Source organism: Quercus lobata, chromosome 1 (genome assembly GCF_001633185.2).
Source record: "Quercus lobata isolate SW786 chromosome 1, ValleyOak3.0 Primary Assembly, whole genome shotgun sequence".
NCBI classification, from domain to species: Eukaryota; Viridiplantae; Streptophyta; class Magnoliopsida; order Fagales; family Fagaceae; genus Quercus; species Quercus lobata.
The window spans coordinates 15,454,892-15,599,070 of NC_044904.1; the positions used below are offsets into that span (position 1 = coordinate 15,454,892).

The 144,179-nt window shown below is 36.0% G+C and overlaps 7 protein-coding genes and 1 pseudogene across 9 annotated transcripts; 5 read left to right on the forward strand and 3 right to left on the reverse strand.

The window, feature by feature from the left end:
* The first annotated feature begins 9,513 nt into the window (after window positions 1–9,513).
* On the forward strand, window positions 9,514–15,847 carry LOC115980693 (annotated as a pseudogene).
* An 18,542-nt stretch (window positions 15,848–34,389) lies between these two features.
* LOC115980701 (serine carboxypeptidase-like) lies at window positions 34,390–38,071 on the forward strand. Of its 2 annotated transcripts, none has more exons than XM_031102927.1 (9): window positions 34,390–34,840; window positions 34,969–35,137; window positions 36,165–36,284; window positions 36,406–36,549; window positions 36,625–36,775; window positions 36,941–37,044; window positions 37,159–37,441; window positions 37,525–37,658; window positions 37,746–38,071. In XM_031102927.1, exons 1-9 carry the CDS (start codon window positions 34,530–34,532, stop codon window positions 37,863–37,865), a joined length of 1,536 nt encoding a protein of 511 aa, XP_030958787.1. In that variant the 5' UTR covers window positions 34,390–34,529; the 3' UTR covers window positions 37,866–38,071. The 2 variants fall into 2 exon arrangements, with proteins under 2 accessions (XP_030958787.1, XP_030958793.1); XM_031102933.1 differs by having other exon boundaries at window positions 37,159–37,417.
* Window positions 38,072–53,638: 15,567 nt separating this feature from the next.
* On the forward strand, window positions 53,639–59,358 carry LOC115980715 (serine carboxypeptidase-like). Its single transcript, XM_031102938.1, has 9 exons — window positions 53,639–53,934; window positions 54,066–54,234; window positions 56,293–56,415; window positions 56,559–56,702; window positions 57,947–58,100; window positions 58,282–58,370; window positions 58,486–58,750; window positions 58,858–58,991; window positions 59,087–59,358. The coding sequence occupies exons 1-9, from the start codon at window positions 53,639–53,641 to the stop codon at window positions 59,207–59,209; spliced, it is 1,497 nt and encodes a 498-aa protein (XP_030958798.1). The 3' UTR covers window positions 59,210–59,358.
* A 757-nt stretch (window positions 59,359–60,115) lies between these two features.
* Window positions 60,116–61,283, reverse strand: LOC115980734. The gene is made up of 2 exons (XM_031102956.1): window positions 61,163–61,283; window positions 60,116–60,369 (listed from the first exon to the last, which is right to left on the reverse strand). Exons 1-2 carry the CDS (start codon window positions 61,281–61,283, stop codon window positions 60,197–60,199), a joined length of 294 nt encoding a protein of 97 aa, XP_030958816.1. The 3' UTR covers window positions 60,116–60,196.
* Window positions 61,284–65,616: 4,333 nt separating this feature from the next.
* LOC115980724 (serine carboxypeptidase-like) lies at window positions 65,617–69,958 on the forward strand. The gene is made up of 9 exons (XM_031102949.1): window positions 65,617–65,912; window positions 66,048–66,216; window positions 67,642–67,764; window positions 67,911–68,054; window positions 68,482–68,635; window positions 68,803–68,891; window positions 69,057–69,321; window positions 69,429–69,562; window positions 69,652–69,958. The coding sequence occupies exons 1-9, from the start codon at window positions 65,617–65,619 to the stop codon at window positions 69,772–69,774; spliced, it is 1,497 nt and encodes a 498-aa protein (XP_030958809.1). The 3' UTR covers window positions 69,775–69,958.
* A 384-nt stretch (window positions 69,959–70,342) lies between these two features.
* On the reverse strand, window positions 70,343–72,415 carry LOC115981504. The gene is made up of 3 exons (XM_031103736.1): window positions 72,081–72,415; window positions 71,724–71,844; window positions 70,343–70,933 (listed from the first exon to the last, which is right to left on the reverse strand). Exons 1-3 carry the CDS (start codon window positions 72,270–72,272, stop codon window positions 70,761–70,763), a joined length of 486 nt encoding a protein of 161 aa, XP_030959596.1. The 5' UTR covers window positions 72,273–72,415; the 3' UTR covers window positions 70,343–70,760.
* An 11,335-nt stretch (window positions 72,416–83,750) lies between these two features.
* On the reverse strand, window positions 83,751–84,795 carry LOC115949705 (uncharacterized protein K02A2.6-like). The gene is made up of 2 exons (XM_031066995.1): window positions 84,723–84,795; window positions 83,751–84,163 (listed from the first exon to the last, which is right to left on the reverse strand). Exons 1-2 carry the CDS (start codon window positions 84,793–84,795, stop codon window positions 83,751–83,753), a joined length of 486 nt encoding a protein of 161 aa, XP_030922855.1.
* Window positions 84,796–89,974: 5,179 nt separating this feature from the next.
* Window positions 89,975–98,099, forward strand: LOC115980742 (protein N-lysine methyltransferase METTL21A). Of its 2 annotated transcripts, XM_031102971.1 has the most exons (12): window positions 89,975–90,077; window positions 91,666–91,778; window positions 93,161–93,227; window positions 93,813–93,878; window positions 93,991–94,066; window positions 94,929–95,022; window positions 95,162–95,278; window positions 95,573–95,673; window positions 96,853–96,927; window positions 97,015–97,107; window positions 97,282–97,620; window positions 97,722–98,099. In XM_031102971.1, the coding sequence occupies exons 5-11, from the start codon at window positions 94,043–94,045 to the stop codon at window positions 97,582–97,584; spliced, it is 807 nt and encodes a 268-aa protein (XP_030958831.1). In that variant the 5' UTR covers window positions 89,975–90,077; window positions 91,666–91,778; window positions 93,161–93,227; window positions 93,813–93,878; window positions 93,991–94,042; the 3' UTR covers window positions 97,585–97,620; window positions 97,722–98,099. The 2 variants fall into 2 exon arrangements, with proteins under 2 accessions (XP_030958831.1, XP_030958827.1); XM_031102967.1 differs by lacking the exon at window positions 93,991–94,066.
* The last annotated feature ends 46,080 nt before the right edge of the window (window positions 98,100–144,179 follow it).

Genomic DNA, 144,179 nt, shown 5'->3' on the forward strand with positions numbered 1-144,179 from the left:
ACTAACATTCCAGATTAATATTTCGAGTACACTGGAAAGAGAGGTCCTTACAAAAAATGGAAAAACAGGACGGCTCTCATAAAAAAAAAAAGAGTACAAAAAAAAAACGAAAGCCTAAAAGACTAAGCCTCAACAGGGGGATCTTCCTTCTGCTCGGGCTGAGGAGGAGGAGCCTCAACGACTGAGTCTACGGTGGGACTCTTCGTTATCTCAGGCACAAGGGCGGTATCAGGCGCCGCCAAATCCTGCTCTGAAGTCACTTGGGCACCATCAGGATTCGCTCGGATCTCCTGAGGGTAGAAGATGTTCTCGGGCAGTCTTAGTGCCGAATCCGCAGGAACTCCTGCAGCATCGAGAGCATGAGCCCAGGAGATATTGCAGTAATCCCTGCACACCTCGGGGACCTCCTCTGATAGCCTGGCCTCCGTCTCCTCAGCCCCAAGCTGGCGAGCAGCATTCTTCTCAGCCTCTATAGCCTTTCGGATCAACTGAGCCTCCTCTTTGACCCTTCTCAGTTCATCCTCGACCTTTTGCAAGGCAGTTTTGAGATCCTGCACTGCCTGCTTCTCGGTGACAAGGTTGAGCTGCGTCGAGTATAGCTCCTTGCGCTGGTCCTCCGCCTGAGTCTCGGCGCTCTTCAGACCAGATTCTGCACTCTTGCGCCGGTGCTCCGACTCCTTGAACTCGTTCGTGAGTATAAGGTGATCGTGCCTAAGGGACCCCAAGGTCTTCTCCACCTCTGTCCGAGCCTGGATCTCGGCCTCAGTCCGATTACGTTCACTTCGGCAGAATTCCTCAGCCACAAATACCTGCTGAGTAATCTGCAGACAAAACCGAAATGCTTTAAAAATATCTAACGAGGTCAAAAGAGTTAATGAAACAGTAGAAGGATCACTTACCATTGCGAGATCCCTTTTAAGGGATAGGAAGATCTCGGACTGAGAGAAACGCCTGTAAGCCTCCATGTCCCGAGGAAGGAGCAGGGGCTGCTCTAAGGCCTCAGCCACGTACCCAGCTCGGCCGCGGTTGTACTCTCTAATCGAGGCATTGTAAGGGATTGCGACCCCCTCCAACTCCAATTTGGGGCTCCATACACGCGGAGTAACCCGTACATCCGCAAGGCTCTCCTCGTCCCTACTCTCCGAGGAATTGCCCCTTCTGCTCCTTGGAGCCCGAGCAGTCTTCTGCTGCTTGGTGGGCTGAGCAGCCACCTCACCCTCCTCCGGGGTGTCAACCGGTCTCTTCTTCTTCAGGTCCGGATTGACCTTGAGACCAGTTTCCAAAGTTCCTTGAGGGACCACGGGAGGAAGGGCCTTAGCTTGTGGTGGAGGTGGCCCCTTCGATGATTGGCCTTTCCCTCTGGAACCCAACAGCTCCTTCAGAGATTTTCCCTTTCCTGCCATGGGCTCCGTTTCTTCGTCCGAAGTATCGTCCGAGCAGATAACAAGGGAAGGAGCGCCAACTGCCGAATGTCGATCCCGCTCTCCTTCGGGATCGGAAAATTCCGCTAAGGGGGATTGCTGGACTTCCTCCTCAAAATGGAACTCGTCTATCTCTTCCTCAAGAGAAAGACGAGACGACTCAGCTTCTTCTTCAACTTGAACGACAACGCCAGGCTCGTCTGGCGGAGGTAACTGCTCTGCCAAGTAGGGATTTCTAACACCGGGCAACACAACTGGCGGTAAATCGTGGTCGGCTAGGAACCCGTCCTTGGACACGTCAATCCTGGCCAGCCTCGGACTGCCAGCCCTTATAGCGTGACCGATCGCCTGGAAAGAGCTGCTTAAAGGTTGATAGCCCAAAACTAGATGAGCCGCACGCAATTGTCCGTCCTCGGAAACGTAAATCTCCGACCTAAGAAGGTAGTTCAACGCTGGCACGTTCACAAGGCTAAGCCGAGGAGCTACGTGAGATTTATCTGCAAACAACCAAGAAGAGTGGGGTTAGTTCAAGAAATCTACCAGTTATAAGGAAAGCAGTAAAAATAAACCCTCAACACTAATTCCTCTCCTAACAAGGACCGATCCCAAAGGACGCCGCACCTGGGTTTCCTGCCCGAGTTGGACAATGAATACCGTCGAACCACTCCCCAGAAGCAATGAGGAAGTCATTCTTCACGGTCTTATTGGATACCGGGAGACAAGAGATCAACCTAACGTCCTCGTTCCGGGATTTAAGATAATACCCCTCATCCCCGAGGCGGTGACACTCGTACAGATAGGCCACATCGTGCCAAGTAAGGCCTAGGTTCATCCGCTCATCTAGGACATCTACACAGCCTAATATCTTGAACATATTTGGGGCACACTGTTGCGGCGCCAACCTATGGTTGAACAAGTATTCCCTGGTAATCCTACGCATGGGAAGTGTCATCCCTCCCTCTATGAAAGCAATCATGGGGATGACAACTTCTCCCAGACGTTTATCTGTCACTATTCCTTCAAGAGGACAGTACCGCAGCCCAACCCCCGGGGGGATGCGGTATTTAGCCCTAAAGACCTCCATAGCGGCCGGAGTATTTACTAGTTTCTCGAACCTACCCATCTGAACTGGACTGGGAAACGAAAGTAAAGATTGAGCAGAAAAGAAGGGTCCGAGGAGAGAATTGAAACGACGAGATGAGCGAAATGTACTGGTACCTTCACAAAACGCTTGATGGGATGCCTGGAAATCACTCGTAAACGAGACGTTTCGCAGAAAATGGTCACGGCGGCGTAAAGGGCGCAAGTGCTTGTATGTCTCTGGGTTTCGCTGTAGATCTCTGGAGTCCTTTGAGGTTTATGAAAAGCAGATAAAAGAAGGAACTGAACCCCCCCCCTGACACCTTATATAGTCAGGAGGAGAGAGAGGAAATCACTCCTGCCTAAAAATACGCGAATGAACGATGGTCGTTCGATCCGCGCCGCACCGTTGGATGAAGGGAACATAACGCCTCCAGAAATTAATGGCCACGCCTCGAAAATTGTGGCACGTCAAAGGTCACGATCTGCACACGCGCCCCAGGTCCTCCTTATCCCTATCCACTCATTAACATCAAAACCCCGCTTTTCTCCTCGGAAGGAGATAAAAACCGGAGTTTTGAGGGGCTATTGTGGGGCCCGGCCCAAAAATAATGGGCCACTCCAAATCCAGGCCCCTCCGAGGAGCTTCCTTTCCGAGGAGAGGCCACACATGAAGCGTTAATCCCAGCAACGCCCAAGAAGCCTATCCGAGGAGAAACTCCTCCTCGGATACCACGAAGCCCAGACCAAGAGCCATCCCCAACCAACTCAGTTCACCCTCCAGACATATAAAATGAATAAAATCCAAAATATCCCTCGAAAAGCTACCACCACATTAATTGCGCCCCAACCAACCTCTTGGCCGCATTAATGAGGAAAAGACCCCTGAACAGTATTGGCCTCTGCAACTCACAAAGGGAGTGGTGAGGGCGGCTGATGGGACAGGCGCTCAAGTGGGTGCTTAGATGATCAACAGGTGTAAGGTTTAGATGAAAGAAGGAGAGCTATATAATGTAATACAGTCCCCCAAAGAAGGGGACGGAAAAACTGGATGAAGACCCAAAGATAAAAGGAATATAAGGAGACTTGAGAAATCTTCCCCGTGTCTTTTATCTTCTGCATCCACCTTATCCATGCATGCGACCGTACAGGCTCACTGAAGCCAAGTTCTTTCACCCATTCTCTACGAACATTCATTGTGGGTTGCGTCTTGGGTCAAAGCCTGATCATTAGGATTTGGGCCAAGAAAATCGTGCAACCACAATAATAATAATAATAATAATAATAATAATAATAATAATAATAACTAATAGCCGAAACATTTGACTTTTTGTTAATCATTTTTTATTGCACCATATGGCTACATAGATTAATGCCACGTGTACATTTAAAAAAACCTGAATAGTTGTGTCTTTTCGTTTGATGGAAGTTTTAGTGATATTTTTACTTTTTAGAACCATTATATTCGGTCATCTATAGTAAATTAGAGACACAATGTTCTGCCTCTTTGGACAGTAGTTACAAAATATTTTGACTCTTTCTTGCCTTATATACACGCCCCTTAAAAACCCAACTGCCTATACTAAACTATAGACACAACGTTTGATAGTAGTTAAACATCACTTCTTTCTTTTATCTTTATCTTTGTACGCTCTTCTTTCCCTCTCCCTCCCTCTCTCCGAAATTTATTTCCTGTGGACAACTTTGAAACAAATTTCTCCATGAAATTTTTCTCCTATTAGCAAGGACTTCTCTTTTCAGTAACATCGGACAGTGAAGTGTCAAAGCAAATTTAAAGGTCAGATACCTTTTCTGAAATGTATGGTAAAGAAAAATTGGGTATTAAATACAAATGAAGTATTAGGGTGACAATAGGATATATCAAGTAACATGTTACAATATTTGTAATAGAAACCCAAACAATTGAAATGCCCCTTAAATGCTCACTATGTTAAAACTTAGATCATTGCAAAAAAGGACAGTACTATACTATAAGGATGACAAAAGATCTGATGTTGAGAAAATAAAACGTGAAAAAAAAGGAAGATTTTTGTTATTTTTTTTTAAGTTGTATTTACAAGCTCACAACACCTAGCCTTATCACTATTGTTGAAGCCTCAACCACCATGAGATCTGTCAAAACATTGAGATGAATGCATTTGCAAAATCTTTTAAGAGAGAGAGAGAGAGAGAGAGAGAGAGAGAGAGAGAGAGAGAGGAGCATGATGACGACGCGATTTGTAAAAAAAATCATGCATTTTTTTGTTTCTGTTACTGAAACAAATTTGTGAGAAAGAGAATGAAGAGATTGGGACAGAGGGAGAGGAAGAGATTTTGAGGATGAGAATGAAGAATAGAACATCTAAACGTGTAGCTATTGGGAAAGAAAAGTCAAGGTATCGGGAAAGTAAAAATAATTTAAATGTGTGGATGAGAACAATTCAAGATAAGAGTAAAAAAGCCTCGAGAGGGGTGGCCTGGTGGTTGGGATCTATGAATCAGATTTGTGGTTCCTAGTTCGAGCCCAGGCGAGTACCTAGGGAGGAATTTGTGTATCCCTGCTGAGGAGCCCCTGATTACCAGCTCTCTCGAGGTGCTAGGGTGAGGTTTGTGGTCATCCCAGACCACAATAGCTATGGCTCAATCTAGTATTCCCTAGCGGGGGGTGCCCCTATAATCATGCCCAGGAGGGTAAGTCATGATGGTAACCCCTGCCCTCCCTTTTCTCTCATCAAAAAAGATAATAGTAAAAAAAATAACAAAGAAATAAAGATGAGAGAATTTTAAAAACGGTGGAGCAAGAAAAAAAAAAAAGAAAGGAAAATAGGATTGGACTTATGCAATTTAGGAATTTAGGGTATGTTTGGATACCACTTATTTACCGAAAACTGAATACTTATTGCTGAAAACACTGTAGCAAAATAATTTTTAAAGATGTAAATAGTACTATGGGACACATAAATGTATGGGCATGCGCGTTTTTTGTGTTTTTGGCTGGGTCGTGAATAGTGCCGTGGGACCCAACCAAAAACAAAAACTCAAACACAACGCTGAATCATTTGCACGCAAACGCACACTAAGTGTGAGTTTGGATAGTGTGTTTTGCGCATTTCTCAATGCGGCTGCGTTTTTTAGTGGGTCCATGACCACTATTCATGGGATCTGCAAGTACGGAAAAATACAAATTTAACTTTAAAATTAGGTCCCATGGCACTATTCACACTTTTAAAATTTATTTTGCTATAATGTTTTTAGTTTTCAGCAACAAGTAGTATCCAAAAAGACCCTAAAACTTCTTTTTACCCAAGTAATTTCCCACCCTCATCCTCATGTCACTTTTTCCCTTCTGCGGTACTCATTGATTGATTGATTGATTTTTTTTTTTTTAATTTTTAAATTTTTTTTTATGGGCTCATTGATTGATTTTTTAAAATTATAAAATAGGTTGAGTGATATTAGATTATTTACGTTATTCCCTTTACATTTTAATAACTTATAATATTGCTACTCCAGGTTTGTTAAAAATTTCTTTAATCTTTTTATATTAGATTATTTACATTATTCCCTTTACATTTTAATAACTTATAATACTTCTACTCTAGGTTTGTTAACATTTTTTTTAATCTTTTTTTAAAAAAATTGTTCCCATTGAGTATGATTTCTGGGTATTGGGAATAATTATATATTAATGTCATCTTTAGCATAAATTTTAGGTATAACAAATTATTACTGATAGCAAAGAAATACCAAATTATTATTGGTGTTGGACTTATCATTGATATTAGAATTTTTTTTCCCCATCTCAATTGTAACTTTTATTTTCAAGTGATCATAACTTTAAGCAAAAGTGAAAATTTAAAATTTTTGCTCAACTCTTCCATGCATCGCACGGGTTAGCGAATAGTATATATATATATATATATTACCAAAGTCTTTGACTTTTTGTTGACATTTCCAGAGCTTGCCACTTCATTATTATTATCTATATATAATATAAAACTGAAGTCTTTAACTTTTTGAGAGACCTACATTAGAATTAGGATTAAAAACATAATTTTAATTTTTTTTAATTAGACCTCACGTTAGAATTAAAAAAAAAAAAAAAAAGACTCACTTTAGGTTTCAAAAGAAAAAAGAAAAGAAAGACTCACGTAAAAAAAATAAAACTTTAGGATTAAGAGAGAGAGAGAGAGAAGAGAGAGAGAGAAGAGAGAGAGAGAGAGAGAGAGAGAGACTCCTGTTAGGACTCTCTCTTCCCTCCTCAAAACACTAGCAATTACCACCTCAAAACCCTATCACTTTAGAATTCAAAAAAAAAAAAAAAAAAAAAAAAAAAAAAAGAAAAAAAAAAAGAAAAGAAGAAGAGGAGAGACTCAAGTGAAAAAAAAAAAAAAAAAAAGTTAGTATTGAGAAAAAAAGAGTGAGACTCTTGTTAGGACTCTCTTCCCTCCTCAAAACCTAGCAATTACCACCTTGAAACCCTAAACTTGGCAAGACAACATTCTTTCTTTTTTATTTGCTTTCATATGTGCTTGAGATTTTCTTTCTATCTTATTCTTTTGTTATGTTTAGAATTGATTTTCTTTTGAGTATTTGGGTTAATATCCATATTATATTGACATTGTTTTTGTGGGTTTGGTTTTAGGGTTGAAATTTCTAATAATTATTTTATATTGTATATGGCAAATGAAGCATCTCTACTTTTTGGAGAAAAATCAAAGGTGCAATCTATATTTTCCAGCCCAGGGAATGGTAAATTTTTATTTGGTATATTATATATAAATTTTTTGAATTTGAAGGGTTTTGTTTGATTTTGAAGTTGAATTTGGGGATTCTATAAAATTTGGAAGTTTTAAGTCTTGGGGTTTTTGGTATTTGCATCTCAGTAGGTTGATCTTAATTCTTCACCTTATATACTTTTGCTTTATTGAGAATTTTTATTTGGGTCCATGTGATTTTTTGTTTTCTTAATTAAAGCTATAATTTTCGGTTGATTAATTATTTGTTTGTATTAATTTCAACTAATTATTTGTTTGGATTTAACATAAAAGATAATGGAATTAGATGTTATAATTTTGATATCATTCCATGTTTTGAATTGTCTATATTGTTATTACTACGACTAAGTAAGATTGAGAAAGTCATATTGCTCGAATTTGTAGCGTGATGTTTCTTCCTTATATCATGGTCTTTGTTTAATTATATTTTTTTAGTTTATATTAGTTTTAAGTGTGCGTATATATATAACTTTTGGGAGTTTTGTTTTATTAATTTAAGAATTGTAAATTACTTTGTAGGTTTCGGTAATTAGTATTAGACATTTATTATGATTTTTATTTTTATTTTTTTTTTTTGTTGAGAAAGTTATTATGATTTTCTTAACATGGATTATACACATTTCCCACTCCACCTTTCTTTCGGCTAGATAAAATAAAATCTGCTCCCTCCAAAAAATTCTGGTCCCTCAAAAAAAATGTAATTTCAGGCAGTCATAGTTATTAATTATTAAATATATGACTGCAAAATAAGATGAGATATAACTCAAGTAGTCACACAGCTATGTAAGATAAGATTATGCATCATTGACTGCAAAATTGGGTCAAGTTTGTGTGAAAATTTACATGACAATTTTAGATAAATATTGTACACCTGCTACATGGAGAGTTTTGAGAGCAACCCTCTTAGAGGAGGTGGTGTGTATAGATGCTTTTTAGTGGGTGTGTAAGGTCTAATGCAATGTTGTAATATTCAATGTAAATTAGCAAAAGTCCACGACCATGAACCATGCTGCTACTAATATGTCGTTTTTTGGTCAAGCAATCAAACCATCAGAATAGCAATTTCATACCAAATTCAATCTAGAGCATTCAGCCCCTATCCTGGAAGTTGATGTCATGCAGCAACATATGTAATAAAAGTAGACTTCAAAGTTAACTGCAAATACAGATATATAAGATACTATAATTCAGCCCCTATATTCTCTCAATGATCTATCAAACATAATGGGATCCCAATACGTAGAAAAAACAACCTTTAATTAACAACTATCACATTAAACACCCCAACAAATTACACAGTAAAAACCTCAAAAAAATTGTCAAAGAGAAGAGTGAAAGAAATTACATTCCTGCAACAATGATATGGCCGAGCAAATCCATCAATATAAAACAAAACTCACAAAGTCAGAAATTACAAATCCACAAATCCATCAATAAAAAAAATATATACATTCCAGAAATTACGAATCCATCCATAAAAAAAAAACCCCAACAAGTCCAAATCCAGCAACATAAATCCTAAGAAAAAGCGAAAGAGTGAGAGAAAGAGAGCTGGAAAGAAGAGAAAAAGAATTCACCGCCGCTTGGAGCCCTTTGACGATGGAACTGAGGAACTGGAAGAGGACCGTTGGTTTTGGGTTTTTATTTTTGAGTTTGGCTAAAGTTGTTGTATAAAATCGATTTTTTTTTTGGGCGAAATGGTGCCATTTTGCATTTGTCAGGTCTGCACTTCATTTTCATTGAAACTGTGTCATTTTGGAGCTTATTTGGCACCAAAAAAAAAAAAAAAAAAAACGTCAGCAATATTACATAGCAATTAACAACAGAAATTAACCGGGGGGTGATTTGCTAACGAAACCAAACGTTGGGGTGTAAAATCCAATCACCCCTAAATGTTAGGGGTGTACTTTGCAATTTACCCTAGTTATTAATATAAATTTATTATTATTAAGTTTGTATATAGAACCTTTTTTTTTTTTTTGGAGAGTTTCAACTAGTATAAATTTATTATCTTTGCCCTTAGGGAAAAGACACTCCATGAGGTTCTAACTATATAAGATACATCTGTTGCTGGTTGTACACTACGTATAGTATTAGACATTTATTATGATTTTCTTAACATGGATTATACACATTTCCCACTCCATCATTCTTTCGGCCTTATCCGTCCAGTTTGTTCATATCAAACACTATAAATCCCCACCTTTCTTTCTTTTGATACATTACAAAATACAATGGCATCAACTTTCATTCAAATCTCTCTCTCTTTTCTCTTGCTTCTTCTCACTTCACCATTCTCATGTGCAACATATGCAAACAACCACCTTCACTTCTCCCAAAAACAGCAAGCAGAAAAGCTCATAAAAAGCCTCAACTTATTCCCTAAAGACTCCATTAACATTGCCACCCATGACCCTTCATTTGTTGCCCCAAAGATGGTAGAGAAATCATTTAGTTTTCCTTCTCTGAATTATTCTGGCCTTTCAGTTGAAGATCTTGGTCACCATGCTGGTTACTGTAGTCTTCCACATTCCAAAGTAGCAAGGTAGGCCTTAAAATGTTGACCATATAAATCAATTCCTTGGCTTTTAATTGGTTTGATTGTTATTATACTGCGATTTGTATTTTTTTCAATGATTTCGTAGGGTTATTTACGTGTTTAATATATGTAGGTTGTTTTATTTGTTCTTCGAATCAAGGAACAACAAGAAAGACCCTGTTGTCATATGGTTAACTGGAGGGCCAGGGTGTGGCAGTGAACTGGCACTGTTCTATGAAAATGGTCCTTTCCACATTGCAAGCAACTTGTCTCTAGTGTGGAATGACTATGGCTGGGACATGGTATACATTGACCATATAATTCATTAAGCTAGAAAATCAGCTAGTATTTTCTATTGCAGCGTAAAATAGTATCTGCATTTTGCGTAATCTCCTTACAAGTTACAAGAATCTCTTAGATTCATACCCTGAAATGTTCCTTGATAGATTTTCGAAGTAAACAACAATATTATTGAAATGTTTTTTAAGAATTCAGGCCATAGTGGGAGGAAAAAAAAGAAAGAAATGATCTCTAACTCTAAAGTATTAAGTACCTAACACTATTATTTTAGTTAAAACAAATTCCAAGCAACAAAAGGATAGAAAAAAAGTTTACCTCCAAACAAATTAGGGGAAAGCATGATAATTGATAAAATCATACATGTATACTCTTTGTTACATGACTTAATTAATGAGTCATATGACTTATTTAAATAATATACGTGATTAGCTTTATGAGTCAACATGTACTATGATGAAGAAAAACTGCCCCAAAAGGATTATTCTAAAAAAAAAACATTGAATCATTCCTCTTTTAAAAAAGAAATTATAGGCCAATTATGTGTGTGTGTGTGTGTGTGTGTGTGTGTTGGGGGGGGGGGGGGGGAGAGAGAGGTATCCGAAGACCCATGTTGATGCTGGGTTTATATCTAAAACAATTAATTTTAAAGAGATGGGTTTATAGAACCAACAGTTGGGTCTAAGTTAGTATTTCCCAACAGAGAATTAAAGATATAGTACCATAGAACCAATAGTTAAGTCTAAGTCAATATTTCCCCAAAGAGAATTGAAGATATAGAGGTTGTTTGATACATAATTTTAAACACATGGTTTTAGTTTTTAAATAACATTATACACATTTTCACACACACACATATTTCCAAAAAAATTGAAAACATGTGTTTAAAACACACATACCAAACGGGCCCATAGTACCATAAGTAAAATTTGTAAAATATGTTAAGACTTGGATCTTATTTCTTCTTCCTCAGAATTACCCCAAGGAATGTTTACACTTAGATGAAAATATAGGATTAGGATATTCTCATTCTCAATACTAAAAGTGTTCTCTTTTTTTTTCCCCATCTCTCTCTATCTTTCTGTTCTTGACAGGGTCGACTGAATGGTGGAGCAAGAGATGCGGTTGCCTAAGGCCCCAAGTAAAAAAAAAAGGCCCCCAAATTTTAACCAACAGGGTTATTTATAATCAATAAATAAAATAATATTTTTTTTACCATATGAAAAACAAATAAAAAATAGAGAAAAATGTAACGTCCACAATATTTTTCACAACACTTTTACAACTAATGCTAAGTAACAGGTTGTTACAACCTATTATTGATGGGAAAAAAATAATTATAGTGATATTTTCAAATAGAAAACAAAAAGCAACTTAAAACCTAGGATTTGTTGTAAAAAATATTGTGAATATTGCACTTCTAAAAAAAAAAAAAATAATAATAAGAGTTTAGTTAGCAAACTTTTACTAGTTTTCATCTAAGTCTACCATTAACATCACTATTTTACTTACTACTATCAATCTGCCACACCAACAAATATGAAAAATTTTGTCAAATTTTTTCTGTCTATAATTTTTTTTTTTTTTTTAAATTCTACGTAGTTCATGTTAATTAGTAGTAATTTTGTATCTAAAACAAGATAATCAATTTTTGCCTTAGGCCCCCAAATGCATCAAGCCGCCCTTGGTTCTCGATCCCTGTACATGGAAGATCTCTTCCTATTGATAGTTGTAATGAGTCGATCATGGCCGTCCACCTAGGGGTGGACGCATTCTTCATGTAAGATACTTGTCTCATCCTTCTCCTCCCCTTCTTTTGAGGTTGTGATGAGCAAGTAATAAGCTGTTATGACACTTGAACCATTAATGTAGTATGCTTAGTTGTTGCAAAGCATTTAATATGGAGGGGATGGTCGCTTTATCAGGAAGCTTCCTCTGATTCTTATTCAGGCTAGTTACTATTACCTTTCTTGGACCAACATGATGACTTGGTACAACTGCTCTTCAACCTCGTTGGTCTATTCTTCCCTCGATTGCCTCCTCAAACCAACTGCGTCTTCAGATGATCTTTTCCCTCTATCTATCTCAGACCACATAACCCATTTGAACATCTGGTTGGACCCTTTTAGATTCCGACCTAGGCCCAACTTGCTCTAAATCTCCTTGGCCCTGACAAGAAAAAATAATATATATATATATATATATATATGAGATGGGTTCAAGTTACACCTGGTGTAACTCTTGTAAAATTACACATTTTTTACACCGTAGATTTCTAAAAGATCTAACGGTTAAAAAAGACACCATTAAATGCTATTACTTTCCACCTTATTATCTAATTAATATTAGCATTCTCTCTCTCCTTATTTATTGTTTTCCACTAAATTATATTTTCTTCAACAAAATCTAACAAATATATATATATGCTTTCCACCAAATAATATATGTAGCAATATATGCTACGTTAAAAATTTTTTTACTCTCTCTTTCAAATCTCTTGAAATGTATTTAAAATTGTTCGAAATGGCAAAGCACAAACAAAACTCAGCCAAGTTTCCTTGCATGACTTGGCTAGCTTAAATAATAAATATAGTGAAAATGGGAAACCAATTTTCTTTTTCTTTTTTCCCCCAAACCCCACTACGAAGAAAGATAATCATTTCTTAAGATATTCATATCCACTACGAATAATAAATAAATAAATAAATAAATATATATATATATATATATTATATGCTTTCCACCAAATAATATATATATGTTACGTTAAACATTTTCAAACTTCCAAAGTTCCAACCTGTTTCAAGTAAATAAATTTCATTAAACTTTTCAATAAAATTAGGCTAGAAATTTCGGGTAATTATTATTATTTTTTTCCTCTCTCTTTCGAATCTCCTGAAATGTATTTAAAATTGTTCCAAATGGCAAAGCACAAATTGGAACTTTCCATAAAACTCAATCACTTGAAACAAATTGGAACCTGGAAGTTTCAAATATTTAACATAGCATATGTATTTTGTTCCGAGTTGCATATGGATATGATATCTTAAGAAATGATTATCTTTCTTCGTAGTGGGGTTTGGGGGAAAAAAGAAAAGAAAATTGGTTTCCCATTTTCACTATATTTATTATTTAAGCTAGCCAAGTCGTGCAAGGAAACTTGGCTGAGTTTTGTTTGTGCTTTGCCATTTGGAACAATTTTAAATACATTTCAAGAGATTTGGAAGAGAGAGTAAAAAAAGTTTTAACGTAGCATATATTGCTACATATATTATTTGGTGGAAAGCATATATATATATATATATATATATATATATTTGTTAGATTGTGTTGAAGAAAATATAATTTAGTGGAAAACAATAAATAAGGAGAGAGAGAATGCTAGTATTAATTAGATAATAAGGTGGAAGGTAATAGCATTTAATGGTGTCTTTTTTAACCGTTAGATCTTTTAGAAATTTACGGTGTAAAAAAGGTGTAACTTGAACCCATCTATATATATATATATATATATATATATAAAGGAGAGAGGATCACATGCGAATTAGCCTAGGTAGAGGCCATTAGCAATTGCTAGTTGATATCAGAACTATGATAAAAATAATGAATATGCTGAAAAAAATTTGTCCTTTTATTCAACAGAGTTTTTTTTTTTTTGAGAAAGAAGACTACTATCTTATTGAAAACAGATCAGCCAGGATCAGCTTTTATTCAACAGAGTTGATTGTGAAGCTTCTTAATGATCTTTTATTTGGGCAGACAATAAAATCAATTACTTCATAGCATATTAAAACATTAAATTTCAATTGTTTGGTAGTTTCCATCAGAGACACTTAGAGTTCAAATCCTCTCTCCCCTATTGTAACTATCAAAATATCGAGGAGGAAAAAAAAAAAAACCCTTAAAATTTCATGGTAGTAACATCTATACAGTCAACTTTGTACATGGCAGAACGTTGTGTTAAACCTTTCATGATTTACAAACTTTTCAAGCTACACGATATCCTTTTACCACCTACTAATCAATAAAACTTTTACTGTGTTTTGTCAGGAATCAAACATTTTGTACGTGGACCAACCTGTTGGAACGGGATTCAGTTACGCTACTGATGAGAGTGATATCTGCCATGATGAAGAAGATGTTAGCAATGACTTGTATGACTTTTTGCAGGTATGTTTTCTTTCCCATGTGTATTTGTGTGTTTCCATGAACAAAGAAATAGGAATCATGCATTCTTGCTTGGTTACATGTGATTGGAATTTGTCAGGATAGGATTCTGAGGTTAAGATTCACAAACTTTTCTTAATTATTTCAGGCATTTTTCAAGGAGCATCCTCAATTTGCTATAAATGACTTCTACATAACTGGAGAATCATATGCTGGGCACTACATTCCAGCATTTGCTACTCGGATTCACCAAGGAAACAAAGCAAAGGAAGCAATTCATATAAAGTTGAAGGTAGCTCTCAGATTTAACCAGTGTTAGTTGCTATAGTCCCACTTTATCAGATATTTAATTAACTTATATGCTACAACAGGGATTTGCTATTGGAAATGGGCTAACCAATCCTGAAATCCAGTACAAAGCATACACTGACTATGCACTGGAAATGAATTTAATTAATTATACTGATTACAAAAGTATTAACTTGAACATTCCACAATGTGAAAAGGAAGCAAAAAAGTGTGGTAATTTTTCTAATTCTTAATTTCAAATTACTTCTCATTCTTATTAATTGCCTTATCAATATAACATCATATGACTCTCAAAGATTATTGATTTCTGTAACTTTCAAGACCTAAGAGCAGATTGAATTAGTTCAACTGTCCATTGATCAATCATATGGAAATGTATTGTCAGGCACTGATGGTGGAAATGCTTGCAATACTTCATATTACACTTGCAATGCAATATTCGATCAGATTGTAACACTGAACCCTGGTATAAATGTAAGAAATTAAAACAACTTTTGTAGTTACGAAAGCATTACATTGTGAAGAAAAAAGGCATTTTCAACTTTGATGAAAAACTTGTTATAAATTTGATTTGTAGTACTATGACATTAGAAAGAAATGCAATGGAGACCTGTGTTATGATTTATCGAACATTGAGACATTCCTGAACAAGGAGTCAGTTAGGGATGCGCTAGGTGTTGGGGACAGAATTCGTTTCATGTAGTAGTGATGTATATGATGCCATGCAGACTGACTGGATGAGGAATCTTGAAGTAGGTATTCCTGCTCTTCTAGAGGATGGAATCAAGGTGCTTGTGTATGCTGGGGAGTATGACCTCATATGCAATTGGCTGGGTAAGCCTATTTGGCTCAACAGAAGTTGGAACTTGAAATAAACACCTCAAAGAATGTAGAGTTTGTTTTTCTTAGTATATCTTATTGATTTCTTTCTCTCTCGGCAGGGAATTCAAGGTGGGTTGAAGCCATGGAATGGTCAGGACAGAGACAGTATGGGGCATCCCCAACTGTTCCATTTGTAGTTGATGATGCAGTAGCAGGATTGCTAAAGAGCCATGGGCCTCTCAATTTCCTCAAGGTCTCTCTCTCTCTCTCTCTCTCTCTCTCTCTCCCTCTCTGTGAGACTGTGTCCTGATTTGCCAAACTTGGTTCCATGTCACAACACATAGGTCCATGATGCTGGTCATTTGGTTCCAGCGGATCAGCCTAACGTTTCACTACAGATGCTGAGAAGGTGGATGAAAGGGAAATTGACCTAGTCTGAGGCAAAAGATAGGGATTCTCCCTAGTAATGTGAGAAAAGACGGGAAAAAATAAAGTTTTAAAAAGTTATAAATAAAAGCTAAAAGCTTATGCCAAACTCATCCTAAGTCTTTCTTTTTTGGTTCTCTCCTTGATTAGAGTCTAGTTACGCCCTCTTGTTCTTGTTTATCTCTACCCAATCTTATTGATCATTGTAATTTGGATTCTTGATTTATGCTGCTGTAACACGTTTCCAATGTACTTGGTTGGCTTTTTTCTTAAAAAATATTCTTACACTGCATATAAAATTTATAAATTAAAATAAAATAAAAAATGAACCTAGCATTCTCTTTCTGAGCATGTACCTATATTTATGGATTTCAGGAATGGTGTCTGGGTAGGACTAGTTATGATATGTTTGTCCTCCCGTGACTTCAAGGTTTTTGTTTTCAACTCCTCAAAATATTTTATTGCTAGAATGGAGCATAAAGATTATTTTACACATATGAATGTTCAGTGAATACACATTTACCATCATATGCTATAAATAATACATTAATTTGTGCTATAGATACTGTCATATTCATAGTTATGAGTTATGATATAATGGGCGCAGTTTGCACAACATTGATAACGATTGTTTGATTTGTGAGATCATTACGAGGCTATAAAATAAGAGCTTGGAAATTCTTGTGTTATTGGAAGACACAGAGAGTCTGTAACATTATAGCTGAAGTTCAGTCACAATTGATCAAAATTATAAGAAAAATAATAGATAATGCAAAGAGAAAGCCCTTGATTGCAGATCGGTATTTTGAACAAAAAACGTTGCAACCGAAACAACAAGCACCCAAAATTTTCAAAACCCAAAGAATACAAAACCAGAAATTTAACGCAATTAAAACAAACCCAGAAAATTAACACAAAACATTGGTCACAATAACAAGATTGGTGGAACAAAAACCACCACTCCCAATACATCAAAACCCACATCACCAAACCACACTTCTTCAATCACCAAACCCACTTTGAAACCCAAAATCCAACCACCATATTTCTTAAATCACTCCCCATTTGGGTTTCGAATTTTCAATGACTGGAGACTTCGAAGTTCTAAAGATGAAAATACCCGGTCTTCTGAAATTGAGGACAACGTTTTGCAACGGCCAAAAAACCTAGAAAGTCCTTGATATTCATGAATTTCTCAACTACAAACATATGCTGCTGAGCTGTGAGCATAAACTGCTGAATTGGGTGCAACCTCGTTAACAGTGAGACCTTTGCCTTGCGTGATTTATACCCGAACATAGCAAAGTAATCATTGGAAGAAAGATCCTAAATATTCCAAATAATCAAATGACATTATATTTGGAGCCTCGATCTCGGCCTTCACAAGTGTGTCACAATCAAGTAACTGAAAGCTCTCAAGCTCTTAGTTTTGAATTTTTTGGGTTTGTGTACTTGTCTAATCCTTTTCAAAGATAATGCTAGATCTCAATTTATAAGATTTTTAGTTTTTATTTCTGTTTTTTGATTTTTCCCTTTTTTATTTAGTTAATTTTTTATATTTAAAGGATGACGTGATAAACAGTGCACTTTTTTTGCCACGTAAACTATATATTTCCGCCAGTGAGATGACAATAATGACCAAAACGAGATCGCTTTTAGATTTTAGGAACTGAATGCGATAAAATTAAAAAGTAAGGACCAAAATGGAAATAGGGTCAAAACTTAGTTGAATATGAAGTATGGTCTTTGATTTTAATTTGTACAAAGACTAGATTTCATTAGGGGGGAGAAAATTGTAGTTTTATCGTGTATGTTTGTATCTCATCATGATTTACATCCCAAAGATGAGGCTCATACATTAGAAACAAATTTGATCACAAACTCATCAACAATCCCAGTCTAGATTCCTGTGAGAAACAGTTATTGGGTAAATCTTGCTTGAACAAAGTTTCTCTCCAAACTAATCGGAGAGAAACTCTTCAAACTTTTCATATATCTTTATATTGAGTGTAAATTTTGAAAATCTTACCATTAAATTATATGTTTTTATTATATCATTCATGTTCGCAAAATTTCAAGAAGATCAAAAATCAATTGCTAATCAAACAAATGTTAAAATTTTAAATTTTTGTGATCTAAAATTATATATAAAAATAAGTTTATTAATCGAATAGTAAATAACATCCAATTTGAGCGAAATTTGATATACATGTTAAGCATATAAGAAACGTGAAATTCAACAATTGGAATTTCAAATTTCATACTTAAAAATGAGATATATGAAAAGTTTAAAGAGATTCTCTCCAAAAAAGTTTGGAGAGAAACTTTGTTCATCTTGGTTCTTCTTCTTCTTTTTTTTGGCTTTTGTTTCTCTTAATTCCCTCTAACACTGAGACAATGTATCTAAATTAGTACTCCCAAGCATAAGAAGAAAGAGAGGTGCTATGTTTACAACATTTTTACAATATTTTCACAACAAATTATAGGTGGTTAATTGTTATTGATTCAAATTTCAACCTAACATTAAGATTACATTTTTGCCCCAATAATAACAACCAGTAACAACCTGCCACTTAGGATTTATTGTAAAAATGTTGTGAAAATGTTATGGACATATCATTTCTCGAGAAGAAATGACAGAATCCTTCAACCTTAGATAACATAGAAGTCCTAGTGAGAGGGAAAACATTTCTCTTCATACTAGTTTAATTTGGAGAGAAACCCTTCAAGCTCTTCTCATATCATTTTATTGGGTATAAATTTTGAAAATCAAACAATTGCATTTTTTACTATATCTTTCATGCTTGCAAAATTTCAAGAAAATCAAAGATTAATAGCTATGTCATTAATCAAATGTTTAAATTTAAAGTTTTTATAGTATTAAATTATTATGCATAAAATAAAAATTTATTGATTGTATAGTAAATAACATCCTATTCAAACAATATTTAATTGTGTGTTAAGAATATAAAGAACATGTAATCCAACAGTTAAATTTTTAAAATTCACATTTAATATAATGATATAGGAAAAGTTTGAATGACATCCGATTTAAACGATATTTGATTGCATGTTTAGAACATAAAGAATATTCAATCCAACAGTTAAATTTTTATAATTCACATCTAATATGAAGATATAGGAAAAGTTTGAAGGATTCTCTCCAAACTAGTTTAGAGAGAAACCTTATCGCAATGATAGATATAATAAAGAACATGCAATGCAACGGCTAAATTTTTAAAATTCATATCTAATATAAAGATATAGGAAAATTTTGAAGGATTTCTCTTCAAACTAGTTTAGAGAGAAACTTTATCCAAGTGATAGGTATAATAAGCGAAAACAATTAATTAATAACCAACTCATTTTCCATATAATTCTCTTAATGTCTCAATTGCAGGCTAAAAACCTGTTTTTAATGGAATATTGGAAACAACTCGCAGATGTTGTGCATTAACATTCTTTGGTTTGGACAGTGTCATTTTAAACATCTCTCCCTTAAGAATTCTACTCGCAGATACAGATGCATAAAACATTCAATAAAAATGAGGACATTGGTCATGTTTGGAGTCCCAACTACCAAAAATATTTTCCAAGATGGGTAGGCATATGCGAAGGAGGTTAAATCTGATGGAGACTTTCATGGAAGAGTAAACTTCTAAGGTGCACAATGCATTCCAGGTGATGATCACAGATCAATTTTTTTTTTTAATAGAACAATAGCATCTTAGTCCCCAACTTTTGGGGATGACTATAGATCCTTAATATACCAATTGGGTTCAACCACATGTATTTTTCTTTGCCACTCTACCCTATCCATAATCAAACTCTTTATCACAATTTCGCTTGAATATGATGATTGAATATGTTCCATAAGAAAACTAAAAACCAGTTGTCCATGTCACCTCAGCTAAGTAAAATTTTATTGCTAGAATGGAGTTTTCTGAGGAACAGTTCATAATGATTATTTTAGACATATGAATGTTCAGTGAATATAGGTTTACCATCATATGCCATACAGTAATTTGGCCTATAGATACTGTCATATATTATTATTCTGTTATGACATATGCACAGTTGGCACAAAAGTGATCATGATTCTTTGATTTGTGAGATCATGGACTGGCTATTAACTAAGAGCTTGGAAATTCTGGCATCATGGGAAGATGCACAAAATCTGTAAAATCAACTTAGAGCAGGACCTATTATAGAAACAACCTATAGCAGATGTTCAACTCCAATTTATCTAAAATTATAAGAAAAATAATATATGATGCCAAGAGAAAGCCATTGATTGAAAGGCACCATTAAAAATTTGTATGCCTTAAAATATTCAAGTTCCCAACTTCCACGAATCAGGAAGAGGGGGTTGTGGTTATTGTCATTGATTCACTCTGGCATGCATATACAATAACTAAAACTCAGTTAAATATGAAATATGGTTTGTAATTGTTATTAAATGATTGGAAGTTGTACAAAGACTGTATTTCTTCAGAGGGGCTAAAACTGAAGCTTGTTAGGTTCTAAGACTTTAGGAATTAATGTATTAGAACTTCAATTTTTATATGTTGACAAACCATGATCAAAGCGTTTAGTCTAGATTTAGGCTGCTCAAAGTGTATGTATGTGTAAAGTTGGAATCGAGTAATTACAGGAAATTACTATTCAATTTCTGCAAGGCTCGATCGATTGAAAATTAGACTCAATGGATCGAAGCTCATGTAGATTGTTTTTCTGCAGAATTTCCAACTCAGCCCAAGCCCATATGACGTGTAGGGTTTTATGTTTTGCTTCAAGTATAAAAGGAAAAACCCTAGCCACGTTTTAAAGGTTGTTGATATGCTGTGTGTGTGAATCTCTTGTGAGATTTAAAGGTGTTTATCTTCATACATACTTAGAGTTATCAAGATCAAGATTGATGTTAAGAACTTGGTGATTTCTTCGGTTGCTATTTCAAGAGCTTAAAGAAAACACAAGTGGGAGTACTTGTGGTTGCTGTGGATCAAGAAAAGAAGTAGTCTGTGGACTCAGAGCTGTCACGTGGTCGTGGTAGTAAGTTTTCTACTCAAGGTAGCGATAGGATGTTAGTGGTCTATGTCGCTATTGTAAAACTTCAATTTTTTCATAGTGGATCTATTTTAACTTGAGGATAGTTAGGTTAAATCCTCCCTAGGTTTTTTACCGATTTGGTTTTCCTGGGTTATCATATTGTGTGTTCTTTAAATTTCCGCATTACTTACATGATATGATTTGATTGTGTTAACCTAGATCTGAATAATTTATCTAAGTAATCACTTGGCCAAATAACTAGGTTAAACAACTTGTGTTTTAAGGGGTCTAAAAATGTACAAAGCTTATCATATATGTTTGTATCTCATCATAATTTACATCCCAAAGATGAATTCTCATACATTAGAAACAAAATTGGTACTCACTAAACTCATCAACAATCTCAGTCTAGATACCTGTGAAATCAATCTGCTGAGTAAAGCTTGCTTTTCTTTTTCTTAAATCCCTCTAACACTTAGACAACGCAATCAAAACCAGACCTCCCAACTATAGGAAGAAATGACAGAAGCCTTCTACCTTAGATTAGTACATATAGAAGTCCAAGTGATAGGTGATAGCACAATATGTGAAAACAATTAAAAACCAACTCGTTTTCCATATAATTCTCTTAGTGTCTCAATTGCTGGTTGAAAACCTGTTCTCAAAGAAACAATGGAAACAACTTGTAGATGTTGTGCATTACCATTCTTTGGTTTGAATAGAGTCAATTTAAACATCTCTTCCTTAAGAATTCTACTAGCAGATATAGCAGCATAAAACATTCAAAAAAATCAGGAAATTGGTCATGTTTGGTGTCCCAACTACCAAAAAGTTTTTCCAAGATGGGCAGGCATACACAAAAGAGGTTAAATCTCATGGAGACTTTCATGGAAGACTAAAGTTCTAAAGTGCACAAGGCATTCCAGGTGATGATCATAGCTCAATTTGCTTGAATACAACCATAGCACCTTAGTCCCTAATTTTTGGGGATGACTATAGATCCTCAATAGACTAATTGGGTTTGAACACGTGTATTTTTCTTTGCCACTCTACACTATCCATAATCAAACTCTTTATCACCAATTTACTTAAACATGACAATTAAACATGATCCATGAGAAAAAGAAAAAACAGTTGTCCAATGCACCTCAACTAAATAAAATAGTTATACATCTAAGCGCGCACTAAGCTTGCATCTCCTCACAAGTCAAAGGGAACGTTAAACCTACCATTAGATTGCCATAGAAAAACTAGGAGAAGTAATTGGAATATGAACACCTTAAAAAAGACAAGGCTTTGTGGCAGCTTTAGGATCCCAACTTCCCTTTTTTTTTTGGTAAACTGGAATTGAATAAAATGAACTACACAGCAAAGAAAAGGGCAGGACAGAGCCTGTTTACATGCAACCCGTTGGCATCATCCTCCAAAATACTAAGTAAGTCCACAGGCAGACTATGAAAAACAATAAAATCACCCTCAATAGAGGTACCTACTTTAGTGAAGAAATCTGCACATCTATTAGCCTCTCTGTAAATATGTCTACAACGTGTTTGGGGAATTCGACTAATCATGTATTTGCAACCCTCCATAATAGAAGAGACAATAGTGTTTGAGTAGTCTTGTGAATTCAAAGCATCCACAATGGTTTTTGAATCCAGCTCAATAAGCACAGCTTGGGCTTGGGTTTGTAAGCAAAGCTAAAGCCCATCATGAAGAGCCCATAGTTCTACCAGGAAGCTAGAAGTTTTCCCTATCCTTCTTGCAAAGCCCGTGACCCACTCACCATTGGTATCTCTAATCAAACATCCTCCTCCAGCTACCCCAATATTTCCTACAACCGAGCCATCTGTGTTCAAAGTTAACCAGCCATACCTTGGTTTTTCCCATTTGACACTCTTCAGAACCAGTCTTTTTTCTAAAGAGATGTTTGCACAGAAATGGTACTCTGAAGCACGGTCAATAATTTCTTTTGCCAAATTTGGATTCTGGTTCTTGTTGTTAAGAAGGAGCTGATTCCTACCTTTCCAAAGTAGCCAAATTCCAAAGAGAAAGACAAGGTTCCAAGGAATCTAACCTGTTGTATATCGTTGACCCGAGGTAGCATTGGTATTCAACCAGTCATGCAGATTCTGGGTAAAGAAAATGGGATCTGATGTCCGCCTCCCTAGCTGATCCCAAACACTCTTACTCAAAGGATAGTCACACAAAGCATGTAAAATAGACTCCACTTCACTGTGACAACGGGAACAGTTAGGCTCAATTTGCATTCCTCTAGCCAAAAGGCATTGATTGACCCCTATGCTGCGATGCATACACTTCCACACAAAAGCTTGAATTCTTGGCAAGATTTTCAACTTCCAAATCCAGCACCCTTTGAAAGGGATAACCCTCATGGGCTTAGTGGCTAACCCGTAAGCGCTTTTAAGATCAAAGACACCTTTGGGAGAACACTTCCAGACCAATCTATCTTCCAACCTACTAGAAAGGGGGATGGGAGTGGCTTTAAGCTCACTAATGACCTCCTTCGAGAGTTCCATTTGAAGTATAGACCAATTCCAGCTACCTATGTAATCCGCCACATCCTTGATTTTCAGCTTGGTTGATTCCAGAGTCAAAGAACCATGAATGATGTTTCTCAAAGGACCAAGATTAGACCAATTATCATACCAAAAATCCATCTTGCTTTCGAAATCCGGCAGCCATTTGGTCCCTTTCCTAAAGGTTTCCTCCCCTTTCAACAACCCTTTCCATGTTCTTGAGCTAGGAAGCTTATCCACATTTCTCGAATTTAGCCTCTGGTGATTGTAGTATTTCAGCCTTTAACACCTTCGCCCAAGGAGCCTTGTCCTTCATATGGAATCTCCAATTTAGCTTGGCAAGGAGTGTTGTATTCCTACCTTTAGCTGTTTGCAACCCCAAACCCACTTCTTCTTTGGGTCTAGTTATCTTATTCTAGCCCACCCAATGCATTTTCCTCTTGTTTTCAACTGAACCCCACAAGAAATTCCTGTTCACCCTGTCAATACCATCCAAAACCTTGTAAGGCAGCAAGTTACTTTGCATGACATATGCCGGAATAACTGATGAAGAAGCTTGAATCAACACTTTCCTCCCTACCATGGATAAAAGACTAGCTTTCCAACTTGCAAGCTTGTTCTTCACTCTATCCAACATAAACCCAAAATCCTGATTGTTGCCTCCACGATGCTTAATGGGAAAACCTAAGTACTTCCCCAAGCACTCCATCTGATGGAAACCAATAATGTCACTAAAAGCTTCCTTATCATCTTGGTCTACATTCGGGGAGAAATAGACCCTAGATTTAGCTTCACTTACTGTTTGCCTAGAGAGATTGCAAAATGTATCAAGAACCTCCCTTACAGCAACACAATTCTCTGTGTTGGCTTTAGCAAAGAGAACTAAATCATTGGCGAAGAAAAGGCGGGAGAAAGTTGGGCCACTCCTCGAGGCTTTAACCGGACACCAAATTTTAGCCTCACATTTTTCTTGGATGAGTTGACCCAATAAGTCTATACATAAGATAAAAATGTACGGGGATAGAGGATCTCCTTGCCTTATGCCTCTCGAAGGCCGTAAAGATTCAAGACTCCCCCCATTAAACAATAGAAAAGTCGACACTGATGATATGCAGCTCATAATGAGCTCAGAGAGATTTTCAGGAAAATTATACCTACTTAACATACCCTTAATGAAGCTCCATTCTAGTTTGTCGTACGCCTTCTCTAAATCGATCTTTAGGGCCATATAACCACAATTACCCCTAGCTTTCCCCATGGTGTGAATTATCTCCTGAACAATGATCGCATTATCCACCCCCCTTTGCCCTGGAACAAAGGCTGCCTGACAAGGAGAGATGAGCTGGTCTAAAAAAGGTCTAATTTTGCCAACTATGATCTTGGAAACTATCTTGTACACAGCATTACAAAGACTTATGGGCCGGTAGTTACCAATAGTCTCTGGCCCCTGAATTTTTGGAATGAGAACAATGCTGGTTTTGTTAAGATAGTCTGGAATTTTTTTTTCCCTGAAAACCGAAAATACCTCTTCTCTAACCGATCCCCCCACAGTGAACCAAAACCTCTGGAAGAAACCAGCATGAAGACCATCAGGCCCAGGAGCTTTAAAAGCTTTTAGAGACCAGAGGGCATTACTAATTTCCTCATTTGATACCATATGACTTATGCTATCCCTCTCTTCATTAGATAGCTTGGTTTGCCAGTGTTGGTTGTGGTTTATTTCCCAGGTTGCTGCCTCCTAGGAAGTAGTATAAAGCTTCAAAAACCCTTCTCTGATATGGCTGGCCACTTCCCTTTCCTCAGTCAGCCATTCCCCCATCTCATTCTTAATTCCAGTAATATTGTTTCTTTTCCTATGAGTAAGTGTTGAAACATGATAAAAGGAAGTGTTTCTATCCCCTAAAATCATCTAGTTAATTCTGGATTTAAGGGCCCACAGATCCCTTTCTTGCTCTAGGACAACCTCGAACTCCTTCAAAAGTTGATTTTCCAGCAAAACTAATGAGGATGATGGCTGATTGGCCATAGCCCTTTGCACCCCATTTAGACGAGCCATGATTCTCTTCTTTCTACGAAAGATATTGCCAGAGTGATTCTTGTTCCACATGTTGGCTTGAGTTGCAAAAATATCAATAGCTTCCCTAAGGTTTCTTGGTTGTCTCCATGCCTGATTTACAACAGATGGAAAGGAGGGGTCGGACAGCCAAAAGGATTGGAATTTGAAAGGACTATTCATCTACATAGGCCTATAGGGATTGGTTTCCATCAACACGGGGCAATGATTCGAGTGGCACCTTGTTAAATGAGACACTTTTGCATCCGGATACAGTAGACACCAATTGGGATTCATGAAGAACCTATCTATCCTTTCTTGAATAAGGCTGTTAATCTCCCTTCTATTAGTCCATGTGAACTTTGGACCATTAAAACCCATATCCACCATGTTACAATTGTCCAGGCATTCCTTGAAAAGCAAAGATCTGTTGATACTCACCGATCTACCCCTAAACTTATCCTCATCAGCAAGAGGTTCATTAAAATCTCCAGCTATAATCCAGGGTTTATTATGAAGGTCAGCAGTTTTAGACAAATTTTCCCACAAAACCTGTCTTTCAGTATATCTAGAACTAGCATAAACAGCATTAAATATCCAAGACAAGTTAGAAGGGAGTACCTTCACTTCGACGTGAATCTCCTGCTCCATGGTAGTGAGCTGAATCACCTCCACCCTATCTAAATTCCACAGAAGCCAAATGCCCCCAAAAAAACCAATCGTCTCCGTGTGAATAGCACCATCAAAAGGAAGTCGATCAATAATCTCCCTGGCTCTAACTCCCCCAATACGGGTTTCCAAGACCACCAAAATATCAGGATTATGGTTCCTAGCTAACTCCCTGACATGACTCTGAAAATTGGGCTTCAGAGCACCCCTACAGTTCCAAACTACAATATTCATAATTGGATGATAAAAGGGGGAAAAAAACACTTAACATGAATGACCAGAAGCTCTACTACCTTCCTCAAGCTCCATCCCATCATCACCAGTGTTACCAGCAATTGCCTAATCTTCCCCTTCCCTCAAGACTGAACCAGTGTGAGCTCCAACACTCTCAAACTCAGCTCCTTCACTGTGGCCTTGGTGCTGGTTTCTAGAGGTGCTTTGGACATAATTAAATCCTTGGTGATGTGCCAAATCCCCCTTAATTTTAGCGCCCTTTGCTCCTTAGGCAGAAGAAGCAAAATCTTCCAAGCCCATCGTACTTCCACCTCTGTAACCACGTCGCTGATTAGTGCCATCCACAGTGGGTTCATCCTCTTTGTGTTGGCTGCCGGCAGCGAGGACCTCACTTTGCTCAACACGCCAGTCTGCTTCGAGATCACCATAACCTGAGCGTCGAGGATGATGGTATAAGTCAGCTTGATCATCAGCCTTAAACTGGAAGAGATCATGGTCCCTTTCGCCCTTTTTGCTCCGAGAGAGGAAAGAGTTATCAGTGTTGTGCAATTGCTTCCCAGCTAAGTCAGACTTAGTCAATAACTTTACAGCCTTCTTCCTTGCAATATCCTTTTTTCCCTTGACTGATGGGCTGGATGTCTTTCCTGGACATTCGTCAACTCCTCCTTTAGCAAATTTTGTCTCTAGGCCGACCCTCACAAGCCCACTTCCCTTAACACTCCTATTAGTTCTCATAAGCCCATTTGCCTCCACGCTAGACTTTGTTCCAGCCCATCCCATAAATCCCTTGAAGGAACCCAGCCCATGTCCTAGCGAAGATTGGCGCATTCCAGAGTTTGATGACTCCCCAGTAACGGCATTTTTTGTCCTATTATGCCCAGGCTTCCTACATGATACTAGCATCCAAGGCCCGTATCTGTCGTCTTCCGCACTTGGCTCCCTGACATTTGTCGTGCCACTACCTGAGGATGTACTGGACAAATCATACACCCCACGCGGATTGATACTCTGATCTAAAGCAGTATCCACCCCTCCTTTCACCGGACTTCCTCCCGCTAGCATCTCTGGACGTTTAATGGTGTATTGGCATGTTTCAGCCTTGTGCCCTATTCTTCCACATGAAAAACACAACTTATGGAGACCTTCGTATGACACAGGTTGTTCGAACCTCCCTATAAGTATGGTATCAATTAACGGCTTGTTTAAATCCACTTGAATACAGAGTCTCGCATACCTCCCTCTGGCCTCCATGGCTGTGTGGTTGCCAATTCTGAGCACTTTGCCAATGGATTCTCCTATCTATTTTAAAACTTCAGGCTCATACAACTGCAACAGTAGCGCATGAAACCGAACCCAGGCTGCTATGGACGAAACACTTGCACAATCCGGTTTGAAAAACGGCTCCCATGGTCGAATGGATAGAAAATGTCCTCCAATAAACCACGGGCCATTTTTAAGGACTGTATTCATGTCTTCCTTCGCCGAGAATTTAACTGAATAGAAATCTTTTCCAAGTTCTACAAAATCAATCCTTCCAGACGGCTTCCAGAGAAGGTTTAGCTTGCTTTGAAGAAAGTTAAAACCAATTGCTCTGCCATGCAACTTGATGATCAAAGCATTTGCCCAAGGCTTCCTAATCCGGAGTTTTGTTTCCCTGGTTAGCTTCACCGCTGCTAGTCCCTCGCGGAGTTCTTCTACCTCATCATCTGACTCTGCCTCCATGTCCATAAGGTCCGAAAAATCAAAAGCTTCGGCATAGGCTCCTGGAATCTCCCCCACCAGCTTCTCTTTGAACGTTCTCTTAGAAGCCCCCCATGTATTTTGATAGTCATGAGATTGTCCACTTTCACTTGAGCCATCATTGAAACCAGCGTGATGGATGTCCTTGACCTTTTTTGTGCTTCTAGATAGCTCGGCCTCCTCTTCCCAACTTCCCTTCCGTTTCAACAAGCTATCTGCTGACACACAAGGCACTTACGGCAAAAAAGACCAAAATAGAGAAATTGAAAAATATATAATATGAACGACTTACATGTTTCACCATGATTTCTTAACCATGTATCAGACAAAACTATTCACGCGGCTAGTTGCTAGAAGACATTGTTTCACCTTAAAAATACTTCCTAACTCATAAATAAATCACAGTTTGAATTGAAATGAATATTAAGATTAATGATCAAAGTTTTAGTGAGGAAAGGAGGTTACCTGTAAAAAGATGAAGCTTGGCAAAGTTAAAGAAATCATCAGCAGAGCACCCAAAGAGAACTCTAACCACCCTATCAAAGCATATCACCGTGAGTACCTTTGTATCTGATGCTATTGACATCTACCAAACCAACCAATCAAAACCCAACATTTTGTTATTCCAAAAAAAAAAAAAACGCGCACACACGCACAGAATAGAAGCCTAATGCTGACCCCCCCCCCCACAACAAAAAAAAAAAAAGGAAATTCTTGAAATCCCATTTCAAAATTTTGAAATTTTTTCAAAAAAAGCAATACATCGAGATATTTTATTCTCTGAAAACAAATATAATTCTCTTGAAACCACATTTCCAAAAAAAGGGGGAATTTTTCCAGGAAAGCATTATATTGATAAGGTATATTCTACCGAAACAGAAAAAACAGGAATTGGTTTGTGGGGTGGAGGTGACTTACAAGGACTCGGAAGAGGCGTTTGAAAGCAGAGGAGACGGAGATGAAGGCATTTAAGTTGCAGAATTTGCAGAGAAAAGTGGGATCGTTGTCAGGGAGAGTCCTCTCACAAACAGAGCAGATCCTGTAGCATAAGTTGGTGTGGTTTATGGCCAACACTGTTCACACTACCGTTATTGGTTTCTCACCTTCCACTGCTTCTTTTTGAATCGTCCCCTCAACTCTTGAATGTTTGTTAAAACTTGAAATTCTCACTTCTCAGCGTGCAGTCCATCTCGATTTAATCAAAATGTGGCATGGAGACATAAGAAAAAAAAGGTCAGATATGGAGTTAAGATCTGGACTGGTACTAGGATTGAGCCTCTTGTCTTGGCCATAAAAGTGACTCATTTCCCAGCCTTCATGCCAAACAAACCATAATTTGAATTTTTTTTTGGTGAGAAATAGACAGCTGTAATATTATTAAACAAGAGGTGCCAAATCAGCAACAATTACAGCATTAAGGTGTGAAGGAACACCCTCCATCCACACCTGAAAATCACTAGCATGTCTAGCAAGTTTATGAGCAACAAAATTTCCTTGTCTCTTAACATGAGAAACAGTAAAATTAACAAAGGATTCTGTTAAAACCTTAGCATCCTCAATCAAATGACCAAAAGAAGCAAAAGAAGGTTTTTGATTTTCCTCTTACCAAGTTTTATTTTATTTTCAAATTGGTGTTTGATAAATGTGGTATTGCAAAGTGTTTGGGTGGAAAAAGTATTTTGTATCAAATGATATCACGTCATCCGTATCAAAATCCAATAAATGAGAGACATATATGTAAAAATAACTATCTACTAACACATGTCTTTCATTTGTTAGTTAGCTACTTATTTTTTGTTGACATGTCTCACATTTATTGAATTTTGATACCACTGACATGATATCATTTGATACCAGATACCTTCTTCTTGTTTAGGTGACTATAACTTTGAGCCAAAATAAATGTGGACTCCACATGTCTTTTGTGATGGTTTGAAACAAGTCATTAAGGACACATGAGGCTCCAATTAGTTTCATTTAGAGGGTCGTTCTTACAAAAATTCGGTAGAACCTATTTTTTAGCAACTACAATATATTTTTGAACATTTTTTAGGGGCCATAATAAAACATAGCTCTCTCTCTCTCTCTCTCTCTCCAAATTAGAGAAAAGTGAGGATTGCATTTAAAATCTCTCTAAAAAAAGGGTTATTAATCACTATTTCATTACATTTTTAACACAAAAATAATTACATTATATTTAATGGGCAATTATCACATGGTGGAATCATCACTCATGAGAATTTGAAGTGGATATCATGTGCATATTTTGGATTTGGATTTCCCTATAAGTTTGAAGTAAAAAATGTTACCCTTTATCAATTGGAACTTTCTTTAATGAGTAATTTATTATATTTGCTCATTTATTTTCTTAAGTGAAATAGTAAGTAACTTTAATCAAACAAGTTAAATTTACTTTCTTTCTTTTTTTAAATAGCTTACTTGATTAAAGTAACTTATTATCTCACATTTTAAGTTTAATCATTAACTTCAACAAGAATCTTTTAATATGATAATGATGGTAGTTATAAATATATTTTTCTCTATATGAAATTTAATATGATTATTTTTAATAGGAAATTATGGTAGTTATTAATGGTTTTTTTAATTTTAATTTTTAAGAAACAAATCATATAGAGAGTTTAAACATAGAATATAATTTGAATTTGGCCATTAAATCATATATGAATTCAAATCTAGAGGATCTGAATCTTTTGGTAACTGTTTTTAGGCAAAAATTAAAAATTATTTTCAATTTTCAAAATGTGAAGGAAACTGACAGGTCTTGGGCTGTTTTTATTTTTCAGTTTTCCCTCACCTTAGAAAACACGCTAAAACACAGCCAATTAATGAACCAGCACATTGGTTTGACCCACAAGACTAACAAAGTTTTTCCCGCGCTTTTTTTTTTTTTTTTTTTTTTTTTTTTTTTTTTTTTTTTTTTTCACTCAATATTTTAGCGCCTAGTATCTGATAACTCTTTATATCTTCCTCTGCGCCTCCACTGCATCCATCTTGCTCATAGAGAAAACCTTGATTGAGAGAACCACTTGTAAGGTAAGTGAATGGTCTTCACCGGATTGTCCTTCATGACTGCATCTTGTTTTTCATCAGATTCTACTATTCCTTTTCTATTCATTATCTCACTCTCCTTTTCTTTTTTTCTTTTTTTCTTTTTTTCTTTTTTTTTGGTGTGTGCCTTGATGTAGCAGGTCTGTGCGATCTCAGATTTGGGAAGCATTTCATAATTTTAGGGACCCAATCACTCAAAGGTGCGGGACTTTTCCTTTTTTCTTTGTTCATGGATTATTACGAAATTGCTTGAAGTTTGCTATGTATTTTACGTAATGCAATTTGTGTATGTGCGTTGAATCTGGGTATGTGCGTTTAATCTGGGTTTATTCAGAATGGGTATTTTCTGTGTGTGTTTGATTTAGGATTTTGGGGTTTTGGGTTTGCTTTGCCCGTGTTGATATGCTTGTGGGCTCTATGGTGTTGGGTTTGTGTGTGTCTTGCATTCCTGTTTTTACCCCTGTTTGAGTGTTACATCCCCTGTTTCTTGAACATGTTTTCACTTTGTTTCTTTAGCTATCGAATATGCTCTGTTTAATAAAAAACTTTCCAATATATATATGTATAAATTCCAAATTGAAGGCTTGAGAAAGTCCTTGATCCCATGGAGTTTATTCAAGTGCGAGGTAAACAATGAGAAATAGTCCACGATGATATAATCTAATATTAATTCAAATATAGAATCTTGTCTGCAATGCCATATTCAAATTGAAATTAGTAATCAATGCTTGAACATGTTTTCACATTCACAGCTGAAAAATTAAATAAAAAAAATAGAGCAATGGAGAGAAGAGAGAAAGGAAGAAAGTCTAATAACATTTTAATTTCAAAGGAAACTTCCAAATGGCCAACTCTTGGTTGTACACAATATATGGTCAATTAAATGCATTTATGTATAGTGGTCATGCTTTAATTAATGAAATTTGGTTGATATTTGCACATGAAGCTAGCTGCAACAAACCTCGGCTTGACTGGACTGTGTTATTGTTTATTAATGAATGGTAGTCTATCCCCCTGTTCTGGTAGTGGCAGGACAGGGTATACCCTTATACGGTGTAAATGGTTTTTTGGATTAAATTTCAATAAAGTTCTATCTTTTATCTCAAAAAAAAAAAAAAACTATATGAATATGTATATATAATGTGTATCATAAACTTCAAAATTTTGTAATCAGCAACATAATATAAGAATAATTTGTGATATCTAATCATTCAAATTAGTTGTGCATATTAAAAATGCTCTTATAGTTTAGGACATATATGGCAAATACTCTCATTGTTTCTTGGTCATTGTTTCTGTGCTCTGTTGATAGTTGAAAAGGAACAAACTTTTGGGTTCTGTTTCCGGAGTTTTGGAGAAAGAAAAATAAAAGGATCTTGCATTGTTGGACTTTAGATTGTTAGAGATGTAATTTGTAAGCAAAAATATAATAACTTGCAAGTCAAATAGTCTGAGGCGGTTACTTAGTTGTAAGGAGATGCAAGTTTAATAAAGTTGTCATTCAACAAGAATTCTAGCACTCAATTTGTATTTCTAATCATTTGAAGATTATGAGCTAAATAGCTGTATCATTGCAGCAATGCCAAAGACCTTCTAAGTAAATGGCAGAGGTTGTCTTAAGTAACACATATGATTGACAGTCTAAGGCAAGCTAGTATATTGTATCTCAAGTGCATTAGAAATTCATAAAAGCATAGAATTGTGGTAGTTTATCATCTTAGAATTTTTCCATCTTGCACCCGACATAGTTCTTGTCAATTTTTGCTTCTTCAAAAGTACTGTGCAAATTATGTTCAAGTATTATAATTATGAGAACCGTGTGAAACCAAGCTGAAAAAGAAATGAATCAGTACAAAGCTGTAATATCCATAGGAGTATTGCTTAGCATTGTTGAAATTGATTCCCATTGGTATTGATGCCATGAAGTAAACTTTTTAGTTATTGATTATCTTTTATAACACTTGATAATTGTTATAGTTTCAATCTTACTTATATGATTAAAGTTTTAGGCTTGAATGTTATATACAAAACAATTGATTTATAATTTCAATAGGTGTAAGGATTTTAAATACTTTGGAGCAAACATGTTTTTGAATTAGAATAAATATAGTTTAAAAAAAAAATTAACCAAAGAATACAAAATTCAACTTTTTCAAAAACAACTACCAAACAAATTTCATGAATTTTGTTTTTGAAAAATGTGTTTTTCAAAACAACCAACAAAATGTGTTTTTCATTTTGAAAACAAAAAAAAAATTGTTTTTTTCTTTTTCCCTTGAAAACAAGAAAACAAAAACAGTTACAAAACATGCCCTAAATTTTCCTTATACATCATCTTTTACAAGCTTTCCATATGTACCAACCAAAGTTATGGATAGTAAAAATTATTATTCCTAATGTAATTTTCATTCAGTATACCAAATATGTCCTTAGAGGCCGTTTGGATTCAGTGTTTTCCGCTGAATCCAAGCTGCGTTTTGCCCTTTTTCTTTTTTTTTTTTTTTCTTTTTTTCTTTTTTCCTCACTTCACGTGTTCAGGGACAATAAGCACTGTAGTGCACTGTAGCGGTACTGTAGTGCACTGTAGCAACACTGTTTGTTACTGTTTACGTACTAAAAAATATTAAAAATAGGTCCCACGGTACTTTTTACACATTTAAAAATTATTTTGCTACAGTGTTTTCAGTTTTCAGTTTCAGCAACAATAAGCTCAATCCAAACGGACCCTTAATATAATATGATTTTTATTCCTTTTTTATTTTTATTTTTTGTTTAAATATGATATTTTATAATTATGATTGTTATTAATAGAAATCTATTATTATTAAGTTTGTATGTAAAAGTTAAGGACTTTGTAGTTAAATTGACACATTCTCATGCACAAAGTGTTTGAAGGTTTAGAAAGGAAGGAATTCAAGTTACGAAGTTAGTAACATATTGTAACCACCTCAAAAAAGAAAAAAATTGTATGTATATTCTAGCATACATTTATTATCTTTGCCCTTGGGGCAATGACACACTCCATGAGGTTCGATGTATTTGTTGCTGGTTGGAAATTATATACAAAATTAGACATCCATGAGGTTCAATGTATCTATTGCTATACAAAATTAGACATCCATGAGGTTCAATGTATCTATTGCTGGTTGGAAACTATATACAGAATTAGACATTTATTATTATTATTATTTGAGTGTGGACGAGTCGACGAGTTTGATCGACCTGGATTGCGAGGGTAAAAAAGGTAACAAATTTTCAGTTAAAAAAAAAATTCTTATAGTTTATTTAGAGAGTCATTGGCCCATTGTAGACTCAACTTTTGATACATTGCAAATTACAATGGCATCAACTTTCATTCAACTCTCTCTCTCTTTTCTCTTGCTTCTTCTCACTTCACCATTCTTATGTGCAACATATGCAAACAACCACCTTCAGTTCTCCCCAAAACAGCAAGCAGAAAAGTTCATAAGAAGCCTCAACTTGTTCCCTAAAGACTCCATTAACATTGCCACCCATGACCCTTCATTTGTTGCCCCAAAGATTGTAGAGAAATCGTTTAGTTTAACTTCTCTGAATCATTCTGTCACTTCAGTTGAAGATCTTGGCCACCATGCTGGTTACTATAGTCTTCCACATTCCAAAGCAGCAAGGTAGGCCTTAAAATGTTGAAGATGTAAAAAAGTTCATTGGCTTTTAATTGGTTTGATTGTTATTATATTGGGAATATACATAGTTCTAGTACTTTTTTTTAATGATTGGGGTTATTTAATATATGCAGGTTGTTTTATTTGTTCTTCGAATCGCGGAACAACAGGAACGATCCTGTGGTCATGTGGTTGACTGGAGGGCCAGGTTGTGGCAGTGAACTGGCTTTATTCTATGAAAATGGTCCTTTCCACATTGCAAACAACTTGTCTCTAGTGTGGAATGACTATGGCTGGGACATGGTATATATTGAATATAGAATTCGTTAAGCTAGAAAATCGGCTAGTATTTTCTATTATTGCAGCGTAAATAGTATCTGCATTTTGCATATATCCTTAAGTTACAAAAATCTCTTAGACTCATACCATGAAATGTTCCTTGATGTATTTCCGGAAGTAAACTACAATATTATTTAAATGTTCTTTAAGCGTTCAGGCATAGTGCAAGGAAAAAAAGAAAGAAAGAGAGAAATGGTCTCTATAAGGTATATATGATCGGTTGTAATGAAAATAGAGAGAAAACGGGTAATTGTCATTCTGCCCCCACTCTTTCCCCCAATATTTAACGTTAACTCTCTTTCTTTTTATTTTTTTTTTTTTTTTTTTTTTTTTTTTTTTTTTTTCCAATTGATGTTAAAGTTTGGTACGATTTTTTATAACCAACTCCTGCTTTTTTTTCTTTTTTTTTAATAAAATATTCATATAAAAAATTATTTAATAAAGGCATGAAAGTAAATTTCTATAAACAATATTTTCTATCATAACATATATATATATATATATATATAGATATATAAATAAAGGAGAGACGACATGCCAATTAGCCTATCTAGAGGCCATTTCCAATTGCTAGTGTAGGTTGATAGATGAACTTTGATAAAAAATTATGAATATGCTGAAAATTTTGTCCTTTTATTCAACAAAGCTGATTGACAAGCTTCCTATGATATTTTATTTGGGCAGACAATAACATCAATTGCTTCATAGCATATTGAAACATTAAATTTCAACTGTTTGGCACATTTTCATGTTTCCAAAAAAAACACTCAAGATTTAAATCCTCCCTCTCCTTGTTATTTTTGAAATATACATAAAAAAAAATTAAAATAAAATAAAAACTTTATATTTCATGTTAGTATAACATCAATACAGTCAGCATTGTGCATGACAGGACGTTGTATTAAACCTTTCCTAATGTACATACTTTTTAAGCTACTCGATAACTTTTTACCACCTACTAATCAATACAACTTTTATTGTCTTTTGTCAGGCATCAAACCTTCTTTATGTGGACCAGCCTGTCGGAACTGGATTCAGTTATAGTACTGATGAGAGTGATTTTCGCCATGATGAAGGCGGTGTTAGCAATGACTTGTATGACTTTTTGCAGGTCTGTTTGCTCTCTCATGTGTTTGAAAAAAGAAACAAGAATCATGCATTTATGCTTGGTTACATGTGATTGGAATTTGTCAGGAAGCTCAAGATTCACAAACTTTTCCACATTGTTTCAGGCATTTTTCAAGAAGCATCCTCAATTTGCTAAAAATGACTTCTACATAACTGGAGAATCATATGCTGGGCACTACATTCCAGCATTTGCTACTCGGGTTCACCAAGGAAACAAAGCAAAAGAAGGAATTCATATAAACCTGAAGGTAGCTCACAGATTTATCCAGAGTTAGTTGCTTTAGTCCCACTTTATCAGATACTTAACTCATATGCTTCAACAGGGATTTGCTATTGGAAATGGGCTAACCAATCCTGAAATCCAGTACAAAGCATACACTGACTATGCACTGGAAATGAAGTTAATTGATAGTTCTGATTACAATCGTATTAACTTGGATATTCCACAATGTGAACAGGCAGCAAAAAAGTGTGGTAATTTTTCTAATTCTTAATTTCAAATTACTTCTCATTCTTATTGCCTTATAGATACAACATTATATTACTCTCAAAGATTACTGATTTCTGTAACTTTTGAGACCTAGAAGCAGATTTAATTAGTTTGCAACTACTCTATCATTGATCAATCATATGGAACAGCATTGTCAGGCACTGGTGGCGAAAATGATTGTGTGACAGCATCAGCATATGACATTTGCAGTGACATATTCAATCAGATCTTAAGCATAGCTGGTGGTATAAATGTAAGAATGCGTAAAACAACTATTATTCTGTAGTTGTTGCGAAAGCATTACATTGTGAAGAAAAATATGTATTTCCAACTTTGATGAAAAACTTGTTATAAATTTGATCTGCAGTACTATGATATTAGAAAGGAATGCACCGGAGAGCTATGTTATGATTTCTCAAACATTGAGACATTCCTGAACAAGAAGTCAGTTAGGGATGGCCTAGGGGTTGGGGACAGAAAATTCATTTCATGCAGTAGTGATGTATATAATGCCATGCAGAATGACTGGATGAGGAATCTTGAAGTAGGTATTCCTGCTCTTCTGGGGGATGGAATCAAGGTGCTTGTGTATGCTGGGGAGTATGACCTCATATGCAATTGGCTGGGTAAGCCTCTTTGGCTCAACAGAAGTAGGAACTTGAAATAAACACCTCAAAGAATGTATAGTTTGTTTTTCTTAGTATATTTTATTGATTCCTTTCTCTCTCGGCAGGGAATTCAAGATGGGTTCAAGCAATGGAATGGTCAGGACAGAAACAGTATGGGGCAGCCCCAACTGTTCCATTTGTAGTTGACGGTGCAGAAGCAGGATTGCTAAAGAGCCATGGGCCTCTCACTTTCCTCAAGGTCTCTCTCTCTCTCTCTCCCTCTCTCTCTCTCTCTCAAACTTTGTATCCTGATTTGACAAACTTGGTTCCATGTTACAACACATAGGTCCATGATGCTGGTCACATGGTTCCAATGGATCAGCCTAAAGCTTCTCTACAGATGCTGGGGAGCTGGATGCAAGGGAAACTAACCAAGTCTGAGGCAGAAGATAGGGTTTCCCCCTAGTGATGGCCTCAATGAACCAGGCATACTCTTACTAAGCATGTGCCTATATTATGGATTTCAGGAATGGTGTCTGGGTAGGACTAGTTGTGATATGTTTGTCCATCAGTGACCGCAAGGTTCTTGTTTTCAACTACTCCTTCAAATATTTTATTGCTAGAATGAAGCTTCCTGAAGAATGGTGAATAAAGATTATTTCATACATATGAATGTTCAGTGAATACACATTAACCATCACATGCTATACATTAATTTGGGCTATAGATACAGTCATATTTATTATCATAGTTATGACATAATAGGCACAGTAAAAAAATCTTTGTGGCATCTACAATAACTCAGGTTGCGTTTGGTATTGGCCTAAAAAAAATTTTTTTTTTTTTACTATTTAGCTTATTTTTGCTACTATTCATAGGTCCTATTGCATTTTTTGGTATTATTCATGAGTTTCACTGTATTATTTCAGCTATTTTTTAGCTTTATTTACAGTATTTTCAGCAAAAAGTTTTCAGTTTCAGCTAAATAAGTTATTCCCAAACAGACTCTAAAACTTAGTTGAACATGAAATATTGTCAGTGATTGTTATTCATTGATTTTAATTTGTACAAAGATTGGATTTCATTAGAGGGGAAAAACTTGTAGTTTTATCATATATGTTTGTATCTTGTCATGATTTTCATCCCAAAGATGAGTTCTCATACATTAGAAACAAATTTGATTAAAAAAAAAAAAACTCATTAACAATCCCAGTCTACATGCCTTTGAGAAACAGCCACTAAGTAAAGCTTGGTTCTTTGTTTATTTATTTATTGCCTTTTGTTTTTCTTAAATCCTTCTAACACTGAGACAAGGCATCTAAACCAGTCCTCCCAAGTAATAAGAAGAAACGATAGAAGTCTTCCACCTTAAATAATACATAGAAGTTCCAGTGATAGATACAATAAACGAAAACAGTTAACAACCAACTCATTTTCCATAAAATTCTCATGTCTCAATTGCCGGCTGAAAACCTGTTCTCAATGGACCAACTCGCAGAGGTTGTGCATTACCATTCTTTGGTTTGGACAGTGTCATTTTAACAATCTCTCCCTAAGAATTCTACAAGCTGATACAGCTGCGTAAAAAATTCAGAAGAAAAAAAAAAAAAAAAAAAGAAAGGAAGATCAGGACATGGTCATGTTTGGTGCACCCCAAATATCAAATAATTCTTCCAAGATGGGGCATATGCTAAGGAGGTTAAATCTCATGGAGATTTTATGGAAGACTTCTGAAGTGCACAAATGAATTCCAGGTGATGATCACAGTCTGCATCTCCTCACCTAAACTATTCATTGAAGCACTAAGCCTGCATCTCCTCACCGGTCAAAAGGGAAGGTAAAAGCTTCCATTAGATTACCTAGAAAAACAGGGAGAGTAATTGGAATATGAAAAGCTTAAACAAGACATGGTACTCACAAAACTCATCAACAATCTCATTCTAGATAACTGTGAAAAAAATCTGCTGAGTAAAGCTTGCTTTTCTTTTTCTTCACCTTCTTTTTCTTTTATCTTTCTTTTTTTGGCTTTTATTCAATTAAGGCTTTCCATTTATATGTTTTGTTTAATTTTTCAATTTTATAAATTTTTCTTCAAATTTTTTAAATTAAAAATATTCAATTAATGATTAAAAAATATTTTCCAGAATTTTTTTTTTCAAAATTTTTTAACAAAAGTTAACGGAAAAGCCTTAATTGAATAAATCTAAAACTTAAAGGACTGAAATGAACAAAAGCAACGTTAGAGTACTTAAATAAAATCTGAAGAAAATTAGAGGGTCAGTTTTGTATTTTAGCCACAAAAAAAAAAAAAAAATGATCCATCAATTAGAAAAATAAGCAATGTGTGCTTTCAAAAATAAAAGCAAACCTCTTTTGCAATAAAGGTGGAGTTTGGATAGCGTTTTTGAGCTTGCGTTGCATGTTTGTGTTGTTTTTCTATTGGTCCTATGCACTGTTCATGACACCCGCAAGTACTTTTTTTAGCAAAAACAACTTTAAAACTAGGTCCCACGGCACTATCACACATTTAAAAATTATTTTGCTACAGTATTTTCAGTTTTCAACAATAAGCGGTATTCAAACAAACCCAAAAAGTGGAGGAAAAAGGCAAGGACTCCATCAAACTCGGGCCAACAGTTGATAGTGGGAGAAATTAACCATCATAGCCATCACTAGTGAACAACACCTTACCAAGGCAACGATGAATTTGAGACAGATCTTCATAGCCATTGCCTTGCTTTTCTATAGATCACCTCTCTCTATTCTCTACACCACATTTCCCATCAATGATCAACATCGAAGGAATGATGGCCAGTGGCAATCCAAGGTAGGACCAAAAGCATTGGTCTTTGGTTGAACAATTGATTTTCATGTCTAGGTATGGGTTGCAGACTTGGCGGAATCATGGGTCACAATGGTGGATTTGTGATTTTGGTAACTGTGATTTGTGTTGTATGGTGGCTTTTTGGTCGGTGGTGGTAGGGTGGTTTTAGGTGAAGTTGCAGATCAGTTTGGCTCAAGAGATGGTGAAGGGGAGAGGCAAGATAGATGAGAAATTGTTGGCTTTTTCTAACTATTGGATCACTTTTTTTCTACACTTCAATCGTCTATTTAAAAATGGAAGGAAACATGAGATTTCTATACCGGAGGTGAGACGACCCCTTTAAAGAAAACATGATGTGTCAAGATTCTAATTGAGATTTTAAATATATAGAATTATTTTGATAAATATGATAAAATTTTAACTTATGACATCCACTCTATAATGGTTGCTCTTTATCACTAGGTCAAAACACCAATCGATATTTGGTGTAGGCGGGTTCGAACTCCAAATCTCTTATTTAACGACAAGAGATTTACTAGTTTAACTAAGTAAAACCTACATATAGAATAGAGTTTAAACTCAATAAAAAAAAAATACTTATTAGTATATTAATGTGTAAAATTCTGAGACTTCAAAAACTTATGTGACAAAATATCATTACGTCAATCAAAAGTAATTTAATATAATATAATTTTTATCCCTCTTTTATTTATATTTTCTTTTGTTTAAATATGAAAATTTATAATTGTGATGGTTATTAATAGAAATTTATTATTAATAAGTGTGTATATAGAACTATATAATTTAGCGTACATAGATAATCTTTGCTCATGGGGCAATGACACACTCCATGAGGTTCTAACTAAGATGCATCTGCCAAAGGCCTTGTAGCTGAATTGGCATCTCCTCATGCACAAAGTGCTTGGGGGTCTAGGAGGGAAATGGCTCGAACTGCGGGGTTAGCAGCATATTGTAATTATTTCTCAAAAAAAAAAAAAAAAACTAAGATGCATCTATTGCTTACTGTAAACTATATATAGTATATATTAGACATTTATTATGATTTTTTTTAACATGGAATTATATACGTTTCCCACTCCGAGTAATTCTACCGTACCCCCTCAAAAAAGGGGGGTACGGTACCCACTAGTAGGTAACCCGTTATACCAGGTTATCTTTTTCTCACATTTGATGGTTCTATCCTCACATTGTGCAGTTCCAACATTACATATGATAGTTTTTTTGTCACATTCGGTAGTTCCTTTATTTTTTTCTCACATTTGGTGGTTTTATCCTCACATTGTGCAGTTCCAACATCACATATGATAGTTCTTTTATCACATTGTGCAGTTCCAACATCACAGATGATAGTTTTTTTGTCACATTCGGTGGTTCCCTTACTTTTTTCTCACATTTGGCGGTTTCATCCTCACATTGTGTAATTCCAACATCACATGTGACAATTCTTTTGTCACGTTCGATGGCTCCCTTACTTTTTTTTCTCACATTTGACAATTCCATCCTTACATTGTGCAATTCCAACATTACATGTGACAGTGCTTTTGACACATTTGGTGGTTCTTTATTTTATTTCTATGAGAGACCGCGCCCCCGGCCCGTTTTTACAGGATGTTGGGCCAAACCCACGTGAATGGGTGGAGTCGTGTTATTGCCTCTCAAAATGGAGGTTCGACTAGTTATATTTTTCCCTTTAGATTAAGGGTTTTACAATGGAGTCGCCACTTATTTAATTATTGGAAAAATAAGAAAACCATGAATGAAAAATTCCTCATTTTATTAATTTGAAATTGAATTTACATTGATCATAGGAAAATTACATGGCTTTGGTCCTAGATACAATCTAAGATAAAGTACATGGCTTTATTTCCTAGTTACAATCTAAAAATCAAAAATTACATGGATAAGTATTTGATCTACTAACCCTTGATCTAAGCTCGGAAGCTATGTTACAAGATGGGAAGGTGTTAGGCACCCACCTTGCCCGGTGAAACCGGTCTTCTAGACTATGGTGGCCAACATTCATATCACATCATCCAATATGTCAATCAATTTGTATGTTGAATTTAATGTGTGTGCTTGTGATAAACCCTAATTCAATTTATTAAGCATGACGTTTGGATTAAAAAATGAACTCTAGTGAATGTGTGTGGATAGTGATAAACTCATTTCAGACTTAATTGGCTCTAAATTTACACTAATTAAAAGATAATTGCACAAATTACTCATTGAATAATTAATGTTTAACTATCTAGTTAATTAGATGTATGCAACTCTACCATAAAATGTAGTCCTAACCAATCAAATTATGACACATCATCGATCTCAAATTGATTATATTTATAACCAATTGAAATCAATTGTTCATAATCACATATAGTCAGACTCAATTTGTAATAGTGCATCTCAGCCATTAAAACTTGATTTGATGATAACTTTCAATCTAATGGTCCGATTAGGGCTCATGACCAGTCGATTTGATCGTTACAACATCAAGATCATTTTGGTGAAATGAGATTAAGGATCTAATGACCAGAATCAAGATGCATATTTACAATGTGAAATTACCCTTTTACCCTTCATGTGAGGTAAAATACGGGTTGCAAAATAGGGTGTCAACAGAATGCCCCTCATTGGAAGAGCTTGAAAAGCGAATGCCAATGTATGAAAGAGACACCTAAGTTTGCAATCAGTATTTAACCGTGGTGAATGTATGATGCATGTAAATAAAAATGTAGACGGTTATGTTCTGGATCAAAATGTGGACCGAATCTCGAGGGAGATTGCCTACGTACCTCTTAGTGGGAGGATCAAGTCTAAACGTAGTTCATGCATGCAGATTTTTTTTTTTTTTTTTTTTTTTTTTTTTTTTTGTGTATGAGTACAAGATATGCTTACCTGGAGGACGACGGATTTGGGCTTTGGCTCATGCTTTCAGAGGACCAAAGGTTCTGGATCCTGGCTCATGTTTTCAGAGGCCTAGGATTTTTGGATCTTGGCTCATGTTTTCAGAGGACCAAGGGTTTTTTGGGCTTTGGCTCATGTTTTCAGAGGACCAAAGGTTTTGGATCCTGGTTCATGTTTTCAAAGACCTAGGATTTTTGGATCTTGGCTCATGTTTTCAGAGGACCAAGGGTTTTTGGGCTTTGGCTCATGTTTTCAGAGGACCAAAGGTTCCAGATCCTGGTTCATGTTTTCAGAGACCTAGGATTTTTGGATCTTGGCTCATGTTTTCAGAGGACCAAGGGTTTTTGGGCTTTGGCTCATGTTTTCAGAGGACCAAAGGTTCTGGATCTTGGCTCATGTTTTCAGAGGCCTAGGATTTTTGGATCTTGGCTCATGTTTTTCAGAGGACCAAGGGTTTTTTTGGGCTTTGGCTTCATGCTTTCAGAGGACCAAAGGTTTCCGGATCCTGGCTCATGTTTTTCAGAGGCCTAGGATTTTTTTGGATGCTGGCTCATGTTTTCAGAGGACCAAGGGTTTTTTTGGCTCATGTTTTCAGAGGACCAAAGGTTCCGGATCCTGGCTCATGTTTTCAGAGGCCTAGGATTTTTGGATCTTGGCTCATGTTTTTAGAGGACCAAGGGTTTTTTGGGCTTTGACTCATGTTTTCAGAGGACCAAAGGTTCTGGATCTCGGCTCATGTTTTCAGAGGCCTAGGAATTTTGGATCTTGGCTCATGTTTTCAGAGGACCAAGGGTTTTTTTTTTTTTTTTTTTTTGGGCTTGTTGGCTCATGTTTCAGGGACCAAAGTTTTCGGAATCCTGGCTCATGTTATTTCAGAGGCACTAGGATTTTTGATCTTGGCTCATGTTTTCAGAGGACCAAAGGGTTTTTTTTTTTTTTTTTTTTTTGGCTCATGTTTTCAGAGGACCAAAGGTTGGATCCTGGCTCATGTTTTCAGAACCTAGGATTTTTTGAAAAACCTATCCTTTGAATGAGAACAACTTTGGTTGGGAGTTGATGCAGATTGCTGGATAAGTCCTTGCTTAATTTCTGCAAAAAGATAATTTCAATTAGCAATGGATTTATTCATTGAAATGAATTGGAAGTATTTACCCAATGCCCCTAGTTTGAGGCATATTCCATGCTTGAATTGAAGTTGAGTTCATTTGATGTTGCGACAATTGGGGAACATGAAAGAAGATCACGGTCCGTCATCATTGGTTCCTGCAAAAAGGCTTTCTTTCTCTAACTTGTTAGAAACCAATTATCATGAAAACTTGCATACAATATAAATAGGCCAATGCTCTAAGTTTAAACATGCTTAATGCAAACAAATGGGCTTAACCTAACATGCACCCAAACAATTTTGTCACATTATTTTGACTTTGTTCTCCAAGGTTGTTTGGGTGAATGGGACCGGGCCTCTGCAAGGCTGCCTACGTACCTCTGTCATAGAGGATCAGGTCAAGACGTAGTTCAAGAGAACCGGATTTTGAAAAAGAATGATTTTTTTTTTTTTTGAAATGAGATTTCTCTTTCTTTCTTCTTCTTCTTCTCCTTTTTTTTTTTTTTTTTTTTTTTTTTTTTTTTTTTAAATTATGAACAAGAGGTGATTCTTTGAACAACCATTTTGGCAAATCAAAGTGTTTAAGAGTCAAACAAATCTCTTTGATTAGGAAGGATCAGGATCATTAAACTCATGTAATCAAATTTGCCTCTTCCTTTTGAACATCATCAGATTAAGTCTCCAAAGGCAATCAAGAAATGAAATGTGATAATATTTATGAATCACATTATTGGGTGCAAACAAGGAGAGTGCTCCAGGTTTGGAAGTTCTTTTGAGTTATTTTGAGGATTTGAGAATTTGAGAAAATTTGTCCTTGGACATATCATCTTGTGGGATTTGACAATTTTAAGCATTTTTCCTTTTTAATTCAAGAGAAAAATATTATTAGAGTTTAAGATGCACCTACAACTAGCAAGACTTCAAGGAGGTCTTTACTCATGGGTTGTAATGTAGGCTGGGTTTGGCTTATGAAATGAAAGATATAAAAGACTCAAAATTCCCTATGATGTTTCCCCCAAGTATGCATTACTCAAAAATCAAGTATTAGAGGAGTTGTCCCATTTCTTCTTTGTTATCTTCTCACTAGTCTTCATTGGTCACTTGTATCAACATTTGTTTTTATGCTCATTCATCTTGAATCATACCTCTAGACTTTCATCTTGTAAAATTTTTCTTTTTAGGTTATATCTTCAAGTTTCCAATTTGCTAGGATTTTTCCTTTTTTTTTTTTCTTTCTTTTCTTTGGCCCTAACTTTTGCCTAGGCCGCCCTTTTGGGTTTTCAGCCTAGCGGGCTTTCTTTTTTTGCCCTAACTTTTGCCTAGACCGCCCTTTTGGGTTTTCAGCCTAGCGGGCTTCTTTTTTTTTTTTTTTTTTTTTTTTTTTTTTTTTTTTTTTTTTTTGGGTCTTTCATCTCTGGATTGAATGAACTTTTGGGGGACCTTTTGCCCTCCTTGTATTTCTCAGCTTAATGATTTTTGGTCATTTTGATGCACTCTCTAGACTTCTTTCTTGCCTCAATGGCCTTGCACCTTTCTGTGCATGATGAATCTTTTCCTTTTTGATGAACTTTCTTTTGGATAAACCTTCTACTCTTCTTGGCATGATGAATTTTAGGTTCTTCAAACTTGATGCACATTTTGTTTTCTCTCACATTGATGGAATTTCATTTCTCTTTCCTTGATTGAGTGAAAACTCCTTTTACTTTGATGATCTCTTATAGCTTAATGAATTCTCTACTTGTCTTTCATGTCTTCTAGGAGAGTTTCATCAATTAGCTTCAAAACTACAAGGTCAACTCCTCCTCAACATGAGATTTAAGCATGCATACTTTGAACTTTCCCACCCTAGGTTTAGATTTTAGTGGGTTTATGCAAAAAAAGGCTAAATGTTTGAAGGTTCAAATGGGCTAGCAATGGATGATGAACATTCTAGGTCATAGGAAATAATTTGGTTTAACCAAAGATGGCCTCCTATCCCTAGTAATGCTTGCTTGTAGGCACAGTGATTCAAGCTCTTTTAATAAATTCATCTTAAAAGAAAAAGTATGAATGCTCTAATGATGTGAAACAAAAGACTTTTGAAAATTGGATCAAGTGCATGGATTCTTGAGATTTTTCGATGGATGGATTTTTTTGATTGCCTTTTAAGACCATTTCTTCTTATATTCTAAGTCAAGTAGCAAAAGTCTTTACATGGATCAAATGAAATTAATCATTCCTTGGTACAATTTGATTGCTCAAGCTTTTAAACATCAAGATTCTAAAAATGTTTTGTCCAAGGGATCCTCATGTACCATTTTGAAAAGGAGACTTCTTTTTTTTTCTTTTTTTTCTTTTTTCTTTTTTTAATCTTGAAAGAAAGAAAAAAAATTGGGTCTTTTTTTAAAAGGTCACTAGGAAGTTCAATGCCCCTAGTTCAAGGAATTTTTTTTTTTAAATGACTTAAGGGTTCAATGCCCCTTGTCCAAAGGCTTTTTTCATTTGAAAATTTTTCTCTTTTTTTTGGGAAATTTGGAAATCTTGAATTGTTTTTTTTTTTTTTATTATATATATACACAAACAAAGCTCATTAAATTCTACATGAAGAATTTGAATTCAAAGAAACATAGAAACATGGAATAAACAATCAAACTTTAAGCTTAACCATGATGTTGCAAACCAAATGTAGAGTGAGGCAAAGTTGGGCCACTTGCTTCCTCTTGGTCCATTTAGGATGCTTGAGGCTTGGTGTGCTTGAACCTTGATTATGATGAAATGGCTTGGGCTTTCACTTGGAACGCTTGAACATTGATTATGATCTCTTGGTATCTGCTTGAAATGGCTTGGGCTTACACTTGGAAGGCATGCATCTTGTGAGCTTTTGGCCTTTGATGTTGATCATGAGTATATACCTTTGATGGGCTCAAGTGTTGGGCTTAGACTCATTCAAGAAACAAATTAGGCTTCAATTTCAAGTAGAGTTCAATCTTAGGCTTTTGGGTTTGAGTTCATTCACAACATGCAATGTTCAAACAATCATGATGGGCTCAAGCGTTGGACTTGAGTCATCATGGTTCAAACAACGGCCAAACAAATGCGTAATGAAATGCAATTTACATGGACTGACCTAAAGGTAGGTTCTATGGGTCATTACAACATGGGTAGAAGGTAGGTTAAAAGTCCCCACAAGCTAGGATGTCGTACCTCCCAACTTGTGACGCTAGGAGCGCCGCGTTGGTCCGAACGGTACAGTTTTTCCCTATGAACCACCATGGCATAACCATGATGATCCTTGTTGCGGTGGGTGGTAGGTTCACCGCTGGGTATGTGAGTCTCAGGAAGACCACAATCCACGGCTAATACTACCGGGCTTCCGGGCTTGCACACAAATAAAATAAATTTCATTCAAGCAAATGATGCATGACATGCAAAATAATGACATATTAGACATATTATATACAAAAAGCAATAAACAAATAATGACATGGTTGGCCACCATAACCTAATTGAAGCTTAGCCCTCAATATCCCCAGTGGAGTCGCCACTGTGAGAGACCGTGCCCTCGGCCCGTTTTTATAAGATGTTTTGGGCCAAAGCCACGTGAATGGGTGGAGTCGTGTTATTGTCTCTCAAAATGGAGATTCGACTAGTTATATTTTTCCTTTTAGATTAAGGGTTTTACAATGGAGTCGCCACTTATTTAATTATTGGAAAAATAAGAAAACCATGAATGAAAAATTCCTCATTTTATTAATTTGAAATTGAATTTACATTGATCATAGGAAAATTACATGACTTTGGTCCTAGATACAATCTAAGATAAAGTACATGGCTTTATTTCCTAGTTACAATCTAAAAATAAAAAATTACATGGATAAGTATTTGATCTACTAACCCTTGATCTAAGCTCGGAGGCTATGTTACAAGATTGGAAGGTGTTAGGCACCCACCTTGCTCGGTGAAACCGGTCTTCTAGACTATGGTGGCCAACATTCATATCACATCATCCAATATGTCAATCAATTTACATGTTGAATTTAAAGTGTGTGCATGTGATAGACCCTAATTCAATTTATTAAGCATGACATTTGGATTGAAAAATAAACTCTAGTGAATGTGTATGGATAGTGATAACCTAGATTCAAGGATTTGAAAGAATTACTAAACAAACATGTTTTTCATATTTTTGATGTGGATTTAAGATTAAATCTAGTGATATGCATGAACATGGGATGAACAACTAAGAACATGTGAAGAACACATAAGAACATTCAAACATATTCAAGGGAATTATCATGCTTTAATCTTAAATTCTCATCATGGCAATATAAGCAAACAGTTAGGGAAGGAGATTATACCTTCATGCAAGATCCATGTAATGGAGGAGGAGATTCTTGATGGAGGTCCTAAGGGTGGAGGAAAAGAAGAACTAGGAGAGGGAGAGTGAGTCTCACTCAATACCTTAAGTCTCAGGAAGACCAAGATATGACAAGACTACTCAACTTCACTGAACTCAAGAGAAGAGAAGAGAGGGGGATTTTTTGTGTCCTTTGGAATGAAGGAGAGAGGGGTTTATATAGTAGTAGTGGAGAAAATATGAATGGAAAGCCATTTAATGAGAGTTGACAAGGGATCATGAACCTAGACCTCATTTTAGCCTTTGGGAAAATCTGGTGCATTAAATGGAAAGATTGGTGGGAGTGAGGAGCAAGCCAAAATTCGGTTTTCCCGTAGCTGCTGTCATAGCCTATAGAGTCAACTTTGAAAAATCATATCTGCCTCAATTCTGATCGGAATTGTCTCATTCTTGTGCTCAAATTGAAGCCCCGGATGTCTAGTTTCTGGGAAAAATAACCTCATTCATAGATTCAAAATATTATGAGAGATATCAATGAAATGGTAAGCAGAGGTCATTTGTTAGAAAATAGTTTCAGCACAATTAACATTAATAGGTCCCCAAATTAGCTCCCAATTAACATTAAATGGCTTCAATCACTCCCATTTCAGACTTAATTGGCTCTAAATTTACTCTAATTAAAAGATAATTGCACAAATTACTCATTGAATAATTAATGTTTAACTATCTAGTTAATTAGATGTATGCAACTCTACCATAAAATGTAGTCCTAACCAATCAAATTATGACACATCATCGATCTCAAATTGATTATATTTATAACCAATTGAAATCAATTGTTCATAATCACATATAGTCAGACTCAATTTGTAATAGTGCATCTCAGCCATTAAAACTTGATTTAATGATAACTTTCAATCTAATGGTCCGATTAGGGCTCATGACCAGTTGATTTGATCGTTACAACATCAAGATCATTTTGGTGAAATGAGATTAAGGATCTAATGACCAGAATCAAGATGCATATTTCCAATGTGAAATTACCCTTTTACCCTTCATGTGAGGTAAAATACGGATTGCAAAATAAGGTGTCAACAATTTCTTACATTTGATGGTTTCATTCTCATATTCTGTAGTTCCAATATCATATGTGACAGTTCTTCTTTTACATTCAGTGGTTCCTTTATTTTTTTCTCACATTTGACGGTTCCATCCTCACATTGTGCAGTTCTAACATCACATATAACTGTACTTTTGTCACATTTAACGCTTCTTTTATTTTTTTCTCACATTTGACGGTTTCATCCTCACATTGTTCAGTTCTAACATCACATGTGACAGTTCTTTTGTTACATTCGGTAGTTTTCTTACTTTTTTTTTCTCACATTTGACAGTTTCATTATCACATCGTGTAATTCCAACATCACATATAATAGTTCTTTTGTCACATTTGGTGGTTCTCTTATTTTATTTCTCACATTTGACAGTTTCATCCTCACATTCTGCAATTCCAACATCAGATGTGACAGTTCTTTTTTCACATTCGGTGGTTCCCTTTTTTTTTTTTTCCTCACATTTGATGGTTTCATCCTCACATTGTGCAGCTCCAGTATTACATGTGACTATACTTTTGTCACATTTGGTAGTTCTTTTATTTTTTTTTCTCATATTTGACGGTTTCATCCTCATATTGTGTACTTCCAACATCACATGTGATTGTTCTTTTGTCACATTTGGTGATTCCTTTTTTCTTTTTCTTTTTTCTTTTTTTTTTCACATTTGATAGTTCCATTGTCACATTAGGCGGTACCAACATCACATTTGTCTGTATCTTTTTCCACATTTAGTGGTACCCTATTTTTTCTCACATTTGACAATTCCATTATCACACAGTGCAATATCAACATCACTTATGACTGTACTTTTGCCACATTTATATTTGACAGTTCTATCGTCACATTGGGCAGTACCAACATCATATATGACTGTACTTTTATCACATTCAATGGTTCTTTTTTTTTTTTTTACTCACATTTGATAATTCCATCGTTACATTAAGTTGTACCAACATTACATATGGGTGTAACCAACCAACCCAAACCCACCAAATTACCTAATAATCGACGAATATATATAGCAAAAATACTCCTAAATCTCTAAAATTCTAAAATACCATTAAATATACTAAAATTACCAAAATGCATTCTAACAATTAAAAATTACCAAAATAACCTCGAAACTCTAAAAAATTATTAGGATGTCCTTAAAACCTAGAAAATGATTGAAATGACCCTAAAATCTAAAAAATGACTAAAATACCCTCTAAACCTAAAAAAATAATCGAAATACCCTTAGCTACTAAAAAATAAGACCTAAATGACCATGAAACCTAAAAAATGACTAAAATAACCTTGCAACTTAAAAAGTGACAATAATGCCCTTGAATCTAAAAAACGACCGTAATGCACCTTAAACCTAAAAAATTACCGAAATACCCATAGAACCTTAAAAATTACTGAAATTATCCTAAAACCTTAAAAAATTTTGAAATACCCTTGAAATCTTAAAATGACCAAAATACCCCCAAAACCCTCAACAATTATCGAAATACCCTTAGAACCTAAAAAATGATCAAAATACCTTTAGAACCTAAAAAATGACCAAATGACCCTAAAACCTAAAAAAATGTCTGAAATTACCCTAAAACATAAAAAAAAGAATTATTGAAATAACCAAAAAACCTAAAACAATGACCAAAAATACCCCATAACACTTGAAAATGGCCAAAATACTTTCAAAACCCTTTAAAATAACTTAATGACACTGAAACCTAAAAAATGACCGAAAATGAACTCGTAACCTAAAAAATTACTTAAATACACTTAAAACCTAAAAAAATTACCGTACTTTTGTCACATTTGGTAGTACTCTAATTTTTTTCTCATATTTGACAGTTTCATCATCACATTGAGTAGTACCAACATCACATCTGATTGTACTTCTGTCACATTTGGTGATACCATTATTCTTTTCTCACATTTGATAGTTCTAATGTCACATTGGGCAGCATCAAATCACTTATAATCATACTTTTGTTATATTCAATAGTTCTATTATTTTCTTCTCCAAAAAAAAAAAAAAAATAGTTCTATTATTTTTAGTTACATTAGGCAGTACCAACATCACATAATACTGTACTTTTGTCGATTCAAAATAATCTTGGTAATAATTAAGATGTTAACAATGAATCTTCCCAAAATAGTTATAAACTTGAAAATTAACAAAAATACCTGGAAATTAAGGACTTCAAAAAATAGTCCTAAAAATATATAAAATTACTAAAATACTCCAATGCTTCAAATATTACCAAAATTCCTTCATTAACCTATAAATTATGCATTCTCCAGATTTCGGCCACATTGTTCTCTATCTCTCTTTCTCTTTCCCTTTTGTTCGAAATCTCCACCATTTCTCATCTCTAAATCTCTGTACGTCTCATCCTTATTCTTTTATTTTTCCATCTGGGTTTTAACTATTGTCATTTGGCTTTTGTATTGTTGAGGGAGACTTGGACGTTGGGGGGCAATGGCCCCCCAATTATTTTTTTTATAAATATATTATCATATACATAGGTACGAATTTTGGAGATTTACTTATTTATATATTCTCTGATTCTCAATGTATACAGTTTATATTCAGCCTCCTCCAACACAAATTCCATGCAAATAAAGCACCACAACAAAGCTTGCACATCCAAAAATTCTCATATAATAATTTTTTCAGCTGTTTTTTTTTGGCTCACAGCTTGGATATCCAAAGCTTCTCATATAATAATTTGTCAAATACTAATTTTATTTTTGACGAATAGAAAATCAGTCTCCCTTTAAAAAAAAAAAATACAATTCTTTTAATGCTAAAGATAAACATTCAATCTCTCATTCATTAAAAATAAAAAACAATTCACTAAATCATAAACAATATCTCAGTCATCAATTTATACAAATCACTGTCATTTGAGTGACCGAACATAATCTTGTAGTGGAATATTTCTAGCATTTTCTATTATTTTGGAACATTGTTCATCTTCCTTTGAAAGCACTAGATTTGATGCCAACTTGTATTGAAAATGTTCCGACTAGTTCTCCTACAAAAAGTAGACACTATTGATGAAGAAGTAGCTTAATCAAATTATGCGAAACTATTAATCCCACCTCAAAGAGGTTCCAAAGAACTTATCAAAAAAAAAAAAATAGAGGTTCCAAATAACTTACATACATAAAAACAACTTAAATATAAAATCCCTAAGAAGGTGCATTCACTAACACAACATAAATTGTAGGATTCACAAAAATCAAATTATTATTGAAACAAGGCCAACAAGGCTTATGTCCGTGTTGCCTTCGAGCTGTCTGGTTCACAAACGTGAGACAGAGCTGGAAAAGGATGAGACAGAGTAGGAAGAAGATGAGACAGAGCTAGAGAAAAGCGTTGATGAATGTTGATTCGTTATTTTCTCTTTTGTTTTATTTTTGTTTTTTTTTGTTTTTTTTTTTTGGCTTATATACATAACCTATTTAACCAGTAACCAGTATAAAATGACCCTTCCCACTCCACCTTTCTTTCAGCCTTATTTACCTTTGACCATATCAAACTATATATATATATATATATATATATATAAATAGCATTAGACATTTTTTATTATAATTTTTTTTTAAACATGGAATTATATACATTTCCCACTCCACCTTTCTTTTAGCTTTATTTTGCCAAGTTTGTTCATGGGTTGTACAAGCTGTTGCAAAACAGTATTTCTAGTTTAAAACGAGTGTTTATAAATAAAAAAAAACTTACGAGGAGTTGTTGCAAAACGGAATTTTTGGTTCAAAATGAGTGTCCATAAAAAAAAAAAAAATTACGAGAAGTTACTGTTATGAAACAAAATTTTGAGTTTTGAAAACGCGCTTTTATGTTACCAAAATGCCTAACCAAAACACTATAAATCCCCGCTATTCCATACCCTAAACTTTTGATACGTTACAAATTACAATGGCATCAACTTTCATTCAACTCTTTCTCTCTTTTCTCTTACTTCTTCTCACTTCACCATTCTCATGTGCAAAACATGCAAACAACCACCATCACTTAGCAGAAAAGCTCATAAGAAGCCTCAACTTGTTCCCTACGGACTCCATTAACGTTGCATCCCCTGACCCTTCATTTGTTGCCCCAAAGATTGTAGAGAAATCGTTTTGTTTTCCTTCTCTGAATAATTCTGGCGTTTCAGTTGAAGAACTTGGTCACCATGCTGGTTACTATAGTCTTCCACATTCCAAAGCAGCAAGGTGGGCCTTACAATGTTGTCCATATAAATTCCTTGACTTTTACTTGGTTTGATTGTTACTATATTGGGAATATACATAGTTCCAATATTTTTTTTTAATAATGATTTCGAGGGGTTATTTAATATATGCAGGATGTTTTATTTGTTCTTTGAATCACGGAACAAGAAGAAAGACCCTGTTGTCATATGGTTGACTGGAGGCCCAGGGTGTGGCAGTGAAATGGCTTTGTTCTTTGAAAATGGTCCTTTCCACATTACAAACAACTTGTCTCTAGAGTGGAATAACTATGGCTGGGACATGGTATGTACTGAATATATAATTCAATAAGCTAGAAAATCAGCTAGTATTTTCTATTGCAGCATAATTTGTATCTGCATTTTGCATAATTTCCTTACAAGTTACAAGAATCTCTTAGACTCATACCATGAAATGTTCCTGTATAGATTTCTGGAAATAAAATATTATTGAAATGTTCTTTAAGCTTTCTGGCAATAGTGAGGAAAAAAGAAAGAAAGAGAGAAATGGTCTTTATAAGGGTCTAATTGATTGGAGTGAAAATAGGAAGGATAGAAAAAGGAGAGTTAAAATAGGAAAGAAAATGGGGGTCTGATGGTAATTTCCATTCTGCCCCCACTCCTTCCCCCAATGTTTAACACTAACTCTCTTTCTTTCTATATTTTTGTTTCACTTGAGTTAACGTTTGGGATGATTATTTATACCCAACTCAAGTTCATTTTTTCCTAATAAAATATTTATATAAAAAATTATTTAATAAGGAAATGAGAATAAATTTCTACAAACAATATTTTCTATCATAACAAAAGAGTTTTTCATTTTTGCACTTTCCACCTTGGTCCAAACCGAACCCCATGAAAGAAAACTAAAATCTCGTCTAACCCTCCACTATTTTTTTCCTCTCCCTGATTTTCTATCTTCTTACTCTTCTAACTCTAAAGTCATAAGTATGTTACATTATTATTTTGGTTAAAACAAACCCCAAGCAACAAAGGATAGAAAAAGTAGGAGGAAAGCATGACAATTGATAAAACCATACATGTGTACATTTTGTTACATGACTTATTTAATGAGTTATGTGATTTTTTTAAATAATATACATAAATAGTTTTATGAGACAATGCGTAATGTATTGAAGAAAAATTTTTTACCAAAAGGATTATTCTAAAATAAAAAACAAATAAAAAACATTGAATCATCCATCTTTTAAAAGAGAAATTATAGACCAATTGCGCACGCATGTATATATATATATATATATATACATATTGCAATTGTTAGTTGCTACTATATTTTGATGGCAAAACTTTGATAAAATTTAAGAATATAGTGAAAATTTATAGTCCTTTCATTCAACAGAGTTGATTCAGAGGCTTTCTTAATGATATTTTATTTGGGCAAACGAGAACATCAATTGCTTCATAGCATATTAAAACATTAAATTTTAACTAATTAACACTTTTTAATATTTCCAATAAAAATACTCAAGATTCAAATTCCTCCAACATGCTGTTAACTTGAAACTAAAAAAAACTTTAAATTTCATGGTAGTTGTACGAGCACCAGGGCTCCAGGCCCATTGGGCCTAGGGACTTGACCTGGCAGCCTAGCCCACCTCCCATCCCCACTTTGAACCTTTAGCCCCAACCCGGACACCTCAGGACCCAATTTGGGCCCAAGAGTTGAAATAAGACCACGCTAGCTTGAATACCTCAAGCAAACCCCCCGATCACTTCTGACCTGGTCAGGAGAGTTATTGCTCAGAGATGCCTTGCACTTGGCTACCCGGTAGTGCCTTTGAGAACATCGCTTCCGAGCAGGTTTCTGAATGTGGGAATCAATTCCAATGCCACTTCCACCTTCTCGACAAAGCGTCCACTTTAAGATGATAGAATTGGACCCCTATTCGCACTAGTAAGAGGGAGTAATCATAGCTCCTCCACTTATCCTAGCCTATAAATAGGAGAAGAGAATGAGAAAAAGGAGGTTGGCAATTCTTGAGAGAACAGAGAGGGGGAAGAGAACAATTATTCTAAGGAAGAAAGGGAGTGATACTCTGAGGTAAAGAGAAGAGTTTGAGGAAACAGGAGTGTATTCAAGTTGCCGAGCATAGGGCCACCCATAATAGGAAACCCAAAGCCCACAATACAAATAGATTGTAAGCCCAGGTAGAGGTTGAGCCCAACAGCCATATTTTGGGTACCCACAGTAGTATAACACCTATAGATTATATACAGTCAACTTTGTACAAAGTGGGCTTAACATTATGTCAAAACCTTTCCTGATGTACATACTTTTCAAGCTCCTCAATAAAATAATAAAATTTTCCTTGTCTTTTCTCAGGCATCAAACATTATGTTTGTGGACCAGCCTATAGGAACTGGATTCAGTTACACTGCTAATAACACAAGTGATATTCGCATCGATGAAGTCGGAATTAGCAATGACTTGTATGACTTTTTACAGGTCTGTTTTCTTTCCCATGTGTATGTGTGTTTCCATGAAAAAAGAAACATGAATCATGCATTCATGCTTGATTACATGTGACTGGAATTTATTAGGATAGGTTTCTGAGCTTAAGATTCACAAACTTTTCTGCATTGTTTCAGGCATTTTTCAAGGAGCATCCTCAATTTGCTAAAAATAAATTCTACATAACAGGAGAATCATATGCTGGGCACTTCATTCCGGCATTGGCTGCTCGGATTCACCAAGGAAACAAAGCAAAGGAAGGAATTCATATAAAGTTGAAGGTAGCTCTCAGATTTAACCAGAGTTACTTGCTTTAGTCCCACTTTATCAGATATTTAACTCAGGGACGAACCCAGGAAGGGGCCAAAGGGGGCCCGGGCCCCCCCTGGGTCCAAAAAAAAAAAAAATTAGTAGGTAAAATTTTCAAAAAAAAGGCTTGGGCCCCTTGGTTTTTAGCTTGGGCCCCCCTTGGTTTTTAGCTCAGGCCCCCCCAGTCGGCCAGCCCGGCCAAAGGGGGCCCGGGCCCCCCCTGGGTCCAAAAAAAAAAAAAATTAGTAGGTAAAATTTTCAAAATAAAGGCTTGGGCCCTTGGTTTTTAGCTTGGGCCCCCCTTGGTTTTTAGCCCAGGCCCCCCCAGTCGGCCAGCCCAGTAGTTTTCAAAAGCCATGAAAACCTTAAAAAAATAAAATGTAAAAAAGAAAAGAAAAGAAAACCCAGCACAGCAAGACTCCAAAACCGTTGAAGCAGTTCACTTTGACCGACTAGAAAGCTTCTAGACTGAGTAATGAAGTGCTGTACAGCTGTACAGCATTTCACATATAATACTTTTGTCTTTCTTTATTTTTTTATTTATAATAAGGTATATTATTTTTGTTTCGGTGATTTAATGTTCTTTACACAGTACACTACAATTAATAATAATAATAATAATATAATATATAATAATGTGGTTTATATTAGAATATTAGATTATCTATTTATATATGATAATAGTAGGACAAATAATTGTTTAATTGTTTGATTTGATCTAATTGCACTTAAATAGTAATTTGCACTTCATTGTTCACACTTTTTTTTAACAAAAATTATTGTATAAATCTTCAAAATTTCATACCTATTAATCAATTTTTTATCCTAAATGCTGAAACATTAGATGTAACTCCTTAGAAAAGCTCTAAAATGTAAAAAGGTAAGTTCAAACCTATTAACCTAAGTACAAAAAATTTAGTACAGTGAAAAAAATGTAGGCACAAGTTTACTTAAAGTTAGTTTATGAAATAAAGTAATTTAATTTTGGCCACAATTTGGGCCAAATTAACTTGAGTGTTTTGCATTTTGAGCCAACATAGGCTTAACCTATTAACATAATGTAGGCATAACTAACTTGCTCCTCCTAAGAAAATTTTTTGGCTCCGCCAATGACTATATGGATGTGTATTTGAATTTTTTTTTTTTTCGTTTATCTCCGGCCCCCCCAACTTGAAATCCTGGGTTCGTCCCTGATTTAACTCATATGCTTCAACAGGGATTTGCTATTGGTAATGGGCTAACCAATCCTGAAATCCAGTACCGATCATACACTGACTATGCACTGGAAATGAAGTTACTTAATAATGATGATTACAATTGGGTTAACAAGATGAAATTGCCACAATGTGAACAGGCAGTAAAAGAGTGTGGTAATTTTTCTAATTCTTAATTTCTAATTACTTTCCATTCTTATTTTCATGTAGATACAACATCATATGACTCTCAAAGATTATTAATTTCTGTAGCTTTTATGACCTAAAAGCAGATTTAATTAATTTGCAACTACTCTATCATTGTCCATTGATCAATCATATGGAACTGCATTGTCAGGCACTTATGGCGGAAAAGCTTGTAATACTTCATATTACACTTGCACAGAATTATTCGGTCAGATTTTAAGAATCAACGCTGGTATAAATGTAAGAAGGAAAAAAACAACTATCATTTTGTAGTTGTTACGAAATCATTACATTGTGAAAAGAAAGTATGCATTTTCAACTTTGATGAAAAACTTGTTATATCTTTGATCTGCAGCCCTATGACATTAGAAAGAAATGCATGACAACCGACGGCGATTGTTATGATTTCTCGACCATGGTGAAATTCCTGAACAAGGAGTTAGTTAGGAATGCTCTAGGGGTTGGGAACATAACATTCGTTTCATGCAGTGGTCCAGTATATGAAGCCATGAGAACTGACTGGGCGAAGAATCTTGCAGTAGGTATTCCTGCTCTTCTGGAGGATGGAATCAAAGTGTTTGTGTATGCTGGGGAGTATGACTTCATGTGCAATTGGCTGGGTAAGCCTCTTTGGCTCAACAGAAGTAGGAACTTGAAATAAACACCTCAAGGAATGTAGTGCTTGTTTTTCTTAGTATATCTTATTGATTCCTTTCTCTCTCAACAGGGAATTCACGGTGGGTTCAAGCCCTTGAATGGTCAGGACAGAAACAGTATGAGGCATCCCCAACTGTTCCATTTGTAGTTGATGGTGCAGAAGCAGGATTGCTCAAGAGCCATGGGCCTCTCACTTTCCTCAAGGTCTCTCTCTCTCTCTCTCTCTCTCTCTCTCTCTCTCTCTCTCTCTCTCTCTGTGTCCTAATTTGCCAAACTTTGTTCCATGTCGCAACACATAGGTCCATGATGCTGGTCATTTTGTTCCAATGGATCAGCCCAATGTATCACTACAAATGCTGAGGAGGTGGATGAAAGGGAAATTAACCAAGTCTAAGGCAAAACATAGGGGTTCTCCCAAGTGATGGCCTCAATGAACCCGGCATACTCTTTCTGAGGTTGTGCCTATATTTATGGGTTTCAGGAATGGTGTCTGGGTAGGACTAGTTGTGATATGTTTGTCCTCCAGTGACCACAAGGTTGTTATTTTCAACAACTCCTTAAAATACTTTATTGCTAGAATGGAACATAAAGATTCTTTTACACATATGAATGTTCAGTGAATACACATTTACCATCATATGCTATATATTAATTTGGGCTATAAATACTGTGATATTCCTAATGGGCATAGTTTGCACAAAATGATAACGATTGCTTGATTTGTGAGATCATTACGTGGCTATAAAATAAGAGCTTGGAAATTCTGGTGTTATTGGAAGACACACAGAGTCTGTAACATCAACTTATAGCAGGACCCGTTATAAACAACCTATAGGAGAATTTCAGTTACAATTGATCAAAATTATAAGAAAAATAATAGATGATGCCAAGAGAAAGCCCTTGATTCCATAAGGCACAATTATGAATTTGTAGGCATTTAAAAAATGCAAGTTCTCAACTTCAACAAATCGGGAAGAAGACACCATGGTTCTAGTCATTGATTTACTCTGGCATCTACATTAACTAAAACTCAGTTGAACATGAAATATGGTATTTGATTGTAATTTGTACAAGGACTGGATCTCATTAAGAGGGGAGAAAATTGTAGTTTTATCATATATGTTTGTATCTCATCATGATTTGCATCCCAAAGATGAGGTCTCATACATTAGAAACTAATTTGATCACAAAGTCATCAACAATCCCAGTCTAAATACCTGTGAGAAACAGCCACTGAGTAAATCTTGCCTCTTTTTTTTGTTTGGGCTTTTGTTTTTTCTTAAATCCCTCTAACACTGAGACAAGGCATCTAAACCAGCTCTCCCAAGTATAAGACGAAATGACAAGAGTCCTTCAACCTTAGATAAGTACATAGAAGTCCCAGTGATAGATACAATAAGCGAAAACAGTTAACAACCAACTCGTTTTCCATATAATTTTCTTAATGTCTCAATTGCTGGCTGAAAACCTGTTCTCAATGGAACAATGGAAACAACTCGCAGATGTTGTGCATTACCATTCTTTGGTTTGGACAGTATCATTTTAAACATCTCTCCCTCAAGAATTCTACTAGCAGATACAGCTGCCTAAAACATTCAAAAAAAAAATTCTGGACATGGTCATGTTTGGTGCACCCCAACTATCAAATAATTCTACCAAGATGGGGCATATGCTAAGGAGGTTAAGGGCCCGTTTGGTACATGTGTTTAAATAACAGTTTTTAGCTTTTTTGGAAATACGTGTGGGTGAAAAAGTCTATAAAATATTTGTAATGTTATTTAAAAATTGAAAACATGTATTTAAACTTACATATCAAACGGAGCCTAAATCTCATGGAGACTTTTATGGAAGACTAAACTACTAAAGTGCACAAATGAATTCCAGGTGATGATCGCAGAGCAACTTGCTTGAATATGACAGCAAAATATGATCCATGAGAAAACTAAAAACCAATTGTCCAAGACACCGCAACTAAGTAAAATACTGATTCTTTGAAACACTAAGCCTGCATCTCCTCACCAGTCGAAAGGGAAGGTAAAAACTTCCATTAAGATTACCTAGAAAAACTTGCAGAAGTAATTGGAATATGAAAAGCTTAAACAAGACTAGGCTTTTGTGGCTATATTAGGAACCCAATTTACCTTCGATTTCAACAAGCTATCTACCAAAACACAAGGCACTTACCGCAAAAAGACCAAAATAGAAAAAAGAAAAATATACAAAATAAAGGCATTATATGTTTCACCATGATTTCATAAACATGTACCAGATAAAACTATTCATGCGGCTACTTGCTAGTTGCTAAAATAGTGAAGACATTATTTTATCTTAAAATTGCTTTGATGATGAAAATTTCAGTGACGAAATGAGGTTACCAGCAAAAGGATGAAGCTTGGCAAAGTCAAAGAACTCATCAGCAGAGCACCCAAAAATAACTTTAGCCATTCTGTCAAAGCATATCACCGTGAACACATTTGTATCTGATGCTATTGACATCTACCAAACCAATCCAATAAAACCCAACATTTTGTTATTAAAAAAAGGAAATTCTTGAAACCCCATTTCCAAAAACTGAAAAATTTTCCAATAAAGCATTAAATCGATATGTTTTATTCTGTAGAAACAAACGCAATTTAAAGAAGGGAGTGGCTCACATCCAGTTTAGAAATCTCATTTTTCCTCCTATTTTTAAATAAAGGGTTTGACTTACCTCTAGTATTTTTTTTAATTGGAAGTTTCATTTTCTTTTAAATACACAATGACAAATGATAGTGAGTTTTAATCTCTACCTTTTATTTAGTTAGTGGATGATGTAACAGTTTCTCATATATATATATATATATATATATAGATTATAAAACTTAAGTATTTGACTATTTGTTGACTTTTTTTGAAGCTCCCACAATTTTTCACACCACAACTATTTTCTTTTTCTTTTTATTTTACATTTTATTTTAAAAAGCTACTTTCACGCACCTCTCTCATCCGCTTCTTTGAAACCCTAAAACACCAACCACTCTCGCACAACCTCTTTCATCCACTTCTCTCAAACTCAAAGAGAACACACAAAGGCTGAAACTAAGCACGGAATATGCTATTCAAAATCATATTTTGTCTGGCAGATTTACCAATTTTGTCACTGTCTCTCTGTAATTCTCTCTCTCTAATGATTTTGCTGGTGTAACGTTTGAAGAATGAATTTAAAATTGGTATCTTTTGTTTCTCTATTTTTTATTGAATTACTTAATTGGTGACTAAACAACAATAAATATTCACCTATTTGGTGGCTAAGCAACAAAGAATGATCATATCATGTGACCTAGAATTGTCAAATCTCCTTTGATTCATTTCATTATTGTTGGACAATTTTTGAATCTGCATAGGATCTAATGGATTCTGAAACTATTGGGGGCAATTTGAGAGGTAATTTTTGGTTTTTTTTTTTAATTATTTCAATCTTTTGTTAAATTTGATTGCAATAGTAAGTTTATAATTTAATCTCCATTATGAGTTCAAATTTAATTTTTCCAATACCTGTTTAAGAGTTATCGTCAATGAAAGTGTCAAAGTTTATAATTTTAGTACAAATTTTGTAGTTTGTTATTGTGATTTTCATGTTTAGTTTTTGTGGAAGTATAATAATGATGATTGTGAAAGGCTTATTTCATTTATTATTTTAATTTATTAAAACAAAAGGAGATTCCAGTTAAAAAAATATTGGAGGTAAGCCAAACCCTTAAATAAATTAGTGACATGTGAAAAAAAAAAGGTAAAATGCAAGACTGACCTTCTAAGTTTCTTCAGATTTTATTTCAGTCCTCTAACTTTTCTTTTGTTTATTTTAATCCTCTAACTTTCAATTTTATTCAATTAAGGCTTTCCATCAAGTTTTGTTATATGTTGTGGTTAATTTTTCAATTTTATAAATTTTTCTTCAAATTTTTTAAATTAAAAATATTCAATTAATGATTGAAAAATATTTTCCATATTTTAAAAAAAAATAAAATTTAACAAAAGTTAACGGAAAGCCTTAATTGAATAAATATGAAACTTAAAGGACTGAAATGAACAAAAGCAAAGTTAGAGTACTAAAATGAAATTTGAAGAAAGTTCGAGAGTCAGTTTTGCATTTTAACCACACAAAAAAAAAAAAAAAAAAAATGATCCATCAATTAGAAAAATAAGCAACGTGTGGTTTCAAAAATAAAAGAAAACCTCTTTTGCAATAAAGGTGGAGTTTGGATAGCGTTTTTGAGCTTGCGTTGCACATTTGCGTTGTTTTTCTGTGAGTCCCGTGCACTGTTCACGGGACCCGCAAGTACTTTTTTCAGCAAAAATAACTTTAAAACTGGGTCCCACTGCACTATTCAGATATTTAAAAATTATTTTGCTACAGTGTTTTCAATTTTCAGTTTTCAGCAATAAGCGGTATTCAAACAGACCCAAAAAGTGGAGGAAAAAGGCAAGGACTCCATCAGACTTGGGCCAATAGTTGACAATGGGAGAAAATTAACCATCGTAGCCATCACTAGGGAACAACACCTTAACAAGGCAACGATGAATTTGAGACAGATCTTCATAACCATTGCCTTGCTCTTCTATAGATCACCTCTCTCTATTCTTTACACCACATTTCCCATCAATGATCAACATCGAAGGAACGATGGCCAGTGGCAATCCAAGGTAGGACCAAAAGCATTGGTCTTTTGTTGAACAACTGATTTTCATGTCTAAGTATGGGTTGCAGACTTGGCGGAATCATGGGTCACCATGGTGGATTTGTGATGCGGGTAACCATGATTTGTGTTGTATGGTGGATTTTTGGTCGGTGGTGGTAGGGTGGTTTTAGGTGAAGTTGCAGATCAGTTTGGCTCAAGAGATGAGAAATTGTTGGCTTTTTCTAACTGTTGGATCACTTTTTTTCCACACTTCAATTATCTATTTAAAAATGGAAGGAAACTTGAGATTTCTAAACCGGAGGTGAGACAACCCCTTTAAAGAAAACATGATGTGTCAAGATTCTAATTGAGATTTTAAATATATAGAATTATTTTGATAAATATGATAAAATTTCAACTTATGACATTCACTCTATAATAGTTGCTCTTTATCACTAGGCCAAAACACCAATCAATATTTGGTGTAGGCAGGGTTCGAACTCCAAATCTCTTATTTAAGGACAAGAGATTTACTAGTTGAACTAAGTGAAACCTACATATAGAATAGAGTTTAAACTGAATATATATATATATATATATATATACACTTATTAGTATATTAACATGTAAAATTCTGAGACTTCAAAAACTTATGTGACAAAATATCATTACGTCAATCAAAAGTAATTTAATATAATATAATTTTTATCCCTCTTTTATTTATATTTTTTTGGTTTAAATATGAAAATTATAATTATGATGGTTATTAATATAAATTTATTATTAATAAGTGTTGTAGGGATAAAGGCTCAGAATAATATGTTGGGTCTTGGACTTTTGTCCGAGGACGCTGAATGGTCCGAGGAGAGGCAAATAGTTATCAGGGGTTCTCAGTTAAAGTCTCATAAGTGAAGAACGAATGGAAGATGGTCCGAGGAGGAACTCCTCCTCGAATATGATGAATGTAGCTCAAGTATGTATTCCAGCAATTAAGGTAACCCTCCAAAAAGCTCCAGTGATAGGAATGTGTCTCATAAACATGCGAGAAGGAAGGAAACTCAAAAATATCTAAATGAAAGCTACTACCAGCGCATTAAATGCACTACAGTTACTTTTCTGGCCGCATTTATGTAGAGAGGGCCTCTGAACAATGCTGCCTTAGTGAACGCAACTCACAGAAAACCAAAGAGAGTGTCTGATGGGACAGGTAATCAAGTAAGGGCTCAGATGATCAACAAATGTAGGATCAAGATGGCTCAAAGAGGGCTATATAATGTGAGAGACCCCCCATAAGGAAGAGGGGGGGGGGGGAAAGGAGAGAAAAACACCATCAAAAACTGGGGAACAGACCTGTAACAAAGTTTTAAGAGCAAATATTTAAGAATCAGTGTCCTTGGACCAATCCGAGAACGTAGTTCCTTAATAAACTTTTGTTATCTTTCTCCCTTTGCCATCAAAATCTATTTTTCTGTTATCTGATTCACTAAAGCCTAGTTTTCCAACCCATTCTCTACAAATTTATGGTTTTGGGCTTTTTTGGGCTTAAGTCCATATACTTGTTGGGCTAAAAGTCTAAACCAGGTCCTTACAAGTGTGTATATAGAATTATATATTTTAGCGTACATAGATAATCTTTGCTCATGGGGCAATAACACACTCCATGAGGTTCCAACTAAGATGCATCTATTGCTTGCTGTAAACTATATATAGTATATATTAGACATTTATTATGATTTTTTTAACATGGAATTATATACATTTCCCACTCCACCTTTCTTTCAGCCTTATTTACCTTCGACCATATCAAACTATATATATAGCATTAGACATTTTTTATTATAATTTTTTTTTAACATGGAATTATATACATTTCCCACTCCACCTTTCTTTCAGCTTTATTTGCCAAGTTTGTTCATGGGTTGTACAAGCTGTTGCAAAACGGTATTTCTAGTTTAAAACAAGTGTTTATAAAAAAACTTATGAGGAGTTGTTGCAAAACAGAATTTTTGGTTTAAAATGAGTGTGCGTAAAAAAAAATTACGAGAAGTTACTGTTGTGAAACAAAATTTTAAGTTTTGAAAACGCGCTTTTATGTTACCAAAATGCCTAACCAAAACACTATAAATCCCCACTATTCCATACTCTAAACTTTTGATACGTTACGAATTACAATGGCATCAACTTTCATTGAACTCTCTCTCTCTTTTCTCTTACTTCTTCTCACTTCACCATTCTCATGTGCAAAACATGCAAACAACCACCATCGCTTAGCAGAAAAGCTCATAAGAAGCCTCAACTTGTTCCCTACGGACTCCATTAACATTGCATCCCCTGACCCTTCATTTGTTGCCCCAAAGATTGTAGAGAAATCGTTTTGTTTTCCTTCTCTGAATAATTCTGGCGTTTCAGTTGAAGATCTTGGTCACCATGCTGGTTATTATAGTCTTCCACATTCCAAAGCAGCAAGGTGGGCCTTACAATGTTGTTCATATAAATTAGTTCCTTGACTTTTACTTGGTTTGATTGTTGTTATATTGGGAATATACATAGTTCCAATATTTTTTTTTAATAATGATTTCGAGGGGTTATTTAATATATGCAGGATGTTTTATTTGTTCTTCGAATCACGGAACAAGAAGAAAGACCCTGTTGTCATATGGTTGACTGGAGGGCCAGGGTGTGGCAGTGAAATGGCTCTGTTCTTTGAAAATGGTCCTTTCCACATTACAAACAACTTGTCTCTAGAGTGGAATAACTATGGCTGGGACATGGTATGTACTGAATATATAATTCAATAAGCTAGAAAATCAGCTAGTATTTTCTATTGCAGCATAATTTGTATCTGCATTTTGCATAATTTCCTTACAAGTTATACAAAAATCTCTTAGACTCATACCATGAAATGTTCCTGGATAGATTTCTGGAAATAAAATATTATTGAAATGTTCTTTAAGCTTTCAGGCAATAGTGAGGAAAAAAGAAAGAAAGAGAGAAATGGTATTTATAAGGGTCTAATTGATTGGAGTGAAAATAGAAAGGATAGAAAAAGGAGAGTTAAAATAGGAAAGAAAATGGGGTCTGATGGTAATTTCCATTCTGCCCCCACTCCTTCCCCCAATGTTTAACATTAGCCCCTAACTCTCTCTCCTTCTATATTTCTATATTTTTGTTTCACTTGAGTTAACGTTTGGTATGATTTTTTATACCCAACTCTAAGTGTTTTTTCCTAATAAAATATTTATATAAAAAATTATTTAATAAGGAAATGAGAATAAATTTCTACCAACAATATTTTCTATCATAACAAAAGAGTTTTTCATTCTTGCACTTTCCACCTTGGTCCAAACCAAACCCCATGAAAGAAAACTAAAATCTCTTCTAACTCCCCTATTTTTTTCCTCTCCCTCATTTTCTATCATTTTACTTTTCTAACTCTAAAGTCATAAGTATGTTACATTATTATTTTAGTTAAAACAAATCCCAAGCAACAAAGGATAGAAAAAGTTGGAGGAAAGCATGACAACTGATAAAACCATACATGTGTACATTTTGTTACATGACTTATTTAATGAGTTATATGACTTGTTTAAAAAATATACATAAATAGTTTTATGAGACAATGTATAATGTATTGAAGAAAAACTTTTTCCCAAAAGGATGTTTCTAAAAAAAATAAATAAATAAATAAATAAAACTGAATCTTCCATCTTTTAAAAGAGAAATTATAAAAATCACCCAAAAAAAAAGAGAAATTATAGGCCAATTGAACGCGCGCGCATGTATATATATTGCAATTGTTAGTTGCTACTATATGTTAATAGCAAAACTTTGATAAAATTTAAGAATATACTGAAAATTTATAATCCTTTTATTCAACAAAGTTGATTCAGAGGCTTTCTTTATGATATTTTATTTGGACAAACGAGAACATCAATTGCTTCGTAGTATATTAAAACTTTAAATTTTAATTGATTGGTACATTTTAGTGTTTCCAATAAAAATATTCAAGGTTCAAATTCCTCCATGTTGTTAACCTGTAACTAAAAAAACTTTAAATTTCATGCTAGTATAACACTTATAGATTCCATACAGTCAGCTTTTTACAAAGCGGGCTCAACATTGTCAAAACCTTTCCTGATGTACATACTTTTCAAGCTACTCAATAAAATAATAAAAATTTTATTCTCTTTTCTCAGGTATCAAACATTATGTTTGTGGACCAGCCTACAGGAACCGGCTTCAGTTACACTGCTAATAATACGAGTGATATTCGCAGTGATGAAGTCGGAATTAGCAATGACTTGTATGACTTTTTGCAGGTCTGTTTTCTTTCCCATGTGTATTTGTGTTTCCATGAAAAAAGAAACATGAATATTCATGCATTCATGCTTGATTACATGTGACTGGAATTTGTCAGGACAGGTTTCTGAGCTAAAGATTCGCAAACTTTTCTACATTGTTTCAGGCATTTTTCAAGGAGCATCCTCAATTTGCTAAAAATAAATTCTACATAACAGGAGAATCATATGCTGGGCACCTCATTCCAGCATTAGCTACTCGGATTCACCAAGGAAACAAAGCAAAGGAAGGAAATCATTTAAAGTTGAAGGTAGCTCTTAGATTTAATCAGAGTTTCTTCTTCTTCTTTTTCTTTTTTCTTTTTTTTTTCTTTTTTTTTTAATTATTATGAATGGAAGAAGGAGAGGCGGGGGCAACCATTATGACTCACCCCCCCTTAGCGTGACCATAGGGGCACCCCCTTCCTCCGCTAGGGAATGTTAGATTGAGTCATAATTACTGTGATTCAGGGTGACCATAGACCTCACCCTAGCACCACGAGAGAACTAGCAGCCAGAGGCTAGCTGCAAGAGGATTCCCACATTCCTCCCCAAGTACCTGCTCGGGCTCGAACTAGGGACCTCATAGCAGCAATCACACACCCAAACCACCAAGCCACCCCTCTCGGTGGTAGATTTAACCAGAGTTACTTGCTTTAGTCCCACTTTATCAGATATTTAACTCATATGCTCCAACAGGGATTTGCTATTGGTAATGGGCTAACCAATCCAGAAATCCAGTACAAATCATACACTGACTATGCACTGGAAATGAAGTTACTTAATAATGATGATTACAATTGGGTTAACAAGATGAAATTGCCACAATGTGAACAGGCGGTAAAAGAGTGTGGTAATTTTTCTAATTACTTCCCATTCTTATTTTCATGTAGGTACAACATCATATGACTTTCAAAGATTACTGATTTCTGTAACTTTTATGACCTACAAGCAGATTTAATAAATTTGCATCTACTCTATCATTATCCATTGATCAATCATATGGAACTGCATTGTCAGGCACTTATGGCGGAAAAGCTTGTAATACTTCATTCGACACTTGCGCAGAATTATTGGATCAGATTTTAAGAATCAACGCTGGTATAAATGTAAGAAGACAAAACAACTATCATTTTGTAGTTGTTACGAAATCATTACATTGAGATAAAAAATGCTTTTCAACTTTTCAACTTTGTAGTTGTTACGAAATCATTACATTGTGATAAAATGCTTTTCAACTTTGATCAAAAACTTGTTATATCTTTGATCTGCAGTCCTATGATATTAGAAAGAAATGCATCGCAACCTATGACAATTGTTATGATTTCTCGACCATGGTGAAATTCCTGAACAAGGAGTTAGTTAGGAATGCTCTAGGGGTTGGGAACATAACATTCGTTTCATGCAGTGGTCCAGTATATGAAGCCATGAGAACTGACTGGGCAAAGAATCTTGCAGTAGGTATTCCTGCTCTTCTGGAGGATGGAATCAAGGTGCTTGTGTATGCTGGGGAGTATGACCTCATGTGCAATTGGCTGGGTAAGCCTCTTTGGATCAACAGAAGTAGGAACTTGAAATAAACACCTTAAGGAATGTAGTGCTTGTTTTTCTTAGTATATCTAATTGATTCCTTTCTCTCTCAACAGGGAATTCACGGTGGGTTCAAGCCCTTGAATGGTCAGGACAGAAACAGTATGAGGCATCCCCAACTGTTCCATTTGTAGTTGATGGTGCAGAAGCAGGATTGCTCAAGAGCCATGGGCCTCTCACTTTCCTCAAGGTCTCTCTCTCTCTCTCTCTCTCCTTCTCTCTCTCTCTCTCTCTCTCTGTCCTAATTTGCCAAACTTTGTTCCATGTCGCAACACATAGGTCTGTGATGCTGGTCATTTGGTTCCAATGGATCAGCCCAATGTATCACTACAAATGCTGAGGAGGTGGATGAAAGGGAAATTAACGAAGTCTAAGGCAAAACATAGGGGTTCTCCCAAGTGATGGCCTCAATGAACCCGGCATAATCTTTCTTAGCTTGTGCCTATATTTATGGGTTTCAGGAATGGTGTCTGGGTAGGACTAGTTGTGACATGTTTGTCCTCCAGTGACCACAAGGTTGTTATTTTCAACAACTCCTTAAAATATTTTATTGCTAGAATGGAACATAAAGATTCTTTTACACATATGAATGTTCAGTGAATACTCACGTTTACCATCATATGCTATATATTAATTTGGGCTATAAATACTGTCATATTCATAATGGGCATAGTTTGCACAAAATGATAACGATTGCTTGATTTATGAGATCATTACGTGTGTATAAAATAAGAGCTTGGAAATTCTGGTGTTATTGGAAGACACACAGTCTGTAACATCAACTTATAGCAGGACCTGCTATAAACAACCTATAGCAGAATTTCAGTTACAATTGATCAAAATTATAAGAAAATAATTGATGATGCCAAGAGAAAGCCCTTGATTCCATATGGCACAATTATGAATTTGTAAGCATTTAAAAAATGCAAGTTCTCAACTTCAACAAATCGAGAAGAAGACGCCATGGTTCTAGTCATTGATTTACTCTGGCATCTACATTAACTAAAACTCAGTTGAACATGATATATGGTCTTTGATTATAATTTGTACAAAGACTGGATCTCATTAAGAGGGGAGAAAATTGTAGTTTTATCATATATGCTTGTATCTCGTCATGATTTGCAACCCAAATATGAGGTCTCATACATTAGAAACTAATTTGATCACAAAATCATCAACAATCCCAGTCTAAATACCTGTGAGAAACAGCCACTGAGTAAATCTTGCTTCTTCTTTTTTGATTTTGGCTTTTGTTTTTCTTAAATCCCTCTAACACTGAGACAAGGCATCTAAACCAGCCCTCCCAAGTATAAGACGAAATGACAGAGTCCTTCAACCTTAGATAAGTACATAGAAGTCCCAGTGATAGATACAATAAGCGAAAACAGTTAACAACCAACTCGTTTTCCATATAATTTTCTTAATGTCTCAATTGCTGGCTGAAAACCTGTTCTCAATGGAACAATGGAAACAACTCGCAGATGTTGTGCATTACCATTCTTTGGTTTGGACAGTGTCATTTTAAACATCTCTCCCTCAAGAATTCTACTAGCAGATACAGCTGCATAAAAAATTCAAAAAAAAAATCTGGACATGGTCATGTTTGGTGCACCTCAACTATCAAATAATTCTACCAAGATGGGGCATATGCTAAGGAGGTTAAGGGCTCGTTTGGTACATGTGTTTAAATAACAGTTTTTAATTTTTTTGGAAATACGTGTAGGTGAAAAAGTGTGTGCAAATATGTGTAATATTGTTTAAAAATTAAAAACATGTATTTAAACTTACATATCAAACGGAGCCTAAATCTCATGGAGACTTTTATGGAAGACTAAACTACTAAAGTGCAAAAATGAATTCCAGGTGATGATCGCAGAGCAACTTGCTTGAATATGACAGCAAAATATGATCCATGGGAAAACTAAAAACCAATTGTCCAAGACACCGCAACTAAGTAAAATACTGATTCTTTGAAACACTAAGATTGCATCTCCTCACCAGTCGAAAGGGAAGGTAAAAACTTCCATTAAGATTACCTAGAAAAACTTGCAGAAGTAATTGGAATAAAGAAAAGCTTAAACAAGACTAGGCTTTTGTGGCTATATTAGGAACCCAATTTACCCTCGATTTCAACAAGCTATCTACCAAAACACAAGGCACTTACCGCAAAAAGACCAAAATAGAAAAAAGAAAAATATACAAAATAAAGGCATTATATGTTTCACCATGATTTCATAAACATGTACCAGATAAAACTATTCATGCGGCTACTTGCTAGTTGCTAAAATAGTGAAGACATTATTTTATCTTAAAAATTAATGATGAAAATTTCAGTGAGGAAATGAGGTTACCAGCAAAAGGATGAAGCTTGGCAAAGTCAAAGAACTCATCAGCAGAGCACCCAAAAATAACTTTAGCCATTCTGTCAAAGCATATCACCGTGAACACCTTTGTATCTGATGCTATTGACATCTACCAAACCAATCCAATAAAACCCAACATTTTGTTATTAAAAAAAGGAAATTCTTGAAACCCCATATTTCCAAAAATTGAAATTTTTTCCAAGAAAGCATAAAATCGATATGTTTTATTCTGTTGAAACAAACACAATTCTCTTGGAACCCCATTTCCACAAAATAGAAACTAATTTTCTGGAGAAAGTAATTTCAATGGAAACAGAGAGGAAATTGGTTTGGGAAGTGACTTACAAGGACACGGAAGAGGCGTTTGGAAGCAGGGGAGACGGAGTTGAAGGCATTGAAGTTGCAGAATTTGCAGAGAGAAGTGGGATCGTTGTCAGGGCGAGTCCTCTCACAGACAGCGCAGACCCTGTAGCATAAGTTGGTGTGGTTTATGGCTAACACTGTGCACACTAGCGTTGTTGGTTTCTCACCTTCCATTGCTTCTTTTTTTGGATGGGTTTCTACCTCTCAGACTCAAAAGGGTTTGTTGAAACTTGAAACTTGAACTCTCTATGGAAAACGAACAAGGAAATTTGGACTGGTACTAGGTTTGGGCTTCTTGTCTTTGCCATTATAAGTAACCCATTTATTTTTCCCCGCCTCTATTATGCGAAACATACACCACTAGTAAATTGTTCATTTTTGGTGCTTTAAAAGTTCTGAAAATTTTTTCATTTTAGGTTATCAACAAAAGTTTGATTTTTTTTTTTTTTTTTCCTTCTCAAAAAAAAAGTTTGATTTTTTTTTTCCTTCTCAAAATAAAAAGTTTGATTTTATTTTTAAATTGGTCCTTCTATCCGTCTATGCAATTGATCTAATCGTTAAGTGCCAATAAAACGGCATTACTTTTCTTTTTTAACTGTTCTGTTAGCCATGGTCATGGACATAAACATAATTACAATTTAAAAAACATAATCAAACTCGGTGGACCAAAATAAAAAATCTAAACTTAAAAGATCAAAATCAAAACAATCATAAACTTTAGGGATCAAATGTTTAATTTAGTTTGCTTTGATTAGGGGTGTGCATGGGTTGGGTTGGGTCGGGTTGATGGGATTTTTTGACCCAACCCACCGTGGTGGGTCCAAAAAAATTCAACCCAACCCAACCCATCACATAAGTCCAACCCAACCCACATGGATCGGGTTGGGTCGGGTTGAACCCATGGGTTTGACAAATTTTTATTATTTTTATTGTTAAATTGAGTAAAAAAAATATTAATATTAATATATTAAAAAAATTTAAAGATTAGTATCAATGTAACTCCATAAAGGCTCAACACTAATGACTAAACAATAATAGTAATTTATTAGGATTTGTGTAAACTAATTGGCTTTTATATAGGATAGGAAGAATTGGTTATTTAAAAAAATTTATTAATTATATAATATATTTTTTATATATATTAAATTAGTATTAGTAGGAGGAATTGAGAAAATGTTGCTCTACAGCTGGTTTTTTTTTTTAAATTATTAAATATATAATATATATTTAAATATATATATAAGTGCCCTACAATTGATTTTTCTTTTAAAAATTTATTAAATATAAAATATATTTTAAATATATATTAAATATGGTGGGTCGGGTTGGGTTTGGTGGGTTTGTAATTTTATGACCCAAACCCAACCCGATCCGCTATAAATTTTTTTTTTTATAACCTAACCCAACCCACCAAACCTAAAAAACCGATCCAACCCGGTGGGTCGGGTTGGGTTGGGTCGGGTTTGGCGGGTCGGTGGGTTTTCTGCACACCCCTAGCTTTGATGGTAATAAACAAGGAGATTAAAGTTTTTTTTTTTTTTTTTTTTTTAACTCTTTGTTTGATGATACTCAACTTGTGATTTACACAATAGAACAATTATATAATAGAAGAAGGGTAAGATTTAAATACATTATTTAGGTGTAATTCCTTAGATTCTCTTTTTAAAATTTAGCCATATGACTATACTTAATTAAAAGTACACTTCCATCATATGAAAAAATAAAAACCACATAGCTGATTTTTTTTTTTTTTTTTTTTTTTATTGAGGCTGAATTTTAATAACAGAACCTAAGGAACACTACCTAAATATTGTATTTAAATTTTGGCCATTGAAGAAATATATATTGTTAATGAAGTTACATTTAGACCTCTTACACACAGCTTACTGATAGTATTATCAAATTCACAATCAATTATTCAAGTAGTTAATTAACTGTTTTCATGCATGATATGGACAAACGATAAATCGGAATCAAACCACAACTCATGTGTCTAAACACGATGAATTGTTTATAAAGTAAAAATCTAAATAAGAAAAACACTTTAAGGCCACGCTCAATTGGCCAAATCCACTTAAAAGATAAGTGTGATACAATACAAATTACAAAACCTCTTGTATAGGTAATACACTTGTATCTAAGCTCCCTGATCATGCTACAACAAGGCTACACGAGCCGGTTCTCTTCAAAGCAATCTAATGACATAGGTCTATCGCTAACTGCAAAGCCAATCTCTTTGCTTCTTGAAGGTTTGTAATTGCCTCTATTGTTTCTAGCAATAATCTAATACACAATTATGGCATGTTTGGAAGTTTAAAAAAGGGGGGGCAATAGAGTAGAGGGAGGGAGAGTAATTCAATTCCCTTGTTTGGAAGTTTTTTAAGGAATGAGAGAGAGGAGTTTGGAGGGGTTTCAACCACCTCTAACCCCTCATTTTTAATTCCCCCAAATTGAAGAGATTCGGAGGAAGAGTAGAGTAAATAAATTATTAACTAGATAAATTTCTCAATTTACCCTTTCTAAATTAATAATAGGCCAATGTTGCAAGTCCATTTTCAAATAAGGGTAAATTTGTCTATTTTAATCATTTTCTCTCCTCTCCATCCTAATTTTAAAACATCCAAACAAGGGGAAGGGCTACTTACTCCCTTCCCCTTTACAAATTATAAAAACATTCAAATAAGGTGGAGGGGAACCATTCCCCTCTACTCTCCTCCTCACTACTCTCCTCCCCTCTACTCTCCTCTACTTTCCTCCTTCTCTAAACTTCCAAACAGGCTATTAATGACCAAGGTGTTTTGATGGAATCTCCTCTCAAGAGCAAATCAATTTGGAAAGGGTTAAGGTAAGCAAGTTATGTAGGTTTTCTCTCAATGGAAATAGATAGTCTTAGCCTCCATAATGATTTTAGGGTTTTGATTTTGTTCATGTAAGTGTCACAATTGAGGCTTGATTGGCTATAAATTAATTGTGAAAACGATAGAAATAGACTTTCCTTAACATACTTGCCCAACCGAGTTACATTAGAAACTTTATGTGTACTTAGTTTTTGGCATCTATCAAACTCTCTTGATAGCTTGCTCGACAAGGCAAACTCACTCAATTGAAATTCATTTTTTTAAGCAATTTGGATAGCTTTTATCTGAACATTATCCTTAATAACACTGTACAATTAGAATTGAAATTGAAATTGAAATATTATTACAATGACATTATTCAATTACAACTAAAAATTTTTATACGAAATTTAGCCTAACACTAAATATCCTAATAGTCATGATCTAGTTAGCTAAACTAAATTTTGATTTCTAATCCAAAAAATTGGCCTAGCTTGTAACTAGCCAAAACAATTGCTAGTTAGAGCATCTCTAGCAGCCTCTTCAAATTTTTATATTGTTTGGAGAGTGAACAGTTCATTTTACCTTTGCCTACTTACTTTTTCAAATACACTTTCCAACAAACTCTCTATCCTTTTCTCTATCTCATTTAAATATTATTTCTTCATTCATTCTTTATTCTTTTTTTATCATCATTTATTCTTCCTATAGTCATTCCTAACAATTATATTTTTCAATAAAAAATGTTATATTCACAATATTTTTCGTAATACTTTCACAAGAATCACATCAAAATCTTATGTGGAAAATTGTTACTAGTTCTAATTTGAACCCATCATTGAAATTATTTTTTTACTCACCAATATTAGTTAATAACATTCCATTACTTAAAATTTATTGTGAAAATATTATGGTAACATTTCTTAATTGCAATTTCTTTCTTTTTTTATTTTATTTTTCCAAACTTAATTACATCCATACGTTTCTTTTTTTTTTTCTCTTGGTTTGTTCTCCACCACACACCTATCCCACTCCCATCTTTATCTACCCTTCTTTTCCTTTATCTAGTTCATTCCGGATCTCACTTTCACTTTCTTCAGCTCTCTCATTCTTTGTCTAGCTCTCTCTTTTTTTTTACTTTTTCTATTTCTACTTGATTCTAGAACACTCTCTACAGTGATAAGAAACAGAGAAATTAAGAACAAATGATTGCTTGCTCCATCGTTGATCGAAGGACAAAGGCAAGCGTTGTCTCATTTTTGCTCCACCGTGGGTCAGATGGCTTCTATATATCTCTTTTTCTTTTCTTTTTTTGCTTTTATTGTTATGATTTGATTGATTTTAAGATTATGTTTTTGGGTTTGTATTTTGATTATGCTTGAGTTTATAGATGTTTAAGAGAAATGATTGTAGTGTTTGTAGCCGTTGTGAATGTTTGATTGAGACTGAGTTTAGAGATGTTTGAGAGAAAAGATCAGGAATAGTTCTGTTGTTACCGTTGTGATTATTGAGTGAAAATTAAATATTTTAATCGGTTGTGATTATTGAGACTGAATTAATTCTTTTGCGCATGAACAGGTCTCTCTATTTTTTTTTTTTTTTTTTTTTTTTTTCTGATTTCATTTGGTTTATGAGAAAATTTATTTTCATGTTTGGATTGTATTTTGCGTTTTGTAGTCGTTGAGATAAAGAAGAGAGAAAGAGAGTGAGGAAGAAAGAGAAAGGGAGGAAAGAGAAAAAAGTAATTTTTTATTCAACCGGGTAATATTTTAAGGGAGGATATTGTTTAGAGGAGCTACAGTAGCTCTCCAAGCCTGGATAGCTACTATAGCAAATCTATAAAAAAAATTTGGAGATGGAGAGACTGTTGGAGGGGTTTTTTTGTGTGAACAGTGACTTTTTTGGAGAAAAAATAGAGATAGAGTGACTGTTGGAGATGCTCTTACATCGACAAAGGTGACTCTAACTACCATATAGCTTACCAAAATGAGTTTTTTTTTTTTTTTTTTTCCCTCTCATAATTGTTGTTTAATCTTTAATCCAACAATTTTTTTTTTTTTTTTGGGGGGAGTGGGGTTTGCATTTTGCACTTTGTCTCAACGTCTTTCTCTCTTGCTAGAGCAACATAGACATGGCAAAATGGGTGGGTCGGGTTAGGTTTAGGTTGGGTCAAACGGGTTGCGGGTCATAAATGGGTCATTTTAAGCAAGTTAAAAAGGGGTTCAGGTCAATCGGGTTGCGGGTCGGGTGGGTTTGTAGGTTGGGTCGGGTTAACCCATATTTTTCACTTGATTTTTAAAAATAAATAAATAAAGAAAACATGTATTTACCATTTAGAAAGTCATGCAACAAATTACTTGATGTAAAATGCATTACTTTGAATTCACCACTTATATCAATAATGAACTTAGTTAAACTTATTAATACTTATTCAATAATTTTAAAATTATACAAATCCTAACATTGTTATTTAAAACAAAATAACACAAAGATAAGTAAAACAAATATACAAGTTTTATTTCTACATAATATCATTATCCTAAAATATAAAACAAAATTACAAAAAACTTATTGGATAACTCATTCGACAAAGAATAAAAACATATAAGAAATTTATAATCTTGAAAATTAATTTTATAATCTATTATCAATTGTGGTTGGCATTCTATTTCAATTTGAGATATACATTAAAGTTTCATTATTTACTTATTTATATATGGTCTCTTTTATGAATATCATATTATTGTTCAGCTAGACACATTCTAGAAAATATAGTTTTAAAAAATGGTTTGGGTTCGAGTTGGGTCGCGGGTCAGGTCAAATTGACCTGCAAAAAACACAGGTCGGGTCACGGGTCAACCCGTTTTTGCTTCGGGTCCAAAAAATGGGGTTCGGGTCAAATTTTTTTGGGTTGGGTCAGGTCAGGTCAAACAATTCTAACCCTTTTTGCCATGTCTAGAGCAACACAATGATCAATGGATTGTTGTCATTATTGAGTGGCTGAGATTAGGCGTGGGGTGGTCGATTTGGTTGTTTAGTGACCAACTTTAATTGCTTGGCCATTGAGTGGTTGAGCTAAGCTGTGAGGTGACTAATCTTAGAGTTATAAATGAACAAAATTCTTTATAATTAGCTTGGGCTCGATGTGGGGAAACAATTGTTTTTATTCATTTATTTAGTAAAAGGGCTAAATTCAAATATAAGAACGTGTTCGTAATCAATCTCATGAGCATAAGGCTTGAATTGAAAATCTAAAATATTATATGTAAGGACCAAATTTACAGTCCAAGCCTAAGATGTATGGGATCTTGACCTAATAAGTCCAGTACAATAAATTTGTAGAGAGTGGGTCAAAGAACTAAGCCCTAGTGAGTTAGACAATGGTTAGTACTGAATTAAATGATGATCAAAACAAATAAAAGACTTTGATACCAATAGACTTTCAATCCGAGGAGGTCACCTTGTATAAATTGATCACAACTGGAGATAAAGACAATTTAGATTGCTACAATGTTCTCTCTCTATTTTTCCGATCATTTTATCATGGAGGATCTCTCACATTATATAGCTCCCTTAGGGTCACCTTTATCCTACACTTGTTAATTATCTGAGCCCTTACTTGAGTACCTGTTCCATTAGACACCCTTTTTAGCTTTCTATGAGTTGTGATAACTAAGGCAGCACTGTTCAGAGGTTTTGCTCCACATAAATGTGGACAGAAAAGTAGCTATAGTGAATTTAATGCAGTGGTAGCAACTTTTCCTTAGATATTTTTGGGTTTCCTTTTTTCTCGTATGTTCATGAGGCATGTCCTTATCATTGGAGTTTTCTGAAAGGTCATTCTAATTGCTGTGGAATAGATACTTGAGCTGCATTCATCATATCCAAGGAGGAGTTCCTTCTCGGATCACATTCCATTCGTTCCTTACTTATGAGACTTTAAATTGAAACCCCTAATAATTATTTGTTCCTCCTTGGACCTTTCAATGTTCTCGAACAAAGCCCAAGGCCCAATATATGATCTTGGACCCTTATCCCTACAATAGTCCCTCAAAATTCTGGTTTTCCCTCTCATCCGAGGAGAAAAAGTGGGGTTTTGATTTTTAAGAGATAAGACCAACTGATTCCTTGATTCACACATGTGAGAGTGCGGTTTTACGTGCCTCATAATTGCTACTAATGCTTCGTAGCCCACGATGCGTCATTAATTACTTCAAGCGGCGTTTTGTTTCCTACATCCAATGGTGAGGCGTCAATCCAACAACTGACATTTTTTCCTAGAATTTTGAGCGGGAGTATTCCCACTCATTTTCTCCCTCTATATAAAGCCTTGAGGGAACTCATTTTCTTCTTTACTTCACAAATCTTCAAGTGTTCCAGAGAATCCCAGTGCTCCAGCCTACATAATTGCTACTAATGCTTCGTAGCCCACGAGGCATCATTAATTACTTCAAGCGGCATTTTGTTTCCTGCATCCAATGGTGAGGCATCAATCCAACAACTGACATTTTTCCCTAGAATTTTGAGCGGGAGTATTCCCACTAATTTTCTCCCTCTATATAAAGGCTTGAGGGAACTCATTTTCTTCTTTACTTCACAAATCTTCAAGTGTTCCAGAGAATCCCAGTGCTCCAACCCACAAAATACTCTAAGTTCCTAAGACTCTATAACTCTGTTCTTAAGAAATTTTTCGAAAGATCATTTCTAAAGGATCAAGATTAATACACTTACTTTCGTAAGTTTCTGTCTCTTTAAATTCTTCTTCTCCTCCTCGGCCAACCCCTCGGCCTTCTTTCTCTTCAAAAAATTTCTTTCGCATCTTCTTAGTTTGTTCATATGGGTAAATTTAAACATCTAGTTGACTCTCCGGTTGGCATGGTTTAGGGCCAAATATCACATCCCACAGGGAGTAGCCCTGTCATATTGTGCCCCAAACCAAATTCATACCAATAGAGAGGTGAATGAAGTCGTCTTTCCTATGATCGCTTTCATAAAGGGAGGAATGATGCTTCCCATAAGTAGGATATCCAGGGACTACTTGATTAACCACAGACTGACCCCCCATTAGTGCGCCCCTAACTTATTTAGGGTCTTGGGCTACGTAGACGCTCTCAACAAGCAAATGTGCTTAAGGCTCACGTGGCATGATGTGGTTCACATATACGAGTGCCACAAGCTCGCCAGTGCGAGAAACTATCTCAAGTCCCGGTTCGAGGTCGTCAGGCTGATATCTTGTTTCCCCAAATCTAATAAGGGCATGAAGGATGACTACCTGATTGTCTCCGGGGAGTGGAACGACGGTTTTCATTGCCCAACTCGGGCGGGAGAGCTAGGTGGGGTACTTCTAGAATTAGTCCCTTTAGCAGGGGATTTTAGCACTCTTAATTTTTTAGCAAAATTTTTCTTCTTCTCTCTTTTTTTTTTACACCCTGCCTTAACATTTCGTCTTCTCGGATAATAGTCTCAATTGATCTAACTGTAATCTCCTTCTCAGATACTTTTGCAGATAAAAACCACGTCGCCCCGAGACTAAGTTTTGTCAACGTACCAGGTCTCAACAAGTTGTTGAGGTCTAAAGTATTTATAAGCGAAGACAGACAATTAAGAGCTGCTCATTTGATTTTAGATTATGAGCCTTTGTCTTGTCAATTCCAGGACACGAGGCAGGCGATAAGGTCCGGTGACTCTAGGCTGAACCGCATAGACATATCCAAGCCAGGATTTTTGGCTCAGAGAGATCTCCCACCCATTGAATTGCCTATTCAACGCATTCCTCCTCAAGTAGCTGCTTTGAGAAAGGAGTCAACCTCTTTTCGTCATACCCTTGATGTTGAGATCGATCAATTCCGCTTCGAGGAGGCAAAAGGAGCACCAAAAAGGTTTATGGAGATCTCAGATTTTGAACACGAGTCCGACAGATTCTCTACAGCTCATCCTCCGAAGCTAATTGTCGCTTTGGTCGACATTAGCTCAGAAGTCGAAGAAGAAGGAATGGATTTGAAGCCAAGGTCCAACTTAAAAGGGTTTCTGGCAAACAGGAACAAAGGGTCCACATCAAAGGAAGGTCCCAAGACCCAAGTTCCTCCTAGTCTTCCTCTTCCTCCTCCTCTTCCACCTACAGACTTCGGACTGAAGGTCATTTCGAACTTCAGGAAGAAAAGGGCGGTTGAAGATCTAGAGGAAGGCAAGGTGGCGCCTCAAAAGGGGGCCAAGCAACAAAAGAAGGCCAAGGATCCCAAGGACAAAAGGGCCAAATCAATGGAGAACCGGGATGAAGTTGAAGTATGTCGAGGGCAGTGCTCTTGGGTCCCTCGGCTAGAGGTGGAAGGTGCTCCCATTCCTTAGGATGCCACGATCTGGGAATCCCAAAGGGGGTTTGCCACCGTCCTCGCCGAGGCCCTAGAGTAGCCTCTACTTCTCCCCCAGGATATGGAGGGCCTTAGGCGTACTAGACAACTTGGCCTCTTCATGTCATTAAAGAAGGATCTTGCCATGATAAGTCAGTCAATTCTCTTCTGAGTTTAACGCCAGAATTCTTACTTAGTCATATGCATATATTTGATCACTCTGCAATTGTCATGCAGCTTACTCAGCAGGTTTACGTGGCCAAAGAGTGGGTCAGGAACGCTCGCGATGAAGTCAAAGCTGAGGCCCACTCCCACTTTGAAGTTGAAAAGGCCCTTGGGGCCCTTAACGAAGAACATGCCCAATTGTCCGAGAAATTGAAGGAGGCGGACAAGGCTTGCCTAAGCACCGAGGCGGGTCTAAAAACCACGGAGAGGCAAATGGAGGATCAGCCCCAGAAATTGCATATAATTGAGATAAACCTGGCCACCGAAAAGCAAAACGTTTTGGATCTTAAGACGGAGCTACAAAAAGCCAAGGATGCTGCTCGGGTGGCCAGGGAAGCTGCTGAGGCCGCGGTGGCCACATCCTATGAATGTGGGGTGCTAGACATGGAGACCCGCCTGGCAGAAGAGGTGGATGTAGTGTGCAGGGACTACTGCACCGAGTCTTGGGGAGTAACAATGAACCGGGCAGGAGTCCTTGCAGACTCCGAGCTAAAGAGGGCCGAGAGGATCTTTTTCCCAGAGGATATTCGAGAAATTCCGGGTATGATTCCTCCTTCCGAGTAACTCCCACCACCCAAGCTCCCCATCCCGATGCTGAAATTTCTAAAGGGGTTGGAGTGGGTGAGGAGGCTCAGCCTCCGATGAAGGCCAACCCCTTCGAGGATGCCCTTACAATCAAGGATGTGGTCTTCCAGGCCAAGGATGCAGAGGCTAAGTCTAAAGCTGGTGATGTCCACTCTGAGGCTGCTAATCCTAAGAAGGACCCTCCTCAAGCCAAGGCCTAGGATCCAAGATACAGGATTTTCTTTCTTTCTTTTTTTAATGGCATTGTGCCCTTTGACAATGTATTCCCTCTTTGTTTAATGAATTTTTTTTTTTCTTTTTATCTCTCGTACCTTTACTTTTATGTGCTTCGAAGCTTATGACTATCATAAATAGTATCGAACTGTTGCTATGCTAACTTTAATAAAAACTGGAAACAATTGTGTATCAATAACAAAGAGATTTACCCTATGCTTGCATTGTGAAATGACTCAACACTTGTATAAATAATCAAGGTCCTTAACTTACTCAAAGCTATCAATCTGAGGAGTTGTGCATAATCCTGGATCTGTTTTGACACTTAGTGAGGGACAAACAAGTACCCCAGTGTTAACATTTAGCAATATATCATCAAGTATTGATTTCCCTTAAGTATGTGGTCTGAGGGGTCAGATATTGAATGTTAATTTCACCCAAGTATGCAGCCTGAGAGACCTAACATAACTTAGGATCTGTTTAACACTTATAAAAATGTCATTGAGTGTTAATTTCACCTAAATATGTGGTTCGAGAGACCTAACATAATTTAGGATTTGTTTAACACTTATAAAGATGCAATTGAATGTTAACTTCACCTAAGTATGTGGTCCGAGAGATCTAACATAATTTAGGATTTGTTTAACACTTATAAAGATGCTATTGAGTGTTAATTTCACCTAAGTATGTGGTTCGAGAGACCTAACATAATTTAGGATTTGTTTAACACTTATAAAGATATCATTGAGTGTTAATTTCACCAAAGCATCTGGTCCGAGGACTCAGACATGACTAAGGTTCTGTTCAAACGCTCAGATAGATGTCATAGTGTGTTAATTTCCCCAAAGTATCTGGTCCGAGGACTTGGGCATGATTAAGGTTCTGTTTAAACACTTATAAAAGAATGAATAAAGAAAAGTATAATGCCTTCATACAACAAATGAACATATTAACAAAGGAAACTTTCATTAATAATAATACATTTTCAGGTTGTTTACATTCCAAGAGCGCGGTATTACATGCTCATCTAAGTCTTTTAGAAAATATACTCATATACCAGCCTCCAAGGTGATGCGATATGGTTCTTCCCAATTGTGCCCTAACTTTCCCCACGTTGGGTTCTTCGCAGTACCCAGAACTTTTCTCAATACCAAGTCACTAGGCACTAATGGCCTCAGCTTTACCTTGGCATCATAACCTTGCTTGAGCTTGTGTTGGTAGTATGCCAATTAAACCATCGCACTTTCTCTTCTTTCTCTAATAAAATCTAAGTTCTTTTCTAGTAACTCATTGTTACTACTTGGATTAAATGAGCTGGTCTTTAGCGTTGGGAAGCCAGTTTCTAAAGGAATAATGGCCTTGGCCCCATAAGTCATTGAAAAGGGAGTCTCCCCCGTTGACCTACGAGGTGTGGTTCGATACGTCCACAGGACATGTGGCAACTCTTACACCCATTTTTCCTTCGCATCATCCAACTTCTTCTTGAGTCCATTCACTATGACCTTGTTAACAGCCTTGACTTGTCCATTCCCTTGAGGATAAATTGGTGTAGAATATTTGTTTGTAATTCCCAAATCACAGCAGTATCTTCTGAAAAATTTTCTATCAAATTGAAGGCCATTGTCCGAGATGAGGATGCGAGGGATCCTAAACCGAGTAACAATGTTTTTCCAGGAAAATTTCTTAGCGTCCAAGTCTCTGATATTCGCCAAGGGCTCAGCTTCAACCCATTTAGTAAAGTAGTCCATGCCGACCAGCAAATACCTCTTGTTCCCTGCGGCCTTGGGGAATGGACCAATGATATCTAAGCCCCATTGAGCAAAGGGCCAAGGGCTGGATAGGGGGTTAAGGATTCCTCCTAGTTGATGTATATTTGGCGCAAATCTTTAGCATTGATCCCATTTCCTCACATATACTTGCGTTTCTTTCTGCATATTCGGCCACCAATAGCCTTGAGTGATGGCTCTGTGAGATAAAGATCTGCCTCCTGTATGGCTTCCACAAATCTCTTCATGTAATTCCTCAAGAAGTAACCTCAGGGTGAATGTAGAGTAGATACGGCCCAAAAAAAGAGTGCTTGTATAGTTTTTGGTCCTTAGATAACTAGAAACGAGGCGTCTTTCTCCGTATTTTGTCAGCTTCTGTTTCATTCTCTAGCAAGATGTCCTCTTTCAGAAATAGTACTATAGTATCCATCCAACTAGGCCCTACTTTGATTTGGTGAACATGAACCACCCTTCTCTTTAACTCTGTAGGTTTGCACAAGTTTTCTATAAGGATAACCTGAGACAAGCTTTACGCCAAGGAGGTTGCAAGCGTGGTTAGGGAATCGGCATGTGTGTTTTCACTTGTGGGGACGTGCAATAGGCTGAAGGATTCAAATTCTGATTGCAAATGCCTAACTTGACTTAAATAACCTTGCATCCTCTCATCTTTTGCTTCTAGTTTACCCTTCACCTGGCCGACAACTAGTCTTGAGTCTGAGAACATTTTTACTGACTTTCCTCCTATTATTTGAACCATGGACATTCACTTCAGCAAAGCTTCATATTCAGCCTCATTATTTGTGGTTGAAAAGCCTAATCTTAATGATTTCTCAATGGTGAGCTTCTCAGGTGAGATCGGAACTAGCCCTACTCCAGAACCCCTTTAATTTGCCGCACTATCAATGTCTACCTTCCAGAATAAAGGTTCTTGTAGGGAGATTGCGCCAACTGATTTTTCATCCATGTGCTATGCTTTTGTTACTTCTTTTAGTAAAGGTTTAGCGAACTCGGCCACCAGGTTCGCGAGGACCTGGCCCTTGACAAAGGTACGAGGCATGTATTTGATATCTCAAGCTTCTAGGACCGTGCCCCATTTAGCAATCCTCCCCGTGTAATCAACACTTTGAAGTATAGTTCTAAGTGGAAGCTAAGTCAGGATGACAACTGTAGGTGCTTGAAAGTAATGGGGGAGCTTTCGTGTGCCATGCACCACCGCCAAGATGGCCTTCTCCAGTGGTAAATAACGAACTTCAGCCTCATGCAGTGATTTGCTCACATAATAAACTGGTCGTTGTACGCCACTATCAACTCGTATCAACACCAAACTTACGGCATGGAAGGCCACAACGATATAAGTAAACAAGACCTCGTCTACCTGAGGACTCGACATAATAGATGGCCGAGATAGATATTCTTTAAGTTGCTGAAAGGCCAAAGCACACTCCTCGTTCCACTTGAATCCCTTCCATTTATTCATCAATAGGAAGAAGGGTCTACATCTGTCTGTTGACCGAGAGATAAACCAGTTCAAAACAGCAGTCATTTCGGTTAGCTTTTGAACTTCTTTAGGATTCCGAGGTGGTTATAGACTATTTATTGCCTTAATCTAATCAGGATTGACCTCGATTCCCTGATGAGTCACCATATAGCCCAGAAACTTGCCTAATCCCACACCAAAAGAGCACTTGGAAGCATTAAGGCGTAGCTTGTGCTTCCTTAGAATTTCAAAAATGTTTCCGAGATCTCTCACATGCTCAGGCACCACCTTACTCTTCACCACCATGTCATTTATATAGACCTCAATATTCTTGCCCAATTGGGATTCAAACATTTTAGTCATCATTCTTTGATAGGTGGATCCCGCATTTTTCAAGCCAAAGGGCATCACCTTGTAATGGTAATTTCCAGTGGGAGTGACAAAAACTGTCTTCTCTTGATCGTCTAGCTAGTGGTATTTGATAATATCCTTGAAATACATATAAAAAGCTAATCCGAGGATGGCCTACAGTCGCATCTACTAGTTGGTTTATTCGAGGCATAGGGAAGGAATCTTTTGGGTAAGCCTTGTTTAAATCCGTGAAATCCACACACTCGTCATTTCCCATTATTTTTCTTCACTACCACAATATTGACCTGCCAGTCAGGGTGGAAAACTTCCTTGATAACCCCTTCTTGCTTAAGCTTTGTCACCTCATCTTTGATAGCATCAGAATGATCTTTGGATGAGCGCCGAGGAGGTTGTTTTTTAGGGATAACAGATGGATTGACATTCAAATAATGGCAGATGAAGTTTGGGTCCACCCCCGGAGCTTCATAGGCACTCCACGCAAACACATCATCATTTTTTCTAAGGAACTCAATTAGCTCTTCCCTCTCTTGGGGAGGTAGTTGGAAGCTAACCTGAAAGAACTTCTCTGGATCATCACTAACAATAACCTTTTCTAGATCTTCGCACTTTGCTTCCTCAGTTGATCCATTATCGGGCAATACCGGAGTTTTTGATTGCTATAAGACCCTTTCATCAGAAGCCGAGGGCTCAGCTTTGGGCCAATGTAAGATGGTAGCCACCATGCATTACCTAGCCATGGACTGATTCCCTATAATCCCTTTAACCTGGCCCTCAAACAGATATTTCACCTTCTGGTGTAAGGTAGAAGAGACGGCTCCTAAGACATGAAGCCAAGGTCTAGCCACAATAATTGTGTAGGGTGAGTAAGCGTCCACCACAATGAAATTCATGTCCACCACAATGAAATCCACTTCCACCACGTCCGAACCGGTCTGTATGGGCAGTCTAATCTGACCTCTTGGAGTAACAGTCTTCCCCCCGAAACTTACTAGAGGGGAATTGTACGCTGTTAGGTCCTTAGGTTTCAAATTCAGTCCCTTGTATAGGTCGGGGTACATTATCTCGACAGCACTGCCCTGATCTACCAACACTCTCTTCACATCATATCCCCTTATCCTGAGTGTGACTACTAGAGTATCATTATGGGGTTGGATGGTTTTGATCTTATCTTCGTCCAAGAAGCCCAGAACCTGTGGGGCTTCTTTCTTGGCTCTTTTTGGCTCCAAATTGTTGTCCTCGATAGATAGCCGAGCCACAGACATCACTCTGGAGGAATGAGAACTGGTCCTACCAAGAGCAGCAAAGATGACATTAATCGTTCCCAGAGGAGGTCTTGAAGAAGCATCCCTCCGGGGATCCAAACTTGTCTACTCCGCTTGGCCACTAGAATGGTGCAGCAGATGCTTCAACTTCCTTTCTCGGACCAACTGGTCCAGATGGTCCCATAAATTCCTGCAGTCCTCTGTAGTGTGCCCCTGGTCTTGATGGTATTGGCAATAAAGGCTCTAGTTGTGCCTCGTGGGGTTTCCAGCCATCTTGTTCTGTCATTTGAAGAATGACTCGTTTTTAATCTTTTCCAAAACCTAATGCACCGGTTCTTAGAATACTGCATTAATTGCCTAGGTGTTGGCAGACCCTGACTATCCAGCGAAATCTCTCCGAGGTCGGTTATTATTAAATCGATCCGACCTAAAATCCCTTCTCTCTTGGGGGATAACCTTTACTTTACCTTTTCCTTACTGTTGGTTTTCCTCCACCCTCTTGTATTTATCAATCTGGTCCATGAGTTGGATCACACTAGTAACAGGTTTGCCAACTAGAGACTTCCTTAAATCGTGCTCGGCCAAGAGGCCGACCTTAAAAATGCTGATGGCCACGTCATCAAAGTCATCATCTATCTCATTATATATCTCCTAGTATCTGTTCGAGTACGTTTTCAAGGTCTTCCCTTCTCGCATGGACAAGGACAGTAGCGAATCCAAGGGCTGAGGTACCCTACTACACGTGATAAAACGAGAGTTAAAGGCCTGGGTGAGTTCCTTAAAGGAGTCTATGGAATTGGCTCTCAGACCGTTGAACCATCTCATCACCACAGGTCCCAAACTGAAGGGAAATACTTTGCATATCAAAGCCTTGTCCTTAGAGTGGATAGCTATCCTCTGGTTGAACTGGCTCACATGTTCTACAGGGTCCGTTCGACCATTGTAAATGGTGAACGTGGGCTGATGGAACCGCCGAGAAAGTTTTGCCCTTTCTATCTTGCGCATGAAAGGTGATTTGGAGATTTGATTCAACGCTTTGCTCATAGTGTTGTTTCCCAAGCCTTTACGAGGCGAGCTCTTGTATTTTTGCCTGTGGTGGTGCTCTTCATCATAGGAGAAAGACTTGCTTGGTGGAGTTCTTGACCTTTGCCTATAACTAGCATCCTCTTCATCATTAGAGAAAACGTCAGAACTGGAAAGGGTTTGTTTCCGTTGTGCATGGCGCAACTTCTTCGTTAAATCGTCAACCCGAGAGACATGACTCCCAACCCGAGAGTGACTTTTACTAGCATGCGTGGTGTGTGCGCTACCTTCTCGATCTCGCTTGTGTTCAAGATTAAGGAAATCATCCTGTCGCCTAAAACCCATGGATTCTTCTCAATGAGGACCTGATCCTACCATATTTAGACGTCATACTCACTTTCACACCAGTTCTTCCCATAGATGACGACGCTAATTGTAAGGACCAGATTTACGGTCCAAGCCTAAGATGTATGAGATCTTGGCCCAATAAGCCCAGTACAATAAATTTGTAGAGAGTGGGTCAAAGAACTAAACCCTAGTGAGTTGAACAATGGCTAGTACTGAATTAAATGATGGTAAAAAAAAAAAAAAAAAAGGTTTTGATACCAATAGACTTTCAGTTTGAGGAGTTCTCCTTGTATAAATTGATCACAACTGGAGATAAAAACAATTTAGATTGCTACAATGTTCTCTTTCTATTTTTCCGATCCTTTTCTCATGGAGGATCTCTCACATTATATAGCACCCTTAGGATCACCTTGATCCTACACTTATTGATCCTCTAAGCCCTTACTTGAGTACTTGTCCCATCAGACACCCTCTTTGGCTTTCTGTGAATTGTGATAGCCAAGACAGTACTGTTCAGAGGTCTTTTTCACATATATGCGGTTAGAAAAGTAGTTGCAATACATTTAATGCGGTGGTAGCAGTTTTTCCTTAGATATTTTTGAATTTCCTTCCTTCTCGTATGTTCATGAGGCATGTTCCTATCATTGAAGTTTTCTGGAAGGTCATTCTAATTGTTGGAAAAGATATTTGAGCTGCATTCATCGTATCCAAGGAGGAACATTGTTGGAAAAGATATTTGAGCTGCATTCATCGTATCCGAGGAGGAGTTCCTCCTCGGATCATCTTCCATTCGTTCCTTACTTATGAGACTTTAAATTGAAACCCCTAATAACTATTTGTTTCTCCTCAGATCTTTCAATGTCCTCGGACAAAGCTCAAGACCCAATATATGATCTTGGACCCTTATCCCTACATTATATGTTTATATGTATAAAAATGTACTCTTATAGATTTAATTTGGATTGCATAAATTTGTAAATAAGATATTAGATTAATATTCTTATGTTATTGATAATACAAAAAATGCATTTTGAAGTAAAAATTATATAATTTTTTAAAATACAAGTTTGGTGAATCTGACTTTAATAAGTTTATAAATAAATGAAAATCACTCTATCTTTTTAACATTAATAATATAATTTTGATTATTAATTTAGTTTTAATTATATGTAAGAATAAATTAATTTAATAGCTCATAAACCAGCCTGAGCTTATTTGGGGGGAGAAAACTAACAAATATATCCGTTAAATATAATATATATATATATATATTTATATATATATATAGACACACACATAAAAAAAATAGAGGGAATGTGGTGGGTGTGAAAAATAGGCTTGTTAAAAAAAATTAATTAAAATGAAAAATAGGCAATTTAAAAAAAGTATTTTAATTAAACTTTACCTAAAATTTTAAAGAGACCCATTTTTCATTTTACAATTTATTGATTTACGCACCCGTTCCTGCTCTGTGAGAAGGTGACAAGCACAATATCCCACCGAGTTTATTCAGACCCATTTCAGGTTAGCTCTTAAGCTATTCGTTGTTCATTTTTCTTTCTATACTTTAATCTTCTTCTTCTTCTTCTTTTCGTTTCATTACTTCTTTTCGTTTCATTACTTCTTTTTGTTAAATGGGTAAAGATTAATTCTTTTTCTTGTTAATTTCGTTTTCTAAGTCGATTTGATTTGTGGATTTTTTTTTTTTTTTTTTTTTTTTTTGGGAGTGTAGGTGTGTTTGAAATTTTACTATTGATGTGTATGCACTTTTTGACTTGGGGTTGGATCAATGAATAAAATTGCAGTATATTCTTTGATCTTTGTAATTTGGATTTTGGTGTGCACTTTTTATTTTTCTAACTGATTGACGAATGCAAGCTTTACTTTTTATCTGAATATTAAATATTCTTAGATGTTTCTTACGTGCTATGGTTTGAATGTAACACAGTACAGACAAGAATGATGCTTATTGTCGGTGTGGGGATTAAGGTTTAAGGATTAATTATTTAATTAAAAATAAATAAAAACTAGAAGTAGCAATAATATGCTATGAGTAAAGATAATTGTAAGCAGCAATAGGATTTTTTCTTGAAGGGAAAAGTAGAGGCACTGTGTGAGTTTAAAATAATAATAAAAAACCCATTAATGATGAAAATTGATGGGTCCAGTTGTGTCAATTTTTTTTGACAATTCAATAGTAACAATGATGAGGAGGAGGGATTCAGACCCCGGTTCTTCTTATAAATGAGAGTAGGCAATGCCACTGAGATACAAGGCCCTTACTCAGTTGATTTAATCTTTAGAATTAGCTATAGGGTGAATGAGGTGTTATGCAAGTAAAATACAACTTTGCAGTGGAGTAAGGTACCTTCTTTTATTATGCTTCAACAATTGAGTAGAATATGTTCTATGCCAATCTACTTTAGCTACTTTGTGCTTTGGGGGTATGTATGTTTGTGAGTGATTTTGCATGCATGATCACGTGTCTGGGATTTGTTTAAGTTTTTACATTGACAAAAATGATGAGGATTTTGAGTGATTAAGGGCAGGTTTGGTAATGTTGTTCTAGTAATGTTGTTGTATTTTTTAAAAATACGTGTGGGTGAAAAAATGTGTGCAAATACGTGTAATGTTGTTTAAACACTAAAAATTGTTGTTCAAAATACACTACCAAATAGCCCCTAATATTGGGTAGATTGCATCCAGGTTGTGAGTGATTAATATTGGATTTTTGAATGAACTTTTATTTTCAAAATATGTTTACACTTCTATGTAAATGTCATAGCCTTGTTTAATGCTTTAACTGATGTGTTTGGGTTATACACACTTGCACCCACATACATGTGTGTTTTGGGAGTTTCTTTTCTTAGGAAAACATAACACAGACTCAAAAGAAAAAATTCATATTACAGTTGCAATCAGATGATCACAAATTATTGATATTGCATCCCTATTCAAGCATCGACATTCATCAACAAGTATAAATTCTACTCACTATATTCTAATGCCTCTAGTTATGGCTGTAGATGAATATTTTATATAATTATTTTATTTGTCATATGGTCTGCATTTCTCTACTTAATTTACCCTCTTTCTGTCTCACATGTTACAGCAAATTAGCTCAGATCAAGAGGTTTCTTTAGGTAGGGTCTAAGGCTTTTTGAGTCTAGTACAGTATTAATCTCAGTTTGCTTCAAGGAACAGCATTCAAATGGAGCCTGACAGGTATTTTACATATTTTGTTCCAGTTAGTAATATTTAAAAGAGAATGATTTTCAACTCTTCACGGTCAAATTGCAACCTGATTCTATGTTTATGTGCAAGTAATAATTTTGTGCTTTAAAAGATTATCTACTTCCTCAGTTGCCCTCTCCCCTCCACCCCTGCTGTGGCGGGGGTGGGGTGCTGTGTTAGGACTTAATACGCAGACTAAGTTCCTTTAGATCTAAATTAAGGTCTTCCATTGTTGTTTGCTTATTAGTTTCTGATGTCATCCCACCCATTTTCTCCAATTTGCTGCCTCAGGCTAAACAAATATTCTATTAGATCTGATTTCTTAGAGAGACAGAATAGAGATGTGTTGCTCTAAGTTCTTCAGCACTTCAACGGTTGTTTGATTCTTACATCTGTCTCTATGTTATATACCTATGTTAAAAATCACACGAGGTTTTTGCTTCTAAGATTTAGGATTTGTGATGAAAATACTGCTTCTCAAGTTTAAATGATGAATTAATCAGGCATTTTATCGTAGACTGCTAGCTTTTAAGAAAATTTTCCAGACATTTAATCTGGCCTAAGCAATTACAGGTATTGACTTACCCCCAAAATGTGTAAACAATTGTACCAGAACTGTAATAATTTTTTAAGGGTGGGGGGAAGGGGGTACTTTCTTAAACCTCCAACATTTGGGTTGCTAATATTTGGTCTTTGAAGTTCCAAATTAAGAAAATTTGAGCCTCTGACATTGCTAGAGCTCATAAACCAACCCCAAGGTTAGAGTATTGCAAATGTAGTTTGACCTCCTAAAAAATTGTGGAAAGTGCTTTCATTTCTCAATGTCAATTTATCTGGTCAAGATCCTAATCATCCTATATATACTTATTAGAGACTTGATTATTTTCCTTCACATATAAGATGAGTCTTTGAACTTTGACTTTCTCTTATTTGACACATGAGACATATTTCCATGCATCAATGTAGTTCTTTATGTTTTATGACTAAAGAAATCTGCTGTATTTAGAAAATTTTAAACTCATCATGTGTAGAGTTGTTCTGTCTACAGAATGAAGCCTTCCTGAGTTTTACTCTCTACTTTATGTTTAATCATTCCTTCCCATGTCTACATATCATACAATGAGGTTATGATTTTTATTAAGTCTGACAACCTTTGTGTTGCACTCCTTCCTAACATGATGAAATACTGCTATGGCCTCTGGGTACTACTGAGTGGTAGTGTGGTGAATATTGATACTATATATGGACATATAACCTTTTTCTTGTGGATACATATGATCTCATGTGACCATACTTGGTTGATTTTGTGCAACGTCTTACATCACATATTTCTTTGAAGAATGGTTTTTATGCTGTATGATTTTCTTCATCAGGTTAAATTCTCCAGCTACTTTTTCAATGCCTCTTGAGGTTTTAGGCCATGAATTGCAGTTCTCTCAGGTATGGATTTTGCTTTTATGTTATTTGTTATATGCAAAACATTTTTCTCTTTTTTTAGAAAAAGCCAGGGGTGGGGGGGGGGGGGGGTGTGTGGGGCTAGAGTAGAGTATTGACCTTTGCAATTTTACGCCTTCTGAAATTCAACTTACAATACACCACATGAAGGATCGCCTATGAGGCGATAATAAACTAGTTTTTTATTTGTCTTTGTAAGAGAGATTTTAAAGTACGCATTTCCCTAAAGTTTGGAAAGCACGGAAAACTAGTCAATTCAGTATTTGCTAATAAGTAATAACGGAATGGAGAATTTTCATTTCATGAATCTATTTTTGCCAGAGAAATTTTTGTTGCTTATTTTCAATCTGATTGAAAGTATGTTTAAATCTGCACACGACATTTTTATCAGCTATCAAATACCATGGCTTTGCCTTTTCTATATTTGTTGCTTCGGTTACCATGTATAAAAGTCAGTCACTTTAGGAACACTAATTTTGTCTACATCTCTTAGTATTTGGTTACGTTGATTCTCTTGAATTTCTCTTAATAAGTTCCCAACACTGACAAAACTTGTTATCGTTGTGGTAGGATCCAAATTCCAAGCATTTAGGAACGACAGTTTGGGATGCGTCACTTGTGTTTGTCAAATTTCTGGTATGGTCTATTATCCCTTTGTATGCTTTAAAAACATTGCTGGTACTTTTTGTTCCTCATAATCTGTGCTCTTAATCAGCTGGTATGTGATAGCTTTCTTTCATTTATATAGGTTTAGGTGAGTGGGATTTAACTTTGCCAACTTTTGTCAAGTTGAATGCAGTATGGGAACCTTAAGCATTGATCAGGTTAATTTTTTTTTTCAATGTTCCTTAATCAAGGGTAGAGACAAAAAAAAAAAATGCAGACATGGTGCCTAAGATATTATAAAGCCTTAAAACTGATTTTTCCATGAGATTCTGCTTATGATTTCCAAAAAATTGCTATATAATCCAATGAGGAGAATACTGATTCTGTTCGGAAGTAATCAATAATGTTTGGTCCTTGATGGTGTATTCCATTCAGTCTTATTACTTTGGTTCTTAGATATAACCTTGTTATCCGAAAAGCTTTACAATTAATTATTACATTTATTTTGAAGGGAAACCCCGTTCCTCAAGCAAGCCTCATGTTATCAATACAACAAATTCCTTTTTCTGTAGAGACAATATCACAATATTCAATTAATCAGATCCTTTCAAGCAGAGTGGGAGCTAGGATTTCCTTTATATTCGTTTAAAGATAGGAGTGACCCCTATTGATGGAAAGATGAGGGAGAGTCACTTTAGATGGTTTGGTCATATTTAGAGGAGAGCGATTAATGCACCGGTAAGAAAGAGTGAGTTGATTCATGTTGAGGGAATGAAAAAAAGGTAAAGGAAGACTAAAAATAACATTATTAGAAGTAGTAAAAAATGACTTCTCAATTAAGGAAGTAAAAGAGGAGTGTGACTTAAGATAGAATGGAATGGAGGGAAAAAATACATATGACCGACCCTAATTAATCTATTGAGTATCCATAGCCGAACCCAAGATTTTTGGGATTGAGGTTTTGTTGTTGTTGATGTATTTGTTTTCTTCAAAGGTCATGCACTGCAAACCTACTTTACATTTATTTGAAAATTTGTACGTTTCTAAATCTTTTTTGACACCCTTCTTTTTTCTTTTCAGGAGAAAAATTGCAGAAAGGGAAGGTTCTGCCCTTCTAAACTAAAAGGGAAACGTGTTATTGAACTTGGGGCAGGTTGTGGAGTAGCTGGCTTTGGTGAGTATCTATTTCTGATTTCTTAAATAGAATTAATCTATTCAGTGTTGTTCATTGTACACTTTTTTTTTCCTGCTTGAAGAGGGTCTAGCTTTTTGATGTAGGTCCTACTTAGTCTGATCTGGACTGCTCTTTTCAGGCATGGCTTTGCTGGGATGTGATGTAGTGGCAACAGACCAAGTTGAAGTTTTGCCATTGCTTATGAGAAATATTGAACGTAATACTTCAAGAATTTTACAGATGAATCCTGGTTCTGGTGTGCTCTTCAACCTTGAAACAATTTTCATTGCCTTTTGCTTATTACAGTTTCAGTATACGTCTTTTCCCCCCCTTCTTTTTACCCATTGCTCCATGGTAGTGCCAAATTCTATGTAAAACTGTCATATTGAGTTTGACCATATTTTATACTTGGAATGGATCAGTGATAGGAGTGATAACTCTAACTACTCTAGTTATAGAATCGTTTGGCAAATTAGGGTAATTATTTTTTTAGAGAGTTTTGAGTAGCAGTATGACTTGTATCTTACCTGAATCTTTATGTTCTTTGTAGATTCATTTGGTTCAATTCAGGTTGCAGAGTTAGACTGGGGAAATGATGATCATATTAGGGCTGTTGGTCCACCGTTTGACTACATCATTGGCACTGATGTTGTAAGTTTATGAAATGTTAAACATTTTTTTTGCACTGATAAAAGAAAAAAAGGAACTGAGTTATCTCCATTACAGACTGTTCCCAGATTAAGAAACAAATAATTTCTTAATTATGTTTCTTATGTATCAGATGTTATCATACACACATATAAATGGAATTTGGGATTTCTCATGATCAAACTTGGTTTTGCAAATTCTGTTTGCTGCCTATGTGCTTATGATTATGAAATCCCTTGTGATTTTCTGAGGGTATGAAGTGCATGCTTTCTCCTTTACTTAAAAGTTCATTACCAAGTGTTGGTCCTACCAAAGTAAGGTTTTGAGAGTGGAGATCTGAATACATTTTAATCCTTGAACCCTTTTACATAAACTGACAGCTCGCTAGCCCAGAATTAGACCCATGTGCTTGTGTTTGACAGTCATAGACTTTTGAGCTTTGCACCAAAAAAATTGCCTCTTTTACTTTAAAAACAGAAATTGTTGCAAAACCTTTACGGTGGCACCGTGTTCTCTTTTGTATAACACGGATGCAATGATACTCTGATTTTTGGGAAAATATGCTTAATGTTAGATGAGACATCACTGATAAATGACGATCGTGTTTGATGCCTCTCAGATATAATCTTTTCTTGATTTAGATTAATTGGTGCATGTTCATTCCCTGAGAATGGGGTCTCTAGTTTTGGGAATGGGGACCTAAAAATATTCAACTCTTGGTTTGGAACTTTGGCGTGTTTTCAGTATATTAAGTCATAAATTCAAGGTGCAAAAAGCAACATGTGAAGGACATGGTGGGGTTTATTTTGGGCAGTAGACCATGCTGCGGTTTAAAATTTTCCCTACATTTGGGTTATTGTAGTGCTTTCCTATAAGTTATTGTATTGACTTTGCAATTTTGGTAGCTTTGGTTTATTCAAACTTTATTGTTGCCTACCCAACTAAATTGTTAAACAACAAAACAACAGCAATAGCCAAGCCTTAGTCCCAAATTTAAATTACCCCACTAAATGGTTTTGCAAATTTAAATTTTACTTGGTAAGTGACAGACACATGAAGTTTCCAACCTTCTTCTAAAGAAATTTAAGGATTGAAAGTCTTGCTAATTGATTGATTTGCTGCTACTTCAGCATTTCTGTGATGAATGTGATCTAGTGAATTTCTAATTTCTTTGGATTCAAGGTTTATGCAGAGCGTCTCTTGGAACCACTATTGCAAACAATAACTGCATTATCAGGACCTAAAACTACAATTTTGGTATGGTATTGGATAGTTCTTGTTTTAATATTTTCCTCAAGAACCTTTTCATTGAAACACTTATTTATTTCTGATTCTTTCATGAAGTTGGGGTATGAGATCCGTTCTACAAATGTCCATGAGCAAATGCTTCAGATGTGGAGAAGAAACTTTGATGTTAAAATTGTTCCACAATCTAAGGTATGCATAGTGTTTTATGCAAATTCTCTACTCTTAAGTACTTTGGTCCTCTTTTTTAACAGTGTATACCTTTTAAATGTAATTTAAAGTTCAGAACCGAATATTCTGCAAGAAGAAATACTACCACTTCACTCACTAACTCTTTGGACTCTACTAACCACTCATTCTATGCAGATGCACACCACATTCCAGCATCCAAGTATTCAACTGTTCATCATGGGATCAAAACCTCCAGAGAGGAATACAGAAAACACAGATCAGGGGAGTGATCAAGAAAGTGACAAGGTTGAAACAAGTACGGAGGAGAATGATGGGAGAAGCAGTGAGGAGGAAAAAGTGACTGATTCTGTTGGTGATTTAGTGGAGGAAGGGTGCGATCTAGTGACAAAACTCCCAAATGAGAAACTAAATGATTTTGAAACGAGAAGATATGGCTCAATGGCTGCTCGACTTCTGCGAGATGTCAAGATATCTTAAATTTCCGGGGCATGCCTTTGTGAAGTCAACCAAAGGGTACTTTGCCTCCTTTTTTTTCTTCACCAAAGTTATTTTTCGTATAATTTAATTTAATTAATTAATATATATTTTTTGGGTTTTGTAAATTGTGGGTGTAGATGGATCCAAAGTTCTGAAGAAATCAGAGGTATGCAAGGATGCACAACGAAAGTCTTGCATCTGCTACCGAGGAAAAGTGGAGGGATGGATAGACAGAAAGACAATATCAATGAACTTGTTTTTTGTTTTAAGATCTATGGTTTACTTTACGTTTTAGATAGGGATTTGATGGGTTATTTTCAATTCCTAACTAGGGCAGTACTTCTCACACCTTGTTACTGATGTTTGTTTGAAAATGCTTTTAGTTAAAGGTATTAATTAAGCATTTGTGTGGAGCCTATGGTCTTTGTTTGTGCTTTTTTTGGAATTGATTATTGTGGTTGAAATTTGTGAAGTTGATGAATGATTATGCTTGAAAATATAATGGAAATTTTATATTTTCTGATTTAAGAAATAAATTGGAATTACACGAGAGCTTGTATTCTGTTTTATACCTTGGTTAAGATTGTTTGCTAAGGATTTGAACGAGGGTTGACGTTACATTAGATTATTGGATAGTGGATGATTTTTGTGATGATGAGTGATGCATATTTATAATTTACTCGGCATGTTAAGAGACAAAGTTGTTATTGGGAAGATTATTGGATAGTGGATGATTTTAGTGATGACGAGTGATGTATATTTATAATTTACTGGGCATGTTAAGAGACAAAGTTGTTATTGAGATGATCCTCAATAATTAGAGGTTTTACTAGTTTAGTTAACTAGAATTCACTTATATAACTATATATAAAAAGATGTACATGTTTAAATTTGATTTTACGATAGGACATTACTTGCTCGTGATTGATTGCGAATGGTCCTCAATCTTAACGAGCAGAGATTGTAGCGTTTTTTTTTTTTTTTTTTTTTTTTTTCTTTTCAATCTAACCTAACTTTGTCATGATGAAAAATCCCCAACCAAATCTAGCCATTGTATGCGTAGAAACCAACAACTCCATGGATTAAGTCGATGGGTTATACTTGAGCTAAAAAATGTTTATGACTTCTAAAAAATCTTGCCTCTATAATTTATCTAAGAACTATTTTGTCAAAAAATTATTACACTTCATATAATAAACCTATATTATTTTCCAAATTTTCAGATCCATTGAAACTAATTCATATTAAAAAAAAAAAAATGTTAAAATAAGGGTAATTATATTAGATTAGGTTGGGTCAGATGAGTTGAAAAAAAAATATCAATTTGCGCTTGACCCAATTCAAGACAAATAAAATTTCAACCTAAACCAAACCAAACACCAATCCACAAAAACCCAGAGACATAAGATTGGATTGAATTCGCTGTATTAGTGAGTTGGAAACACACCCCTGGTGAATGTTGCAAGGATGTGATCTCAAATTCCTTTTTAAATAAAAGGACTAAGTAACTTGAAGTAGAAAATGCAATGCTAATCTATGAGGGCCAAGCAAAGTGAAAAGGTAGACGAATTTTGTATACGAATTACCAATAAAAAGGACACAAAAATATATTATAACATCATAGTTGGAATTGAATAATTGAATATATCAACAGCAAGAAGTTTTGTGATTTATTACATTACAACATAGGCTTAGTTCTTAGCGATCCAACATTCTCAGCCTTATATGGGGGGCAATGGGGGAGTACCCGGAGATGTTCCACGACTAGGCCCAGATGGAGGAACAGGACCTCTAGGCAACATCCCAAAATTAAAACTCTCAAATTTAGGACCTAAGTTTACACTCTCAGCCCTTAGAATGGGGTGAAATATTGGGGGAAATGGGGGTGTTGAAGGTGATGGAGGAGAACTCTGAGACATTCTGCGGCTAAGTCTAGATGTCAGAGTCGGGCCTTTATTTTCATTCTCAACAAGAACCAAGTTGGAAGAAGCCTTTGTTGAAAGCCTTCTGGCTTCTGTAGGAAAAGCAAAATTTAGGACAAGCAGAGCAAATGCCACCAAGAACAACATATTTTGATTGGCTATCACCATCTTGACAAGCTTTTGAGTTTTGGTAGAACACAAGCCTGATCCAGACCTCATATATATATATATATGTGTGTGTGTGTGTGATGAGACCATGAATCTAGCTACGTACCCTTCATTAGTTACCTTATTTGATAGATATAGATCTTTAGCTATGTACCATTCATTAGTTACCTTTTTTGATAGATATAGATCATTATACATACATGCACTAGTAGTAGTAGTTCACTGTAGCAAGAAGGCAAACAAATTTGGCTCCACCGATTTTGGGCACTAAATTAGAGTTTGAGGTGATAAAAAGCTATTTTATCAGCACCAATGGTGATGCTAGTATTAATCCTACGGTTACTTTATCTACTCAAAGACACCTAATCCTATTGTATTTGGAAAGCATATACTCCTATCACCCAAGCTTAGCAACTGTCAAATTTTAAGATCACATTAGAAAGGAAGAGATTTGTTAACATTGGGAATGCGAAATTTGAGATTTTACTACTAATATAAAAGGGTGAAACTTTTTTTTTTTTGGGAAACTAAAAGTGTGAAATTTAGATACAGTATTTTAAGTAGTATTTTAAGTATTGTTCTTGAAGTATCTATTTTAAAATTTAAACACCTATCCACTAACTTAAGTGTGAATAGGACGTTAACTTTTCCATCTCTTTCACACTAAATAAATGGCATCTATTGATAATAGTTATCACACTAAATATCTATAAATAGACAATCATAATAAATATAAATACCTATTAATAACCATAATTATTATTATATTATATTTGAAGTTTCATATAAAAATCTAATCAAAATAAATTTATATTAATAATTATCAAATTTCATGTTATATTTTTCCACAAGCTTTTAAAGTTTCAAAATTTTACACATCCATATTTTAATATATATTTTTAATAAATAATACTACAACCACAAACTATTTTACAATATTTTTACAAACTGTTGATGCGACAAACTTTCTATTGGTTTTCATTTAAACCCACCATTAATATTACTTTTTTATTTACCAATAATTATTCATCATATCAGCAATTTATAATTTTTTTTTAATAAAAAAGTTTATATCTCTAGTATTACTCATTTTTAATTGAGTTTTAATTCTATTCAATACTTAAACTCTTAATTAGAATCCTGCCATATCATATTTTCTTTAATTAGTAGAATAGATAGTTTTATATACAATCATAATCATTATAAATATCGGTTCTCAAAAAAAATAATCATTATAAATATCTATTAATACTTACTGTAGGGACACAATTCGTGGCGGACCGTAACAGCGTCGGGTTCGCACGTAAAACGGCCCTAACAATATCATTTGTAGAGCGTGGGTTTGAAAGGCTAGGCCTTGATCGATAGGCGGTGGGTTTTTCAGGGGATTCCTACAAGGTTAAATGATCGTCACCTCTAGAGTACTTCTCATGGAGGTGGGCTGGGAGGCTCTCGTTTCTTGGCCATTGTCCTTCGTCCACGTATTGGATCAACCTTTCCTAGATTGATACTTGTCCCATCAGCCCATATTCAAAGTCGTTGGGGGTGGTTGTAAAAGCCAAAGAATGCGGCTTTGTCAGGTTCAGAACATTAAATGATAATAACAGCAGCTTTCCCCGGATATTTTAGATCTTTTTTCCGAGTTTCAGTTTTATACCATTTTACCCTTCTTGATGAGGGGGAACTTTGGGTCTGCCGAGGACTGAACTACCCTCGGCGGTACCCAAAGGCTATTTTGTTGAACTTGGGCCATAATCCTCCTCGGCTTGGCCCATAAATCATTTACGCCCTACACTTACCAAAATTAGCTTTATATACAATCATAATCATTATAAATATCGGTTCTCAAAAAAAAAAATCATTATAAATATCTATTAATACTTACCAAAATTACATATTATTAAATGATATAATGATAAATGCCTATATAATGATAAATGTATATTAAAGGATAATCATTTATTTTTATAAGACAATTAAAATAAATGTCTATCAATAATTATCATCATTATCAATACTCATATATATATATATATATATATAACCAACTGTGTTTAACAACAGTAATGTGTTTGAGCCTAGTGAGAGAAAATAATTAAATGTGTGTGTATAAGTTAATTTATTTCTCAAAAAAAAAAAAAAAAAAAAAAAAAAAAAAAAAAACAACAACAACAACAACATTATTGTTAAAACACCATCTTTGTCCCCTAAAAATAGAAAACCTAGCCCTTTTTCTTTGACGACCTTAAGAGCATTTATATTAGCTTGTAAATATTGAGATTTTATAAATTATTGTGCTTCACATAATATGCCTAAATTATTTTCTAAATTTCCAGATTCATTAAAACCAGTTCTCAAAATATCAAAATAAATCAAACTAAACACATGCATTACAATAAGGGTAATAAAATAAAAGAGAATACATTCTGTCTGGAATTGGCAGAAAATGGCTTGTTTACGCCACTAATCAGAAGCTGCCACGTTAGATATTTAATGAGGAAGTAGTACACTTTATAACATAGGATTGTAACCGCAAACCCATCTAAAATTATCAAACACGTATTCAGAAGCAGACCTGGAGAATACCTTACCAACGCCTAACCAAGCCATCTTCTCCTCTCCTCTGACCATCGGAGCTCTACCCCACCGTTGGAGCTACTGCGGCGTCGTTCTGAGCCGGCGCCGACGCACCCAACCTCAAGATTTGAGCTGATTTTTGTTTATTGTTTGATTAGTTTTTTCCCCAAAATTTAGGTTTCAAAATTTTGATGGGTTTGGGTTATTTTTTGGATATCAATCTGTTCATATTGGTCTGGGTTTTGTTGATTTATATGGATTTTGCTTTTTTCTTTTTGGTATTTTCATGGATTTTTATTTCCCCAAAGTTTTCTACAGAAATCTTGGATGTGTCCCTAGATTTGTTGTTTGGATCTAGGTTTGGAGTTACTTTAACAAGAGAGACATTAGTAATAATACTATCAATTAATTGAATAGTGGAAAGGTCCCTGGACCCTGGCTAAGATGGTAAAGGTGAGCAATGGGGTCAGGGAAGATCTTAAAAAACCACATTGCAAGTGAAATTTGTACTGGTGTCATCTCTCTTCAATTCCAAACCTACGTTTTACGTGGTTTTGAGAAGAATGTTTTAGATGGGTTTGGGTTATAATCCTATGTTATTGAGTGTACTGCTTCCTCATTAAATGTCTGACGTGGCAGCTCCTAATTGGTGGCGTAAACAAGCCATTTTTTGCCAGCTCCGGACAGAAGGTATCGTCAAAATAAAATTATATATGTTAGATTAGGTTAGACTAGATTGGTTGAAAAAAATATCAATCTGAGCTCAACCCAATTCAAGACTTAAAATAAAATTCCAACTCAACCCAAACTAACCCACAAAAACCCAACTAGAGGCATCAGCTTTATTTAGACTGATTGGTTTTGCTATTTGACTAGGTTAAATGCACACCCCTATTGCCAACATTGCAAGGATGTGATCTCATGTTCCCATTTAAATTACACAACTAAGCAACATGGAGTAGAAAGTGCAATGCTAATCTATGAGGCAATATAAACTTGAGGCCAAGCAAAGTGAAAAAGTGGATTAATTATGATTTAATTATTATATGATTTATTACATTACACCATAAGATTATTAGTAATAAATGGTTGGAAATATGAGTTAAAGTAGGGCGTGGTATTTAGGTAATATTTGCTGCGTGGGCCAATAACATGCCTAGTCCTTGCACCACAAGAAGAAAAAAAAAAAAAATTTATTGCAATGAAATTTTTTGTTGCAATAGACTTCAAATTGTTGCAATAAACCTCTTTTGCAATGAAAAAATATCGTTGTCCACTGTTGCAATAAAGTCTATGGCAATAATACAAACATATCTTCACAAAAAAAAAAAAAAAATCTACAAAAGACAAAAAATGTATAGTACTTCATCCATACTCAGTATATATATATATATGTGTGTGTGTGTGTGTGTGTGTGTGTGTGTGTGTATTCAAACATATAAATTCATTCTAGTCCCCACCTAGACCTTGTTTTACTCTCAGCCTTTTGTGAGGGTGATGGGAGAGTATAGGGAGACTATCCACTACCAGGCCCAGATGGAGAAACAGGAACATTTTTAGGCAATATCCCAAAATTGATACTCTCAAAATTAGAACATAGTTTTACACTTCTCTTACTTTCACCATAAACCAAGTCTATAAGTCATCTTCATGGTCCTTGAAAAAGACTTTCAAGACAGACTACCATGTTAGGACTATAAAACAAGTCTACAGCATCAACAAGGAGTATGAGACATGCTACTTGTTACCTTCTGCAGCATTGAAAGCTCAAAGGAAAGATGGACAAAAATTCCTCCATATAGGTTTAGTCCAGGTTGGAGTTAAACCTTTGATCAGAGAAGGGTTGAACAACTTAATCCTTATGGCCCTTAGAGACACTCGTCATATCAGATTTAATGACAGCCTCTTAGGAACCATAGAATCCAATCTTAGCGGTGGACCGGTCCATTTCGACTGCTTCCCCAACTTCACCGTAGCACTTGATGACCTTCATATCATGAAGGTCCTCACCCTCAACATCAAAACCCATGGAACTCTCATGTTACATGGAACCAGTCAGTTAGCCTTGATATACAGAGTGTATTACAAGTGCATCAGAACAAACATGTCTATACAAGCCATAGACAAGAGAAAGGTGGGAGAAACTACTCTCATCCAAACCACAGATGTTAGATCCAAAGTTCAGGTCCTTAGAACCCTGAAATGGTTTGAAGTCACCTTCCCAACCAATTGGACTCTAGAAAATGAGAATCATTATCTACAGATCCAAAACCTAGCTAGAAATCCAAATCTAGATTTTGTCCAGTAACTAGCCGATGGAACGGTTAGACTTAGCTTTGACCAATCCAGGTTTAGGACACCCTTAGACTTAGCTTTGACCAATCGATGGAAGTCTCATGTTACATGGAACCCGTCAGTTAGCCTTGATATACAGAGTGTATTACAAGTGCATCAGAACAAACATGTCTATTCAAGCCATAGACAAGAGAAAGGTGGGAGAAACTACTCTCATCCAAACCACAGATGTTAGATCCAAAGTTCAGGTCCCTAGAACCCTGAAATGGTTTGAAGTCACCTTCCCAACCAGTGTAGTCAAAAGCGTTTCAGGCGAGCGCTTAGGCGCTCAGGTGAGGCGAGGCGGCGTAAAAGTGCCTCAAGGTCACTGAGGCGAGGCGCCTTTAGTGAGGCGAGCGCCTCTGTCGACTAGTCACTCGCTTGGAACAGTTTTTCCAGGCACTAGGCGAGAGCCTCTGTCGCCTTTGTTTTCTTTCCGTCGCTTATGTTTACTTTTTGGTGCAGAGGACTTGGCTTCGTTAAAAACAAGATGACTGGCTTTTTTATTTTTTCTTATTACTCAGTTTTTTCTTTTAGTAACATTAGTGGGGTTTGAGTTGGCAACCACTTAAAAAGCACATCAGACTTAACTTTTTACAACCACAAATAAATAATAAAATAATACATATAAGTACATGGACCTTCCCACTACGACAGTTGCCCAACTCACCAGGTTTTATTTCTACTTTTAAATTTTATAACATTATTTTATTCCTATTTCCTACATGTAATTTTAATTTAAAAAGCTCTCTTTTTTTACTCTTATTTCTCATCCTCCGGACCTCTTTTCTCTCTTTTCTTTATTGTTTTTGTCTTTCTTCTTTTTTTTTACTCCTTTCTTTCTTAGAGCAGCTCTCTCTGTTCTTTTCTTCCCCTCGTAGCTCCCCTCTGTCAGTTTTTTTTCCCCTCTACTCTCTAATTGCAACTCTCCTCTTTTTGTTTTTATTCCTATACTCTTTCTCTTCTTCTTCTATTTTTGGGCTCTATTGGATTCAATACAAAAACTGGTTTTATAGACTAAATCCTATGCATTAGGAGCAAAGTAAGAGAGGCTTGATTATAATTTTTAGTACATTAATATATATGATTTAAGCTCTTTATATATTAAAAAAAACTATATTTAATATTTAGCGCCTTGCTTTACTCGGGCTAGCGCCTTTTTGGCGCCTCGTCGCCTTGGGCGATACAAGGCCTTAGCGCCTCAAGGTCGCCTAACGCCTTTGACTACCTTGTTCCCAACCAATTGGACTCTAGAAAATTAGAATCATTATCTACAAATCCAAAACCTAGCTAGAAATCCAGATCTAGATTTTGTCCAGTAACTAGCCGATGGAACGGTTAGACTTAGCTTTGACCAATCCAGGTTTAGGACACCCTTAGAATATGATGAGCCCAGGTCTAGATCCCCAATAGATCTAAGCCAACCCTTTAGGTAGCCAACTATCCTTCTTAGAGATAGACCTGCATCCTAGTGTAGCTCATCCAGAAACCTAGCACCCTTTCCCAAATCTAGGAGAGACCTAGGATCAGAGCTCCAAGGTGTAAGAACCCAATCCCAGGTTAATACCCCTTGTTATACAGTCAAGCAAGCCTCAGTTGCTGATCAAGAAGAAGATAGCACTAGTCAAGATAGTCAAAAGCCTCCTTCACCTTCAGGAACTGATATGAGAGATCCCTTTCAGCCAAAAACTGAAATAGATCATCAGCTCTTGGTGATAAGGAAAGAGTTCACCCCTGATATGGATGCCTTAGGCAAAGAGTTTGACTCAGAAGAAAACAGAGTCAAGAGAGAAGCTTATAGAGCCAACCATACCAGAGAATACAAGATAGAAGTTTTGGAAAAATGAAAAGAATTCATGAAAGAGATATCCAACAATGTCCCTTTCTTTGAATACTTTGAAAACCATTTTGAATGACATAAAAAGTCTTATGTCATTACCAAAACCAACTGGACCACAGAAGACAACAAAGGAGTTAAGAAAGTTGTCAGGTCTAGTCATCCTCCCCAGGAAGCCATACTATTTAACCACCGCGGTAGTGACAATATAGTTGCCTCTCCCTTCAAGCACCCAACCACTGAAGAAAAGGTTGTCAAGAAGGTTATAGAGCAAAACAACTACACTAACCAATGTTTAGGAGTTATAGGCAAGCAGCTTGATAGGATTGAAGATCGGATAGATAACAAGGTTATCCTTCAGCCAAGAAACCCTAGTAAACCTATCTAGACCATAGAAAAGCCTTTAGTCAAGCGACCCACAACTAGACAAGCTAGTCTCAGACCTAAGGATAAATCAACCTTAGAAATAGTTGCCCAAAAGCTTGAGGAACTTGTGAAGAAAGAACCAGTCACCCCTTCACTAGACCACACCTCAACCAGTAGGGAACAACCTAGACTAGTTGTCCTAGAAGCCCATACAGCCTCTAGCAGTTTTAGTAGAACCTTCTCAGAAGATGAAAAGGAGATAGAACACCTAGAAGACCAATTTCGAGGATTACAAGTAAATAGGCTTTACCAACCCAGGGTAAACCCAACCAGCCTAACCAAGAATTGGTATCCCAGACCCACACCTTTTGACCTCCAGTACGAGGAAAGGAATAGCCAGTTCACAGTATCCAGTGGTAAACTCTATGAATGGAACATAGATGGTTTATCAGAACAAGAAATCCTAAACAAGATTCAGCATATGACCATGGTAGCCAATAACTACCTCAATGATGGAATTCCAAACATAGAGGTCGTAAAGCTCATGACTTTAGGATTCACAAGAAAACTGTTAGATTGGTGGAACAACTGTCTAACAGAAGAGTCTAAAGAAGACATTAAGCATGCTGTCCAAAAAGATAAGAATGAGAACCCCATCTTTGACGAACGCATAGGAAGAGGTGTTCCCGACGGAGTCAATACCCTGATCTATACGATCATGAAACACTTCATAGGTAAACCCAGCAACATCACATCTAGGATTTACGGCCAGTTGAGTAACCTTAGATATAAGAACCTTGGTGAATACAAGTGGTATGAAGATGTATTTACCACCAGAGTCATGCATAGAAGTGATTGTAACTCTCTATTTTGGAAGAAGAAGTTCATCAATGGCTTACCCACATTGTTTGGTGAGAAGGTCAAAGAAACCCTTGCTAGCCCCTTAGGTGTCATAGATTATGATAACCTAACTTATGGAGACATCTTTAGCACAATCCGAAGTGAAGGAATGAAGATGTGTAGATATCTCAAAATCCAAAGCCAAGCCAGCAAGAGCAAAGCCAAGTACGAAGTAGGAAACTTTTGTACACAGTACGGCTTACCTTCTGTCATCCCCAAGAGAAAATCCAAGTATAGAGGAAAAGAACCCTCTGAGAGGACCCATAGAAAGAAAACAGCAACCAAGTATTATAGAAAACAGAAGTTCAAAACTGATGATTTCTATAAGAAAGGAAAGTCCAAATCCACAGGAAAGTTTATACCTAAAACATCAGGAAAATGTTTTAAGTGTGGAAAAAGAGGTCATTTCCAGAAAGAGTGTAAAGCTAAGACCAAATACCTTATCAATACCTTCATTAGTGACCAAACCAGTAAGGACGAGATTTTCAAACTCTTAGAACTTGACCGCTCAGATAATGAGTCTCCCAATAGTTCTAGTGAAGAAGAGAAGCACCAGTTGTATAGGTTATCCTCAGAAACCTCTAGAGTCTCCTCTAGCTCCTCTAGTAGCTCGGATGAAACCCTAGCATGTAAAGATAGTTGTTGTAGAAACAAGACTATCAATGTTCTTTCTAAGCAAGAAGAGATCCTCTTAGATCTCATAGAATAGATCGAAGACCCAGTTGTCAAAGCTCAAAGGCTTAGTGATTTCCATAGAACCCTAGTTAAGGAAGCCAGTACATCCAAACCTAGGATTCAGGAACCCAAAGTTGATTTGGAAAAAATCTACAATAGGTTTACCAAATCAAAGAAGAAAGTTACTGTCCAAGATCTCCAAAAAGAGATTAAGGATACCAAGTTAGAAGTGGGAACCCTTAGGCAAGAGTTAACCATCCTTAGGGTAGATCACAATCTCATGGACCAAAGAGTCAAATAGTTAGAAAACACTTCTCATCAAGGCAATGAGAAAGGAACCTCATTACAGAACCCTTCCGATGATGAAGCAGATGAAATAGTTAACCCTACAGCTGACATGGTACAGGAACCATCCAATGAGACGTTCTTACAAACCATCAGTAGGATTAACTTCCAGAAATGGCATTCCAAAGTCAGGATTGTCATCAGCAAAGATTTTTAATTTAAGGTAGTAGCCTTAATAGATTCAGGCGCTGATCTCAACTGCATTCAAGATTCAGGCGCTGATCTCAACTGCATTCAAGATTCAGGCGCTGATCTCAACTGCATTCAAGAAAGAATTATTCCCTCCAAATACTTCAAGAAAACCAAAGAAAGGTTGACTTCTGCAAGTGGAGGAAAGATGCAGATTGAATTCAAAATCCCAAAAGCACATGTTTGCCAAGACAATACGTGTTTCAAAACCACATTTGTCTTTGTCAAGAACATGACAGATAGGGTCATCTTAGGAAATCCTTTCATGTGTTTGCTGTACCCTTTAACTACGGATAGTGAAGAAATCACTACCCATCCTTTTGGCCAACCAGTTAAATTTAAGTTCCGTAGAAGCCCAGAACCTAGAGAGATTAACAGTCTCCAGGAAGTCTCTGTTCCTAAGACCCTTAACCTTATTAGTGCCAAGACCTAACACCTTAAGTACCTTAGTGACGAACTAAGTTACAAAAGAATTGATGAACAGTTAGCATGTAAAAGCTACCAAGCTGAGATCAGAAATTTTGAAGAAAAACTCAAGCAGAAAGTCTGCTCTGATCTCCCTACAACCTTTTGGCATAGAAAGAGACACGAAGTTGCTCTCCCCTATGTCAAAGATTTTCATGAAAAGAACATCCCTACCAAAGCTCGACCTATCCAGATGAGTTAGGAACTTATGGATACTTGTAAAGCTGAGATAGAGGATCTTCTTAAGAAAGGAATCATCAGAAACTCTAGGTCACCATGGTCTTGTCCAACCTTTTATGTCCAGAAGAACGCTAAGATTGAGAGAGGTGTCCCTAGACTTGTCATCAACTATAAGCCTCTTAACAAAGTCTTAGAATGGATTAGGTAACCTATTCCCAACAAAAGAGACTTAGTCAATAGGATTGCCAAAGCAGTGGTTTTCAGCAAGTTTGACATGAAGAGTGGTTTTTGGCAGATACAAATCAAAGAGTCTGATAGGTACAAGACAGCCTTCACTACACCCTTTGGCCATTACGAATGGAATGTAATGTCCTTTGGTCTTAAAAATGCACCTTCTGAATTCCAAAACATCATGAATGAGATTTTCAATCCACTCTCCAGTATTGCCATTGTGTACATCGATGATGTACTCATTTTTTCAGAATCTCTGACTCAACATTGGAAACACCTTTGAGCATTCCTCCATACCATCAAGATCAACGGTCTTGTTGTTTCAGCCCCAAAGATTAAACTTTTCCAAACTAGTGTCCGATTCTTAGGCTTTGATATAAGACATGGTGTCATCAAACCCATAGATAGAGCCATTTAGTTTGTGGATAAGTTTCCAGATGAAATCCTAGAAAAAACCCAACTTCAGAGATTTCTAGGATCCCTCAACTACATTTCTGATTTTTATCAAAATCTCAGACAAAAATGCAAGCCTCTCTTTGATAGACTTCGAACCAGTCCTCCTCTTTGGACTCCTGATCATACCTCTGTTGTCCAAGAAATCAAAAAAATATGTCAAGACACTCCCTTGTCTAGGAATCCCCTCAGAAAATTCCTTCAAGATTGTCTAGACAGATGCCTCTAACATTGGTTATGATGGCATTCTCCTTCAGCGTGTTAGTCCCACTTCCCCTAAACAGATTGTCTGTTTTCATTCCGGAATTTAAACTCCCACTCAGTTAAATTATAGTACTATTAAAAAAGAAATTTGATCTATAGTACTATGCATTTCAAAGTTTCAAAGTGATCTTTTGGATCAAAAGTTTTTAATAAGGATTGATTGTAAATCTGCAAAACATGTTTTAGAAAAAGATGTTCAAAACATTGGCAAGCCATCCTTTCAATTTTTGATTTTGACATTGAATTCATAGCAGGAACTCAAAACAGTATCCCTGACTTCCTAACCCGTGAATTTTTGCAGAATTCAATCCAAGATGTCTGGGAAAAGACCCGTACAACCCCAACCCTCAAAGTTGCCTAAATAGCAAACAACCAGTAGTACTAGTCAGGGAAAGAACCCTAGCCATTTAGTACCCTTTTCTTCTAGTCCAGCAAAGGCCTTACCTGTGTCTCCATCCATTGTCGCTAACTGTTATTTGGTGTCTACCATTCCAAAACCAAATTACGAAAGGCCCCATGGCCAGCACAGTTACAGCTCTGCCCTAGCTACACCATCACCCAAAACAGTCACCCCATATACAGTAGAAGAACCTTTTAGACCAATAGTACCCCAAAAGCCTTCTTCTCTTCCTCCTAGAAAAGGAAGATCCTCTTATGTTCGGAAACCTTTTGTCCAGCATATCCCTTATATTGAGCCACACTTAGTTCATATAACAGATCCTCTAGCATTAGCAATGGAAGTTTTGCCCTTAGAATGGCATTTCCTCTCCAAACACCCAGAAAAAAGCATCAAATTCTACAAAGGAATTCTCACCCAAGAAAAGTCTGCCCGCATAGAAAATGTCATGAATAATAGAAACCCTTCAGAATTCCTTTACCACAAATTCATCATCCAAGGTTTTGTAAGCTGCCAAGAATGGGGACACTCTTCCTCACTCAAGACCCTTACAACATTCAAGGGATCAAAACCCCAATACAAATATTATGACTACATGGATGCCTTCGAAAAGGTTCTATTTTACCAAAACAAGGACTTTGACCATTCCTGGTTCATGATGTTTGATAAGAAAATCTCTGGCCAAATACCTTCGTGGTTCATTAAGTGGTGGGAAATGTTTGGATCAATCCCTCAGATCTTCCCAGAACCCTTTTAGGATGCCTTAAGGTATTTCAGCTCCAGGTTTCCAGTTACCAGTCATACTTCCTAGTTTCCAGCAATTTAACATATGACAATTAAGTACAGAATTCACTGGATCAGTATGTGGAATTATGCAATCAACCAAAATCTTTTAGACAGGGAATTCTCTGTAAAATGGTGGGATAGTTTCAGGTATAACGACATTATCTCCCAGATGCACCGAGACTTTCCTCCTCCAGTTCAGAGAGCCATTGCTCATAATACAAGATCACAATCTAGCTTAGACTCCGTCCAGGTCGCCGGGAAATCTAGCAAGGAATTAAAAGATCTTGCTCAGCAATTGCTCCTTCAATCCGAGAAGTTAGAGTTAGAAAAAAAAGAACTCTCCTGCCTCTTTAGAAGCCTCAGTCAATTGCGTCCCAGTCGATCCCTTCTAGGATTCACAAGATCCTTACGATGGTTACAACTTGGACAGTGATTAAGATGTTCCGAATAGCTCTAGAACAGCTACAACACCATCTTTGCAGTCCGGTTACTATTCATCCACAGTACCCGCACCAACAAAGTTGCAGACAAAACACTATTCATCCACAGCACCAGTTATTGTGCATGAACAGTAATCCAGAAAAGCAAGGGGACAAATCACTATTCATGAACAGTGACGTTACTGTTCATCAAACAATGCCCTGACAAAATCATTCAGTTTACTGTTTGCTTTCAGTGGAAAAGAAATTCACCCTCAGTAAAGTAATTTACCTCCTCGTGATTCTAGCAATCTCCTGAAGAATCCAAGGCTTCCTCCAGCTATATAAGGAACCCTCAGGCTCAGTCTTTAGCAAGTCTCATTTTCTAATTGAGTTCACCTCAGAAATACCTCCCTTCTCTTTACAACTCAGAACTTGTAATTAGATGGCTTTTCCAGTTTATTTTTTAGTTTACACTTGTAACACCATAGTCATGGTTTTCACAACGAGATCTTCAAACTCTTAGAACTTGACAACCTTTTCTTCAGTGGGTGGGTGCTATTGGCCCCCCTCCACAATCTTTTGCTTAAATAACATTACAAATTAGACCAAAAAACCATATACCAGCCCAAACAAACATAGATCATTGGCCCAAAGTGAAAGCTCGAAAATGTGTTAAAAACACAAGAGTTGTTTAGACCCCCAAATAAAAGTTACGGCTCGATAGATTTTACATTAACTTAATTCTAAGTGCCGAATAGTGTAAATGCGAGCGGATAAATAAACAAGCTACTCTAACACATATTCATATAATCACAGCAGTAAAATGAAATGTAAAAGAGTAGAGAAGAAGAATGCAAACACAGATAACACGCCGATGTGTTATCGAAGAGGAAACCGAAAAACTCAGCGGAAAACCTCTTCACCGCCCTCTAAGCGATAATCGATCCACTAGACAATCAGTTGGGATACATGAGTTAGCAAAAGACCCTCCAAGCTTAATCTATCCTCTGTACCTAAACCCTACAAGCTCCTACTCCAACAAGACTTCTCGAAACCGTGTCTTGTCTAGCTTTTCGGATCCCGTAACAAGCTCCATGTTGCCTCTGCCATCCTTGGCTTCTTCCAATACTTCCCAGCAGCACCAAATGATCACTTGACACTCTAAAAGGGTGTGATAAGTGTTTGGGCTATCAACCTCTCAATGGTATGGAAATGGAGAGGTAGAAGTTGAGGAAAATCCACAAGCTATTGTGTAGAGGATTGTGGGTATAACAATCTCTAACTCTCAAGGTGTTTGGCTAAGCTATTGTGTAGAGGATTGTGGGTATAACAATCTCTAACTCTCAAGGTGTTTGGCTAGGGTTTTTTCTCAGAAGTACTTTTTAACATTTGTGGGTAATGTGGGTATATATAATGTAGGTATGGAAAGTGTGTATCAGATAATACAATCTGGCAAAACAGAATGTCTCGTGGGTGTCTCGCGGGAAGGCCTTACCCGCGAGATACTTGTGAGACACAGCTGTCTCTATCTGTATTGACTTTTCGCATTCCAGTCATGTGCCCTACACATGCATTACTTCGCGCGATGCTAAGTCGCGAGATACCTGCGAAAACCTCTTCAATTTTCAATAGCTTGAGTCTTCACACACTCTCTCTCTATCACACAACCCTTACAATCAAATCCCCCAATAAATACAGGGTACAAAAGATTGAATAAAATTACAATTAAATTTGGCACGGAATAAAAGCCAACTAAATACATAGTTGTAAATCACAACTTTACACAAAGTATTTAACAAAAAATTGTTACAAACAAATGAAATTGCAGAAAATAAATGAATTATTTGGACTTAAAACTACAATTTTGGTATGGTATTGGATAGTTTTTGTTTCAATATTTTCTTCAAGAATTGTTTTATTGAAGTGCTTATTTGTTTTTGATATTTTCATGAAGGTGGGGCATATATGAGATCCATTCTATGAATGTGCATGAGCAAATGCTTCGGTTGTGTTGAAGAAACTTTGATGTAAAAATTATTCCGCAATCTAAATCGTATGCTAATGAAAAAACTCCCGAATGAAAAACTTAATGAATTTGAAGCTAAAAGATATGGCTCAATGGCAGCTTTGACTTCTGCAAAATATCAAGATCCCTTAAATTTACAGGGTGTGCCTTTGTGCTGTCAACCAAAGGGGTACTTTGCCTTTTTATTATTTTTTTTCAAAATTATTACGCATATAATTTAATCTTTTAAAAAAAAAAATCAATTATTTTTTGGGTTTCTGTAAATTGTAGGTGTAGAATGGAATTTTTAAAGTTCTGAAGAAATCAGAGGTACGCGAGGAAGCACAACAGCAAGAGTATTGAGTCTGCTACTGAGGAAGAGTAGAGGAATGGACAAACACAAAGACAATCAGACATGAACTCGTTATTTGCGCTTAAGCCTTGATGCTGGAAAATAATGAGTATTTATATATTTTTTAATTTAAGAAATAAAATGAAATTAGATGAGGGATTGCTTTATAGGTTGGTCAAGAATTTTTTTCGGGATTTCACTTGAGATTATAGGCATTTTGTATGGATGGTGATTTTAGTGATGAAAAATATATGTTTAAAATTTACTCGGCAAGTTAGTGAGACCTAAATCATATTTTCTTTAAATATTTTTTTTATTTGTTTGTGAGGTGGATTATAGCTGCATAATGGAGCCAAGTTTAGATGGATAAGGTGACACTTTTGAAGTCACTTGTAAGGAACCTAAAACTATCCTAAACAATAGGTGGATAAAGTGTAATTCACTCTTATATATGTATTATCTTGTTGCTAGAAAGAAAGGTAGCTTGTTGGGTGGTGGTTGATTTTTTTTTTTTTTTTTTTGGTGGATTTATGGGGTTATCGGCTTGATTGGGAATGATCCTCAATCTAATGAGCAAAGAGAATATTTGGATTATTCACACTTAAAATTCTAGCATAGGTAGTCCTGCAATATCAGAAATTTGAAGCAACCCTTTACAAGATTATGAAGTGTCACTGTCAACAAGGGGTGTACATGGGTAAGATTGAAGTGTTTTCAATCCAACCTGACTTTGTCATGATGAAGATTCTTCAACCAAACCCAACCATGGCATTGTGTAGAAACCAACACCACATTGGATTGAGTCTACAAGTTGTGTTTGTGCTTGAATGTTTATACCTTGTAAAAAAAAAGGGGTTTTAGAAATTATCTAAAAACCTTTTTGTCAATAAATTATTACGCTTCACATAATATCCCCAAATTATTTTCCGAATTTCCAGATTCATTAATATTAATTCTCAAAATATCAAAATAAATCAAACTAAATGCATTAAAATAAGGGTAATAAAATAAATATATATATGTTAGATTGGGTTAGACCAAGATTCATGATTGGTTTTGCTATTTTAGTGGGATGGATGCACACCCCTAGTCTTAGTGTCAATATTGCAAGGATGTGATCTCATGTTCGCATTTAAATTAAACAACTAAGCAGCATGGAGTAGAAAGTGCAATGCTAATCTATGAGGCGTTGTAAACTTGAGAATAGGCAAAGTGAAAAGATGGATGAATTATGTAGAAGCCTAACATATAAAAAGAAAAAAAATATATTATTACATCATCATTGGAATAAGGCAATAATTGCAAATGCCGAGAAGAGGAAGTTTTATGATTTATTACATTACACCATAGATTATTAGTAATAGGTGGTTGGAAATATAAGTTGAAGTAGGACGCAGTATTTAGGTAATATATGCTGTGTGGACCAATAACATGACTAATCCTTGGCGATCCAACATTCTTAGTACCTACCAGGACTTGGTTTTACATTCTCAGGGATAATAGAGGAGTAAGGAGGCAATATTGGTATTTTGGCTAACATCCCAAATTTCACCCTCTTAAAACGAGTCAAGCCTTTATTTTCATTCTCAACATGCACCAAGTTGTAAGGAGGCAATATTGGTATTTTGGCCAACGTCCCAAATCTCACCCACTTAAAAAGAGTCAGGCCTTTATTTTCATTTTGATCAACATGCACCAAGTTGGAAGAAGCCTTTGTTGAAAGCCTTCTAGCTTCTGTAGGAAAAGAAAAAGTTAGGACAAGCACAGCAAATGCCACCAAGAACAACATATTTTGACTAGCTATCACCATCTTGACAAGTTTTCGAGTTTTGGTGTACTACAAGTCTGATCAAGACCCCATATATATTTATATGTGACGAAACCATGAATCTACGTACCTACCCTACATTAATTTCCTTATCTGATAGATATAGGTCCAAGGGCGTAGTCAGGAATGAATACTTGGGGGGCCGGGTTGTAACAGAAATATACTAAATATAATTCTTAAGTCTATTGGATACAAAATTATCAACTTTCATATATCATCATATACTTGAACATGCTGGGAATTCAACCGAAATTTCAAACCTGTGAAAAACAAAAAAATAGATAAAAGAAAACGCCAAAAGAAAAACAATCACACGCACAAGACAGTATTTACGTGGTTCGGCAATTTGCCTACGTCCACAGAGTTGCAGGGATTTCACAATATATCGCATCCGTTGAAGGTGAGTATTCCAACCAATCCTTATGTGAATTAAACCATGAAGATTGAAATCGACGATGATGAGTATCATCATTGTATGGATAGTCTATATTTTTAGGTTGATATGGACCTTTTTCGATATAAACTCGTCGGATTTCATCTTGTTTATTGATAGGAAATTCACATATTTGTTTACGTGATCCTGGATCACGATCTATCTCTTCAAATTGAAGTTTTGGACATTTGGAGGGATGTTCATCAGGCATTGAAGTATTAACATTTGTTTCTACAGCCACAGGTGTCCTAATTTCTGAATTGCTAACATCTTTTTTCTTAAAGAATGCATCAATTATTTTTCATTTGCTCATAATTCTTTTAGCTTTAAGAATATGACTAAAAAATTAACCTTAAAAAAATTTTAAAAAATAAAATTTTAATTAGAAATTTTTACTTAATTATATGAATTTTATTCATACTCAAGAAAAAAACAAAATTTCCACTATAATTTAAACAGTCAACCCATTTTTAATACAAATTTAATTAATAATAACCCCTCAAACAAAAACAAAAATAATTTAATTAATTTGTCTTTATAATGTATTAGTTAATTTAATTATATAGCTTTAATTATTGTTGTTTAGCGTAACAATAAATTATATTGATTTAATTTATTTGTCATTAATTATACAATTAACTAATTATAGTATAATAGTGATACCGTAACTAATTAACTATCTATTGTATCCATTAGCTAATGGACCGCAACTAAAATAATATTAATCAATAAAAGTTGGATGGTGAAGTCCTTAAAAAAAACAAAAAAAAAAAAAAACCGATATTATTTATATTATATGATTTTCAAAATTTTTTTAAATTGGTTTTTTTCCAAGTTTCAATTCCAAAATTGAAACTTGGGTAATATGTGAACCTCAAGCCCAAGTACTGCAGTGAATAACTTCAAAATCCATTCAAAGTTTCTGAGCCTTAAAGAAGTCCAAACCAAATAGGATACAACAAGCCCAACCCAACACACAAACACACCAACCAAAAACAAAAACACTTATAACACACAAACACACAACACACAAACATTGTTGTGGTTGTACATCAGGACCCAAAAAAAAAAATTTGTTATGAGTGCAGGCGTGTAAGACGCAAGGGAGCACAATGTGTGGACAGCCAAATTTAAAAAGACAAAAAAAAAAAAAAAAAGGTGAAAGTCAGCCAAATTGGCCAATCAGATTCTCACAGTTCCACATCAAAAAAAAAAAAAAAAATGTTGAGTTTCATTTATAAGTTTCATTTCATTCTTTATTCAGTCATTCAGTGAGATAAAGAGAGAGAGACTGAGAGTCTGAGAGAGAGTCAGAGAGAAAAACCTTGAGGGAGGGCCAGATTGCCGGAGGAAGCAACAAGCACCGCTCACCGGAGCAGAGGCAGAGGCACAAAGCGATGAGCCGATGACTGATCTACCGTCTACGATGTCGATCTGCGATTCATTTCCTTTTTAATTTCAGTGAGATAAAGAGCGAGAGACTGAGAGAGAGTCAAAGAGAAAAAGAGCGAAATACCTTGAGAGAGGGCCAGAGGGAGCACCGAGCACCGGAGCAGAGGCAGAGCGATCTGCATTCTCCGATCTTCGATCTGCGATGAGGGGCGACCAAGCGAGCGACGATGACGTCGACGAGCTCGCTGCGGCAACGACGACGGCGACGTGACCGTCCCTGGGTTACTAGGTTTGGTTTTGGTTTGTGTATTGGGGATTTTTTTTTTTTTTTGATAAACACCTTTGTGCTCTGTGTTTGGTTTGCTGAGTTCTATGTTTGGTTTGCTTTTGTATTGGGGTTTGATCTCTCTGCCAGCGACGACATGACGTGATGGGATTCTGCCAGGCGCCAGCAACGTGATGGGTTCAATTTCTGATTCTCTGTATTTTTTTTTTTTTTTTGGTTGCGAATCCATGGGCTTGCCGTGAGCGAGCTACCTGTAATGGGCTCGCCGTGGGCTTGGTTTTGTTATATATATAGTAATATATAATATTTTTTTTTTTTTTTTCAGATTTTTAGTTCAATTTTTTTGGGTTTTTTTTTTTTTTTTTTTTTTTTTTTTTTTTTTTTTTTTTTTTTTTTTATTTTTTTTTTTTTTTTGTTTTTTTTTTTTTTTGCTGAAAGTAGAAGCAGATATTTTTTTTTTTTTTTTTTTTTTTAATTTGATGGTGTTCCCTAATTTTGATTGAGGGCTGAGGAATGGGTGAGAAATGGGGGGGGGGGGGGGGGCGGCTGTGTAATGTTAGGGGGGCCTATTTATTTTTTCTTTATAGTTTAATGGGAAAAAAAAAATTTACAGGGGCCACGGCCCCCCAAGCCACTATGTGGCTCCGCCCCTGTATAGGTCATTGTGCAGACATGAATGCAAACTTTCATTTGCTAGCCATAGGTTGAATGACAATCCTACAGTTACCTTTTTTTTATATAATAAAAGATACGCAATCCTACTGTGTTTGGAAATTATATACTCCTATCACTAGGCCTGTTCAAGAATTCACCGGCGCCGACAAAACCGCGCCGATCCGACCGCCGAAAGCTCCATCGAAGGTTCTCGACGCGATGATCGGTAAGCTTTTTCCGTTACTGACGTCGGCCGGTGCGATGGCCGGCAGCAATATTTGCAAACCAAAGAGAAACCGAACCGAACCGATATATATATTTTTAACTTATACATATATAATATATAATCATTCATCAGTTTTAAAATAAAAGAAATTGAGAGCGAGAGAGAGAGAGAGAGAGAGAGAGAGGAGACCAATTTGGCGTGAAACTGAGAGAGGCGTGAAACTGAAATAGGCAAAGGAAGAAGAAGGAAAAATAGGGTGTAAGTTAATTTAGTTAGAAACGACGCCGTTTCATTTAAATTTTTTTTTAAAAATCTGATTCAAAACGACGCCGTTTTGGAACCATTAAAAATTTTTACTATCAGGTTCAAAACGGCGTCGTTTTAGTGTTAGAATTAAAAAAAAAAAAAAAAAAAAAGGAGCGCAGGAACGACGTCGTTTATTTATAGGTTAGGTTAAATTGAAAAATCTTCGTTAGACGCAGACCTCTCCTCACTCTCTCTCATTCCGCTCTCTTCTCTCTCTCTGTCATCTCTCTCTCAACATCTCCGCCTCTCTCCCACCTACCGCGCCGCTCGCACACACTCACAACAACGTCTCTACAGATTGATGGCAGTGTTCTCCAAGCTTTTCCCTTCTTCTCTCCTCTGTCATGGCTGTTTATAATAGAAATTCTAGAGTATGTTTTTGATGCTCAATAACAGGTATGTGAATTTGTATATATGCTCATACCTAGGCTACCTCCCCTTGGCTCCTTGCTATGCTTCTATAAATATTGGGAATTTGTTTGAAAAATTTTGTGTGGAAATTAGATATATATATATATATATATAGAACATGTTTGTTTTTTTTTTTTTTCGAATATTTGGGTTGTTTGATAATTCCGTGTGGCTTGTTTGAGGATTGATTTGTTTTATTTTTTATTTTTAATTTATATGTTTGTTTTAACTTTGCACCGAACTAACCGCACCGCACCATTAGGGTGAACCGAAACTGGAGTAAACCGGTTGCTGCCCCTTTACATGCGAGGTGCGGTCAGGCATGAGGGAAACCGCACCCTATAGGTGCGGTGCAAAAATTCCCCCTATAACCGGCCGCACCGCACCGTGTACAGCCCTACCTATCACCCAAGCTTTGCAAATGTCAAATTTTAAAGTCACATTAAAATGGAAGAGTTTCGTTTACAGCTGGCTTTGTAAATGCCATATTTCTTGATTTTTTCTTTTTCTTTTTTGGTTTTACTTGTTTATTTCTTTTTTCTTTTTTGGTTTCACTTGTTTATTTCTTTTCTAAATTTAAGTCGTTTTGATTTGTGGATAGAAACCTTTTTGGGAAAGTAGGAGGTTTGAGACTTTACTAGTAATATGTAATGTATGCATTGTGTGCCTTGGTAATTTGGTATGCCTTGGTAATATAATATAATTTACACAAGCTTTTAAGGTTTCATAATTTTACACATCAATATTTTAATGTATATTTTAAATAATTTTGAATTCGATTATATATTTAAATGTTCAATTAGAATCTTGTCACATCATATTTTCTTGGGCTAAATACACTCCCTCCCTTAAGATTTGGGAAAATAACAGTCCACCCCAAACTTGAAAGGAAAAAACATTTTCCCCTCTAACATTTGACTGACCAAACTTTGTTAAATTAATATTAAAAATATTATGTACTAACTTGCCATTAGCTTAAAGGGTTTCCAAAATTATCTTATTTCATAATTAAAATTCATTTTTTTTAATTTTTAATTAAAGAGTATTTTAAAATATCAAGTGTGAATTTTGCTTTTTTTTCTTTTTCTTTTCTTTTTTCAATAGGACATGAAGAGATTTTCTGTTGCTAGTATTTTGGTGCTTGATAAATTTTTCTCTTTTCCTCTAAATTTATTAGTTATTTTTTTACTGGTTAAATTTTTGTAAAGAGATTTTTATAAACATTTAGAATATTTCATTACTAATCTATATATATATATTATAAAATGTTGACTTTTTTGGCAGGGACCTGCCTGACCCTACCCTAACCAAAGGGCTTTAGGTAAGTTAGGTGGACATTCGGGTCTCAAGTGCAGGCTAGTCTTGGGTTTAACCACCCGACCCACCCGATCCTGAAATTTCTTCTTCTTCTTTTTTTTTTTTTTTTTTTTTTTTTTTTTTTTTTTTTTTTTTTTTTTTTTTTTTTTTTACTGCTTTAGCGAGTGTGATTTAATATTCCCTAATATAATGTTCTCAAACCGAAAAAACAAAAATCATCTTTTGAAAATTATACATATTTTATTTCTAATTATAAATAAATAAAAATCCTATTATAGATTTCCCACTTATTTCATTTTCCAATTTAAAATCTTGACCTAATCTACTCATTTAAGACCCAAACATCTTTTATACTTTTCATGTTTTATTTACCACTTAATTTGAATTAAACCTTAATAGGAAATCTCTTGGCATTAATGACCTAACTTAGTTGAGAAAAGATTCAATCACCCTTTAAAAACTTTCCAAATTGAAATGTTAACTTAAATTTGGATCCAGTGAAAAGATCTTATCTTTAGTTACCTTATTAAAACCTTTGCATTTTCCAAATTAGTTTTTAGGATTCAAATTTAAAATCCAAACTTTGACTAACCCGATTCTATTTAAAAAACAATTCGAATTTACCAATTTACCCTCAGACCGCCCATCAAAGATAAAAACTTCAGGATTTTTCACTCCTAGAACCTTCTTCTTTTATGAGAAGACATTCCCAGAACTTGTTGAACATAGGATGAGGTCCATTTTAGCATAGATTATGCAAATCCAAGTACAGTGGCGGAACTCGTTTAATAAGCAAAGGACCGAAGGTAGTTGTACCCTGCAGCTGGATTTGTATCACTCTAACATAGTGATTTAACATGCACTCACCACCAGCAAGCCCTACATTTGCCACAACAATGTTTCTAGACCCAAAGTATAGACTTTGATAACATAATTAATTATGCAAAAGATTACATTTTAATTGAAGAATTATTAGGAATTTTAATATAAATCACTATATAGAATGCTCAACTTTAATTCCCAATTTGAATCCCATTTTGAATTTGGTCGTCCAAGACAAATTAGGAATTTGGCTAAACTAGATTACCAACATGCAAGTCAAACCTAAATTCATTATTTAATGCGAAAATTAAGAAATTAAATATATTTTAATAATTTAAACTCACCCTAATAAGGATGTAATCGTATATGTTTATTTCCTTTAAAATAATAATAATAATAAAAAAAATAAAAAAAACCAAAATTGAAGTTTTGCTTACAAAGGATGAAGTAGAGATAGCTTTGAACCAAATGACCCATTTGAAAGCCTCGGGCCCAGATGGAATACCACCAATTTTCTTCCAACATTATTGGGAGAGTATAGGGGATGATGTAGTCAGAGTTGTTTTATCTTGTCTAAAAACTCAAACTCAATAGCAGTAGGTTTGAATCATACTTTTATCACTCTAATTTTCAAAGTGAAGAATCCTAAATTTGTTACTAAATTCTGCCCCATAGCCCTTTGTAATATTTTATATCAACTTGTTTCAAAAGTGTTAGCAAACAGGTTGAAGAAATTTTTACCCCAGATTATTTCTAAACCTCAAAGTGTCTTTCAGTCGGATAAAGCTATTTCCAATAACATCTTGGTGGCTTTTGAGACTTTACATCATATGAAGCTGAAAAAAAGGGAAAAATTGGGCATATGGCTTTAAAATTAGATATGAGTAAAGCTTATGATTGCTTGGAATGGGTGTTTCTTCAAAGGATCATGGAGAAGATGGGTTTTCATTCGACTTGGTTAGCCTGGATTTTGGAGTGCATAAAATCTATGACCTATCCTATTCTAGTCAATGGCAAACCAAAAGGCCATATTGTTCCTACTCAAGGTATTCGTCAAGGAGATCCTCTTTCCCCTTATCTTTTTCTATTATGCTTTGAAGGTCTAAATGGTTTAATTGAACATGCAGTGGATGGTAAACATATTGAGGGTGTTTCTCTTTGTAGAAATGGCCCAAATATATCTCACATCTTTTTTGCAGATGATAGCCATTTGTTTTGCTAAGCAAGAGTGGAGGATGTTGAAAAAATTTAGGAGATTTTGGGAAAATATGAGCGGGCATCGGGACAAAAAAAAATTCGGACAAGACTATTCTCTTTTTTAGCAACAACTCTTCTGATACTACAAAGGAACAAATTAAAAATCTGCTCTTGAAAGATACTCGAACTTACCTATAGTGGTTGGAAGGAAAAAAAAAAGACGAGCTTGAACTTCATAAAAGATAGAGTTTGTGGTAAACTACAAGGATGGAAAGAGAAAATATTGTTGCAAGTTGGCAAGGAAGTTCTATTGAAAGCGGTGGTTCAAACCATCCCCACGTTTGCCATGACTTATTTCTGGTTGCCAATAGGTCTTTGCCAAGATATTGAGATGCTCATTCAAAAATTTTGGTGGGAACAAAGGGGAGATAGGAGAAAAATTCATTGGGCAAAATGGGATGTCTTGTGTCAACCAAAAAGTGAGGGGGGATTAGGCTTTAAAGATCTTTGCAAATTTAATAAAGCCATGTTAGCTAAACAGGTGTGGAGGAGGTTGATACATGATATGAATTCTCTGTTTTATAGAGTTTTTAAGGCAAAATATTTCCCAAATTGTTCAATTTTTGAAGCAAACCCCTCTACCGGCTCCTTTGCATGGAAAAATATTCTTTGGTCTAAGGATTTAATCGACAAAGGATTAACTTGGAGAAATGGTAGTGGTGAATCTGTCCGTATATATCAAGATGCCTAGCTGTTGAGACCTGAATGCAGAATCAGTTCTCCTGCATCGCACCTAGCATCTAATTCCATAGTAGATTCTTTGATAAATGCTACAATGGGTTGGTGGAACATTAGTTTGATTGATTTATGCTTTTACCCACCTAAAGCTCAACTTATCAAGTCTCTGGCTTTGTGTTCCGCCCCACAACCTGATACTTTGATTTGAAAATCAGAAAAATTGGGTAGCTACTTAGTGAAGTCAGGATATAAAATTCTTTGTGAGCTTCATGATCTTGACACGAATAGACCACAAGCTTTGGAATCATAGAAAGGTTTTTGGAAAAGCATTTGGAAGTTGAAGGTTCCAAGTAAGTGTAGAGAGGGAAAACTCCCGACCTAGCACAAGCTAACACATCATACTACCAAGTCCACAAAGTACGGCCAATTACAAAACGCCACGTACTGCTACTAGGTTTTGCTATCACTATTTAGAAACCAACGGAAATTTGCCAAGTGTCATTGCAATAGAGACATAAAATGCATGCAAAAATCAATCACACATCGGCACGTGTAAGCAATGACATAAGCAACCTGACGCATGTAAGCAATGATATAAATAGTCCAATCGGGTGCTAACATGTGTCACCTTGAAAATCAAAACATTTTGGCCAATCAAAAGATGCCACGTTTCTTGGAGAAAGAGTCTTAAAACTCCTCCAATCAAACTGTGACACATGTCACCAATCGAACTTCACTACATGTCGCTCACCCACCCCCAGATTCCTATAAATAAAGCCTTCCTAAGGCCTTTCTACACACCAAGAGATGTTGGAAGACACCAACACATCTTGGAAGAGACCAAGACATCTAGAGCATAAGTAGCATCAAAAAAGATTCAGAAGTATAGAAGCTCTGCTGGAATCAAGCCTTGAAGCCTCTAGGAACTTCAAGAACTTCAACTTGGAATACGAAGAACATTCGAAGAGAAATCATCCAAATCATCTTCCTAAATCTCAAAGGTCACTGGAATCAAGCTCAAAAGCCTTCAGAAACTTCAAGAAACTACAAATTGGTGAAGCTATATGGATTCAAGCCTCCAAAACCCCGAAGAACTTCCACCACAAACCTTCGAATATGAAAAACATTCGAAGAGAAATCATCCAAATCATCTTCCTAGACCTCAAAGTTCACTGGAATCAAGCTCAAAAGCCTTCAAAAACCTCAACAAACCACAAATCAGCAAAACTCTATGAATTCAAGCCTCCAAAGCACCAAAGAACTTCCACCTCAAACCTTCAAAGACAAAGAACACATGAAGAACACGAAGAACAAAGAATTTCTATCAAGCTCATAGCCAGAGATTCATTGTAATTTTGTTTCAAGAGTCTTCGATCCATCCTTCAACCAAATTGAAGGATATTTGGTGTTCAAGTCAAAATTACATTACCACAATTCCAATCAACAAATCTTTCAAGGAGATCAAATCAGAGGATCACTCTTTTGTAATCACAGAGAATTGTACCACATATTCATCAATACAAATCCGCATTTGTGAAACTATTTTACTTGTTTGACTTATTTCGAACTAGAAATTTAATCGTCCTATAGTAAGATAAAACATTTTCTTTGGAAGGCATGCACTAGCTCGCTACCCACAAAAGAAAATTTATTGAAGCGGAAAATTCTTCAAGAATCGATCTGTCATCATTGCTCTAGAGAATTAGAGAATGTAGTGCACGCTTTCTGGAGTTGTGAATGCATAAAAGTGTCTAGGATAATGATTTTGGTTGGGTGGATTGGAGCTCAATGGGCTTAGAACCTTTCTCGGATTTATTACAAAAAGTCTAAGCCAAACTTGCATTATTATCTCTATTTGCAGTAACAGCTTGGTCACTTTGGTATCAACGAAATAAATCTCGCCTCCAAAAAAACTCCCTGCCCCTACGCAATATTGTAGGTTTTGCAAAGGACTATCTTCGCAAATTCAGGGACCTGGAAAGCACCTTCTCCTATAGACATTGGGTTGTTCCTCGAAGGTGGCTTCCTCTTGCAGCGGGTTTGGTGAAGACAAACTATGATGGAGCCATGCACAGGGAGTCAGATAAGGCTGGAATAGGTGTAGTAATCTGGAATAGTGAAGGCCAGGTGCTGACTACCCTGTCAGAGCTGATTGTGAAACCTCCAAAAGTGGAAATCCTTGAGCTTCTTGCTGCCAGGCGAGCAGTAAAATTCACTGCAAAATCAGGCTATGCACAGTTTGTCTATGAAGGTGACTCTGAATCTATAGTAAACTCGCTAAGGGGTAAAGGCATGGAAAACTCTCAGGAAGGGTATCTCATCAAGGACATTATGTTCTAATCAAACTCTTTTTAAAGTATTTCTTTCACTCATGTAGGTCGGCAAGGCAATACAGTTGCACATACTTTAGCCTAGAAAGCAAGACAATCTTTTTCATCTCAAATCTAGTTAGTGTGTTCCACCAGATATTATGTCTTTTGTTTTGATTGATTTTCCAAATCCTTGATTATTAATATAGCAAGTATTCCTTTCTCAAAAAAAAAAAAAACCTTACATTCGGTTTGCTTTTTTTTTTTTCTTTTTTTTTTTTTTTTTTATAACTTTGACTCTTTTGCAAAATGAATCAATGATAACAAAAATTGGATAAAACCGGTCTCTTAAATTTGCTCTGTGAGCACAATTAGTCCTTCAAATTTTAGGTGAGCACTATTGATCCCTCAAATTTTAAACATAAGCATTATTAGTCATTTGGCGTAAATGTACTTTTAATCCCTACGTTTTGACTTTTTTCCATTTTGGTCCCTACATTTTAATTTTAACACTTTTAGTCCCTAAAGCAATTAACGCATGACATTTAAGTCCTTTTCGTCACCCAACTAACGGGGAAAGTTGAAGTGGCTGACGGAGAAATAAAATAATGATTATTTTTTTTACACATGGCCCCACCCACTTCGACACGTGGCTTTCCCGCCCCAAACCCAGTCACATGTATGTCACTCACCAACCAATCTGGCGCGCAGGTAAAGAAAAATCCCAAATCAGACTTTAATCCTTAGATCAACCTCTCTACCTCTGTCGAACAGCCTCTCTCTCAAACCACCATCATCATCAACCATCTCTCAAAACCCATCTCTGAAAGACACTAACTTGAAGTGCCATCATCATCAACCATCTCTCAAAACCACCATCTCTGTCAATCTTTGTCACTTGATACCCACACTTTTCAAATAGTAGAGAAAATGAAAGCTGGGAGACCTCTATCTTTGTGAAAAGGTCTTCTCTCTCTTCTTTTTGTTCTTATTTATAGCTTTACAATATGCTTGTTGGCTTTTTCCTAGTAGGCACCACAATGTTTTTGTATATTTTGGCTTTTTGACTGTTTGTTAGTCCTTGTCTGCATGTGTTTGTTTGTGGTTTACATTGTGATCCATGTGTTCCTTGCGTGCTCCTGTTGAAGAGAGTTATTGTATGAGGGTTTTTTTTTGTGTAATTCAAGTGTTGATAACTATGCATATGTTTCTTTTAGTATGACAAAACTATTGAAGTAAGTGTTGTATTGTTACTTAAATATTTGATTAAGTGTTGTGTTGTTTGCATGCAGAATGTAATATTTTATTAGGTATGAGTGTTGTTTTGTTAAATATAATATATATTTTGTTTTGTAACTAGCATTGTTTAATTAGTTTTGGGGTTTTGTTGCATGCATAATGGATGAACTATTTAGTATATCTGCGCATCATGGTGGCCATTTTACTGAGAATGGCCGAAAATATGTGGGAGGTGCAGTAGATGTAGTTGATAATTGTGACCCTGAAAGGTGGTCCAAGGTTGAGATAGAGAGTATATGTAGGGACTTTTAGTACACATTTGTTAGCAGGCTGTGGTATAAAATGCCTGGAGTGGACCAAGAACTGGCAGACTTCTATTTGATTGTTGATGATAGTGATACCATGTACCTGACAGAATTAGTGAGGGGTCATGAACATATTCATGTGTATATAGAGCACCCAATACATGACCCTATATTAGTTGATGAAGGTCAGGATGTTGGTGAGGGCGTGCAGCCATTGGCATTGGAACAAGATGATTTTTACAGTTTTTATGATGACTATGATGGGGATGATTTTTACAATTTTTATGATAGTGATGGCATGTATGCTAATGATCAAACTTTTAACAATGAGGATGAGCTTGAGGTTAATGCTGATGTTCCTATTGAGGTGGCTGCTTCTCAAGTGGGTTCAAGGAGAGTAGGTAAAGAACTTATCATTGAGCACCCACCTGAGGTCTTTCATATAAGTGATAGCAGTGATAGTGTGGGAAGTGGCCTAGAAGATGATGTAGAGTTAAACCATGGTGTTAGGGACTTTGTTAAAGATAGTAGTGATAGTTGGGATGGTAAGGATGATACTGATGTTAATGAATCAAGCCAAATGGGTGTTGGTGTAATGAACTCTAATTATGAGAGTGAGGAATTGCATAGTCTTGTGGAATCATCATCTAATGATGAGCTTGGGTATGATAGTGATGATAAGTCTGAGGATGATAACAGGACACATGTGGAAGATGAAAGGGAACAGAAAAAAGAGCAAGTAAGGAAGTCCCTTGTGTTTAAGCAAGTGGCTAAGGCTGAGCATATTTATTTTGAGAAAGATATGTTGTTTATTACACCTAAGCAATTCAAGGAAGCTATAACAAATTATGCAGTTCATGGTGAATGGGAGATTAGATTTGTTAAAAATGATCTGCAAAGGGTAAGAGCTGTCTGCCAAAAAGGGTGCAAGTTTGTTGCTTATCTAACAAAGGTGCCAAGGGAGAGGAGCTGCCAACTAAGGACATTGACATTGGAACACACTTGTTCTAGAAGTTATAAGAATCTTAAATGTACTTTATCATACATTAGGAAGAAGTTGATGAAGAAGGTGAAAAGACTGCCTAATATCAAGCTGAGAGACATCTAAGAGGCTATCCATGACAAATATACCCTAAACATAAGTGCAAGAAAAGCAAGTAGGGCTAGGGATAAGGCTCGAGAATATGTTTATGGGGCTTATACACAATAGTACAACCAGCTGTGAGATTACTGTGAGGAATTAAGGAGGGTTAGTCCTAGTAGTACCATACTTATGAAGGTACATACCTTCCATGATGGTGATTTAGCAACTGAGATGGATTTGGTGTGTGGGATGCCTTATTTTGAGAGGCTATACATATGTTTGGAGGGCTACAAGAAGGGGTTTTTGGCTAGATGTAGGCCATTCATTGGTTTGGATGCTTGCCATTTGAAGAATAAGTCAGAGGGCAATCGATTACTACAGTATGTAGAGATCCTAATGAGGAGTATTTCCCACTTGCATATGCAGTGGTAGAGGCTGAAACCAATGACTCTTGGACTTGGTTTATCAATCTGTTTCTTGCAAACATAAGTCAGAATAGGAGATGGGTGTTTATGTCAGACCAGCAAAAGGTGTGTAGTTTATTCTCTATTTGGTTGTTTTTTTCTTCATTTACTCATTGTATCTTTTTCTAAGACATATTTTCCTTTGATACTGTTCGTGACAGGGGTTGGTGCAAACTTTCATTGATAACTGGCCACAGTATAAACATAGGATTTACTGCAGGCACCTCTACAACAACTTCAGGAAGAACCATCCTTGTCTTCTGATCAGAGAACTGTTTTGAAGGGCATCCAAAGCAACTTATAAAGAAAAGTTTAATAGGGTGATGGATGAACTGAAGGGTATTAATGCTAATGCACATAGTTGGTTAGATGCTCATTCAACAACAAAATGGGCCAGACACATGTTTAGTGAGGATGCCTTGACTGACACTATAGTAAACAATATGTGTGGGAGTTTTAACAGCAAGATTCTTAAATTCAAGTCTAAGCCTATAATTAGCATGGTAAGAGTCTTTGTGATCACCTACAGTTAATTAGGTTCATTGTTTTGTACTGCTTTTAGCAAGTGTTGCAATTAATATTTAATGTTTCATTGTACTTGTATATGCTTGCAGCTTGAGTGTATCAGGCTATATCTCATAACTAGGTTTCAAGAGAATAAAGAGAAGATTCTGAGAGTAGAGTCAGATATTTGTGCCAAGGTTCTAAAGAGGTTGCACAAGGAAAAACTGGCAGCCAGTAGGTGGTTAGCTTGTTGGCTAGGGCAGACCCAGTTTGAAGTAAAAAATGGTCTGCAAAGTTTCACTGTTGACTTGGCCACAGCACACTGCAATTGTAGGAAGTGGGATATAAGTGGCATACCCTATGCTCGTGAAATCACCTGCATATTTTTCAACAGACAAGATGCTGAGTAGTATGTTCACTCATGTTATCATGTCTCTACATACAAGGCCTGCTTTGAACCAATCATATTATCAATCAATGGACAAAATATGTGGAGATCTAGTGGTGTGACCCCAGTTCAGCCACCCATCAAAAGAAGACCACCTGGTAGACCTAAGAAGAAGAGAGCAAAAGAACCTAATGAGCGAACAAGTAGGAGAGCTGGCATCTCTAAGCAATGCAAGGCCTGTGGTAAGTTAAGGCATAATAGAAGAAGTTACAAGAGTGAGATTGGAGGGAACTCCTCACTGCTAGACACCACAAACAAAACCAGTACATCTAATAAGGTAATATATGAACATGTGTGTGAAATAGTTTCTTTTCAATATTCAATATTAATGTGTGTGAATTTCTTATTTGTAGGCCATCATGCACAGCTTCAGCTCCAGTCTAAGTGCACCACCTCAGTCCAACATGCATAGCCCAGCCACTCTAAGTGCAGCAAGCCCAGCTTCAGGCTAAGTACACCATCTCAAGCCAAGACAAGCTTAGCCACTCAGTTTGCACCATCTCAGACCAGGATGCACCAATCTAGTCCAAATGTAATACCTCATGTCAAGACAAGCTCATCCAATCCATTTCAGGCCAGCAGAAGCACATTCATCCACTCATATACATAACAACACAGCTCCACTCCAACTGCACCACACTGGTCAGGCAGCACCACACAGAATCTAGGTGCACATCAGAACTCCAGCAGCAGTAACTCAAATCCAAGGCAGAAAAAGACAAGGGTGGTCACATCAGAGACTTTAAAGGCTTCTAAGAATGCATCCAGATACATGGAAGCAATCAAACATGGTGGGAGTCAATCATCTGTGCATGGTCCAAAGAAATGAAGAGAGCATAAGTTCATTTGTTTTTAGCTTGTTTTGTGTATTTATGGTGATAGGGTTAACTATGGAACAATGCCCTTTGTTTTGTAGAAAGTGATGGTAATGGTGATAAGGTTCACTATGGAACAATGCCCTTTGTTTTGTAAAAAGTGATAACATTATATATGTTTAATCAATGCAGCAAAATTTTTATTTGAAGAAATTTGTAGCATAAATTTTATTTGATGTAGCAGCATTTTTTCAATGCAACAAATTTTATTTGTATTATTGAGTTTTATTTAATGCAATAAATTTTATTTGTATTACTAATTTTTATTTAATACGATAGAATTTTTTCAATGCAGCAGGTTTTGTTTGTATTACTGAGTTTTATTTAATGCAACAAATTTTATTTGTATTACTGAGTTTTATTTAATGCAGTAGAATATTTTCTATGCAGCAAATTTTATTTACAGCAAAAATTTGTATTGCAAGGAGGATTTTTATTTAATGCTTTTTATAACAAGCAACAAGTAGAAATTTTAAGAGGCAAAAATTTTTAGCAGCAAGTAGCAGGCAAAATTGAGCACATGCTCTTGTATCTATTTGTATATGAACATGATTGATGCAGCTAGTATCAATTATCATGTGAAATTGAGCATTGTGATTGTTTTGTTTTTCTGTTTTCTTCTTGTATTTAATCTGGAATTAGGTAGTTTAGGTTAAGAGTGAGGAGATTTTTTGTTTTGGAACAGTCTATTATCACATTAGGTTGAGATGGAATTTTTCAAAGTTGGAGACACGCAAAAAGGAATAAAATAAATACATAAAAGAAAGGCCTAAATCTAATTCACTAATTGTATTCTTTTACCTTTTGATTTGATGGTTTCATACTCACCATTTGATAGCCGAATAAACTTGGTCAAGGAATTGTTTATCAAAGCAAAAAATATAGAGTGACCAATTATCAACTTAAGCATCCTAGTATTTCAGTAACATGATGGGGTTATGGCTATTTGGTTGACAATCTATGAGGTTATTTTGACCACCTCTGTTACGTAGTCAAAAAAAATATTTTTTAGAATAATTCTAATAGATTCTAAAACAAAATTAAAAGTAAAACATAATAGGGAACCTTTCTTCTTTTTTATTTTTCATTTATAATTTGTACAGCTATAGAAAATCTTTTCTTCTATGGTAGAAATCCATTCTAAACTTCACAGCAAGTAGAGCCTAGAGAAAAAGAAAAAGACAAATTATATGTTTCACTTCAGCACAAGTGGTCTCTCTTTAACTTTTTGTTCCTTCAGCATTGATCCTACAAGGGTTCTTGAGAGCCGGTCTGCCAAAGTTCACATAGGCAGCTAGAATGGACTGACATGTTCAGATGATCAAACACACAAACAGATAGACAATACTATTAAAAATATTTAATGTTCTGTTTTTGGGAGACAAACCCATGGAAAGGGAACATAGATACACACATTCCAGTAGCCCCACATTGATGAATACAAAAAAAAAATGTTAAGCACACAAAAATTCCAAATCATTCAATGTGGCAAAAATGTTACAAAGGAGAGAATGGATCATTATTAATATTTTACCATTGAAAAACACAGGTAGAAAACATTGACCAACCAAAACACAGAGAGAACTTCACACTGCTAGTCCAGTCATCAAGGAACAGGGGTATTCATTTCATTCCAAGAATGGTACCCAAAAAAAAAAAAAAACAGTAGGTGTTTCCATGCTAACTACCTAACCAAAAAATTTACATGCTGCCAGCCCTATGCATTAGCAATTATAGGATATTGAAACTCCCCCATCTATGTAACATGCTAACCAAACATACACTTCCACCACCCACCTAACCAAACATAAACACTTCCACACTTCCACACTTCTCACTTGCTGCCTAACCAAACTTCCACTACCTATCTAACTACGCATACAATTAAAGAGACAAATCCCACATTTCACCAATAAGAATGCCAAAGTCACAATGTAAAACTTCTCTCTCTTGTAGCATCTTGCAACCTCGGCCTTTTGTCTGATAATCTGTTGCCTTTGCTCTGGGATAAGCACCTTATCACGTTCACATATCTCATCATCACCCCATTGGAAGAATTTACACTTTCGCCCAACCCGAAATGCAAACCAAGCACTGAATAATGAAACACAACACAAGAAAATTGAAAAATAAACTTCCACCACCAAAGAAGAATTTAAACAAAAAAAACTGAACCCCAGTAAAACAAAATACTCAAATTGAAATACCCAGTAGTTTGGACAGCCATAAAACCTTCTACCAGGGTTGTCTGCTGTCCACGAAACAACTAACACTGGTTTTTCAGCATAGTAGCACCTAAATGAAGCTCTCTTCCTCAAGCTTGAACTAGTTGAAGAGCTTGCTTCCATCTAATCAAGGACTTCGAAATGGTTGAAGATCTTGAGAGATGGTTGATTATGATGGTGGCTTCAAGTGGCAGGGATGGTTTGAGAGAGAGGCTAATGGTTCGAGAGAGACAGAGAGGCTGATCTAGGGATTAAAGTCTGATTTGGGGATTTTTCTTTACTTGCTTGCCAAATTGGTTGGTAAGTGCCTCACGTGACATACACGTGACTGGGTTTGGGGCCATGTGTAAAAAAATATTATTATTTTATTTCTCCGTCAACCACTTCAGCTTTCCCCGTTACTTGGGTGGCGAAAAGGATTTAAATGTCACGCGTTAATTGGTTTAGGGACTAAAAGTGGTAAAATTAAAATGTAAGGATCAAAATGGAAAAAAAAAAAAAAAAAAAATCAAAATATAAGGACTAACGCCTAGTTATTTTGTTAACTACCATTAATGTTATTGTTTATGTAGCTAAAGGAACAATAATGTGGCATCTTATTACTACAAGTGCTTTACAAAACTAATGTGGCAGTTTTGAAATATTTATAAAAAAAAATACCTTTACAGGTCATATTTTATTTTTTTTTAAGATTAAATTTTTTTTTTTTTTTTGGAGAGAAAAGACATGTCGGCATAAATTAAGAAAGACCAGCTACATCAACCTGAAGTGTAGAAAAAAAACTGTGGTGAAAACCTAAAAGAGTTAAAACACCAAAACATCAGAATTCCCCAATGTAAGCCGACTATTCATCTCCATTCTGTCTACTTCGCCGTATTATGGAACATCCATTTTGCCATACGTTCTATTTGCTTTATTTGAGATTTTATTGATTTTTTTTTTCCCTTAGTTTTTTGTTTGAGGTTGAAGAGGGCGAGAGTGGGTTTATTGACAATGTTGATTTTCTTTTGGGTTATTATTGCGTTGGACACAAAACCAAGAGTGGGTAGTCTTTGTTTTTTTGGTGTTTTTGAACTTTCATATACCGAATATGCGTGTTTAGTATTTGAACTTTCAAACACCATTCCACGTTTTCTGTTTTAGTTTTTTTTTTTTTGGTTGAAGCAACTGTATCCGAAACAATTGTGGTCCTTTTTAGTACAAAAAGGATCTGAATTTGGTTGTATATGCCTATATGGAGCTATTCCTCCTCCTTTTTCCCATATGGCTTCATCATGCCTTGTGAACACATAGATTTGGATTTGAGAAGAAAATCAAGGTTATATTATTTTAGAAACCCAGTGAAATTGAAACTAAAGGGGAGACTTATATTAAATTCAGATTTGAGAAGAAGAAATTTTGAAATTGAAACAATTGGATTCACTGCTGACTCAAAAGGTACTCTAGTTTTGTGCGAATTAACCAGCCAGATTAGAGTTTGATTTTGGGTATTGCTTGCAGATGGCAGAGGAAGAAGGGGAGAAAGAGATAAGGGGAGACTTATTGAGTTTTTATTTTTAAGTTTTTAACAAAATGATGAATTAATTAATTAAAACGTGTAAGTGTAAATTTATTTAAAAGTTTTTTTTAGGGGGTTATTTAAAAGTTAATTGTGGCATAATACATGTAAAATATATTTTTCTTCCTTTTAATAAAAAGAAATGTCACATTAATAAAAAATGATGTCATGCCATTGTTCTGTTAGTCTCATAAGTAATAACACTAACGGCAATTAATAAAAAGAGATGGATTACAGTTGCATAATGGAGCCAAGCTTAGATGGATAGAGTGACACTTTTGAAGTCACAAGTAATAAAGCATCAACATTGGTGATGCCAAAATTTTAACAATTTGGCACCATAAAAAGCTATTTTATCTATTTTACCACCTCACTTTACAAAACACCCAACATTAGTGGTTTTATTTTAGCATTCAACATAATAAAATAATATATCTATTACAATAAACAACCACCACCACAATAAAATAATATATCTTTTAATTTTTATTTTTTATTTTTTACCATCTTAACTACAATGCACAACCAAAAAACAGTAAAAAAATATGGCTTTTGCTCCACTGATGCATTAGCCTTTTGTTCCACTTTTGTTATATTTAGTTGCTAAATATAGCATTTTACCTATTTGCCTCCACTAATACTAATGCTCTTAAGCAACCTAAAACTAACCTAAACAATGCGAGGGTAAAGTGTAATTGACCCTTGTATGTATTATCTTGTAACTAGTATGTTTGGTGGTTGAAAGCTTTTTTTTTTTTTTTTTTTTTTTGGGGGGGGGGGGGGGGGGGGTGGGGGGGGTGGGGGGGTTATCTGCGATTGATTACGAATGGTCCTCGATCTAATGAGCAAAGGTGATATTTAGATTATTCACACATAAAATTCTAGCATAGATCCCGCAATATCAGAAATATGAACCAACCCATTACATGATGGTTAAGCGTCAACTAAGGCTGTACAATGTACATGCATGAGTAAAATTGAAGCGGTTTCAATCTAACCTAACTTTGTCATTCCCAACCAAACCCCACTATCACATGGGTAGAAACCAATACACTTTGGACTAAGTTGACGGGTTGTGCATGTGCTTGAATGTCTATGCCTTGTGAAAAATTGGGCTTTTTAAATTATCTAAGAACTTTTTTGTCAACAAATTATTATGCTTCACATAATATGCCTAAATTGTAATCTAAATTTCTAGATTCATTAAAACTAATTCTCAAAATATCAAAATAAATCAAACTCCTTTTTTTTTTTTTGAGAAGGAAGACAGTGAATTTCATTAAAGAAAAAATCAGCCACGAACTAAACACATTAAAATATGGGTAATAAAATAAAATTATATATGTTAAATTGGGTTAGATCTGATAGGCTGAAAAAATATCAACCAGAGCTCAATCCAATCCAAAACTTAAAATAAAATTCTAACTCAACCCAAACTAACCCATTAAAACCCAATTAGAGGCATCAGGTTTGATTGGGTTGATAGGTTTCACTGTTTTAGTGGGTGGGATGCACACTCCTAATGTCAACGCTGCAAAGATGTGATCTCATGTTCTCATTTAAATTAAACAACTAAGCGGCATGGAGTAGAAAGTGCAATGCTAATTTATAAGGCGAAGTAATATTCAAACTTAGTCTCCTGATAGCCAGTAGCGGGGCAAGCCATTTAGAGAGAACTGAAAGAACCTTCGAGAATATGACAGAGATTGCTATGCCAACACGAAGATCAAGTGAGGAAGAAGACGAGCTACAACGGAGTGTTAAGAAATTTAAGGACAGTAACAGTACGAGGTGTTTCACCCAACCCAGGACTATCGTTTCCTATAGAGACACGTTGCTTGGGGACATCCCAGGTGCATATGAGCAAGCTTTCAGCTTTGAGAGGAACTGGGATGATAACGACGAGTCAGACACGGATCTAGAGCCGCTGATAGAAGGTATGGTTGAGGTTAAGCTCTCTAAGGAAACTTTCTCTCGGATAAGAGCACCATGGTTGAAAGCTTTGATCGTGAAAGTTTATGGTAGGACAGTGGGTTTCAACTACCTGACTTTCAAAATCAATGCTTTATGGAAACCATTGGCTAAACTTGACTGTGTTAATTTGGGAAAGGATTTCTTTTTAATTAGATTCAGCAGTAGTGATGATTATGACAAGGTGCTCAAAGGGGGTCCTTGGTTTGTAGGGGAGCATTTCCTTGCCATTAAACCATGGGAGCCTTATTTTAAGGCATCTGAGGCCAAATTATCCTCAGTTGCAATGTGGGTGAGGCTTCCTGAATTACCAATAGAGTTTTATGATGCTGCTGTCCTTAGAGAAATTGGAAATGCTATTGGACCTGTTCTTCGTATTGATTCGTACACAGCATCTGAATCTAGAGGGAGCTATGCCAGACTTTGTGTGCAAGTGGATTTGGACAAACCACTTATCACCTTAGTTCGTGTGGGCAAATTGGTTCAAAGAATCACATATGAAGGTGTTTCAACACTTTGTTTCTCTTGTGGCCGTTTGGGTCATAAGCGTGATTCTTGCCCGTACTATATCAAACCTACTGTTAGAGAAGAAGTAGTTGTAAATGAGAATATCTCAACTGAACAAAAAGAAACCAACCAGTTGGATTCCAAGTATGGACCCTGGATGGTGGTTACTAGGAAAAAGAATTTTAATAGGCCTGGCCGTCCTCGTGGGCCCAACAATTTAAATCAAGGAAATTTTCAAGAGCTTAAGGGTAAATCTGACTTTTCAGAGCCAAATGTCACGGGTTCTGAAGGAAATAACCTTAGAATAATTGGTTCTAAGGACTTGGCTGATTCGGCTAGGGGTAATTTGGGTGCTATTGTTGTGCAAAATCAGCAAAGGACAGATTTTGTGGCAGCCGAGAATGAAATGGACGTCTGCCAGGAGGCTTTGAGCAGTGAGCATGCCGTATGCAGTGAAAAAAGTCAGGTTTCTACAGGGGCGGATGGGATTATTTACAAGACCCATCAGAAAAACAAATTTAAAAATAGTAAAAGTCTGGGCATTAAGAGTACCAAGAGTCTTAAGGGTTCAAAAACTCAGAAACGCTTCACTTCAAGCTTGGGAGGAAATAGTGAGGTTGTAGGAACTGATGAGCTTGAGAATGGAAGGTTTTCTTCTGGGAGTGAGCCCACTTCCTCAATCCGGATGGGCCATGTGGTATCAGAACAGAATTGTGGTAATTCCGAACGAGGTGATCGCGCATATCAGAGCCAATCCGACAGAAACGCCGGGATGGTTCGAGGAGGAGTTGGGGCAAGCGTGGAAGCACATCTTTCCCTTAACCCCAACAAGCATCAGATCAGGAAACCTTGTACTGGATCATCCTGCTTGGAACCTCACACCCAACCCATGGTGGAAGTTCCTCACGGATGTTCCAGCAGTCTCGATGGAGGTAGCGGAGGAGTTGAGCAGGCAGCGGCGGCCATCAGTTGTGCCTCATTGGGACGAATCGGGTTGGATCATCTAGGAAAGGAAGCTGGTGGATTTCAGAGGAGCAGTCACGGCTCATATGGGGAATCATCCAACTCTGAAGCTCATCCAAATTCTTGCTCCAGTGCAGAGATGCAATGTACTCCTTTGTTGCAGGGAGGACATAGTAGGCATTCTAAAATATATGATGATATGGAAACCAGATTGGATGGGGTCCAAGGATATACTGAGGAGGATGGGATGGAGTATGGTGGAAACAGCTGTAATGAATACTAATCCTATGGAGATTGAGGTTCCTTTGGGTCATTTTGTCAAAATGAATATTTTGCTGTGGAATTGCAGAGGAGCATTGAATGCTGATTTCAAAAGAAGAATTTTTGAAATGGCTATTAATCATCAAACTTCTATTATGGTGATAACGGAGACAAGAGTAGGGGGTGATAGGGCAAAAAAAATCATTGAAGATTTGCCTTTTGATGGGAGCATTGTAACTGATACAATTGGGTATGCTGGAGGACTCTGGATTCTCTGGAAGATGGAAGATGTGGAGATCACCCTGCTATCAACTACGGAGCAGGAAATCCATGCAACTGTTAAGGTGCGTTCCTCTAATTTATCTTGGCTTATTTCAGCTATTTATGCTAGTCCTAGAATAGCAGAAAGAAGAATTCTTTGGAATAATTTAAAAATGGTTAGTCAATTCCATAACCTCCCTTGGCTCATGTTGGGTGACTTCAATGAGGTGCTGAGTGGGGAAGATAAGTTTGGCGGGAATAGTGTCAATCTTAACAGAGCATTAGAATTCAAAGAGTGTCTGGATGAATGCAATATGTTGGATTTGGGCTTTGCGGGCCCAAAATACACTTGGACGAATTGTAGGCCCATTACTGACCTTATATTAGAGAGAATTGATAGATGTTTCGCTAACCCAATTTGGCGAACACTATATGCGGATGCCACAGTGACTCATTTACCTAGAACCTGGTCAGATCATTGCCCGATTCTTTTGGAGTTATGTAGGCAAGAAGTGGGGCATCCTAATAAACCATTTCGATTTCACACAATGTGGTTACTGCATCCGGAATTTCCTTTAGTGGTGCAGCAGGCATGGCCAAACAATAGAAGATTACATACAGCCATTTCAGATTTTACTAACAGAGCAAAAAAATGGAATGCTGAAGTGTTTGGAAATTTGTTTGCTAGAAAGAGAAGAACCCTTGCTAGATTGAATGGGACTCAAAAAGCTTTGGCTGAAAATCCCAATGATTTCTTACTGGATTTGGAGAAGAAGTTGATTGAGGAATATTCTCTTATTTTGCTCCAGGAAGAGGAATTTTGGGCTCTCAAGTCAAGGTTAAATGAAGCTAATTTTGGGGATCGTAATACTTCGTTTTTTCATGTTACTACTTTGGTGAGACGTCACAGAAATAAAATTAGATGTATTAAAGATTCTGTTGGAAATTGGATCCTGGATGATTTGGAGGTAAAGGATCACATTAAATCTGGGTTTCAAAGATTGTATTCCACTGAATCCTCCTTTTCTCCAATTAATTCGGATGTCTCCAAGTTTGCGTGTAGTTTTTTATCAGAGGAGGATAGTACTAGAATTGAAACTGAAGTAACAGAAGAAGAAATAAGGACTGGTCTATGGTCTCTTAAAGCTTTTAAAGCCCCTGGACCGGATGGATTACATGTGGGTTTCTTTCAACATTTTTGGGTAGATGTGAAAAACTCGGTTTGTAACAAGATCAAGGAAGTTTTCATCAAAGAAGCCGTTCCGAGTTTCATTAATGAAACCCTTGTTACTTTGACTCCGAAATGCCAAAGTCCTGAGACCCTAAATAATTACAGGCCTATTAGTCTTTGTAACTCTGTATATAAAATCATTTCAAAGATTATTGTGGCCCGTATTAGACCTCTTCTTACTAATTTGATTTCTCCCGTTCAAGCTGCCTTTGTTCCAGGAAGAAGGGGTCTTGATAATACTATCATCGCTCAAGAGTTATTTCATTCTATAGATGGGAAGAAAGGCAAAATGGGGTTCATGGCGATTAAACTGGATTTAGAGAAAGCCTATGATAGACTAGAATGGAATTTTATCCACAAAGTCTTACAAGCTTTTCATTTTCCTCCTAAGCTGACTCGGGTTATTATGAGTTGCATTTCTTCTACTAATATCTCCATTTTGGTGAACGGAGGAATGCTTGAACCCTTTGAACCTTCTAGGGGTATAAGGCAGGGAGATCCGTTATCTCCATACATATTTATATTGTGTATGGAATATTTAAGCCATCTCATTGAGCAAAAGTGTGTGGAAGGTTCTTGGATTCCCCTTAAGGCATCTCGGGATAATTTGGGATTTTCTCACCTCCTCTTTGCGGATGATATCATTTTGTTTTGCAAAGTGGGGCATGATGCTTGTGATGCTATTTCTGATGTATTGAATAAATTTTGCTTAGAATCAGGCCAAAAGATTAGCTTGGAGAAATCTCGAATTTACTTCTCTCCCAATGTCAAGGAAGAGGAGAGAATGGAAGTGTGTGAGTTGCTGGGCATACAGGAAACTCATAGTATTGGCAAATATTTGGGGTTTCCTTTGAGGCATAGAGGAGCAAATAGGAGACAATATAACTTTGTGGTGGAGAGAGTCATGAATAAGCTTTCGGGTTGGAAAGCTAAATTCTTGTCTTTCGCAGGTAGGGCTGTTTTAATTAAATCTGTCATGTCAGCCATTCCTAATCATATTATGCAAGGGGTGGCTCTTCCAACACATATTTGTGATAAACTTGATAAAGTGAATAGGGATTTTCTATGGGGATCCACTAGTGAAAAAAGAAAGTTGCACCTTGTTGGTTGGAGCAAGATTGTGAAGACTAAGAAGGATGGGGGACTCGGAATTCAAGCAGCCAAAGAAAAAAATTTAGCCTTACTTGCTAAGTTGAATTGGAGAATGTATCAAGAGAAGGATGCCTTGTGGGCCCAAGTCATCTTGAAGAAATATTGCTCCTCCTCTAGAATGAGAGCAAAGGATCCGGATGCTCTCCCCTCTTCTCCTAATTGGAAGGCCATTAAAGCGGGGTTCACTATTTTCTCTAGTGGAATCTGTTGGTGTGCTGGGACTGGAGCAAGGACTAAAGTTTGGCTAGATAAGTGGCTGAAGGGAGAATCCTTAAGAGAAATGATTCAGGGGCCTCTAAGTCTAAGGGATATCTCACTTACTGTTGAAGAGTTAAGAGATGTGGGTGGCTGGAAATGGGATTTAATATCCTTTGAATTACCAGATACCATTAGGAATAAAATTAAAGCTCTCCCTTTGCAGGAATTTGGCCATAGAGAGGACTCTCTTATGTGGAAATTTACTAGAGACGGAGATTTCTCCACTAATTCAGCTTACTTACTAAGCATTGAGAATGAGGCCACTGAAGTTCCTTTCATGGGACAATGGATATGGAAAATTGATATAATGCCCAAAATTATTATGTTTCTTTGGTTGTGTTTCCACAATAGTGTTCCTGTTAAGAGTATTCTAGCAGCAAGGGGTATAAATTGTGATGACAAGTGTCCTATCTGCAGGTCCCATGATGAAACCATTATTCATCTTCTCCGTGATTGCAAGTTAACTCAAAATTATTGGAGAAGTATTGAGGTCCCTCCAGACTGTGTTAACACTTTCACTGGTAGTTTAGAGGGTTGGTTGCATTCAAATAGTGTGAATACTGTTCTACATAGTTCTGGTATTCCATGGAGCACGGTCTTTTTATTCACTATTTGGGCTGTTTGGAAAAATAGAAACAAGATTGTGTTTGACAATTCTATTCCTAACCCGAAACTGCCTAATGATTGTATCAATCAAGCTAGAGAGTACCATTTTTGTGTGAGCAAAGGAAAGAAAACTAATACCAAGATTGTAATACCTGTTGGTTGGAATAAGCCAAGAGAGGGATGGTTCAAACTTAATTCAGATGGTGCATCATTTGGAAATCCGGGTAAGGCAGGGGGTGGTGGGATCATTAGAGATAGTCAAGGAGCATGGGTTAAGGGCTATGCAAGATCAATTGGCTTTACCTCAAGCATCATGGCTGAACTATGGGCCTTGAGAGATGGGTTGAGATTGGCAGAGCACCTTGGAATTCAGCAACTGGAAGTAGAACTAGATGCTATGGTGATTGTTGGGCTGCTAAATTCAAAAAAGAATCCTAATTCAGCTTATGCTCCTCTGTTATTTGATTGCAGATACCTCCTGGACAAGTTTCCTCAAGTGCGGGTTGTTCACGTGTTTAGAGAAGCCAATAAATGTGCAGATTGGCTGGCAAAATGGGGCTGTTCTATGCAGGAGGACTTTGCTACTTTTGATTTTCCTTTTACTGCTGATCTAGAAACTTTATTAGCTAAGGACATTAATGGTTTGTACTATTGTAGACTTGTTGCTGCCAGTATGGCTTCTGTTGATGTGTAGTTGCGTCTTTTGTGTTTAATAATATTTCCCTTTTACCAAAAAATTTATAAGGCGAAGTAAATTCGAAGCCAAGTGAAGAGGTGGACGAATTTTGATATAAGACTAACCAATAAAAAGAGTACAATTTTTTTTTTTTTTTTTAATGATACTATTGCCTCATATCTAGAATGCAATAATTGCAAATCCCGATGACAAGAACTTTTATTAGTAATAGGTGTTTGGAAATACAGAGTTGAAATAGGAGGTGGTATTAAGGTATATTTGCTATGTGGGCCAATTAATAACAAGCCTAGTTCTTGGCAATTCAACATTCTCAGTCCCTACCAGGACCTGGTTTTACATTCTCGGGGATAATGGGGTCAGTTCCTGGGGTGGTAGGGTCAGTACCTGGAGGGGGGATAATGGGGATAATGGAGGGGTCAGTTCCAGGAGTGGTAGGGTCAGTACCTGGACTGGTAGGCACAGGACCTGCATTGGTAGTCACAGATGAAGTACTAGGAACAGTTTTTGGCAATGTCCCAAAATTGATACTCTTAAAATTGGGACCTGATTTTGCACTCTCAGCCTTTAGTGTGGGGTGAAATGTGGTAATAGGGGCGGTGGAGGAGTAAGGAGGCAATATTGGTATTTTGGCCAACATCCCAAATTTCATGCTCTTAAAAAGAGTCAGACCTTTATTTTCATTCTCAACATGCACCAAGTTGGAAGAAGCCTTTGTTGAAAGCCTTCTGGCTTCTGTAGGAAAAGCAAAAGTTAGGACAAGCAAAGCAAAGGCCACCACAAATAAGATATTTCGACTGGCTATCACCATCTTTACAAGCTTTTGAGTTTTGGTGGAACACAAGCCTGATCCAGATCTCATATATGTGTGTGTGTGATGAAACCATGAATCTAGCTACATATCCTTCATTAGTTACCTTATCGGATAGATATAGGTCATCATGGATACATGCATCCATGCTGTCCTTTACCAACCACAAGTTGAATGGTATTAATCCTATAGTTACTCCTATCACCCAAGCATTGCAAATGTCAAATTTTATGGTCGCGTTAAAATGGAAGGGCCTTCTCAAAAAAAAAAAAAAAAAAAAAAAAAAAATGGAAGAGATTTGTCAAAAAGCTGGCTTTGTAAATGGCGCATTTATTATTATTATTATTATTATTATTATTTTGGCTTCACTTGTTTATTTGTTTCTAAAATT

What these genes read in the sequence shown, in the direction of transcription:
- LOC115980701 (XM_031102927.1), top strand. Translation starts at nt 34,530, where the DNA reads ATGGCATCAACTTTCATTCAACTCTCTCTCTCTTTTCTCTTGCTTCTT. An exon ending in ATGACTATGGCTGGGACATG is followed by an intron (nt 35,138 to 36,164) that starts GTATATATTGAA and finishes GTCTTTTGTCAG; the next exon opens with GCATCAAACCTTCTTTATGT. An exon ending in GCCTCTTTGGCTCAACAGAA is followed by an intron (nt 37,442 to 37,524) that starts GTAGGAACTTGA and finishes CTCTCTCGGCAG; the next exon opens with GGAATTCAAGATGGGTTCAA.
- LOC115980715 (XM_031102938.1), top strand. Translation starts at nt 53,639, where the DNA reads ATGGCATCAACTTTCATTCAACTCTTTCTCTCTTTTCTCTTACTTCTT. An exon ending in ACTTGTATGACTTTTTACAG is followed by an intron (nt 56,416 to 56,558) that starts GTCTGTTTTCTT and finishes GCATTGTTTCAG; the next exon opens with GCATTTTTCAAGGAGCATCC. An exon ending in GAATCAACGCTGGTATAAAT is followed by an intron (nt 58,371 to 58,485) that starts GTAAGAAGGAAA and finishes TTTGATCTGCAG; the next exon opens with CCCTATGACATTAGAAAGAA.
- LOC115980734 (XM_031102956.1), bottom strand. Translation starts at nt 61,283, where the DNA reads ATGTCAATAGCATCAGATACAAATGTGTTCACGGTGATATGCTTTGAC. An exon ending in CAAGCTTCATCCTTTTGCTG is followed by an intron (nt 60,370 to 61,162) that starts GTAACCTCATTT and finishes TGTTTTAGGCAG; the next exon opens with CTGTATCTGCTAGTAGAATT.
- LOC115980724 (XM_031102949.1), top strand. Translation starts at nt 65,617, where the DNA reads ATGGCATCAACTTTCATTGAACTCTCTCTCTCTTTTCTCTTACTTCTT. An exon ending in GAAATCATTTAAAGTTGAAG is followed by an intron (nt 68,055 to 68,481) that starts GTAGCTCTTAGA and finishes ATGCTCCAACAG; the next exon opens with GGATTTGCTATTGGTAATGG. An exon ending in GAATCAACGCTGGTATAAAT is followed by an intron (nt 68,892 to 69,056) that starts GTAAGAAGACAA and finishes TTTGATCTGCAG; the next exon opens with TCCTATGATATTAGAAAGAA.
- LOC115981504 (XM_031103736.1), bottom strand. Translation starts at nt 72,272, where the DNA reads ATGGAAGGTGAGAAACCAACAACGCTAGTGTGCACAGTGTTAGCCATA. An exon ending in AACGCCTCTTCCGTGTCCTT is followed by an intron (nt 71,845 to 72,080) that starts GTAAGTCACTTC and finishes TTGGTTTGGTAG; the next exon opens with ATGTCAATAGCATCAGATAC. An exon ending in CAAGCTTCATCCTTTTGCTG is followed by an intron (nt 70,934 to 71,723) that starts GTAACCTCATTT and finishes TTTTTTATGCAG; the next exon opens with CTGTATCTGCTAGTAGAATT.
- LOC115949705 (XM_031066995.1), bottom strand. Translation starts at nt 84,795, where the DNA reads ATGTTCTCAGACTCAAGACTAGTTGTCGGCCAGGTGAAGGGTAAACTA. An exon ending in AAAAGATGAGAGGATGCAAG is followed by an intron (nt 84,164 to 84,722) that starts GTTATTTAAGTC and finishes TACATCAACTAG; the next exon opens with GAGGAATCCTTAACCCCCTA.
- LOC115980742 (XM_031102967.1), top strand. An exon ending in ATGAATTGCAGTTCTCTCAG is followed by an intron (nt 93,228 to 93,812) that starts GTATGGATTTTG and finishes TCGTTGTGGTAG; the next exon opens with GATCCAAATTCCAAGCATTT. An exon ending in ACAGATGAATCCTGGTTCTG is followed by an intron (nt 95,279 to 95,572) that starts GTGTGCTCTTCA and finishes TGTTCTTTGTAG; the next exon opens with ATTCATTTGGTTCAATTCAG.